This window comes from Antechinus flavipes, chromosome 3 (assembly GCF_016432865.1).
Source record: "Antechinus flavipes isolate AdamAnt ecotype Samford, QLD, Australia chromosome 3, AdamAnt_v2, whole genome shotgun sequence".
NCBI lineage: Eukaryota > Metazoa > Chordata > Mammalia > Dasyuromorphia > Dasyuridae > Antechinus > Antechinus flavipes.
This window is the reverse complement of record NC_067400.1, coordinates 129,828,282-129,972,460: the sequence shown is the minus strand read 5'-3', so window position 1 is coordinate 129,972,460 and position 144,179 is coordinate 129,828,282.

The window sequence follows — 144,179 nt, the reverse complement described above, 5'->3', positions numbered from 1 at the left end:
GTTTCCTACATATATTTAAGAAATGAGGCCTTTATTACAGAAATTTAGCATAAAAACTTTTTGACATTACTTTATCTATGGTACCTTTTGGCAAAATATTATTTTCCTGATTATCTCTTTAATAATATTTATGTTTGCTTTTGTTTTGTCTGAGATTATGATTGGTCCCTTCATCTATTTTTATTCATCTGAAGCATAATAGATTCTTCTCCAATTTCCATTCCCCTTTTAAAAACTCTGTGTGTCTTTATGTTTTAAGAGTGTCTCCTATAAACAATATGTTTTTTTATGATTTGGCTTCCAATCCATTCTGCTATTCAATTCAATTTTATTAAAGTGAATTCATCTCATTCTCATTCAAAGATGTGTTTACTAAGTATATTTTTCCTTCCATGGCTATTTTTTAAAATACCAATATAATATTGATAAAATTGCATGAGTGCAAGTGATTAACAACTTCAGTCTATCAAGAATTTTTAAAAATTTAGTATCACTCAGAAGAAAATGAAAGAGTACAATAAAAGTAAATAACACATCAAAAGAAAAAAAAGTGAAGGAAAAAAAAAACAAAGTAAATTATAGTAGCTAAAAGGTCTGATTTAAAAAAAAAATAATATGGGTTGATCATATTTAGAGTGAAAGATAACCAGGAGGTAATTCATATATTCCACTAGCAATCTTACAATGTCATGAAAATTTAAAGAAAGCCCCTAGCATATTGGGTGGATCCACTGTGGCAAGACATGAAATCACACAGGGTGAATATGCAAATATGGGTACAAAATCTGCATTACTGAGAGACACATCCATATCATTGACATTATAGATCTCTCTGAGTACTTCTTTGATTCTCCAAGTTTTAAATGCTTTATGAAAACCTTTTAAAATGTTTAATGAATTTTGAATTTAGCAAACCCCATCTAAAATGAATACTGCAACATTCACAATAGAATATAAAGAAATGCTTATACATTAAACTATGAATCTTTATTATATAAATATTGCTTACTTTCAAAGTTCTCCTGCTTAACTGTGATTCTATACTTCCTCTATTCTTTTTTATGTGTTTCAAGGAAATTTTTTAAATGATCTTTGAACTTTTTAACCGTAACACTATCCTTAGATTCCTTCTCCTTCCTCACTCTCCACCAAAAAGAAAACTCCTTTATAACAAATATGTATAATTCTCATATCATCAGTGTCCAAAAAATTATGGCTTATTCTACAATTTGAGTGCATCAACTCTTTGTCAAGGAGTGGGTATTACCCCTTCATCATCACTCTTCTGGATTCATGATTGGTTATTACATTAATCAGCACTCCTAAGTCTTTAAAAGGTGATTATTTTTATAATGCTATTAAATAAATTATTTACCCAAGTATAATGAAAGATCTGTTCCTCTGTTTGAATACCTCCAAGGCTAGGGATCCCATAATTTTTAATTTTTATGACTTTTTTCCCCTTGGAAGATTTCTTATTAATTTCCATACATTGCTCCTGGTTCTCTTCCTCTTTATAAAAGTTTTTCAAATATTTGAAAATATTTATCCCTTTTGATCCTTCTGCAGGCGAAACAGCACAATCTTTATGTGACGTGGATTCAAGGTCTTTCATCACCCTAGTTGCCAGTATAGAAAAAGAATATTGGGATTGGAGTCAAGAAATAACTGGGCTCAAATCTTCCCTCTTATAGTGAGCACAAGTTTAGTCACAGACAAGTCATTTGGTCTCTCTTGAGTGCCATTTTCTGTTAGCTAGTTGGCATAGTAGATAGAAAACTGTTTTGTAATTCAGGGATACTTGAATTCAAATCCTGCTTCAGATACTTATTAGCTACATATGACCCTTGGCACATCACTTTTACATTTTTGCACCAGTTTGCTCAGCTGAAAAATGAAGGGATTGCATCTATGATGATGTGATTCTGTGATCCTTCTATGGATGTCTTCTCATCAAGGTCCCTGAATTTTAATGCCCAGAAATGAACATAATTCTCCAGCTGATAGCTGATGAACGGAGAATAAAATGGGAAGTAGTGAGTCCTTAACACTAGAAGCTATGTTCTTCTAAAGTCAACCAAAAATTGCAGATAGAATTGTTTTTGGATGTTACATCATACTGTTTACTCATACTGAGCTTGCAGTCTATTAAAAATCAGTGGATATTTTTTTCCTTCTTATAAATGCTCCCCTCCCTAATAATGTCTCCTATTAATAAAGCCAAGATAGCAATTCCTAATTCAAAATAAACATGTGACAAATTCCTAATGGCCATCTTTTATTTATTTTTTTTTTTTTTGTCCAAAGGTAGTTTTATTTAGGAAAAGAGGATACAGACAAAATAAAAAAGGCACCAGAAGGGTTAAATATGAAATAGATTTGGGAGAGCAATAAGGTAACTAAGGAAAGGAATTTTGAAGAATCCATTGAAGGACTAAACCATGAGGTATGAGTATATCATTAATTAGCAGGTTAACTAGAGTTAGCTAAAGTAAGGAGAAAGACGCCATTAAAAGGAAGATACTATAAGGAAGGAGAGAATACCGCATAGCAGGATTAGTTGTGTAAAGGATTTTGCAAAGATTTTCACCATGAGCACATCTTTTGTGGTGGAAATACAAACCTTTGGGGTTTTGCAGGGAAGGAGGGGCAGTATCAGGGAAGAATTTGTAGCGCAGAGAGAGGGTTCAAGGAGGAGTCAGGCAGAATGCACCTTGCAGAGGGGATCCCAGATCTGTCTAAAGATATGCTAATCAAGATCTCTAAGACTGTTTAAAGATACCCATAGATTGGAGGGATAAACAATGGAAGCTGATAAAGAGTTCCATACCTATAATCAGTCTATACAAATAGGATAGTCTGGGATTTGATTATGCCTGATAATAACTGGCTTCTTCTTGCTATGAGAAAAGAATAAACTCAAAGGCCACATCACAATCATATTTGTGAATTAGATTTTTTTTTTTTGGTGCCTAAGTGCAAAGTTTTGCATTTATCTATATTGAATATTATTTTTTAGACTCAACTCAGTGTTTTAGCCTGTCAAGACCATTTGTATCTTGACTTTCTTATTATTATTAACTCGTTCTCTGTGCGTTGTTCCCTCAGAAAATATTGCTTTTAAGCTTTTATTTAAGAAGTTATTAAGAAAAGCGTCAAATATACTTTAACATGTTTAACATGTATGGAACTACCTGCCATCTAGGGGAGAGGGTGGAGAGAAGGAGGGGAAAAGTTGAAACAGAAGTTTTTGCAAGGATCAATGTTGAAAAATTACCTATGCATATATTTTGTCAATAAAAAGCTATAATAAAAAAAAAGAAAGAAAACAAAAAGCATTAAATAGAAAAGGGACAAGAACAGTTCCTTGAAGTATTTCACTAGATACTTCCTGCCAGATAGGCAATTAACCACTAACTACTACTCTGAATATGCTCATCTACACAGTTATGAATTTATCTGTTATTACTTTATCAAAAGCTTACATAAAATATATGTAATCTATATCGACAATATTTTAAATGAAATATCTTGCTTTAAAAGATTTCAAGATCCCCATCAGTAGAGTCCATTCAGAGAATGCTGTATAATCAATTATTATTGCTCTTGTGGAGAGGATTCATGCTTCAGACTAACCTAACAACTCTAGGATTTTATCAGTTTGATGATATTGTTTATAAACTTAGTATTAGAAAGGTAATAATTGTATTGTTAGCTTTATTCAGCATTATATACTGGTAAATATATGTTGATATATCTTATAATTACTGAGAAGTGTTAAAGAAATGTGAAGAAAATGCCTATGATTTATATAAAAATTAAATCTGTGTAAATGATTGTAATCAATTTATTTACTTCAATTTTACTAACCAATAATTTTCTTGGTTTAAGTGAATCATGCTGCCTAGCTCACTTTTACAATAGGTACTCCTCTCAAAATAAATAAATAAATAAATAAAGACTCCCTCCGAAAATCACTTACTTGTGGGAAGAAAACCATATTATTTTAGTATGATGAAACAAAATTGACACAATTCTTATAGAGAACAGGTCAGACCTTTTGGAATTTTCTTGTCCTAGTGTGCAATCTTTCAGCAAATAGTCTCTTCAGGGTATCCTACTTTCAAGTTTTGAAATGTCTTGTTGGATAACAGATTATTTTCTAAAACATCTGTTAAATACAGAGCATCTTTGGCTTTGTCCACAAACTCAGGAATAGAATGATTCTAAGAACACCATCATCTCTAATTTGGGGTCAAATTATTCAATTCAAGAACAACACAATTTTAATTGGCAAGGACATAGAGAAATTATAATCATATATCTGAACAGATGGGCAATGCTGATAGACTTGGCCAAAATATATTTATATTTACTATGGTTCTCAGAACCTCTGATGCCAAATACAAAACCAGTTTTAGGAATCTATAAGTTTCTCATTTAACAATATTTCATCTTAACAACTTTTTTGGAAAACTGTTAAATTTGGGCTTTAAAAAAATCCTTGAATAACTGGATCTGTAATTGAGTTGCTGAACAATACATACAGTAAGGATTTCCTTTATCAATAAAGATAAATATTTTTTCTTTAAGTTTGTTACTATATTTCCTCCTTCAGTTTCAAAGTGGACCAATAAGATCATGATTGGGATGAGAGTTCAATGTTCACCTGTAGCTGATAAATTTGATATGAGTTAGAAAGCCTCTACTTTAGTTGGGACAATTAGTACATTAGAACATTTAAGATAGAGATGTCTCTGGATTTACATTATTTCACCTTTCCTTTGTGTTATTGTGACTCTGCTTTGCTCATGAAGTACAGCACCTTTTTTGATGCAGGCACACCATGTGGGGTGATTCTGTTCCAAAGTCTTTCCTGTTTTACAATTAATAATAAAGATTTTCAGAGAGACAGTGAGAATGCCTTAGTACTGCTTCTTATTACTTCCATGTGATCTCTTGTCTTATAGTCTTTTATGTAAACTTGTGTCTTTTATCTGAAAGAATAATAAATAACACTATTGCATAACTGAGTGACAAATTTTGTGGCATTGATTATATACACACGAACATTCATGGATGCAAATATAGATTTTTATAGTCAGGGAAATGGAGGAACTACTTCCTAAATGGAGGAAGAAGGATTTGATCTAGGTATTGAAATAAGAAATAGCAGATAGATATGAATTAGAGATAAAAGGAAGGATGAAGTGGTAAAATGAGTACAAATGCACTATTGATATAGATACAATCATTTTAATATACAAAGTCTATTTTTTAAAAATTTTACTTTTTAATCAATTCTTATGACACATCTGACTTTTTTTTTTTTTTTAATGCTGCTAACATTAGGCAAGGTTAAACAACCTTGTTTAACACTCCCTATTATTGACTAAGGAGGGGAAACACATAATTTATTGGAAGTTAATATGATATTGGCAGGGAAATGCTAGAACCGCCTCATACAGGATAGAGTCAATTATTAAATTTTCAATATGAACAATTCTTCAGTGAAAGTTGAGAAATTCTACAAATTTAGTCCTTTTTTTCTAGGCTTAAGAAAATGATGGAGAAAATGTTAAAATTCAGATTAAACTTAAAAATGTACTTTTTTGCATTTGTTTCATAAAGCTAGTTTTTAAATAGGTACTATATCGGTTATTAGCCAATCATCATTGTCATCTTAAGGATAAACTCATAAGGAAATGCATACTGACAAAAAAAATGAATATTCCATAACAGAATTGTTGTAAAAAAAAAGGTCTTTAAACTATATAATGGTTTATACTTTCTGGTAGTACTTACAAAACAAATTAATCACAAATAATAGTCATTTCAGTTCATTTCAATTACCATTTATTAATTATCTACTGTAAGATCTTTTTTTTCTCCTCCATTTCCCTTTTCAATTAAGTGATAAACAATTACTGTATTACTACTATATTCTAGACATTGTATTCGGTGATAAAAGCAAAACACATATATTCTCTGTCTTCAATAGAATTACATTTTACTGGGGAGAAGCAACATTTTACAAATAAATAAATATCAAATCTGCACAAGATAAAAGCAGAGTATTTTTAATGGAGGGAAGAAAAGAAAAATATACTAAAAATTAGGGAAATCTGGAGTTCCTTAAACCCTGATAAAAAAGTTGAGAGAACAGATTGATTCCAGGGAACCAAAATGATGTGGTTAGTGGCAGTGCAGAGAGACTGCCTAGGTCCAATGTGAAAGAATTCACAAACCCATGGTAAAAGAAAGTTTTATTGTTCACTAAGATGCTCTCTCTCTTAGCAGGCAAATCTCTTAATGAAGAAATTTGCAACTAGTGTGTAAACAGAAACCGATTTTGTGAGCAAATCTTGGTCCAGGGGCTGGGGGAAGTTTGAACTGATTATCAGTCAAAGATCTCCAATTGAATGAACTCATTTTGAAAGCTTTTTCTCAGACTCTGGAATTTCTTGAAGAGGGTCCAAGCCACCCCAAAGATCAATGGGGGGTGATTTTACCAAGATTTCCAATTGATCTACACCGCTTAACTTAGAAACTGCTTGTTTAGGAAAGTATGCTTTTTTTTTCCCCCAGACTTTTTGGAGTCTGGGACCTTGAATCTAGTTTCAGGATCACTCCTGTCAAGATGAACAAAGCACTTTGATAAAGTGCAGGAAAAACCTCTGAAAATTCTAGAAGGTGAAAGATAAAACATCATTTAGGATCAGGCGAGGTTAATAGGGCAGAATCATATAATTTCTGAGTGAGAAAATATTGTGCAATCAATCTGGAAAGACAGGTTGGAAGCACATTTGAAAGGATTTTTATTGCCAAAGAAGTTTTAGGTTGTCATAATGGCAATAGGGAGCCATAGAAGCTTTGTTAGCAAAGAAATGGCAGATAGTTTGCTATTCTTTGAAATACAGCTATTGCTATATGAATGGCAATTTGGCAGCTCTGGGCAAGATATACTGAAGAAGGGGAGAAACTAGAATCAGGAAAACTGATCAAGAGGCTATTGTAATGTTTAGGTAGCAAGTGATAAGGGCTTGAGTGACTGATCTTAAAAGTACTAGTCTAAAGTTTCTATATTATAATTCTCTTGCAGCTGTAATTTAATGACTTCAGACTCTACTTATCTCTCCTCAGGTGGCTACAGAAAAATAAAGTATCCACCTAAGTAAACCTTAGTGTGAAAGAATGAGATTACTAAAAATAACTTCATTTATAATATCTGATTAAAAAAAAAAACAGCTTTGTGTTATTGAGTTCCTACTATGTGTAGAGTACTCTTGACCTTATGGAGGAGAAGACATAAAGTTAAATAAGACATGATCTCTCCCCTCACTGAGATTACAGTCAATGATCATGACACATATACATACAATATTCTAATGCTTGAAATACTTATTCCCTTTTCAGATTCACTATAAGCTTAGATTAAGACTCACTTATATGAGCTTTTTTCTTGCTTTCCCAGGTGTTAGTGCATTCTCTCCCTAACTATTATTTTATATTTAATCTGTTTCCATTTCATATTTACTTAACAGCATATATAATGTTCCATTGCTTCCCATTTCTCTCCACTTGGCTTGCAAGTTTCTTGTATGGAGAAACAATTGCATTTTTGATTTTGATTTTGGCAACACAATGCCTTACACAAATATGTAATTTAAAAATGTTTCTTAATATTAACTGAATTTATTATGGCAAAACATCATTTGGTAAATGCATAAGAGATTTGCAGAATACTATGGAAGGGTCCAAGAAAAAAAAGAACTTTAACTTCTGAGGGATTGGATAAAGCTCTATGGAGGATTATAGCAATTCTAGAGCAGGAATGGCCCTGAGAGTCTTATCTAATTCAACTCTCATTTTACAAATGAGCTAAGTGAACCCCAGGGGTTCTTCAAGTAACTTCACAAGGTCAGATAGATAATAAGTATCCAAGAAAAAAAAAATCTGAGCATACCTCCTCTGCCTCAGCTGCAAATGATTTTTCTACTATAGAATATTTAGGTACTATTTGAATTGAGCTTTAAAATCTATTGATAAGCCTAAGCAGAATCAAAGCAAGCTAAAAAAAGACACCAAAATAGAGGGGATTTAGGTGTACAGAGTCTTGTCCAATGTGTCTGAAATATTAAATCCAGAGGAAAAAAGGGGAAGGAATGGTGCATAAGTTCGTGACCTTGAAAACTGGGGAGCTTAAACTGCATGCAAGAGTAATAAGGAGCCATTGGAAGGGACTTGAGGAAATGGTGTTAGTGAATAAACTATTAGTCTGGTTTTAGTTCCTGAGGGAACCAGAAAGTGATAAAACTAAATTTATTTAAGGACTGTTCTTCCTTTCCATTTGTCTAATTTACTGTGATTTTACTTTATTGAAAGGGATTTTTTTTTTTTTTTTTTTTTTTTTGTCCTTTGTATTCAAAGGTGACAGCTTGGATAGTAAGATTCTTAAAAGCCTTTGACAAGATTTCACACCAAAAGCTATTATAGAAAATGAATCATAGGGAAAAAAAACCTGGCTTAGAGACAAAGGGGGAAAGGCTAGCAATAAATGAGCTCTTTCCTTGATGGAGATGTGTAAAGATCAGGGTTCCACAGGGATTGATGCAAGATCAGGTCCAATAAAACCAGCTTTAATGAAGCTCTTTATTAATGAGAAGGGAGGTTCCAATGAAATCTGTAGATTTGATGGCACTAAACTGAGACAGTGAAAAACCCAACTAATGAGGACAGACAAGATTATAGAAAAATCTTACAAGTCAAAGTGACTGAACACATAAGTGAAAAATTTGTCTTAATTTAGCATAGTTAAATTTTAGGGCTACTTCATAAATTCCTTAAAAATGCATTTCAAATTGTATGAGCAAAACTAGATATATGATTTAAAATAATCAATTGCATGCCTGAAGGACCCTGAGAATACTACTGACATGTTCCTGAGCATGCAATCACAATGGTGCTATTGCTATCTCTGTCACTTACTGATTGTGTGACCTTAGTCAAGTGACCTAATATCACTGGGTGAGCATTTCCACATCTCTAAAATGAGAATATTGGACTAGATGAACTTTAATATCTCTCCCAGCTCTAAGTTTATGATCTTTTGTTTCTTCTTTTGGACCATGTTGATTGCACTTCATCCTTAATATGTCCTTGTCCAAACAAGTATTGATTCAACATACACACCTCAAATAAAATATCATCAAACAGGAGTCAGTTTAGAAAAAGGGTAACAAAAATGATAAGGGTAAAAGCATCAGGGTTGTGATATGAAAACCTATTACAAAATCATGTGACATCAGGCTGGAATTTCAAAATTTCAGGAAACTGGTTTATATATATATAAATCATATCACAAAGATAAAGTCAACACTATTTTGCTTATCTAATTCTAAAATATTACAACAAAGATTCATAGTATGAAACTTATGTGAGTTAAGTTTAGAACAAATAAAAGGAAAGAATACTTCACATAGTGAGTAAAATAACTTTAAGTGACTTGTTAACCCTGATTTAGGAATGCCAAGAAATAATAGATCTTAAAAGATTTGGGATCAATGTATGAATTACAGAGCCAGAAATGAACTCTGAGAGAAGAATTTAACCTTCAAAGATTAAAAATCTCATGCTTCAATTTCCCTTACTTGACATAATCAACTTTAAAGATGAATCAGGAAAAATTGTCATGATTTCCCAAATAATGTCTCTTGAGTTTGCTGTTGGGAATATATTACCTTAGATGATGAATCTGATTTCAAATGGTATTTTCTATACTCCCATTCCTAATAGGTACTCTTTAGGATGGTTATTGTGCATTTTCTTAGCAATATATAATTATCATTTTCTTACTTCTTTTCTTATGAATGTGCTGCTTTCTCCTGTTTTGCCACAGCCCCCAAATATTCTTTCCCATCCTCTTTCCTATGAAAACTCTATTTATCATGCTAACCCATATCAAATTCTCTCAAAGCTGAGTAGACTGCTTCAGCTTGTTATTATTTCTTCATCGCTGGAAATCTTCAGATTAATAGTGGATGACATCTCATCTAGAATGTTGTAAGTGCTTGTCAGATATAGCTTGGATTAGATGACTTCCAAGAGCCTTGGCTTCCTTCAAGTCCCAACTAAAATCCAGTCTTTAATAGGAAGTGTTTATCAATCTCTCTTAATTCTTTCCAGCTAATTCTTATTTATCTTGTATATAGTTTGTTTTTGTATATTTTCTTGCTGTGAATACTTACCGATCAAACTCTTCTACAGTAACATTTTTAATATTCTGTTTTTTTTGTGAATTCCTCCATGAAACTATCATTTAAAACTGTAACTCATATTGAGCTCCTTCTCTTATACACATCATCATTTATTATCATATTTTGATATTTAATTATATACTATTCTGTTCTTTTATCATAACTCTATTGTATAAGCTAATATTCCTTAAAGCTATAATAATAATAGCTAATAACACTAATTATATAGGATGGTATATATACCATACATTATAAAGACTCAAAATCAGAAGTAATATAGCTAATACAGTGTTGGACATATGAAGGGTGGTCAGTACATATTTAATGAATTTAATTGAAAATTTAAGAGCTTACTGCATGGAATTATAAGGAATGGAATTATAATCTTAACATATCCTAAGAAGACAGTAAGGGACATCTTCAAAATTAATTGTCCTAGTCATTAGAGAGACAGAAAAAAAAAGATGCTTGACTAAAAGCATGGGAAATAAACATGCAATTTATACTCTACATATTGTATGTGGTGCAAAAAAATAAAAATTATCCTTTATGCTATTATTTATAGGATTAAAGATTAGAAATTGAAATGAACTTTAAAGATCATTTAGTCCAATATTATCACTATAGAAAAAATAAATGTTGTATATATTAACATATTATATACTATTATAATTAAATATATATTATATGCATAATAAATTATTTTGTATATTATATATAAAAGTTTTAGAAATTAGGAAACTGAAGGCTTGAGACTAAAACCAATTAATGTTGAAAGGTATTATTTATTTTTAATTGTAAAATATAAATTTCAATGTGATCTGAAAATATATGCTTTTTTAGATTTGGCAGCTATTATAATATTTTCTTCATAAAAGTATTAATCATTAAATTTTATGTGTCACAGTTAAATAATCATATATGCTATTTAATCAGAACTCTCATTTTTTAATCAACTCAAATGCACATCTTTGTTTTTTCACCATCCATAGGCCTCTCTGAAAGTACCATTTTGATGCATCATTACTATTGCTATAATATTTGAATGATAAACTATGAATAAATTCAAATATGCAGCATGTATTTGCATAATTACTATTCAGTTTTTAATGAAACTCATTTCAATTATGAGATTTTCTATTTGTAAATCCATACTTATATTTCCAAGTGTACAAGTTATTAGACAAATTTCACCTAATCTAAGATGAGCAGTGATGCATACTGCAGCCCAAAAAAATCAGATTAGAATATGATCATAAATATTTAACTTCAATTTATTCTGAAAGATACAATCATTATTTCCTGGAAACTCTTATGTGAATGGCACTGTTCAATCTTCACAAATGTATTCTTTGTTTTACAAGATGAAATATAAAGATCAAAATGCTTTGGGAAATGAAAATAATTTAAGCAATTTTTTTACTCTTATTTTCAAAAATAACTCTATTGATTCACATTGCAAGGAATTATGCTGCACCATCCTAGCTAAATGCTTATTTACATACAGCTTCTAATATTTCTTTCAAAAAGATTCCAGTAAAATTTTAATAATTGAATTTTGTAAATTGGAGTAAAGCAACCTCCAATTCTCTGAGTCTGTGAATTCTGACCTCATTAGACTAATCCCAAATTCATATGCTTACACCGGAGTCTCATTGAACTATGTCCTTTTGCTAGAGCATAGCTAGCTATATTCAAAGCCTTAATATGCCTTGAAGCATGCTTATCTGAACCTTCTGCAAGATTTAAAATAAAAAAAAAAAACAATAATAAAAAAAAGGCTGTGTCTCATCATTGAATGAGGAAGAAAGTTTGCATAACTTTTACATATGCTTCTGAAATTTTTACATAAATCCAGGAGCCTTTTCTTCTTCTATAAATTTCTAATGCCAAAGAGGCCATAGCTTTTTAAGTGGCTCACTTGATAGAATGCTGGGCCTGAAATAAGAAAGACATCTTCCTGAATTCAAATTTGGCCTAATAAAGTAATTAGCTTTATGACTCTGTGATTTAACCCTGTTTGCCTCAGTTACTTCATTTGTAAAATGTGCTGAAAAAGGAAATGGAAAATTAATATTTTTGCCAAGAAAATTCCAAATAGGATCATGACAAATCAAACAGTACTGAAAAACAACTAAAAATCAACATCAGAGAGCAGTATTACAGACCAAATGGATATTTTATTTTGAAATCTATAAATTTTGCAAAGAAAACTTTGGAGATTTGGAAGCTTAAAAAAAAGTAGTAGGAAAAGGAAAGCAATGAAAAGAGGAAAAGAAGAGGAATAGAAAGACTAAAGTAAGAAAAAGATAAAGAGGAAAGAAAAGGGAATGTAGGAAATAGGAAAGATAGCATAAAGAAAATTCAAGATAAAGAGTAAGGAGGATAAAGGGAGATGAGAAAAGAGACCTGATATATGTTTGCTGCATACCTTCCTTCTTTCCTTTCCTATAATCACAGTATTCTCCCTGGGCTCATTTCTAGCAGCTGCCTCATTATTCTGAATCAAAGCCTTCTTCAATATTCATTTCTTCTGGGAAGCTTATCTGGCTTCCATTATGTAGATAATAGGTGCAACAAAACATTTATCAAATTTAGAATAGACCAACCTATCACTTAGAACAATGAAAAGTAGGTTGCTTATCTTTTTCCATCTCATTAGCACAAAAACTTTTCCAGGAGAGAAATTGGATACTTTATAAGTTCCATATTAAAAGCAACCCACCTGTATTTGTGTCTGCACCTAAGATTCAGGACATAGAGAACCATTAATTTTGAGTCCAAACTTACCAGAGATCACTGTTTTTATACAAGAGATAGAACAGAATCAAGGAACAGCAGAATTGTAAGGACTTTTAAAAATAATCTTGTAATGCCAGAGAAACTGAGGTAAGAGAGAGATTAAAGAGTTTTAATATTTTATTATTGGGAGAGTAAGATTGACTGGACAAGACTCTCATTTGGAATTATCCAGTCAGACAGAGATAAAGATATCCTGGGACCAAGGAATTCATGTTGGTCCCAGGGCTGGAGGAGTCCAGCATACAACTACCAGCTGCCATACTCCAGCAATGAATGGAGAATCTCTAACCTTTATATACCTTTTTGGAGACAAAGAAGAGGAAGGGAGGGAAAGTTTCTATCAGGAAGGGGAAGCCATAAAACCCTAAAAAAAATCCTGAGACAGGATGTTTGAATACAAAGAAGTAAAGATATCATGGGTTATCTTGGAATATTTTAAAGGGATATCTTAAATTCTTGAGGACACAAAAGAGTCAGGTGTCCTCTTTTGTTTATCTTGCTAATTTATAACCTTCGAACAAATAGTCCTCAGTCTTACTGGGTTAGAGGGGGATTTACAACTAAAGAGATTGAGACAGAACAGTTATGGAAACTGAGACAAGGGAAACTCGTACAGGGAAACTGAGTCAGGACAGTTAAAGAGAACTGTGGTGTAACAATCTAATCCTTTTCCATTTGGAAAAATTAAACCCAAAGAAGTCAAGTGACTTATTCAATATGCCACTGCTTTTAATGATGGAGAAATATGGGCTAATCATTTGGATTTAGAACCCAAATTCCAACTACTCTGACATGTGATAAATATTAAGATTCTAGTCTTTTACCATGTGACATTGAATTGGAATTTACTATTTAATAAAATACCAATAGCCTGAATCAACACCATAACTGACAGAGCAAGTTTTGTTTTTTTTTGTTTGTTTGTTTGTTTTTTTTTAACAAGACTTTCCAAGGATAATTTTTAAAGACAATAACTAAAAGTGCAATATTCTTGAGGTTAAACGAAGAATTGTGGGGTATGTGGTAGAGAAAGAAAATTTGGGGATTAGAATAACCACAAGAACATCAGGAACAATGTGTTAATGAGTAGGCCTTTAAAAAAAAAAAAAGATGTTTACTCAAGATTTACCTTGTGGAAGATTTTTTCACTTTTCTTCTCTCTGTCATTGCTCAACTTTTTGAATTTGTAGGCATTTTATTGTAGGAAGACAGTGGCCTGTGATTCCGTATCATTTCATCACATTCCTCTTGATAGACAAAAATGTGCTCATTTGTAGGTCTATAGCACATCTCTTCTTTCTGTAATTTTTCAGAGGTCACTAACAGTAGTTCATTAATAACAGCCTTAAGTTATTTTGGTATCCTGGGATTTAGTCCATCTTGGTTTGGTGTCTTAAGAACTGCTTTGTTGCCATTGTGAAACTGTAATTTTTCTGTATAACCAGAGATTTCCGTTAAAGCCAGAGTTCTCCACTCCACTGATACTCTCTAAAAATCAGAAGAAGTGTTGGAAGGAGCTCATTAAGATTCTGGATTTCTTTTGGCAATTCAGGGAGTGGACAAGAATCTCACATACATGGATTTCACAAACATGGACATACATGGATAGGTTATGAACATCATTTAAGGAAACTTCCAATTCAATATATCAGAGATCCATCTATAGAGTAATTGAGAAAGTTACAGCAAGATAAGCAGGGTGTTTCTAAAAAATTTAACAAATTCCCATAGTTATTCATGGTTGACATGAGGATAGCATATCTAATTCTATTTCTCTATTCTCTCTCCTTGTACATTCTTAGCAAAATAAAAATAAACTAGCAAAAAAAAAATTCAATATTTTGAAAACACTTTATCTTTCTGCCTTAAAGAATTTTTATCTAAGAGCTAATGAATATTATACAGATATCCTGACTTTGTAATGAATTAAATATAGTGATTGCTTAATGGAAGGCCTAGAAGAAATAGAAATGACAAAATATAACCTCTTTTATCCCCTAAACATATACCTATAGTCTGAAATTCTTACATTATCTCTCCTCAATCTATTTTCTAGGTTATTCAATTTGAGGTATTATTTTAGAGTTTTTTGGAGGGAAATGTTGGGAGAGTTCAGCTAGTTTCTGCTTTTACTCTGTCAAATTGGTTCTGCCCAGTATTATCATGTCAAAGTCTATTAGTACTACCTCTAAGTTTGCCTAGGAAAACACTTTTTGGTGAAAATAAGGAAAAGAAGGAAACCCAAATATACCCTGTGAAAAACCCAAAAGAGGGATAGTCATGTCCACTTCAGGATTCTATAATTATACGGAAAGTTTGTCCTTTGAACAGAAGTAATATTTCCTAGTGGAGCAGCAAATATTTTTCTCCAACAGGTGATCCACATATGAATAGATTTAAATGGTCAGTATTTCACTTAGTACCAATTGGTAAGAGAGTGCCAGGAGAGGGAATAATGATTGGTTAGAGTCCAGTGGAGCCAGTTAAATTTTTTTTTTTTTTTCACTAACCATCATGAATAGACATGGAAAGGACTTTGTACTTGTCGTGCAATAAAGGTCAAGAGGAGAATGCAGAAGAGGCCAGTAGAGACTGTGCTAAATTCTGGGGAAGGAAATAAGAAAAAAGGAAGAAAATTTTCACCTTATGGAGTTTATGATCTAATGGGAATAGGCAATATGCAAAAGCTACTGAAGGGAGGAGGTTGAAAACACCAGTAGGTAGCCAGTTTAGAGATATAATGAATATGATAGTTGAATTGAAAGCAAGCAAAATATCTTATAGACATATGAAGAGATGACTGGTATTTTTAACCCTGTACAAAAGACGGCTATGCAAGGAGATTTTTTGCTTCCCTCTGCAATCAGAAGTAAATGAGGATACTGATGAGATATGAATAGTAAGGCTAAAATAATATCCATGATTATGAGCTTCTTTGTAATGAGTCATTCTTTCAAGTTTTTTAAATTGATTCTAAAAGTCTTACTTTTTATAAATCAAGCTTTATATTTATAAAAGATCACCAATGATAAGGAAGAAGATTGAAGAATTTCTCTTTTTATTTATTTATTTTTTGCTGAGTCAATTGAGATTGACTTGCCCAGGGTCACATAACTAGCAAGTGTTAAGTGTCTGAGGTCAAATTTGAACTCATATCTTCTGAGTTCAGAGTTGATACTCTATCTACTACACCAACTAGCTGCCCCTTCTCTCTTTATTTTTTTAAAAAAATTTCAAATTATGGGTTTAGTAAATACTCTACATTACTGATGAGACACAAGGGGAAATCTTGGAGCAAATTAATACTTATACATTATTTTATTTATCTTTCCTTTCCTGCCTTTCTTTCCCCCACTATATTATATGAAGCATGTCAACATATATGTGAGTAATGGGAGGAGTTGTTTGGTTATTGTCCTTCACTCTTGAAAATGACAAAAATGACATCATTATATTAGAGTAGAGTTATAGGGTGTCCAATTATGGATGATCAGACCAATATGAGCTCTAAGTATTTTGCCACAGGTTGGACACAAATAGTGCACATATGCATTTGGCGTGGGTTCTCTAATTTGGCACAATTTGTGTTTTGGGGGAGTTAATTCAATTCTGCTTTACTCATAGAGCCCAGCACCATCTCTGATGAGAGCACATGCTGGGCTGTGTGGTGCTAGTATCTCCCATGTCCTGCAATTGATTCTAAAGTTCTTAAGAGATACCTTGAGAATGTCCTTGTTTGACTTTTTCTGACTATCTTGTGAGCACTTGTCCTGTGTGAGTTCTCCATAACATAAATTTTTTCAGCAAGTGCACATTTAACATTTGAATAATGTGACCAGTGGAGAAATGGATAAAATGTGTGAGGTTTGACTTATAGCTGGCTCAGATCATCTTTGGAACAGATATAGGGAGTAAGAACTTGAGCCCAACCATGCAATGTAAATTTTCATGGTATAAAGGCAGCCTGCCAATATCTAATCACCTTTTCTTATCTCTAGGTCCTAATATTGGAAAATATCAATATTCTTAATATACACTAGAGGAGAATAGCACATAGGAAGGGTATAGTGTAACCTAATGTACATACATTGTATACCTTGATTGATACAACATCTTATGAGGTAAATTATAATGGAACTGCCAAGTCTAAGAAGTAACGGAGGCAGAAGGATTCAAGGACTAGTACAGTGTCTTGAGGATCTTAAATTGGCTTGTGGTACAAGACTCAACTGTTATTTACTTTCAGGGGACTCCATATTACTCATAAGTATTTTTAAATGTAAGGACTTAATCATTTATAAATATAAGAACAGTTGGGAAAATTATGAAAGTTACTCATCTACAGAATCCCATTCATTGTCAGAGAACCCTCCTGGCATTGAAATTATCATAATACATGACAAATAGATGACAACTGAGTTCTCTCAGCAAAAAAATCTTCTAAATTACCAAACATATGTTTTAAATAGAAAATCTACTTCGTGTTCTGATTAAAAATGCAAATATTTTCATTTATTTTGAATTGCCCGGACTTGTGTTCTCATTTCTTATGTTTATAAGGAAACAAGTGCTACTACCAGTAGTGATATCTTAATGAATTTAGCATAACATCAAATCTTAATAAACTGCTATAAAGAATGCACCACAGTAGAAGGAGTGGTGGCAATGTTTCAGCTAAGTGAAAATTAAGAGTTGTCTATTTGGGGTCCCCTCCATAAATAAAATATGGAGGAAGAGCTCTCTGATGTCTACCCTGCACCATCTATAATGAGAGGGAAAGAAAGAAAAAAAGGGAAAGGATGTTAAGAAAGTATAAGTTTCAGAGTAGCTTTGATCTTGCAGGAAGATGAGTTTCTGGAGATGATGAAGCTCAGTGAGTAGTAGCTTTTGAGATATGATCAATACATTTTGGTCATAATTAATTTGATACTTTAAAGTATCATCAAAGTGAGTGTGAGAATTTCCAGGTTCAGAGGATTACTGAACATCTATTAAAATAAAGAAACATTTCTGATTTTCATTCATTTTTAAGGTTAAAATTCAGGAAGATTTATTTTATTTTATTTTATTTGCCATTGCTCAACAGAAGAAGAATATTACTGAAGTTTTCTCATGTAGCATTCATAATAACCCTATTTAAATTGAGGATCCTAATTATTCTTTCTGTTGGAGAATCAGATGCTGAGGTCTTTAGTTTAAGGTCTGTATTAATATACATGTAATGTAGATTTTTTTTTTACTTCTGCCTTATTAATATTACAATTTTTCCAGATCATCTGTACACTTTCTTAATTTTATGCTTCTTTCTCTCATTTTTATTTAATTTATTTTTTGTTCCAATTGTATTATTGGTTTAAATGTCTTCATTCTGTTTCTGGCTCTCTGAAAAATTAGTATACTTTTCTGAGAATGAGACTAATACCTTTTTTATATCTTAATATATCCCCATTTTATTCAGACTGAATTAGCTTCTTTTTTAAGTCCATGTGGTTTATAGTCTTTGTCAAATTTTTCAAATTAAACAATTCATTTACTTCTACTGGTTCCTGCTGACAAATGAAACCATTCCTAATTAAGTAATAGTAATTTTCCAAAATAATTCTCTTAATAGATATAATCTTATCTATTCTCAAGATATTTCTTTCCACTATAGCCTAGAAAATAGACAATGAAAAGGTTCCTTGTTAAATTAGAGATGAAATATTAGAAAACAATATCTACCATGAAGGATTAATGTTAACAAACATAAAGTAAACTAGCAAGAAATCACACTCTAAATAAAATTTTGCTTTGATGTTTTAGAGAAATTAATCGAATCTTTTTACATACTGATTATGAGTACCCTAAATGAATTTTTATCTCTTTAAAGATAAAGTCAAGATAGAGCTCAGAGAGTCCCTTGTACCCAAAATCTTTATGGGAAAGAATTAAAAATGAGTGTTAGAAAAGATAAGACAGGTTGAATATGTTTAACAATTTTAATTTTGCATTTTACAATCTTTAGTAAAGACTATTCAAAAATTGCACTAAGAAATTCAATATAAACTTAATTTTAATCCCACTAAATTTTGCAAATTTTCATTCAGAATAACATTTCTCATATGATTTATAGATCATCTATGAAGTTATAGATATATAATCAACAATCTTAAAAATAAGAAACAATATTTTTCTCTTAATTTCTCTCTCTCTGTCTCTCTCTTTGTCTCTCTGCCATAAGCAAAGTAAAAAGTTAGAAGTCTCTATTCAAATTGGATTTCAATTTCCAAGCAATTCTTTGGTGAAATTCTACTACTATAACATCTTATTTCTTTTAAACTTGTTCAAATTTCATCAGGGACATTTTTTCCTCTTTATTAACAAATTTTATCACATGCAAAGAAGCATTCATGAAAGAAAACACACAGAGAGATATATCCCTTTTACTGTAATTTTTTTTTCATTTCTACAACCAATACGCAATGAAATTGTTATTTAATCTCTATCTGTCCCCTTATTGTCTTATTCCAAGGTTTTTTCCAAATTGTCTTTGTCAAGCTCTTAATGTAATATTTAATCAAAGATTGACTCTTCCCTTTTCTTCTCTGACAAATAAAGTATTTCAAACAGATTTTGTTTTCTTTCCAAAACATCAATAAAAATTCTGAGCTAAATATTTACTTTCTCTTTCAATTCCTTAGAAAGTTTCCTTGGAATTCTATTTTTAAATATACTCTTGTATCTAAATCAAAGAATTTTTCCATTGCTACAAGCCAATCATCCTTGTTATGCAAAAAAATTGAAATGTCATAATGCATATCAATTCACAATGTATATAAAATAAGGCACTTTCCCTTTAAAGGAGCAAAATTGAAGGTTAGAGCCATGTTCCTATGACCATAGTAAAAATGGATTTTCACTTAAGGAAGGTAAGAAGGAAACCAGGTGCTCTGCAAGGCAACTTTACAAATTATATGTGTCCTTTTTTTTTTTTCCTGAGGTTCCAGGTAGGAGATTTAGACAGAGACGAGTGCCAATATCTCCTAGAAAATCCATGTCAAAAAGTTAGAGAGGAGACCTTGCTGAGTTTAGAAGTAATGTCTGGAAGTGGTGTGAAGGATGAGAAGCATCCTAATCCAGTATACCAGTTATACTCCAGAACTAGATAGTATGTTTAGAGATTCAGTATTCCCTAGGTGGAACTACATTTCTATGAATGCAAGAAAATGTAAAAAGGACAAGAAGAAAAGTTTATTATGAAGTTGTTTGTTCTGGTTTGGAAAATGGAAAAGGAAGATTAGACAAGAACTAAAGAGCATTAGGACTAAGGAAAATTGGGATGAGGGAGTGAGAAATATAAGGAAATAATATTATTCAACAAATAGCATGGAGATTTAGGGAAAAAGACATTGGAATTTGTAATCTAAATGATCAAGCAATTATATATTGACTATATCTCATGATTGGTTCCTGATTATTGCTTTTTTTTTGGTATGATATCCTACAACAATCCTTGAATTTGAGTTGGGTGATTGTCAGGGAATAAAGTTCTTTTAGGGTGGGGGACATTATAATTTTATATGGAATAGTGCGTTCTACCAATGTGAAAGGTTCAAGAATGAAAAAAATCTCCAAGTTCAAACCAGATAAGAAGGACTGAAGCTTATCTTCTTTTGTTCTTTAAGGGAGATAGGGTTTATTGGCTAGATTTCTTTCTGAAATACTATGCCTAAAACCAAAACCAATCTCTCCCATTTGCCACCAAAAAGTCCTAGGCCCATCTTCACTTATTTGTTGTTTGAGTCTTGGTTGACCCAGACTGAATGTAAATAGCAATCATTCCTTTGTTGGCTAGAAATCATAATAGTCTTTATTTATTTATTTGTTTATTTATTTATTTATTTAGATTTTTGGGGTGTGGGGTGGAGAGTAGGACTAAGTGAAAGAGGAAATTCTTTGCCTCAATTGTCACCTAGCCTTAATCAATAAATAAGTCTGAATTTAGCAGAGACCTCTTGATGACCTTAGCTCAAAAAGACCAAGGTGTCCCATTACATCTAGGACCATCTCCAGGGTTCTTGATTTGTTTCTTGTCACTGGACTCAGATATCTCCAGAGGGGAAAATGATACAGGTTAAGCTTGCACAGCCCGCTCTCAATCAAATCTAATTCACTTTGCATTTCATAGCATCACCTCCTTGATGTCATGGTCCTCTTCCAGAAAGAAGGACAAACAACAAGAGGAGAGATGGGAAAAGGTGCTTGGATGCAGGAGTCTTAGTGGCTAAAGTGTCTTTTTCCTACCAGAACTCTCAGTGGTAATAAAAGGGAAATTGACAATTGAGGAAAGCCAAGCTCACCTGAGTGCTCAGTTCTAAGTGGTTGGTGACATAGAGTTTAATAGATTTAACCTCCACCAGGCAACAAGCTTCAAATGATAAAGGCTCCAAAGACCCACTATACCACAAGGTTTCTAGCTCTGCTCCCTATCACTCAGTAGGGCAAGTACCTATACTATATGCCTCAAAGATCCCACAACAATAGTAACTAGCAAAATAGTGATGAAGTTGAAGTTTGAAAAAAAGGTATTATAAATTCACAATGGCCATTGTCTTTGACAAAAGGAAGATTTATTTAGGAAAAGAGTTAACAGACAAAATAAGAAATAAAATAGGCACTAGGAATGGCAAAAATGAAAGAGTTGGGAGAGCATATAGTTAGCAAGGAATAAACAAATTCTCCAGGGGAATTCATAATTAACCAGGAGAAAAGAAATAGTGATATGGGAGTAAGCCATTCACTAGAAACAATTTGGCAGACTAGCAAGGAAAAGCCACTATGAAGAGAGAAAAAGAGTAACCTCATGGTGGGCTTAGTCCTGAAAAAAAATTAGCAAAGAACTTTGTAATAAATATATCTTTTTATAGAGGAAATATAGTCTTAGGGGTTTCCCAGATGCAAAGGCTCCCAAACTCAAGAGGGAAGGGGGATCAAAGAGGAGAGGAAGTGCCAAGGAGCTCAAAGGTGGGGGAATCAAGGAATCAGGTGAAATGCACCTGACAGACCTGTCTACGATATATTAATAAATATCTCAAAGATGGTTTAAAGATGCGCAGAGGTTTGAGCCTAGACCAAAGTGATACAACAGAATAGTCTAGGAATTGGGTATATCTGATCATTGGAGATGGGCTTCTTCCTGACAGGGGAAGTAAATCAGTTCATTATTCCAGTTACTATGTTATGTACTACTTAATATAAGGAAAAAAACTGTGAAACTAGTGATTAGGTAATTTAGGACTGATACACACAAACTAGCTTTAACTTTGGATAAAATGACAAGTACAATGGCTTTGCAAAACAAGCATCTTAAATCATTTTTACAAACTTATGACTGCTTTCTTTTTTGGTTTATACAATTACTTTGGGGGAGTTTTTGCATGCAAACACTATTCAAAGATATTAACTTTGTTTTAATGAATCAAGTAAATTTAAAAATTTTGTTACTAAAAGAAATATGTCTGGTAATTTTTTTTTCTCTTTTAGGACTATTCTGTTTTCAATTCACTGATAAATAAACAAAAGACTTAACATATAAAGTTTTTCTAGAAAGAAAGTGACATGACTTAGAAATTGCATTTGAATTTTGATTTCTCTTGCGGTATTATTTTTTTTTTCATCTCACAATTTGAAAAACTTGACAGATCTCTTGAGTATAAAACAGACTTTCTAACATGATGCCTAATATCTGCAATAAAATGTAGCTTTCTAGTATTTCTTTAAAAAGTCATAGGGAAACCAGTTTTAGTTACTAAGCTATTAGTCCTTCCTTCTATTTTCACATATTAGAAATGATTTTAAGAATAGAGGGCACTATTCTAAGATTGCATTTTGGAAAAATACTGTAGAAAAAAAGAAATTACAATTCATTAAGGCATTATCTAGAATTATAATAATGCATCTCTATGTAATATGTATACACATATTCATAAACACAATGCAATTTAAACATATTAAAATAAGCAAGAGCTGCAATTTTTCCTTAAAGTGATAAAACTGCCATAAAAAAAACCCCTACTTGTTTTATTAAGCATAGAAGATTTATTTGCTCAAAGTGAGTACAATCTCTACCATTAAAGATAAAAGTCATTACTTCCTATGCTAAATTGGGTTTCTTTCTTTTTATTCACCAAATTAGTTTCTCATGAAGTTTGGAAGTGAATACAGGCAAGGCTTCTGTTTGTAAGGTCTTTCTGAAAAAATGAATTTGCATTTTCATCACAAATATGCAGCTAAAACCAAGAAAGTCACAGAAAATTTTCTCCTATCTGAAAGTTATGAAGTTTTGTAATTTGTCTCCTTCAGAAACACAATATCTCATAAAAGTGCATTGAAAAATTTTCTGTGGATCCTTTTTTGATTTTTCTTAGAAATTTTAAAACCCAGAAGCTTAAAACCTCACAGGAGAAGGGATTATTAAAATTTTCTCTAAAGGCTGAAATAGACATGCTAGAAAAGTCTCATTTACTCCTTTCTCCCAGGCCAATATTTCATTTTATGTAAAGAAATATGATTTTTAGAATCATAAAAATGTCCAACAAAAAATATCCAATGCCACTCTACTGTATGTAAGGTACTGTGATATGTGTGAAGAATAAAAAGATAATAGAATCCAGAAGCTTAGTCTTTCTGAGAGGCCTGATCTATATTATTCCTCACTTCACTAAAGATCTATACAACGCCCAACTCAAATATAAGGCAAGTTATACCAAATAAGAGACACAGTGAATTATATAATAACTCAAAGGAAAAGATGACATCACCTCAATAATAATAATAATAAATAGTATTTATATAATATTTTAGGGTTTGCAAAGCACTTAACAAATATTGTCTCACTTTATATTTACAACATTCCTGGTAGTTTCTATGAATTTACTCATTTTTTGCAAATAAAGAAATAAAGACAGACATAAATTAAGTGACTTACCATGATCTTATAGCTAATGAATTTAAGGCATCCTGACTCAAGGACAACACTTTACCTACTTTATATCATAATTTGTAATATCTTACAGTTTATAATGTTGGGTTACTTGCCATTTTAATTTTTCTCAGATCATTTAGTCCAATAGTCTTTTTAGAGATGAAGAAAATGAGATTCAGAGACTTGAACTGATTTTTTCAATGTCATTCAGATTGTAAAGCCAGGGATAGCCAGGATCAAACCCTGAACCCCCTGATTCATCTTATATTGCTTAGCAAAATTCATTATAGATTTTTTTTTTTTTGCACAAATCCTCCTTCCCCCAAAAGGTCACTAAAATGTTTGTTTCTCTTGGGTTTAATTTCTAAAAGGTTTACAGTTGAACTATAAGTCTTTTTTGTTGTTGTTTTCTCACCAAAATTAATGACTATTTTTTCATTCATTAGGGAATGTATATTTTGCTAACCATTGCAATAAAATTAATTGGTCAAATAAATAAAGCACTACAGTAAATGGATAGATATTTTGAGTGTATTACTATAAACTGTGGCCAATTATAACTCCTTTTGTGTTATTTACCAAGTACCAGAAATGAGTTTGACAATTCTGAAATTATATAATAATAATTTTTTTCTCTAGTGGATCCAATATATGAATAAATAAAAGTTGGTTCATTTCTTTTAAAAATAATTTCATATGCTTTTAACTGTAAACAATCACAAATCATATAAAATATTTGTAACTATTTATACTTTAAAGATTATATTTATTTACAATATTATAATGCATTTACAAATATATGTAGAAATTTGTTAGATTTCCTTTTTGCGTCCCATTGTATCTTCCATTTGTTAATTATTTTATGTACTTAATTATACCATTCTTATGAAATAGTTAATAATGTGAATAACTTAGTTGTAACCAGTGTATATATTTTTCTTTTTATATAGATAGTATGATTTTAGTCTAATACATATAAATTTAATAGGATACTAGAATGTCATCAATTGATTCATTTGAAAAATGTAAAGAAATTTGGAAAGATTTATATTAAGTAATTTAGAGCAAAGGAAACAGAACCAGGAAAGTAGCTTCACTGGCACAAACTCATGTTTTTGTTTTTGTTGTTTTTTTTTTTTTTTTTCTTAAGACAGATTATTATAAAAAAATATATATATATTTAATTCTATACTCATACTAATAGGTATACATATACTTTCATAATCCTCCTTCTTGCTCCCCCTCCATATACTTGACAAATATCCATGTAAAGCACTGGAAACTATCCAAGATTTTAATGCAAAATGGAGTATGGTTCATTTAGAAAGGAAAAAAGCAGCAGTGACATTCTTACCAGAAAAAAAAAAATCCATAAAATCAGAATTGATACTTCAAAAATAGCTTTTCTTTGACCCTGTTATCCTTCTAAGTTATTACACCATTTCTTTCCTTCTCAATACTGCTAAATTCTCTCTCTCAAAAAAGTAGAGTGTGTGCATGTGTGTGTGTGTGTGAGTGTGTGTGTGCACTTTTTAGATTACTACCTCATTTCTCTTTCATTTCTTTCTGTTTTCCACCCCCTACAAATTGACTGAAAAGACTCTATTGAAAATCAACCTATCAATATCTAATTGGTTTTTCTTAGCCATCCTCTTTTCCTCTGTGAAGAATATTTTCCTTGAAATCTTTTCCTTTGGCATTCTTGGTGTCATATTATTCCATTTCTCCTCTTAAGTTTTTTGACTGCTCTTTGTTTCCTTCAATTTTGTTTTCTACCCCTAAAATTTAATCTTGTGTCCCCTTCTCTCTTTATACTTTATGCACTAAAGATTTGATCTAATTTCATATATTCAATTTTAAATGGAAAAAAAAAATCTGTATCTCTGATTTCTCCACCAAAGTAGAATCCTACATTTTCCACTACCCTCTAGTTATCTCCAAGGTTAAAGTAGTAAGAAGGAGCAAACAATTCATAATCACTTTTTTCTTAAACTTGGTTGGCCCATTTTAGAAATTACTACAACATGGAAGTATGGGAAGGCACAAGAAGCAAATTACTAAAGGAAAGGTAAGTGAAATACATTGCTCCATTTCTTTGGCATATTGAGTGATCTTTTTTCATTAGCTAGTGCCATATTTTGTATTCCAGGAGTATTCAGATACAATTTGTTTTGTCATGAGAGCTATTTGTTATATTTTCATTGTGAGCCTTCAAACCTCTAAAATGGTCAAATACTATAAACCAGGGCTGGGTTTGTTGTTTTTTGATTGTCTAGAGTTAAAAAACTGATGAGGAAAATATTCATTCTTAATATTAAAAGTGAATCTTGCATAGACTTTTTCTGGAAAACTGTGTTTTGTTTTGTTTTGATATTTTTGAAAGAATTATTTGCTAAATATTTACTAGCACTCTGTGTGTGAGACTGACATTATGATTTGAAGTATTGTTTATGTTTCTATTTCTACCTATAAAAATTATGCTAACTGAAGAATCAAGCCAGCACCACCATACCAGCAGCAATCATCATCATCATCATCATTTTTTCTTCTTATATGGATTTTTTGGATAGATTTCAGACAGAAACAGATCTAGAACTTACTTACACTTGTTTCTATTTAACTTTAAGTAAACCGGTATGAAAAGTGGATAAAATTATTTTTTATAATTAAACAAGCTCTTGTGATGTTACCTCATCTTCTGTAGATTCAATCAAAATGTCTTCCATATTTAGAGGGCTCCATGAGTACAAGAAAATGGGAGGAGCTAGAAAAAATTATTTTTAGCTTAAATCCAGCATGTTGCCTATGGAATAGGCACTACAGATAATGTTGTAGAAAAAAAAAAAAAAGCAGCTTTAAAGTGAAAGATTGGGATGAGGGATGTTGAGCTAGATGAGAATAAGGGAGTAGTCAATAAGTAAAGGAAAACAGTTTAAATAGTGTTGGTGAATCAGAATCATTGGGAAAGAGCAGTTCTCTGAGACTAGATGTATATAAATCATTGAGGAGTGATTTCAGTTAGCTTGACTCTGTCCATAAAGATTCATGCTCAGGAGAAGTTATCCCAGGCAGTTGTGCATTATTGGAAAGCTCCAAGGATAGAGTTAAAAAAAGAAATAGGATGGGAGTAAAGCGAGCTCTGTGAGAGCTAGAGGTGATGAGAGAGAGCCTAGCTAGAGCTCAAGGAAGAGATACAAGCAATGCAGGTTGTATGCAGCTTAATTTAATTTTTTATCTTCTTCCATTTTATAGATGACCTCATTCTAATTCATATTAACAATTATGATAATTGCATATTTCCAGCTATTTTATTCTTTTTTTTCTTGAGTGCATTCAAGACCAGTGCTCTAGGTTTGATGTAACATGCTTCTTCTCCCCTACTTTTCTTCTTTTTTATTTCCCATAATCCAATCACAGATTCATACCCATTCCTTTTCAGAATCCTATTTCTAAGTTTATTGTCTCTTTTTATTAGGATAAATCCTTCTCTACATTCATCTTCCCTTTTACTCCCACCTTTATTTTTTTCTTTCCTGATCATTGAGTGTAAATGTATTCCTACATCAAAAACTGAGTGTTCTACCCTCCTTTGGTCATTTCAAGTGAAGGTGAAATTTCAAGAATGCACACTTCTCCAACTTATTTTTCATTTGTATAGAAGTCTATTTAGGCCCCATATTATTTTAAGTAATCACTTCTACTTCTCTCTCTTCCTTTCCCTCTCTCCCATTATTCTCTAATACATTCTTTTTCTCTTCCCTTTGCTTTCAAACTTTAAGATAATAAAAACATAACAAAATCACTCCTAGGCCCTCTGTTTTATTTTACTGACTCTCTGATTTCTGATGACATTAGGGTTCTGTGGGAACAATATCATATTCACATTAGAAAATAAAAACTTATAAAAAATTTATAATTCCAGTTGCTTATTGTTATCCTTTTATGTTTCTTTTGATTCTTGTGTTTATATTTCAAAGATCCTTTTTAGCTTTATTTCTTTCACCAGGAATAACTGAAAGCCCTCTATTTCATTAAAAATCTATTTTTCCCTTTAGGATTATTCTCAGTTTTGTTGCATAAGTTATTCATGGCTATAAGTTGAAGTAATTTGCCTTCTGACATATTATATTCCTTGCTCTCTGCTTTTTTTTTTTTTTTTTTAATAGTGATAACTGCAAGTTTTTTATGTGATCTTGACTGTGGGTTCTTCAGTGCTTGAAACCTCTCCACCATCTAGGGGGGAGGGATAGTTCTTTTTTGTTCTCTTTATTCTTTTTTTTTCTGGCTATTTGCTATATTTTTCTTTGACATAGAAGTTTTGAATTTTGGTTATGAAATAACTGGGAGTTTTCATTTTAAAGGTTGTTTTTTTTTTTTTCCCCCCCCCCAGGGGGTGCCCATTAGATTTTTTTCTATTTTCTTTTTGTTTTTTTGTTGGATTCCAAGGAGGACCCCAAAGTGTTGGGATTCCAAAATGGTATCACAATTTGCAGGCTCAGAGCCATCTCCAAGTCAAGAGGAAAAGTATTAAAATTGTAACACAAATTAAAGCAGGCTAAATTCCAAAAGAAGTTAACAAAGAAATAGGAGCAAGAAAGTAAATTTATAGGGAAAAGTTAGAAAAGCTAGGTACTTCCTATCACTGATATGCTAATTTTATGGCTTAGAGGTAGAGTTGAAGAGTGCTTTGGTTCTGACTTTGTGCATAGATACACATAGGACCATAGTTCCCTGGGCAGAGCTTCAGAGTACCTTGTGGAGGTGACCTAGTGAAATGTCACTAGGTCAATTGGCCCGAATATCCAATTTTGTTCTGTGCCTGTATTAACTTTAAACACCTTATTATTGCTACTCATTAGTCTCAGAAACCCCATTATCATAGACCAGCAGACTGTTATCTGACAGCCAGCAATATTTGTGGGCTCAGCATCCTGGTCAGATAGAATAAATTGGGGCAGGATAGCTTAAGAGAAGAAGTACATCATTTCTAACGATATAACTCCCAAGGCCTAAGGTGTTATTATTACATCCCTCCTAAGGCCTGCACCACTTCACTCTGATTTCTTGAAATATCATATTCAGGTTCTTTTTTGGGGAGGGAAATGGGGGTAGGGCATTGCTTCTAGACAGTCTGATGATTTTAAATCATAGCTTCCTGATCTATGACTTACATTTTCTTCTATTTTTCCATATTTCCTCTAACTTTTGATTTGATATTTCTTCTGGAGTAGCTGGGGGTTCAGTGGATAGAGAATCCTGGAATCAGTAAGACTATTTAAATCTAGCCTCTGACATCTACTGTCTTTGTGACTCAGGACAAGTCACTTGACCTGAATCTGCCTCAGTTTCATCAACTCTAAAATAGGAATATTAACAACAGCTACCTTGCAGGGTTGGTGAGAGGATCAAATGACCCATAATATTTGTAAAAGATGTTTAGCATAATCCTTCTTCTTTTCTTGCCTCATAGAATAATTAATCTTTATTTGGTCTATTATAATTTTCAAGGACACTGTTACATGTATCATTTATGCTAAGCAGTTAATTTTCTTTTTCAAGTAGGCTCTAGACCGTGATAGATAGTTAAAAGCCTCAAAAAAATTCATAGTAATTGTACTTTTGCCCCAACCCTATTCTGAGTATAGGACTAAGCTCCTAAACAATTCATAGGTTGTTGCTGTACTTTATTCTTAGAAACTTTCAAGTCCCCTTTCTTCCCCTGTTTAGTTTTGACCTAGAGCAAAGTCTACAACCTCCTCTGAGATACCCATGTTGTTGACTTAACTATTCTCGTAGAAGAATCATGATTCAAGCATCAATGTTGCAGACCTTGTGCTACTGAATATTTGGAGATCCAGAGACTGAATTTCTGATCTAAGCCCTTTCCAGAGACCCTATATTGTAGTCCTAAGCCTTAAATTGAATCCATTATCCAGTTCATCAGATTCCATAGTTCTTGCCCTGATCACTTGTCTTTGGGTTGAATTTGTGATCTTATACTAAAATGGTGTACTATGATTTTTTCTTAAATTTATTTATCAATTACTTAAAGACATGGAAGTTTTCTTATATCTCTGCTGGAGGAGAAGGGAAAGAGGTGACTGCTTACATTATTTCCTCCTATTTTGCCATTTTAATTAATGCCCACTTGAAGTCTTTAAGCAAAGGCTTGATACATGCAGCTTGGACAAGTGCCTCTTAGATCTTTTCCAGCACTTAAATTCTATTCATGTAATAAATGTTTTAAAATGTTGAATGAAGGGGCAGCTAAGTGGCACAGTGTATAGAGCACTAGCCCTTAAGTCAGGAGGACCTGAGTTCAAATCTGGTCTCAAACACTTCGTACATGTGTGATCCTGGGCAAGTCACTTAATCCTAATTGCTTCAGCAAAACAAAAACAAAAACAAAACAAACAAATAAAAACAAAAACAAAAATGTTGAATGAATACCTATAAAGGAAAAGATTTTTTAGGAAGTTAAAAACTATTACTAGTTGGCACAATAAATAAAGAGCTGTACCAGGACCTCTCAAAGACCTAACTAAGTTCACTCACTTCATGACTAAAAACTGGCCTAGAAGGTAGAGTTCAGTTTGCCATGAGAAAACTGAGTTAACCTTTTGGGAATGAACTTACAAGAATTAGACAAGAGTCAGATGGGATAAGTACACATGCATAGTTTGCAAACTGCATCTTTGACAGCAATTTCCAAATAAATAAAATCACAGGTCTGTTTTAATATGTCAATGAAATCAGAGGGAAGTAACTGAAAATGAATAGATCTGCTTGTTATGTAGTGATCTACTCTGATCAGAACTAGTATAGTAAAACCACCACATATTCAGATTCCTTCTCTCTATGGCAATGACATTTAATTTGAAGGAATGAGAGAAAACAACTGAGAATGACCAAGTAAATCTACAAGAATTGAGCAAAATATATAATAAATTTTAAATAAACTGATGGGTATATGTTCACTGGCTTTGAAATCAGAAATTGTTGTTTAGTGTTTTTTAGTTGTCTCTAATTATTTGTGACCCCTTTTGAAGATTTTGTGGCAAAGATAGTGGAGTAAATTTCCTTTTTCGGTTTTACACATGAGGAAACTGTCACACACACACACACACACATACACACACACACACACACACACACATAAACAAGTCAAATGACTTGTCTAAAATCACAAAGCTATAAGTATCTATGACCAGATTTGGAGATAAAAGATCTAGGTACAAATCTCATTTCTGATGCTTATTGCCTGTGCCACTTTGGATAACTTATTTAACTTTTTTGAGATACTTGTACTTTTGTTTTTTTTACACATTTGTTTTGTAAAATGAGTGAACTAGAATAAATGATAATTGAGTTCCTTTTTAGTCATTCATCTAGTATCCTATGAAAATTCTTTAAAATGACCATTTATTTTCTGGGACTCTGAGACAACATATTAGTATTGGAAGGGACCTCAGACATCATTTAGTTCCTTTAATTACAACAAAGTTTCCATAGATAGAATACTCAGCCACTCTTTTAATATCTAAGGTGACTGGGAATTCTTTCTAGTTAGTATGATATATTCTAGTTAGTAAGATCTATTTTTGGACATCTCTGATTGTTACCAATTAGGGTTTATATTGAGGCAAAAAAAAAAAATCTATTTCGTTGTAGCTTCTATCCAAAGATTTTAGTTATGCCCACTGGTGTCAAAAATATGTATATAATTCTTAAACCATATTTTAATTTTTTTCAATTTAAGTATGTAATCTAATTTATTCACTGTGTGATATAATCATATTCTTTTGGAAAAGCAAGAAATCTTTTGATTATTTTATTTTATCTAAATGATTATTCACTTAGTAAAGAAGTACAGAAGAGGCAGTTTAAGATGAAGATCAATGTTAGAGATCTAAAAGCTTGGTTTCATGTTTCGTTTCTGACATATAATAGTTAAGTGACCATGGGAAAGTTACTTGAAAATGAATTGCCCCAGATTGCTAATCTGCTTTAGTGGTGGCAATCTTCATAACTAGAATACTCTTCAGCAATAAAATCATTGTGCTATGAAAAAAAGAAAGGAAGGAAGGAAGGAAGGAAAGGGACCATAGATATCATCTAGTTCCTCTAACCTCTACAAGATCATCATAGAAAGTATAATCAGTTTCTCTTTTAATATCTAAGATCTTGGGGATTTGCTATAATTACTATGATATCTAAAAGGGGAGATAGGAAGAAAAAAGAAAAAAAGGAAGGAAGGAAGAAAGAAAGAAAGCTAGAGAAAGAGAGCAAGAAGGAGAGAAAGAGGGAGAGAAAGAAAGAGAAAGAGACAGAGAAAAAGAGATAAAAAGAGGAAGAAAGAAAAGGGAGGAAGGAAGAGAAAGAAAGAAAGAGAAGAGAAAGAAAGAGAGAGAGAGAAAGGGAGAAAGAAAGAAAAGTGAAGGGAGAAAGAAAGAAAGGAAAAAAAAGAAAGAATGGGAGGGAGGAATGAAGAAACAAAGGAAGGAAAGGAAAGGAAGGAAGGAAAGGAAAGAAGAAATGAAACTTCTTAAATTCTTGTAAGTTGTTTTTTAGTATTGATTCTTTCTCTCTCTTCCTTATTCTCTTTTTTCTTCTTTCCCTCCCTCTCCTTCCTATTCTCTTTCTCCATCTTTTTATTACTCAATTTCATTTTACATAGGATAAAAAGAAATATACTTTCTATGAGATTTTTGTAGTGATGAGAGAAAGTAGATGATTTCTAAGGTCTTCCTTCCTTCCTTCCTTCCTTCCTTCCTTCCTTCCTTCCTTCCTTCCTTCCTTCCTTCCTTCCTTCCTTCCTTCCTTTCCATAAAAATGATTTCTTTTGCAGCCTAGGAAGACCTTTGGCAAATATTCAGGGGGAAAATATGAAACCTGAGCATCAGAGGTCAAAGAGCGACAAATAATCTTATGCCCTGTGGACTTTTTCCTTGTTAATGCTGAAATATTATAAACTCTCCAGGGTAGAATCATTAATATTTTGTTTTACTAAAACAAGTATGAATGTTATGGAAGGAGCTGGCCAGAATCCTACTCTCTTTTGTCTAACCACACAGCTTCTCTGTGCATATCAATGGCCTCATTTCTCATTGTGCCTTGTGTCCTGCAGAGCTGATCCAAGCATACAGCTCTCTTTGAATTAAATGGGAACCCTACACTGAGATCAGTTGTTGAACCTGAAGTACAAGAAGAAAAAAGCTCAGTAGGCTGAGAAACTATGTAAAGGATGGGAATTGATAAAAGTTTGATCAAAGAGATTTATACCAGGCTGTTTCCTTCAAATAATATTGTGCATGTTATTCTCAATGGAAATGTTTTTCCAGTTTAAAACCTGCTTTTTTTTTTTTTTTAACTTCATCTCCATTGACTTTATAAAGTGTGATTTTGAATTAATTGAAAGTGTCCAGATGAAGTCAATGTGGTTATAATGTCAATATTTATCTACAGCAGAGTTTTCTTCTGTGTTCAGCTAGTAGCAGGGAAAGGAACAAACCATCAGCACTTCCTGAAATTAAAATCAATGATGAGAATAGTGGCCAGTGAGGCTGGCAACTTTCTTTATTTAGAGAAGAAATCCGTTAATTATTGACAGAAATGGACCAGCTCTAACAGTTACTGAGGTGCAACAAAAATTATCATTGCATTTTTAAAATGAGTAATTCACTAGGCAGATATTTACAAGTAGCTCTTCCTTTTGGGGCTCTAGTATGCACAGAACCCTCACACATATGTAGCCTGCTTCCTTAAAATATTAAAGAGATATATAGAATAATTACCTTTCTTGTCATTGGCAGTTGTCATACTTTTCTACTTCCTTTCCTGATTAACTCATTTCATCAGCAAAACATTTAATAAAATGATTAGGAAGGAAGGATTTACAAATTGGAATGTACTCAGAGGCAGAATCAATGATTTGACATTATTTGAAACTATTTCATATACACATATGTTTAAAAACTTAAGGTTGTTTATTTTTGTGTGGGACAGCGAGCCCAAATTAAAACCAGAGACTTTCAGAGTAAGAAAAGCAAAAAGGGGTTTATTATGATCTCATGAGAAAGGGCAACTCCCAACAGACAAGGTGTCAGTAGAGGAGTGCAAAGGACAAACTGCAAAACCTCCCTGGTCTTTTCTCCCATTGTCTGAAAAAGTCGAAGTTTACTCTCTAAACATGGAAGTCTATCCCAGATACAAAAGAATATTGGTAAATAATAAACTCTTAATTCAAATTTCCTTGGAGAACTGCTATACAAGCAGATGAGAGAATTCTGTTACCTGAATTTCCAAAGCCGTCATTGCCTTTAAAAAAAGTGCTTAAGTGCTAATTAAGAGGTGGTGGGAAATAAGAGGGCAATGTTCATCCAAGACAATCCAACACCTGCAGCTTTTTAGCTATAGTTCAACTAGCTATTGCAAAATCTCAAGTCACAATTAGGGCATAGATGGAGGCCACATTCTTATGAGAAGTCTTCACTCAGTTTATCCCATACAATCCCTCCCCTTTATTTATGAACTTTTGAAGACTCTCATAACATTTTTATTACATTTCCTCAACCTTCTTGTTCCCAGCCTTCAATCCCTCTGGACCTGGTTTGTCCTTTTTCTCTACTGGGGACCATCCTTGTCCATTTAATACTTCAAGTCTAATTGGACCTTCCCCTCGAGGTTTTTCCATCCTAACTAGTGATGTCTGTATCACCCTCGTGATAAGCTGTATTACACAGGAGAGGCAGACAGGGAGTAGTGTGAATCCATTTAAAGCTATCAACAAGAATCTCTTCCACCAACTGCGTCCAGACCAAGACCACCAAGAGGTATTGAAGATTGAGATCCAGGTCTTAAATGGGACATGGATCAATTTTCTAATGTCCTTGGCAATTTCCTTCTTGAACTGTTTATCATCATCAATTTTCAAACAGCAAGTAGATAAATTCAATTTCCACAAACTCTATCTTCTTCAGCCAACAAGTAATCTAATGCTAATCAATGCTGGAGTACTACTTCTCTAGTTTGAGTGGCCTGGTCTGCTAACAAATCTAGTGCCTTTATCATCTGGTTCGTAATTATTTACACCTAAAGTTTAATAGGCATACAAATTAGGGTTCTTTACCCACAACTTCCATCTGGGGACCATCTATCATCCCAACCATTCATGCTGTCAGTAATTAGATATACTTTCATGAATAAAAATGCCTATCATGAAAGTCAGCAACAACAAAAATGTTAGACAAATATATGCATCTAGCAACAGATAGAAGACTAGGCCAAATACTCACTTATTTTGTATATAATGATCACATAGTTTCAGAAAGGAAACTGCAAGATCTTACATTCTACTGAACACTTGCCCTGATTATAGAAATTTGCTATAAGGAGAAAAAGCAGGGACATAATTATAATCAAAAACTGGTCCTTCAGGCCTTAGCCTGAGATTACATACATGACAGCATCTTAAAAACTTATCCTTTGTTTCAAAAAAGGGTCTTTCTTTCAAAAGAGGATCTTTCCCTTTTTCTTTCCAAATGAAACAAACCAATGTCATATGGGGAAAGTCCCAGATCACTTCTGAGAAGAGTTCTTCTAGAAGGCCAGAACTTGGGAGAAGTATACTTGAAGGAAGTAAACTTGAAACAAGGTATTAATTCAGTGGAATTGATGAGATAATGGTTCTCTAGTTCTATATTTCTAGATATCTCTAGATTTCTCTATATAGAGATATATCTCTAGATATACATGTAAATCTAGTATGATATAATGATATAATCATTCTAGTTTGATATAATGATAAAATCTCTCTACATTGCCTTATACTCAGTATACTATAATGATGTAATTGTAATATGGTATTTAAGGGCTGAGAGAACTGGGGACAAAGTCAGACTCGACTGAGAATGATTGAGACTGGCAGACTCTCAGACTGCTGGAGGAGACTGAGTCAGACTGAGATGGGTCAGACTATGACAGACACAGACCGTGAAGGAGACAATAAAGTCTTTAGACTCTACTCTTGTCCATCCTCGTGGTGACTATCTTGCTGAGATCAAGACCCTTCCAGAAGACCTCCAGAAAGCTAGCCCAAACATTACAAGTTCTAATTCTTTAACAAAGCAATATACAAATATTTGTCCAAAGCAATTTAGTCTCTAACATCAATTTAGTAATCTGTTTCTGATTCTGATTCTTCTTTCCACTTGGAAAGTGGATGAATGGTGCACTAATGAGGGCATATGCTCCGATGTATGGAATGACCACTCAATTTGCAATTTATCCCTATTATTTCTTATAAAACCATAGAAGTAAAGTATTTTGCATTATAAAAATCATTGTTCTCTACCAATCTATACTTTTTTCAATCTATACAATTTATTCCAGTGTTATTCCACTAACCCTGCTTACAGCAGCATTGCTAAGGAGAAAGCTTCCACTCATCCCCTTGATGTCATTTCATTAAAACCTAATTTGAACATTTTGGAGCCAAGCTCCCCTACTCTGGAGGGACACCTCTTCAATATCTTCTTATGTATCTTCAAACTTACTACACAACTTTCAGATTAAATTTGTTCTGCAATTACACATATCACTATACCAAATTTTCTTGCTTTTACTTCTTTGTTAAATGAAGAAAGCAAGACAAACCTTAAGACTCAGAATATAGATAATAGCTAAATAACTGGAGCAAATTTCACAAAGTTTATATCACATATCCATCTGGACTGACAAAATAATAAAGACAGCTATACAGTTTTTAAAAATTACCCAAAATATAATTTAGCAATCAATTCAGTAAGTAGCTTAAATATATTTCATCCAATTAGGAGTTATAAACATGACTTCTTTAGGTTAGTGACTAGAGAATTAAAATTTTTAACTTCAAATCAAATACAGATTTAAATTTCTAATAACAATACTTCAATATCAATGCCCACACATTTCTAAAATCTTAGACCAGAATAAACAAGTTCACAATCTTAGCATGTACTAGTTAATAGTAATTATCTCATACAATTTCAGAATCAGAATTCCAATTTGAACATAGCCACAAAATTTAAGGTGTCAGACAACTACCCTTTCAGGTTTGTTTACATAACTTTAAGAAATTGGCAGACTTTAGGCTCCTGGGGGAGAGGATCATAGAAATTTAGATTCATGTGTCCAGTTGCAAGTTTGTGGCCCAATGATTAGTCCACCCTTCATGCCAGAAATGTCATGGGCCATGGTAAAGATGTTGGAATAACAGTGCAAACCCCAGGAGAATCCAGACCAACCAGGGATACTAGCTTAATTTTGGACGCAGGACAGATTCCATAAACCTCTCCAAGGAAAATTCTGGAGAGAGGGGCTTATTTATTTATTTGTTTATTTTACAATTTCAGATTTTTTCTGTAAGCCTCAAGTTCTGACCCTCACAAGTCATGCAAATTAGGCCTACTTAAAAATACAGTAGACTAACTCAATGTAGTTAATGAATAATCAATAGTGACAAGCAATTTAAAGCTTAGTCTCAAAAACTCCAGAATCTGCCAAAATATTTTAGCAGTTTTGTAACTTTAACTATTTCTGCAGACCTAAATTGGCCAGTTCTAGATCCACAAAAAGGTCAGTTGTTTTTTTCTTGTTTTGTTTTTTGTTTGTTTTCTTTTTCCTCTTTGATGAGACAGTTAAAAACGTTCCCCCTCTCAGAACGTGTTCTTCCTCTCTCTAGCTAAAAACTAGTTGCATAAGTCTAATTATGTATAAAACAAGCACTTTTAAATCTCAAATAGCTAGATCTTTTTCCTTTGTAATTCAGCTGATTGAGAGAAACACTGAAAACAAAACAGAGGCTCATACACACACAAACACAAACTACTTCTCTAAACAAGCTCCTGTTCTGGGTCAGATCTTGGGGTGAAGTCAAAAGGGAGTTCTGAAGCCACAACCATAAGAGAAGGCTGGCTGGGTATTGAAGCTCCTTTGACAGTTTCTCTGAGGGAGCACGGCACCTGCCCAAACAAAACAGCAGTATTTAATCCCAATATATTTTGGTAATGAGTCCTAATTCTTTATTCCCAGGACAGTAGATAGGACAGCCAGCTAGACTGTTCTTTTTCCAATGTTCACAGTTTCTTGTCCTCTTTAATGGGGGACTGACCCAATTTTACCAAGAGAAAATAGGAGAATCCTTACAAACTTGAACCACTTAGGATTTTCCCAATATTAAAGGGAAATAGGGGTCTGTTATAGACTTTTTCTTCCTAAATTCTCCCAATCTCAATCCCAATTCCAATCCTCCAGGCAGCTCACACTTCTTAGCAAAGGGAAGATCTAACCACTTAGAGTCTTTCCCCTTGGCTCACCAGTTGCTTGCCCTCTCTAGGTTGCATACAACTTACTGACTGATTTCAAACTCCTCTCAGCTAGTTTAATCTCCTGATCCAAATTAGTCCTCTGTCTTTGCTAACCTAATTCTGGTTTTGCTTTCTCCAAGTGTTTTTCTTCTGAAGCTAGTCGGATCAGAGCAGGAGTTCCTGAGAAAATTTCAAGGACCACTGGAGAGCTCTCCAGAGGGTGTCTGCCCAAGGATTCAGTATGAGAGAGACCCCTCACAAACAAAAAATATCCTGAAATGAGCCCTCAAACTGTGGGACAATGAACCCAAATTAAAATCAGAGACTTTCAGAGTAAGAAAATCAAAAAGGGGATTATTAAGATCTTGCTAGAAAGGGCAACTTCCAATAAATAAGATGTCAGTAGAGAAGTGCAAAGGACAAACTGCAAAACACAAGATTAATTAGACCCTAAACATAGAAGCTCCCAACCCACCCTGGTCTTTTCTCTCATTGTCTGGGGGAGTCCAGGCTTACTCTCTAAACATGGAAGTCTGTCCCAGGAACAAAAGAATATTACTAAATAACAAACTTTTAATTCAAATTTCCCTAGAGAACTGCTATATAAGCAAATGAGAGAATTCTGTTCCTAAACTCCCAAAGCCAACATTGCCTTTAAGAGAAGTACTTACATGCTAATTAAGAGTTGTTGGGAAAAAGGAAGGGAAATGTTCATCCAAGACAAATGAACACCTGCAGTTTTTTAGCTATGACTCAGATTGTTATTGCAAAGACTCAAGTCACAATTAGGACATAGGTCCAAGTCACATCCTTCTGAGAAGTCTTCACTCAGTTTATTCTATACAATTCTGAAGATTAGCTTTCAAATATTTAACGGATTTTCAAAAGAGGGATCATGTTTGTTTTACTTAGACCTAGGAGATAAAAATATAACACAATTGTTCAATATCAGAAACATTTTGCTGACAATAGAGAGTTCCCCATTTGTCTTCAAGTGAAAGTTAGGTACCTCTTTCATTTGATGACCATTATAGGATATATTTCTGCTGTGGCCAGTGGGACTTGATGACATATTAAGACAGAGTCAACTCTGTAATATACAATTCTATGATTTTGGTGGTCAAACAATTTTGAGCCTTCTGTGGTTACTTTGCCATTAAATAAGCATTTATTAAGTGCTTATTGCTAGACCCTTTGCTGGGTACTAGGGGGACACAAATAAGAAAGTGAGACAATTCTTGGAAATGTAAAAGAGTCAACATTTTTCTTGGAAAAGGGAAAATATAATAGCTTTACAAATAAGTAAATTCAATACATATACAAAATAAAAACATATTGTTGAAGATTTGGGGTATTAACAACTGGTATGATTAACAAGTGGTATGATATATGATAACAACAGGGAGACCTAAGAAAGGCCTTTTGAAGGAAATGGCATTTGATCTGAACCTTGAAGGAAGTTGGAGATTTCAAAGGGAAAAGTAAATTGAGGGAATATTCTGGATTTAGGCCTGGAGGCAGAAGACAAAATGTCACATATGAAGAAGAGAAAAATAGGATATCTAGGCTAAAATGTATGGTATATGAGTGAAATAATCCATATTCTACCCCCCCCTTTTTTTTTTCCAAAGTAAGAATTTTCATTCGTTCTTTTGACAACAAATGGGTACCAATGAGTCATGAAGACTGTCATTCAATTACTCCTCACTTTTGCTACATGATGAGCTTACCACCTTTGATGGAGCAGTTCTTTAGTAATATCATTTAATATTTCTTTTCTACAATTCATTATCAATCTGCTACAGCTTACTGATTCTCACTATCCATCTCTCTGTGCATATCAGTTTCTAGTGATGTTATAAATTTGTGAAGGATAGAATGCCAATCTCCAAAGTATTCAAGTTTCAGATCTCTCAAAAGGGCAATGAAAAAAAATTATCTAAAGAAATTAAAATGGCTGCTTGATAAATTTTGTCCAAAACAATTTTGGTTATTGATAATAACATTAAAATTTAAATCATTTATTCTTTTGGTCAACACTGAGTGGGGAATTTTAATAAAATTTTGCTACATATCATTCAAGCTAAATAACCTAAGAAAAATAAAAGGAGAAAGATGAACCTGATACATGATAAAGAGCTAACCACATTACATAATTGCTATAGAAACTAAACAAATTGTTTTATCTTCATGGTTTTTATTCATAGATTTATCTGTCTACATATACAGTGCCATTTCTGGCAGTGTCAATAGTCAAGGAGAGATACATAAATTCTTAGCCTCTGACAAATCACTTGACATGTACTAGTTGAGTGACCCTTACTTTGGCACTTAATGCTCTTTTACCCTAGTTGGTTCTCTGAGAAAACAATTGATTCGGATGTTGATGTGCACTATTTGAAAATGTTTCTGATAACAATAAGATCATAGGTGCAATGCAAAAAAAAAAAAAAAAAAAAAAAAAAAAAAGAAGAGGGGGAAGGAGAAAAAAGGGAAGAAAATAGGCAGCTGAAATAGTGAGATCCTGAAGTAGAGAAAATTTAATAGGTTAGACACTAGACTTCTGTGGGAAAAGTTTGAGAGATGAAAGAGAATTGCTTGAAAAAAAATGAAGATTATTTAAAATTTGGGAAAAAAACAACATAAAACTCAAGAACTTGACCCAGTGATAAGTAAAAAGTGGAGCAAATTTATATTTCTCATCTTTTTGCTCCTATTTCCAGTACTATTAGTTGATGAGTTGGCAGCTCTGAAGCCCTTTATTCTTCTTCTGCTATATCTTTTTCTCCAAAATTACCAATTAATTGATTTGCCGTGTACATAATAAGTGATAGTGGCATGATTTGTTATCCCACCTAGAGTGTGTGTGTGTGTGTGTATGTGTATTTAAAGAACCTCGCTACAGGTCAGATAAAATATTCCCTATAACCATGTTGGGTGACTTCTTTAACTTTGTACATTTCGAATTTTGTTCTGAGCTCATATTGATATGATCAGCCATTCAGATACACTGCAATTAGATTCTAACATGGTGATTTCACTTTTATCTTCTTCAAGAGTGCAGGACAACCAACCAACCACCAGCTAACCATTTAATGTGAGGTATTTAAGGTAATAAAGGAAAGTGGAATTCTAGGCTTTGACAGATCCTCAGAAGTATTATTTTCACAGAATTTTTGAATTTGAAGGAACTTCAGAGGATATCTTATTCATCTTTTACTTGAATAAGGATCTCCTTTATGACATACCCAACAAGTATTCATCAGCTTTTATCTGAAAATCTCTAATAAAGTGAAGGCTACCCTGTCATGAGAAAAAATAATCCATTTTTGGATATTTTTGATCATTAGCAGGTTTTTCTTTACAACCGAACATGTGCTTCTGTAACTTTTGCCTATTTCTCTCAGTTCTATCTTCAAGGGACAAACAAAAAATTTAAATCTTCTAGATGATAAACTTGCAAATTCTTGAAGATGACTGGCAAAACTCCATCCCCAAAGTTTCCTTTTTCAATTTATACATCACTAAATCCTTCAGTCTTATGTGGCATGATCTCAACTGTTTGATCATCAAGATTATTCTCTTCGGAATTTCTTCTAGATTGTCAGTGTCCTCCTAAAATGTGGAATCCAGAATTGAAAAATTTTAGTGCTATGATATTCACTTTTCCTTAATCCTGGGCACAGTCAACTTGAAAGTATGTAACCTACTCATCCATTCCACCATAGCTACCTTCATAAACCATTGTACCCTTGATCCTGCCATCATTTTCAAGTGTTCCTCTTCCATGTTCATAAACTCAGAATTTCTTTTATATGATATGATCTCTAAAGAGTTAATCTCTATTTGTATCTTTATTGTGATTTTCAATCTTATTCCTTAGTTATTTCCCAAGTTATTAATTTTAAATTGGCTTTATGGTCCTCTCCTTCTTATAGAAAGTCCTTGTTTAATCATTTCAACTCTGCACTACACTCTTCTTTGGGATTCTTTTTGTCCTTGTTCTATAGTCAGTCATCCTTTGCCAACTTTTACTCCTTTTAAGGTGCTTATTGAAAGGAGCTGGAGAAAAATCACAAAACCATACAACTGAGTCCTTTACAAATTTGTTTTATATAACCTTAACTAAGTCCTCACTGCAGCAAGAGGATTCTTTTATACATCCTTAATCGATTCACAATATCTATTCCAAGCATTCTCTTTTCTCCAAAAATTCTCCATTTTCTCAACTGAGGATGTTATCTCATACTTCTGAAAAAAAGAAAGAAAGAGAGAGAGAGAGAGAGAGAGAGAGAGAGAGAGAGAGAGAGAGAGAGAGAGAGGGAGACAGATACAAAAACAGAGACAGAGACTGAGACTGAGACTGACTATTACTTGACAGTTTTTTCTTTTCCCCCAAATCCCACATCTCATATCTTGTAAGATATCTTACCTCACAACTTCACTTTTCAACCATCTTACATGAAATTACACAAAGAAAATGTATTCAGCATGCAATCTTGATACTATCCTCTCCTATATTCTCCAACATATTTTCCACTTTATTTTTTAAATAATAGATTTTTATTTTCAAAATATATGCAAAGACAGTTTTAAGTATTTACCCTTAAAAAACCTTGTGTTCCACATTTTTCTCCCTCCCTTCTCTCCATTCCCTCCCTTAGACAGCAAGTAATCCAATATACGTTAAACACATGCAATTCTTCTGTACATATTTCCACATTTATCATGCTGCGCAAGAAAAATCTGAGCAAAAAGGAAAAAAATGAGGGAAAAAAAAGAAATAACAAAAAAGGTGAAAATCTGATGTTGTTGTCAGTCTCCACAGTCCTCTTTCTGGATATAGATGGCTTTCTCCATCAAAAGTCTATTGGAATTGGCCTGAATCACTTTGTTGTTGAATAGAACCATGTCCATCAGAGTTGATAATCAAAGAATCTTATTGTTGCTATGTACAGTATTCTTTGGATTCTATTTACTTCACTTAACCTCAGTTCATATAAGTATCTCCAGACCTTTCTGAAATCTTCCTGCTAATTGTTTCTTATAGAACAATAATATTCTATCATATTCATTTTATTCATTTACCATGGCTTATTCCTGACTAATGGGCATTCACTTATTTTTCAGTTCCCTACTGCCACAAAAAGGGTTACTAAAAACATTTTTGCACATTTATGATCTATTTGGGATACAGACCTAGCAGAGACATAGTTGGATCAAAAGGTTTGATAGCCCTTTAAGCAAAATTCCGAACTGAATGGTTAGATCAGTTCACTACTTTAACAATGTTTTGCCATTCCCTCCAACATTTATCTTATCATTTCTTGTTATCTTAGCCAATCTGGGAGGTGTGTAAGGGTATCTCAGAGTTGTCTTAATTTGCATTTCTCTGATCAATAGTGATTTAGAACATTTTTCATATGAAAAAATGTTTTTTTAAAAATTTCTTTATCTGAAAATTGCCTGTTCATATCCTTTGACCATTTAACAACTAGGAAATGGTTTGTATTCATATAAATTTGAGTCAATTCTCTATATATTTTAGAAATGAGGCCATTATCAGAACCCTTAAATATAGAATTCCCCTCCACACCCAGTTTTTTACTCCCTTTCTAATCTTGACAGCATTGGTTTTGTTTGTAGAAAACCTTTTTAATTTAATATAATCAAAATTATCCATTTTGCATTTAATAATATTCTCTAGTTCTTCTTTGGCCCTAAATTCTTTCTATCTCCAAGATCTGAGAGGTAAACTATCCCTTGTTCTCTTAATTTGCTTATAGTATCACCCTTTATATCTAAATCATAAGCCCATTTCAACCATATAGGGTGTTAGGTATTGTTTAATACCTAGTTTTCTGCAAAAAAAAAATTCCATTTTTTCCCAGCAATTCTTGTCAAATAGTAAGTTCTTATCCCAGAAGCTGGAGTCTTTGGGTTTATCATACACTAGATCACTATAGTCATTGACTGTTGCATCTTGTGACCCTAACTTGTTCTATTAAACAACTACTCTATTTCTTTGCCAGTACCAAATGGTTTTGATGACCGCATTATTTCCCATTTTATTATCACTATTCTTTCTCTAATCTTCAATTGTTTCCTCTCTGCTCCCTCATTCCCAGTTGCCTTCAAACATGTCCTTGTCTCTCCTAGCATTAAAAATTGTTATGGGTAAATTATCATGTCTTTGCAGAGATTATTATATAGTTATATCCGATGTCTTTTTTTTTTTTTGTTATTGTTGTTGTTGTTGTTGTTATCATGACTTTCAGGTAATCTAAGAATTTTTAAATTATTTCTTTTTGATCTATTATCACATCAGCTATTTTTCCAATTAAACATTTAATATTTTTCTTATTTTTTTTCATTATTTTGACCTTTTTAAAATTGTTCCTTAATATCTTTCAGAGTTATTATCTTCCATTTGGTTAATTCTAATTTTTAAGGAATTATTTTCTTTAGTGAGCTTTTGTAGATCTTTTTCTGTTTGGTTAATTTTACTTTGTAAAGAATTCTCTACCCTTTTTCTGTACCCTTTTTCCATTTGGCCAATTTTTCTTTCTCAAGAATTGTTTTTTTTTTTTTTTTTTTTTGAGGAGATTTTTGTGTCTTTTTAACTATTTGACCAATTTTTAAAAAGAATTTTAAAAAATTCTTTTCCCTTCCTTCCTTCCTTTCTACTTTCCTTCTTTCCTCCAGGGCCAGTGTTGTATACACTGTACCACCTATCTGCCTCAAGCTGTATTTTTTTTTCTTGTACCTCTTTTAACCAAGATTTTAATTTCTTTTCATAATTTTCATGCATCAGTCTCATTTTTCTTTCCATTTTTTCTTGTATTTCTTTTATTCAATTTTAAAGTCTTTTATGAGTTCTTCTAGGAACTGTTATTCCTGGGGGTGGGGGGTGGAGGTGGAAATCACATTTAAAAAAAAAATTATTTGAGGCTTTACTTTTAGCTCTTTTGACTTCATTATCTTTTTTCTGAATTTGTACTTTGTTCTTCCTTGTCCCCATAATGAATTTTTATTGTTAGGTTTTGTTGTTGTTTTTGTGCTCATTTTTCCCACCCCATTTCTTTACTTTTAATTAACTTTATGCTAAAAGTTGGCTCTTTTCCTAGAATGGGGAGAGCACTATCCCAAGCTTCAGGCTGGTTTTTTTTTTTTTTTTTTTTTGCTACTATTTTAAAATTAGTTCTAGGTTGGGGAAAGGAGTTAAGGTGATTGATGGGGGAGGGTTCTGTAAATTTTCAATACTTGAAAGATGATCATGTCTTTTGTTTTGCTTTTCTATTGCTTGATCTTTATAAGCACAGGGATTAACATACAATAAATCCTTAATAAATATTTCCAGATTTTAAATTTTACATAAAAGTTTATTTAACAAATAGTAACTGACTCTGTGATTTCATTGAAACAGAGGAATTTTCAGGCAAAAAAAAAAACAAAAAACAAAAAACAAAAAACAAAAACAAAAACAAAAACAAAAACTTCTACCAGCCTGGTCTATGAAAGTATTAAACTTTTTCCTACTCGTGACCCCTTTCCACCCAAGAAATTTCCCCAGGTATATAGGTATATATGACATAGGTAGAGAAATCAAACATTACTGATAATAAATCATAGTTTTATAATGCCCACATTAATCCCCATATGGGATCATGACTCACAGTTTCAGAAGGTTTTTAGAGCATTATTATCAAACTCAAATAAATACATGTGCTACTAATCTATATATAAAGACCCCAGCTGGCCACATATTGTCCCACTTTTAAATTATTATATATTTAAAATAATTTGTTTTATTGTATTTTGATTTTATTAAATACTTCCAACTTTGACATTTCTAGCCTAAAGCACTGCAGTTAAACTAATTTTCCCAATGTTACATAAGATGTCAGAATCTATACATAAATACAGATTATCCTCCCTTCAAGAAACTTAATATCTACTCCATCATACGAACCCTCATTTTACAAGATATGGAAATGGAGGTCCAGAGTCACACTAGTAATAGTCATTAAAAGTATATTTTGGAACTAGGATCATTGATTTTACCAACAGTGCAATGTAGATTCAATCAGAAAGTAAGTACCCCAACCCTCTAGTCTGTCCTTTATTATAAGATAGTAGAGTAAAACAGAGTAAAGGATTAAATACAAATTACCATAAGCAATTTATTGACTCTTAGAAAGGAGCTTATGTACTTACCTAATTATTTTAATAATTAACTCTTACATTGTGTCCTCTCTCAGTGAATATGAAATATTTCCTCTTTAAATTCAATTATTAATTAATTCTTGAATTATTGTTAGGAATAGGCAAATAATCCTATCTTTGATACAGAGTTGAGAAAATGGATGATAAGAGGTTAATTTCCATTAGAGAGTTTTACAACTTTAGTAAGCAAATATTTTAATTAAAAGGCCTGAGTCAGCTTCAAAAAATGAAGTTCCTAAATTATAGGCAACATGAAGTACTTTCAGATGAAATTAGAAGGACATAGCATAAGTATACTTAATATGAAGCCAAAGCAATTGATCATCCTGAAATTTTAAAATGGGGGAGGTGATGAGGAGAAGAGGAGCACTGGAATGGCGTGAAGAACTCTTCCACGAATATGCTGAAGCAGCATTGAAAATAATGCAATTGTTATTGGCAGATGTGAAACAGGTGGAGAAAAAGACAGCATGGCACAATGAAAAGATTAATGAACTCAGACAGCAACCACCTGGTTCACATCATAGCCCTCTCATTTGCTAGCTGTGTGCTTAGAGAACCAATACTTAACATCACTAAGTTTCTATAAAATGGGGATAAATACTTCTTGGATATCCCTTTTACAAAGTTATGAGGAGGACAACAATGAAAATGCATTTTTAATATAAAGTTAACATGGGAATTAGGAGAACTGACCTGGAAATTGTTGATGTCACACCTGGCTGTGTGAGACTGGACAAGCCATTTTGAACAAAGCTATTTTACAGCATTGTTGTAAACTCTTTATATTGTGAAACTTCACAAACATCAAAATGCAATATTAATATGTCAGTATCTGACATATTGTAAGAATTTAAAAGTATACTTTATAATATTACTTTAAGGTCCACAGAGTATTATATATTATGTGATCTCTTTTGATCACAATACTGTGAAAGAAATGTTTTTATTATCATCATTTTCCAGATGAGGGACCTAAGCTGAAGTTATATGAGTTGCCCAGGTTTACACAGCTGGTAAGCTTTTGAAGCTGGATCTGAAACCACCTTTTGCTTACACCTCCAATACTTTGTCTACTATATCATCTACTTATTTGTCTATGTGTAAAATGTTACTTCCAATATAAACCAATGGCACAAAATTGATGAAGGGCAATAAAATAATTTCTGACTATACAAAAGCCAAGAGAAAGCAGTGTATAGAGAAAGAGTTAGAAGAAGAAAGTTTAAATCTCTATTCGCCTATTTTCTATCTATGTAACCATGTGGAATTTTTTAACTTCCTTAGGCCTCAGGTTTTTCATCTGTGAAATGAAAGCTGGATTAAATGAGCTGAATGACCGTCTTGTATGTTACAATGGAGTTATCTTCTTAGTATTGATAGTAGGTGGACATTGAACCCTTTTCAATTTTCAGATTCTATGTTTCTGTGACAATGGGGGCCCATTCTGGTTTATAGTACATGATTAAATAGGGCTATAAACCAGGACCCTATGAAATACTTAATTTATTATTAGGTTGTAACTTAGACACAGTCAAGAAGAATGGTTGAGTTGGTTATTTCTTTTTTCTAGTGAGTTATCAAATGTCAAAACACTTTCTAGTTGTCTAGAACTACTCCATTTGAATTTTGTCTATACAGGGAAAAAATAGAATGAAGATTTGGCATTGATCTAGTTAATAATATACATATTCATTTGAGATAATTTAGGCTTCAAGGACTCACCAAACTGGATATGTTATTTAAAATTCATCCCGATCTTTCATTGACTTGGTTCTGTGTAGATGTCGCATTATAATTATATTATTTTTGTTTATTTATTTATTTTGCTGAAGCAATTGGAGTTGTCACTTGTCCAAGATCACACAGCTAGGAAGTATTAAGTGTCTGAGGTCAAATTTGAACTCAGGTCTTCCTGATTTCAGGGCTGATGCTGCATCCACTGCTAGATGTAGCATTAATGCCTTTTTCATAGACAAATGACATTAGTCTTTTCCACATCATTCACTACAGAATTCAATTTTGCATATTTTTTATTTCATTTATTTTCCATTTTTATTTTTCTAGCATGCCTAAGATTTGCAAAGAGTTGTGAATTTAGTTACATAATTTCTCCCATTGATGGTTCTACTCTGTCTCATAGATTATTAATAATGTTATTAAGTGGAATAGGAACTTATATTAGGACCTTGATAGATATCATCTGTAACTGCATAAATTGCTACTGGTCATTTTATAGTCAATCATTCTACTGCATAATTATCATAATGTTATAAGTTTAGGGACAATAATAATCTCTAAAATCCAAAGAGGATAATGAACAAGAGAAACATGAAAGCAGCTGAAATTAATCAAAAGAAAATTCGAAATGGGGTAGGGGGTGGCGTGCAGAATAAAAAAATAAATAAATATGAAAAATAGGAACCAAAGTTTTTGAACCCGAGTAATATTTGGCAATAAGAAGTTGACCAGACCAAAACAAATTTTAAGCAAGACTATTCAAAGCAAAGTAAACGAATTGAATATCTGTAAATAATAATTTCTTGTAATTGTAATGTAATAATATCTGTAAAGCTAATCAATTAGTTTCCAACTGCAAAAGAAACAGTTCTGCCTGAAAATGGTCAGGAGGCAAATGAATGATGGAATCAGCATTTTGATGACTCAGAAAAGATGCTCTCTACAGTAAAGTAGATAATAACTCATCCAGGCCTTTTCTTCCTTTGTAGTACTTGTGCATGTCCACTTAAAAATCCCTAACAGGATCCTAGCAAACACCTGGTCATTTACTGTTTTGTAAATACTATTGCATCCAACCAATAGGTTGTCACTTTTGCTCGCCCTGATCCACAGAACTACTTCAACCCAGTTCTACATGACTTTGAGGATAATGTTGATATCAATTGTATATGAATAATAACCAGAGCTCTTAGCTATGACTTTTTGCATCTTGGGCAAGCATGACTATTGAAACCCAAGGAGGTCAGTGGTCATGAAAACCTTCAGTTGATGGTATTAATGGGTGACACTACTCAGTAAAGGGAAACCATTGCTTAGGAGATTGCCCATCTCTTAGGATAGACTCTGAAAATCATTATGGAGCTTCCTTATTAAAATGATAATACCATACAATTATTAAGAATAAGCAGTTGCTTCTTAACACATAGAATCCAAGAAGCCTTATTACTGGAGATGTGAAGTGGGTGAGAATAATAACTTTTGAAGCAAACATATGCTTGTGAAAAAGGAAGATTAAAACTGAATTTGGTTTTGGGGAATTCACCAAAAGGTATGTTTGATTTGAAACAAATGCAGTTTAGATTACATCTACTTTGCCTATTTGTTTTTACAGAGGAGAAACCTGAGGCTTCAAAATATAGGTGATCTTTATCCGAGATCATAGAAGAAATCATTCTACTATTCCCAAAATTGAAGAAGAGCTAAGATGAACTAATCTTATCTAACCCTTAGTGTTACTGTCAGAATAGAAATTTGAGATTATTATCCCTGATGAAAATCCAGGTTATTGAAATTTAGCCTCCCTTGGGGAATAGAAATTGTTCTCTTCTAGAACAGGAACTCAGGAGAATTTACTAAGTAGAGAGAAAATTTACCATTTTCATGAAAGTTTAAGTGACAAGGAAAGAAAAGTTTCATAGAAAGGGAAAGGCATCAGCACTCTCAAAAAGTATAACACCCTACCTTGTATAACAAAAGTATAACACATCACCTTGGTGATGTGATGCTGAGATAATACAGAAAACTCAAGAACAATTTCTATGAACTCTGATATTATTAATTACCTTTACTGACAGATCTTAATGTATAAAATGAAGAAGTCCACATCCAGAAAAAACAATGATTTCACAGAAACACAAAAGAGTGTCAACCTAGTCTATCTCATCCTAGATTGTAATATATCTCACAATTAACATAACACATAAAAGGTGCTCTAACCTTTGCTTGAAGATCATCTTTTTTTCTGAATGATTTGAAATTTTTTTCCCCCAAGTCTAGAGTATTTTTCAGATTATGACTAAATTTGTTCTCCCTTCTTGTCACAAACTTTAGAATAAAAAAGTTATTTCCCTCCAAGTTTCCCATTATATTCACTTCAACAACCAGTTCCACTGAATGAAAAGAATCAGATACAGAATCCTATTTATTCTTATTGGTTTCTCTACAATTTGAAGTATGGAAGTATCAGAAAAGCAAGTCAAAAAGTTTTAGCTATACTGTTTTTGCCCAAAGTCATACAGGTTGTCAATATTTGAGCCAAAACTCAAATTCATATCTTTTGAACTGAAATATATCATTTTATCCATAGCACTATGCTGCCTCCCAAACTACTATATCATATGAGTTGATTTACCTAGAAGCTTTCTGTTTTTTTCCTCTTGAACACAGAGGCAGTTATCTTGGGCTGATTGTATTTTTCTTTTCTTCTCACTTTTTATAAGTTTAATCTGGCCCTTGCTGCCCTGCCCTTTTCTGGCCTCTGGATTTTGTGAAAATATGAAATTATGATTAGGCTAAAGCCTTCCCAGCACAAAAAGATATTTTTAGAATGAAAGAGGCAGAAAGTCCAGGAAGGTATGGCCACAGTATTGCCTACATTTTCCTATTTTAAGGGATCCTTTTTTTCAGGTCCAATTAAATATAACATGCCTTGTCTTGAAGGCAAAGAAAACTAGTAAGCAACAGTCCCAGAAGTATTGTTGTAAGGCTCAAGGTCAATATTATTTCACTCATCTTTGACAAGCCTTGGTTTGGATCCTTCCAGCAAACATTGTCTTTTTTCAGTCAACCCCACCTTATATGATAATCATGCTATTTCAAATCTTGCCTTTCTTCTCACCATACATTAACCCCAGCTTGGTCATTATGATATTCCTCCCCTCCCCTCCTTTCCCCCATTTTCCAAATGTGTCAAGTGACTAAATTCTACTCTTAGCATTAGGGCTTCTTTTTGTATTTGTTTGTTTTTTAAGTGATACTATTCCTTGAAAAGTAAATGTAAAATTTTCTTTACCTATTGCAATAAAATTCCTTCCTAGTTATCCTTCCTAGTTATACTGAGGTTGTTGTTGGCAAAGTGCTACAGTCCACTTAAAATCGGGGTGTGAGTTTACATTGCTTTGTATGTAACTAATGACTGATTTTCGTAATTTTGTAGTATGCCAAGGTTTGCAGTCACCAAGTATCACATTTCCTATTCCAAAATTTCTATGAATTCAGAGACAAAATAATGTCTTCTCTTCCCCAAAGTACATTGGCATATTATGAATAGTGATTTCTGTTTAAGGATAAAGTATAAAACTCAGAAATATGGGGGAGGAAATGTAAAAGTGTAGAACAAAGTCACCAAGTTAAGTCTTTGTATTTCTTTGGACTTAACGATCTCAATCTCTTAGTATTTTTCTCTCCATATACTGGATCCATAAACTTTAGTATTCAAAATTTAGAACTAAAAGGAGCCTTTGGAATCAACTAGTTCAACTCTCCTCATTTGAAAGAAGAATCTGACTCACATAAAGGTGAAATTAATTGCTAAAAGAACTCAAGTACCTTTTGTTGACCCATACTAAAATAAAACAAAACAAATAAAGGAATGAGTATTTGGGTTTAGCAGATAAAGAAATGAGCCAAATTGAATAATTATTCATTACTGAACTCCATGTACATTACAATCTCATTGACACTTCTAATATACATTTAAAAAATATTACTTTCTAAACAATGCATTGTGAACTTTGTATTATTGTTGGTAGTAACATTTTTTTCATTTTACATAATCAATCAATTAAACACTTATTAAATGTCTAGTATGTACCAAATATGACTTGAACATAGTTGAAAGATAAAATATAAAGAAAAAATAAAATGTGGTATCTTTATTTGGCCTGAACCTCTTTTTTTTTTTTTTTTTTTTTTTTTTTTTTTAGTACCCCTCAAGGCAGGAGTGAGCAATGAGCTCAGTTCATTTTCTATAGGCAGAGGAAGAGATTTACCTATTGTGTATCCATGTAACATGTTGTGTAGCTCCTTCATATTCTTCATTTATATTTCTTATTTAGTTCATTGTCAAATATAGAAAATAATAGCAATGCCTCTAAATGTAAATCTCTTCATACATTCTCTATTTCTACCAAGGAAATCACATTCTTTTCTGTCATCCCAAGTTTAAGGTAAAGCGTATGTGTGTGTTATAGCTTGTGTAGGTATCATAAGAGAATTTTTTTCCTTAATAAATACAAAGTAGTATATAAACATTAATTAATGTTGTCTAACATTAAAGGAGGTGATTTGTTACTGAAAGATTTGAATCATATTAATATTGACATTAAAAGGTTGAAGTTTGATGAAGGACAGATGGCATGTTCTTTGTGGTTAAATAAATACAAGAATATATCTCATTATTTGCGCTAATATACAAATAAACATATTTTTCATAGAACAGTTGAAGCACTCTTGATAACCAAAACCATCACTATGAAGATAATTGTGGTTTAGGCACCAACATCTGTTGCAGAGGATGAAAGAATAGAACAAGGGTCTCACAAATTGAGTGAGAATATACCTTGAAAAAGTGTGATTATTCAAAATATGTATGATTGCATAATACAAATACTTTTTTCTAGGAGAGAGTTGGGGTGTGCTAAAATATATTCTGAATACCAAATATCATGAAGAATGAAATTTACAATTATACCAATAGGAAATTTATAGTTATTGGTATTGGAATCATTTTTGAATCAATGGTAAGTATGGATTCAATGACAATATATGATCTATTTAGACATCTTGAACCTTTCTCTACCTTTAATCTCACATTTCTAGTTGGCATCAGAAATTTCTAGTGGCTGTTGAGATCCGATAGAGCCTTTGTGAATAGAATCTACTTCTGGTGGGGAGTCTTATTTTAAATGATATTTTTTCCCAATTATATCTAAAAACAAATTTTGACATTTGTTTTTGTTTCTAATTTCAAGTTCCAAATCCTCTACTTTGCTTCTTTCTAGTACCTCTCCTTGGCACAGCAAGCAATTTGATATAGATTATATATGTGCAAGCTTGCAAACCCTATTTACATATTAGTCACACTATGAAAGAAAACCACCCAAAAAAATTTACCCAAAAAGAAAGTGCAAAATAGTATAATGATTCACATTCCATCAGTTCTTTCTCAGGAAGTGAAAAGAGTTTTTCATTAGGAGTCCTTTGGAATCACCTTTGTGTAAGACCAATTGCTAATAATAGCTAAATCATTCATGGTTGATCATTGTACAATATTGCTGTTACTGTATATGAGGTTCTAGTCCTTCTCCCTTCACTTTGCAATCTTCATGTTCTGAAAGTATATTATTTTTCATTTCTTATAGCACAAGAAATACTCCATTATGATCATGCACCATGACTTGTTCAACTATTCCTCAGTTCATAAGGATCCCTTTAATCTCTAATTCTTTTCCATTACTAAAAAAAACTGCTATTAATATCTTTATATAAATAGATCTTTTTTCCTTTTTTTAAAAAATTTCTTTGCAGTAGAGATATAGTACTACTATTGTTGCGTCAAAAGGTATGCACAGATTTATAGTCCTTTGGGCACAGTTCCAAATTCTTCCTTAAAATGGTTGGATCAGTTCACAAATCCACCTGAAGTGCATTTGTGTCCTAATTTTCAGTGGTACTGAGTTTTGAGGACTCCAAGAAAAAAGTTTTTTTTCATAAACTTTTGCCATATATGTATTTTCTTATGGTACTTTCCTTTGGATTCCCTGTATGCTTGTAGAACAGTGTGTCACAGGCCTTTGGGGCTATTGAGGTAGGGAGAAGGACAGAGGGAACAGGATTTGTTTTGTACCAACCTTTCTTATCACATTAGTAAAAGCTAATTAAGTTTGGGCAGCCAATCTATATAAACTTATCATCTTATCCATAGGCAAAATCATATACTGTTAGGACTTAAAAGGTAATACAGTAGAAAATATACAAATCACAAATTTCTCTGTTTATGTAAAGTATTGAGTTGAAACAAACATCTGGATAATTCAAATGTGAATCAATTTTGCCTCCATTCTATTTTTGTTTATTTGATTTCATTTTGTTTGCACAGATTTGTAGAAAGCATATCATATATGAAGTAAAGTATATTATATACTAAAAAATTGGGAAGATTACATCTTTGAAATTAAAATATTTAATAAAAAATGTTTGAGGTGGCAATGGAGCCAAAATGGCAGATTTGACACACGTTTCTCTCTGACCTTCTCCTACAACTCTCAGACTAATTAAGAAAATCCAGCCTCTGAATTTGTTCTGGACTGGCAGAACCCACAAATATTGGGAGTGCAACAAATAATCAGCAGAAGATAATTTTGAAGATGTCCAGAAAAGATCTGTTTCAATTGGAAACAGGAAGGAGGCAGCCAGTGCAAGGAGCTGAGTACACAAATGCCATCCCCAATAAGATCAGGGGTGAAACAGGTTGCCTAATATCACCATTACTATTCAATATTGTATTATAAATGCTAGCTTCGGCAATAAGAGATGGAAAAGAGATGAAAGAAATTAGAGTAGGTAATGAGAAAGTTAAATTATCACTCTTTGCAGATGGCAACCAAATTATCACTCTTTGCAGATCATATGATGGTATGCTTAGAGAACCCCAGAGAATCAAATAAAAAGCTATTTGAAATAATCCACAACTTTAAAAAAGTTGAAGAATTTCAAATAAATCCACATAAAGCATCATCATTCTTATTCATCACTAACAAAATCCAACAGCAAGAGATACAAAGAGAAATTCAATTTAAAATAACTGTTAATATGAAATATTTGGGAATTTATCTGCCAAGGTAAAGTTAGGAACTATATAAGCAAAACTACAAAACACTTTCCAGACAAAGTCAGATGTAAGAAATGGGAAAAATATCAAATGCTTTTGGATAGATAAATTAAATATAATAAAGATAACAATATTCCCTAAACTAATCTATTTGTTTAGTGCTATAATAAGCAAACTCCCAAGAAATTATTTTACTGACCTAGCAAAAATAACAAAATTCATCTGGAAGAACAAAAGGTCAAAAGTTTCAAAGGAATTAATGAAAAACCAAATGAAGATGGCCTAGCTTTACCAGATCTAAAACTATATTATTAAAGCATCGATCATCAACACCATTTGATACTGGCCAAGAAATAGAGAAGTTGATCAGTGGAACAGGTTTGGTTCACAGAACAAAATAGTCAATGATAATAGCAATGTAATATTTGACAAACCTAAAGGTCCCAGCTTTTGGGATAAGAATTCACTATTAGACAAAACCTGCTAGGAAAACTGGAAACTAATATGGAAGAAAGTAGGCATAGACCCACACCTAATACCATATGGCAAGATAAAATAGAAATGGGTTCAAGATCTAGACATATAGAATGATATTATAAACAAATTAGAAGAACATAGAATACCTTACCTCTTAGATTTGTGGAGGAGGAAGGAATTTGTGACCAAAGAAGAACTAGAGAGCATTATTGATCATAAAATAGATAATGTTGATTATATTAAGTTAAAAAGTTTTTGTACAAACAAAACTAATGCAGACAAGATTAGAAGGGAAGCAATAAACTGGGAAAACATCTATATCTAAAAGTTCTGATAAAGGCCTCATTTCTAAAATACATAGAGAATTGACTCAAATTTATAATAGTTCAAGCCATTCTCCAATTGATAAATGGTCAAAGGATATGAATAGATAATTTTCAGATGAAGAAATTGAAACTATTTGTAGCCACATGAAAAGGTGCTTCAAATCACTATTGATCAGAGAAATGCAAATTAAGATAACTCCAAGATACCACTACACACCTATCAGATTGGCTAAGATGACAGGAAAAAGATAATGATGAATGTTGGATGGGATGTGGGAAAACTGGGACATTGATACATTGTTAGTGGAACTATGAATGGATCCAACCATTCTGGAGAGCAATGCTCAAAAAATTATCAAACTTTGCATGCTCTTTGATCCAGCAGTGTTTCTATTGGATTATGTCCCAAAAAGATCTCAAAGGAGGAAAAGAGACCCATATGTGTAAAAATACTTGTGGCAAGAAACTGGAAACTGAGTGGATGCCCATCAATTGGAGAATGGCTGAAAAATTTATGGTATATAAATGCTATGGAATACTATTGTTCTATAAGCAATGACCAGCACAGACACGCCTGGAGAGACCTACATGAACTGATGCTAAGTAACATGAGCAGAACCAGGAGGTCATTATACCCGGCAACAACAAGACTATATACAATGATCAGTTTTATTGGATGTGGCTCTCTTCAACACTGAGATGATTTAAAACAGTTCCACTTGTGCAGTGATGAAGAGAGCCACCTACACTCAGAGAGAGAACTATGGAAACAGAGTGTGGAACACAATATGGCATTCTCACTCTCTGTTGTTTTTGCTTGCATTTTGTTTTCTTTCTTGGATTTTCTTTTACTTCCTTCTTGATCTGATTTTTCTGGTGCAACAAGATAAGTTTATAAATTTGTATACATATATTGGATCTAACATGTATTTCAACAGAAAAAATGTTTGAGGCTTAAGAAAAACTAATAGAGTTAATTTTTTGTTACAAGCAGCATTTCTGGAGATGCTACTGATGAAAATGTAAACATTATAAAATAAGATGGTAGAAAGATCTCTGGAATCAGGAATTTAGTCTATGTTAACAGCCATTGATTAACTATTGAAACTTGAACACTTCACTTTTCTTAATCACAATGAGGATTATTTAATAAGTGAGTAAAAATTCACTTTTCTTAGTCACTTATTTTTCTATAGAAAGAGGATTATAAGGCTGTAATGGGCTGAGGCTTGAGTTGATGCACTGAGGTCCCAAGCATGTGAAGCTAAATAGTAATTGGACTATACTCTATTAATATATAAGCTTGGAGAAAGAATGGCCCCTGCCCGCTCTTTGTTCAAGTACTGATGTGTTGTATAGGAAATGACGATTTTGGTGGGTGGAGGCAGGGGAGTGGAAAGGGAAGCAGAAAGAGAGACTGCTGGCTGGCATCTTGTCACAGCTGCTCGCATTGCTATCGCAACCCGCCCTTCACCTGCGATCCCCTTTTCATCTGCAATCCCCCTCCACCTCTGCTAGCTGGCTTCCTCTTTCGCAGCTGCCCATATTGCTATTGCAATCCTTCTGCATCTCCACTGAGAATAAAGATTGAAGATGTTTCCCTTAACCTGAATTCCTGACTCCGCCTGATTTTAAATACGCGGTCATTACATAAGCTCACTGATTTGAAAACTACTTTCTGGTAAAATTCTGTGGTTATGAGCTTCCACATTTGCTAGTTACAACTTCTACTTATTTGCAAATAAAGAGTAAACATCAATAAATTTGTTGGTAATTTTAAAAACATTGTTTTTGCAACTATATTCATCTGAAATTCTATAGCTAACTCACAATCAAGCCAAAGAAAGTTTCTTTTGTTTAAAGGCAATTGGGCTTAATCATTTTTTGTTAAACTTTTACTAGAATATCATTTTCAAAGTTCAGTGAAAAGATAGCTGCAATTCATCAAATGAAATGAATTTATATTACCAGTGCTAGAAATTCCTTGCATTTAAAACCTAAGCATTTACATAAAACAAATTAAGGTGAGGTATAGTAATCTCATTGTGATTTATAAAAATAAGCAATTCCACACACATCCCATTTGAAAACACATGGACTAAAGGTTCATAAGAAAGGGTCAGGATGCAGTCCTTAGAGGCAGCTCCAAACTATTAAATGTGAGGCAGAAGCTAATATTTAATGAACAAACCTCATCATCTTTCATCCTGCCTTTTATTACCATGACTAGGAAAAGATCAGAACTGTTGGGAAAACAGTACTTTCTTTTATTAAGAGTTAGGACTTTATAAGTTTCACAAAAGGCTCTTCATAAAAATATGAAACATGGTAAAAACTGTGCAGGGATAAATATATCATCTCTACAGATACTGTGTTCATGAGAAAGACAGAGACAAAGATATAAATATATAAAAATACACAGATATAGAAAAAGATCTATATCTAAATTACAAGATAGAGAAAGGATCATGGGATGCTAGATTTAGACTTGGATCTAAAAAAAAGGCCAACAGAATTTTGGCATTCTCAGTCACATAGGCACTGCAAAAGTTTTCAAATAAAGATATATTGAAGTTAATGACAAAGAAGGCAAATTTTTGGTCAGCATACCATGTTGAAATGTCAGAAAACTCAAGCTCCAGAACACAAGCATCACATACAAAGAAGAAACAAAAGCAGAAATGATTAAAACTGGCTAGATCACAATCCAAGAATTCAATTTGAGCTAAAGGTGAATCAAGGAACTACAAAGATAAGTTCTTTCTCCCTGCACACCCTTCTTCCCCTATGCTTTTCCCCAATAAATAAAGGGAGAAAGAAAAAGCAAGAAAAGAAAAAAGAAGAAAAAAAAGACATGACCATGGGAGAATTAGTTTGCTAAACTTTGAAAAGGAAGAGGAACTTTTGGGGAAATTACTCAATGATTTTAAAAAGTAATTTTGAACCCCTTGAATTACATAATAAAACATTGTAAGAAAAACAGATATGAAGTGGCAGTCAAGATTAAAGCTTGGAAGAAAGTTGGCAATGCATAATGAGGAAATTATTTGGAATTTCAGCTACCATGAAGAGTCAACATGTCAATCAAATAATATTACCTTGGTTGATCTAATAGCTATAAAACTGAGCAAAATGGCAAAATATGGCATACAATGTATTCTAAATTTGTGCTTATATTATGAATGAAAAGAGACATGCAAAATAATGTGATCACATCTCCTTTGGCACTGAAATAACAGACCGAGAGATTGGATTAAAAGGATTCCAGTGAACAGTAATTATAGAGACAATGCTGTGTTTTTTTTTTTTTTTTTTAATTTGAGCAATAGACATTCTTACTGATAAGAAAGCAATTAATTATCTTTTTATGATATTACTATATATCAACCACTTTGCAAAATTAAAGTGCTATACAAATATTATCTATTGTTTTCTTAAATCTAATTGTCATTTTTGAACATTTTAGTAACTCCTATTAACTTAGTAATTTTTATTTTAAATTTAGAACCAATATTACTGTGAGATAATAGCATGGAATAAAAGATGAAAACCAGAGAAGTAATCTGTTAAGCAGTACATATAATGAAGTAAATATGCATTACATAATTTTCCAGGAAATTATTGTTCCTTTTGGCAATGCTACCAGTATAAAATATGTTATTGGAAGTCTAATAGCATTGATATCTTCTAATTTGCAAATATGCTGGAATTAAGTACCAATGTATGGAGCATATAATATTGTGCCTATTATAAAAATTGAGTTATTCAAATAAATGAGCTTCAGTAGAATATAATAGCTTGTTGTCCTTTATCAGGTCATTAATTATGTCTTTAAAATTTACACATATTTCATAAGGGTCTATTTTTTTCCTTTTTTTTTTTTTGTTCTTATATAATATGGCTTCACAATTTCCATAAATATTTTTTTTCATATATGAAATGCAATTAGTAATAATAAATGTATTGCCTCATTAGTAATGAATTTAGATAGTCTTTTCTTTGAGGGATTCGAAATTATGCTTATATGTCCTTTGGTCCTCACAATTATTTTATCACTAAATGACATATAATATCTCACTTTAAAAGTGTTTTTTTTTTTCAACTATTGTTCATATAATAATTTAGTTCCATTTTTAAAAAAATAAACCAATTAATTCACTCTCAAGAATTTGGAAATCATGTAAAAGAAAAACAAAGAAAACATTAATGTTTATCACAGCCAAATGAAAAGGTAAATAAATGAAAATTATTCAATGAATAATTTCATTAATTTCAGAATATATCTAACAGAATAAGTATTGACTACCTCTCTAATAGTCAGTAATCTTTTGTGTACCAAAACTGCTCTTTTACTATTCAGATGGTAACTGAGAAAGTATTAAGTAAGGCCTCAAAAAAACAAAAACAAAAACAAGACAGAACTACCTTTTCCCAATACTCATGGTCCATGACAAGTCTGCTTTCCTACTGATCACATCTTTCTGGCCAATTCTCTTGACGTATTATGCTTGTTTTTATAAAAATGTTACTTATTCTATTTGAAGATGAGTGCTCTAATGATGCCTTATTTAAATAGTTAAAAACACATCTGAAGGAATATAGAAGCATTCTGGACTTGGAGAGAGATGAGAGAATTGGGAGACAGGAGGAGAGAAGGATATTAAGGGATGTGTAGATTAAGATTTACATATGGAGGGGAGATAAGGGAGGAAATTTTAGAAGGTGAATAGATAAGATTTAGGAGTTTGGGGTAGGGAGGGTGTCTTACTAAGAACAAGATGTAACTACTTTTTCCACCCCTGTAAAAGGCTCTTGCTCCCACCCCTTCTTATTTCCTTCCCTTCCTCTGTCCAGATAGGGTAAGATATCTTACTTATAGACTGTTCTTAAAAGCTCTTTTTTCTCCTTCCTTTGCACTTTTGAACCCTTCCAAAATATCTTGAGGTTCACTGGCTAGATTTCTTTCTTAAGGAGCAGGCCTTAAACCAAAAAGGATCTAATTTTAATTGGTCACCAATAGATCCTTGGCCAAGCCTCATTTGATCATTGTTTGTGTCCCCATTGACTCAGATTGAATGTAAATAGCAGTCCTTTCTGCTTTGGCTGGAAATGCCGAGAATCTTCCCCGCCCAGATTCATCCATCCATTTATTTATTTATTTGTTTAGATTTTTTTGGAGTAGGTAAAAGAGGAGATTCTTTGCCTCAATTGCTCTCTAGCCTTAATCACTGAATGGATGCCATCTCATTCAAACTGATATGTGTTGAAAACATTAGCTTAAAAAGTCCAAGGTCTCCCTTTTCCTCCAGGGCCATCTCCAGTTATCTTGATCTATATCTGGCCACTAGACCTAAATGGCTCTGGAGGGAAAAGTGACTTTAGATGACTTTGCACAGCCCTTTCTCTCTTAATTCAATTTAATGGCATCATCTTCCTGATGTAATGGTCCAGTTGAGGAAGAAGGACAAACAATATCCCTCTAAAATTATCTCTCTCACCCTTTCCCACAGTTCTCTCACCTCTCTACTAATCCAGAATACTTCTAAATTCCTACAGTTGTGTTTGTTGCTTCCTCTTCAGTCTAGAAAAATTATCCAAAAATTAGGTTAAGACAAAAAAAAAATAATGATATGCAATGCTGGAGAAACTGAGGCAAGATAGAGATTTAGAGATATTTTATTGGTGATCTTAGATTAATTAGCTGGATTGGACTCATATCTCAAAGAATCCAGCATTGAATGTGAGATTCCAGGGATTCTTATAGGACTTTAGTGATAAGGGAAAAACAAAGGCAGAAGGCAGACAGCACTGGTAAGCTAGAACTTTTCAGGAACAGACCATAAATTACATTGTGTCTGGGTGGTGGTGAGGACCATAAATTCTGGTAACTTAGGAGGATCTAGGAGCCAGGATGTCTGAAATAAAAGATATGCTTACCTATCTCTAAATAACCTACCTGCAATTTATGGCTCTATGGAATGCTAATGGTCAGGGGTAGTTATCTCTGTCCTAATTTATATCAGTCTAATGGTCAGGAAGGGGATTGCCATTGAGGCAGAACAACTCAGGGAAACTGAGGTAGAACAATTCACGGGAACTGTGGTATAACAGATAATGGATAAAGGACAAGAAATCGTGGTACATGAGGATCAATATCTATCCTGAAAATTAGAATAATTAAATGGAGGAGGTGAATTAAAGTGTATTTAAGTTTTTGAAGTCTTCTCCACATAAGGCAAAAGTGGAATAGTCTGTCCAGGGAGATTGAGCATTCTTTGCAACTAGAGATTTGCAAGTGAAAGCTGAATAACTCTTCCTTTATTTTTCCATGATGTATGGCAGTGGTTCTTAAAATGTGGTCCAGAGAATCCTGCGAGGTTTCTAAAACTCTTTCAAAGTGTCTACAAATTCAAAATTAGTTTTTATGCCTAATAGGATAAATGTCTATAATAACCAACATAAACAAAAACTCTTTAGACAAATCCTCAATAATTTTTAATAGTATAATGGTATTGAGAACTACCAATGTAGGAGAAGATTCCTGACTCAGCTATGGGTTGGAATAGATAAAATTTGGTATCTCTTTCAACTTGAACATTTTGTCATATCAGTTCATATGAAATAAAGCATTTAGGGATAATAATGACTGACATCTATAAAATACTTTTATGTTTGCAAAATGCTTTATAAACATTATTTTATCCTCACTACAATCCTGGGAATTATCAGTGTACTTTTTTTACAGATGAGGGAAATGAGAGAGTTAAGTGATTTGTTCAGTCATCCAGCTGAGTGTGTGAGGATTTTCCTAATTCCATGTTCTGATATCTCTCCACTATTACCTTTTGCTATCCTGGTTTCTTCTGCCTGTAAATCTCAAAGAACTATCTTATTCTATGCATTACTAAGATTGATCATTGATATTCATTGAAACCAGTGACCTTGATTGTAATCAGGCTTTTATTAAGAATGAAATCCTAGGCTATTCTTTGAGGATAATTTTTTCCATCTATAAAAGGGCAATAGTACTTGTTATTATCTATCTCTCCTGAGTTATATGTATAAAGCTTGCAAAAGCAATAGTTAACATAAATTAAAGCATTATGTTTTTTCATTGATGACTTTTGTTTAACAATTACAGAGTGAATCTGGCCTAGAACTCTCTGGTACTCCTAAGTACATATTTATTTATTTCTCTACAATATATTTTTAGAACTAGTCTTGCTTAGCAACAATAGATTTTCAATGGCATATCCTGACTACCAACTGCAGCATCAATATGCTTTGAAATAAAAAAATCATCAAAATGCAAATTTATTAAAGTTACTTCTGATGAATTTACTTTAGCAAAATATACCTAGAAGGAATTAAAAAAAAAAAAAAAAAACTTCACAATAGCATAAAGCAGAACTTTTCAGAAGCCTAAATGATGTGGCAGTTATTTTAAAAATAAAATTTGATTATAAATGTAAGAAGCTAGAAGTGTTTTTGAAAAGCAATAGAATTATGGGAAAAGACTTGTTAAAATAATGAGTACTAAAGCTCCAAATCTCAGGCTGTCTCTGGAGCTCTTTCTTAACAGAATAAGCCTAGCCTGAACCTCAGCTGAATCATATTTTAATTCTTTCTTTAGTTTTCCCTCAGATCAAAACTTCAAAAGTAAAAAATCAGAAAGCTTAAGAAGTTCTATGGAAATAACAGGTAATTCTTAATTAACTTAACCTGCAACCCCAGGGAACAAAGATTTTGTAATCCTTGCTGTGGACCTAGAGGGATTTCAAACTGTAGATTTCTCACTTCTGCTTTTGAGGTCATTGGTGAACATATATAACATTGTTCAAAGTCATTTCTGGTACTGTTTTCTTTTGGGGAGACTTCAGAAAGTCATGTACTGAATTTGGACTTTATGAACTTCTATATAAAGGATTGCCCAACTTTCATTTTGACATCTTGGCTTTATCTTCATGCCAGTATTTGGGGATTCCACATTTTATGATTCTGGTTTAACTTGGGCTACTCTTAGCCTTTTCTTAGGGGAGATAAAGTAAAGGGAGTAGAGAGAATAGGAGTGAAAGGAAATAAACTGACTTGTAGACACTTTTTTTACAAATAACAAATCATTTGATTCTTACAACAATCCTGCAAGAAGGATGCTATTATAATTCTCATTTTTCCAATTACAGAAACTGAGGCAAACAGATAAAGTGAATTGTGACTAATTAGCTGCTGGAGGTTGAATTTGAGCTCAAATCTTTCTGACTCCAGACCAACCCTCTATCTTTTAAGCTTCCAACTGCTTCTAAATTTTTTTAGAGCTACTACTTCTTTGATTAATAATAGGCATATAATGCATATACTATGGTGATGTGTTAAAAAAAATTAAGTTTATAGGAGTTTATGCTCTTCAGATTAATTAAAAAAGCAGTTATTTATTGATTATGTATAAGTCCCAATAATAGTCCTGGAGATATAAAGATGAAAGACTGCATGTGCCCTCAGAGAGTTTACATTCCTCGGGAAAACAGAATAGATAAACAATCAATTAACTGTGCAATGATGATTTTTTTTAAGGGAGAAAAATAAAAAAAACTGGTAGGATTAGGAAAGGATTTCTGTTATTTAAGCATTTTTTTTAAAGAACCAAAATTTTTAGAGATAGAAGTATGAAGGATAAGATATATGGTGATGATGGAATGTAGCATTTGATCATCATGAAGAAAGCATTGCCATAGAGTGTAGAGACAGGAAACAATGTAGAAAAGTGGAGTGGAGTATAGTTGTAAAGGGGTTTAAAAATATAACAGATTTTTAAAAATAATGGGAACTACTAGAGTTTATTAAATGGGGGAATGATACACATAGATATGCTCTTTAAATAAATCATTTTGACAACCCTGTTGAAAACTAATTGGAGATGAGAAAGACCTGAGGCTAGGAGATCAATTAAGAGGTTACTGCAATATTCCAGTCAACAGTGATGAGGACTTGAATTAGGGTGAAAAGAAAAAGGATTAGAGATGTGTGAAAGTCTATAGAGAGAGAAATTATAAGATTTGATAGCTAATTGGATATGTAGGGTTAGGGATAGTAAGAAGTCAGCAGTAAGATTTGTTGTAGTCCAGCTCCTATAGTGAATGAAGGATGTGAAGTCAGGAGGCCAGGCAAAAGAATTTAGCTAGAACTCTTCAAAGTTTAATGATCCAGAGAGACAATTATATATACCTCAAATGCTCATAGACTTGATACAAAGTATACTCTTTGAAGTTCCTACAGTTTTTCTAATAAACAAGATGTACTGAGATGTAAATGATTGAGCCTCCAATCTTGGTTACTTAGACAGAGATGCAAATAATTGAGATAAACATCCGGTGGAATTTGTCATACCATTGTCTCAAGTATCTTTCTCCCAAATGCCTTTAGTCTCTATTATGGACTGTTTTTCCTGTCCTAAGTTCAAAGATTTGCCTTTAATCCAAAAAGTAGTGTTTGCATTTTGCTTCAGTCCCTAGATAATTAATTTATTATATTGAAAAAACTAGCAGTCTCTGCTATTTCAAAAAGAAAAGGGAGTTTTGGTAAGTCAAGTTGCTGTAAGATTCAAGACCTGAAATGGATTCTTACCTCCTGGCCCTCTACAAAGATCAAAGGCACAAACCTGAGAGACTGGAAGGACTGTGGGTCCCTTTACAAATAAATGGAATTTGGAAAGAAAGGGGGAAAACAATAAGTTCAGTTTTATATACAAAGAGTTTAACATGTATACAACATCTAGTTTTAAAATATCTGATATGTAATTGGAATTGTACAACTAGAAATCAGAAAGACTAGGTTTGGGAGTAGTATGCATATGAATTATAATTAAGTCCATAAGAGGTGATAAGATCACTTAATGATAAAATTTAGAGTGACAAAAAGGCTACCTTTACGGGGCACAATTAGGGGGTACAATATGGATGATGAAATAGTGGAAACTGGGAAAGAGTGGTCAGTTAGCCAGAAGGAAAACCAAGAAAGAGAAGTGTTAAAACAAAACAAAACAAAACAAAATAAAAATCTCAAAGAAGAGAGTGTACAGGGGAGGATAATAGCATCAACTGCTATAGAGATGCTGAGAAAGATCAAGATGGAAGAAAAAAATCTAACTTGATAAATTAGAGATCATTTGTAAAAATTTGAAAGGAATATCAAAGAATAAGATACAGTTTTCTGTAGGAGGCAGCATCTGAGCTTATCCTTAATGGAAGTTAAGGCATTTTAGAAGAACTCAAGTAATACATTTCACAACTGTGGCACAGTCTAAATAAACACATGGAAGTAGGTGAGATTGAATGTTGAATTCAGAGAATAATAAGTATACATGGAGTATATAAAGGGAAGTAACATAAAATAACACTGGAGAAATAGGCTACAGAAAAACTGAGAATGTTTCCATTCTTCTATAGGTTTCTCTAAGCATCTACTAAAATGTCTTGCATAAAGAAAGTACTTACTTTTTTGCTTGAGCTCAAGCATAATAGATTCTGTTTCAGTCTCTTAGCTTTACTCTGTGTGTATATATGCTTCAAATGTGTTTCTTATAAACAACATATTGTAGGATTCTATTTTTAATTCATTTTTGCTACCTACTTCTATTTTATTGATTAGTTCCTTCCATTCACATTTACAGTTTTAATAACAATATATTTCCTTCTATGTTATTTTCCCCTTTTTTATGTCTATCTCTTTCTTTCTCACTTCAACTTTGTCCCTTCTCATAAGTTTTTTTTTTTTTTTTTTTTTTTTACTTCTGACCATTGCTTCCCTCATTTGTTAAAAGTTGTTTTTTAACATTTAATTGGGGAAATATTATGTATTTATACACACATGTGTATTTATGTACATATTAATAAATATCTAGTTTATTTAGGAATGCATAAAGGTAGAATAATCTATAAGAGTGGCATAGAAATGGTAGATTAAGGGAGAAAACCAAGTAAAGGAATAAAACTTGTGAAGAATAACACATTAAGCCACCATTTTCCTAAACTTAAATTGATTTTTGAGATTAGCCAGCAGATTTCAAGAACTTGAAAAGATGAACAAGGTAGATTTTTTTAAAAAGTGGTGAGATTTAGCATAAAAATGTTTAATGTACAAGCTTGTTTGTGGAACCATTTTGAGAGATTCTTGGAAATCAAAAGGCAATAAAAACCCTGGATCCTTGTTGGGTAGATGTCAAAGACATAAGGAGATACTAAGAAGAACAAACTTCATTTACTTGCTAATTTAATCTAATCCTATTCCTTTTTTTTTTTTTTTTTTTTTGCTGAGGCAATTGGGGTTAAATGACTTGCCCAGGGTCACACAGCTAGAACGTGTTAAGTGTCTGAGGCCAGATTTGAACTCAGATCCTCCTGACTTCAAGGGTGCGCTATACACTGAACCACCTAGCTGTCCCCGTCCTGTTCCTATTTCCCCGATGAAACCTTAGGTTGACAGTCATGGGTATTCATGTAATATGTACCAATTATAACTCTGGCCATTAAAAAATATAACTGTCAACTAAATATTAAGTACATTTTCATGTTTTCAGCATGGTTTATTTACAATTAACAATAATTAATTATTTATTTTCAAGAATAAGAGCTGTCTAATTTGTATTTTTAAAGTACATTTAAAGTTTGGGTAAATGTTAGGTAGCCTGACTACATTTTTTCCAATTAAACTGATCTGTCTTCCTCCCTCAGTCCAACTCTGCCATCCCTCTTTTCTAGATTGCTATATCTTTCTATGTAAGATCACTTGGGGTCTTAGAGTTATTCAGGGGAAGATGCTTCTTATATTGCCACACAATTAAATGGAGAAGTTGGGGATAGTTCTGTAATCAGAATGAATATAATCTTAAAAATGAGTGCTACTGAAAGATTTTAGGAAAATGACATTGTTTCTGCCATTTCACTAGAGTAATTTCAGGAAAACATAGCAAGAAAATTTGAAAATGACTCATCATATGATATTAACTTATTAACTCTTAACTATGCAGTTTAAGTGTATTATAAAACACTTTCTCTAAAACCAGAGATATGATTATAATATAGGTCAAATCATGTCTCCCATGAGCATCTATTTCACTATATCATGACCAATGTATTATAAGCGTGTTAGGTTTTGCTCCATTACCTTGCTATGGAAGAGTGGCTGGTGTAATTTAAAAGTTCATATATAAATTAGGAGATAATGACCAAAGGTCATTATTTCCTGCAGATAACTCTATAGTGGTAGAGTCATCAGCTATCAATGATTATGTTCTTTATGCTGTCAGGGAAATCGTGCATCTCTTTTAAAAACAAAACAAAAATCTATTTTAAAATAAATCAGGCACTTTATGTATGTAAGTTATTCTGCTGAATGCTTAGAAGAATATACATGAATAAGATATAGTCCCTAAGTGCAAAGAGCTTATGGGTAGACTTTTTAAAAGCACATATACAAATATTTCTAGAAATGTGAACTAAGTTTATGAGAAAATTAAAGGAGAGTTATGAAGTGCTTGTCAAAAGAGATTTTTTCTAACTGGGATGATGAGGGAAGGCTTCCTAGAGTACATAAAACTTAAATTAAAGTTTAAAAGTTTAAAATAGGCAGCAGTAGAAAAAAGGCATCTTTGGAATTGGTGTTGAACAAAGGCACAGGCAGAAATGGTGAAGTATAGGACATGTTTGTGCATAAAGACCAGTTGTATTTAATTGAACAAAGCAGGGAGAAATGTGGGGGAGAGATGTCAGTAATTCATATGTGGAATATCAGAAAGGAAAAATCAAAGATGACTATGGATAAATTTTTTTGACTGGAAAGATGCTAGTAAAATTAAACAAAATAGAGAAATGAGAAAGAAAATCAGTCAATCAATCAGCAGTCTGTCATGAAAGCATCTATTAAGTTAAGCACTTAGTATATATCAAACACTGTATAAAGAAAGGCAAAAATAATACCAGCCCTCAAGAAGGTACTTTCCAAAGAAGGATCCAACACATCAATTTATACACACACATACACACACACACACACACACACACACACACGTATATACTAAGCACATATGTGTGTGAAAAAATATATATGTATATACTAGATGTGCGTACACACATACACACATATATCTAGAGAGAGAGAGAGAGACATCAGATTTTGGAGAGAGAATGTGAAATAACGAATTTGATAAAATGAAATTTATTTTTTCTGAACAAAATGCATCGTGCTTGCATAGGAAACAATTTATAACAATTTATGGATGAAATTTATTTTTAAAAATCAAGGGAAAACAAATTCATATTAGGAAGAAATGGATATTTTGAGTCAAAATAACAAAATTATTATTCTTCAAAAGTGGAAGGCAATAAAACAGTTTAAAGTTGCCATCTGCTATAATAATAAGCTCAATGAGATAGCAGATGCCATGGCTACTTCTTTCTAGTCAATACCAAATGTAACAAGTGGTTCAATATTTCACCAGAGGACAATTTGTGTGTTTTTGCTCTAAAAACCACTAACCTTTCATTTGGATTGCACATACTTCCCAAGGCAGAGAAGCAGACTCCCTCAATGATATTTTTATCATTGCAAAAAAAAATGTAGCGTATTATTGAGGACAGATTGTGGTTAAGCCAATTTATCTTCTCTCATAATCCCTTTAAACTATCAATAATCAGTCACAAGGGAAGAGGAATTAAGGAGATTTGATTATTACAAAAACAGACAAGCAAAATCACCCCTGATTTTGATATTTTTCTCCTGAGCATCAATGGTATTCCTTGTCACCACTGATATTTCCCATTAAAAAATATATATCATATTGGCAAGTATACAAATATTCTATTCTAGACAAAAGCACCAACATAATGTATTTGTGTATAAATGTGCCTATATGCAGTTTTATGATGAATATCTGTATATTCATATATAAACATAGACATTACAGGGTATCCCAAAAGTCTCAGTGCAGCTATAAACTATTAAAGTTAAAATTGCAGGGGACAGCTAGATGGTGCAATGGATTGAGCACTGGCACTGGAATCAAGAGAATAAGAGTTCAAAACCAAATTTTGGACACTAGCTATGTGACCCTAATTTTGTTTCCTCATTATGAGGAAATCTCCTCTGGCAACTCTTCTACATTTTACTGTTTTATAGAACTGCCTATATACACAAAAAAGGATCATTATGCAAATTCCCCCATCATCCTGGAAGGTAAGATCCACAAAGAAATATTATATCTTCTCTTCAAGGTTCTACAGGAAAGGCTGAAGAGTTTCTTTTAGTATTATAGACCACAACACCCCATCCTCTATATATCCACCTCCATAATTCTCCAAATATTTAGCCTGAGAGTACTGTTCCAATATCCATTGGCCATCTAATATCAGTTAACTTCTATAAAGAGATGTTTACTGAGAAAACATAGCAAGTAGAGAGTAAAGACATTCTACCAAAAAGAAAACTCTCTCCTCTGTATAATGTTTTGTTCTCTTGGGAAAATTGTTGAATACATACATTACTAATTAGATGGGAAATGCATTAAGGAAAATAAATAGAAAGGAAAAACTAAGAAGGAAAATAATTTCTGGAAAGAAAACACCTGTAAGCAAAACACACTTCCTAATACCAAAGTGAATAGGAAAAAAAAGTTTTTAATACATATATTTACTCTGATATATTAAAATTAGTTTGCATTCTTGCTATATGCTTCAGCTGATGGAGAAAAAGAGACTGAATGAAGTGAGCCATCATTCATTTTTGGAAAAGTGTTGGGATTCAACACCTGCTATTTGTGGTGTATGAGGGGAATGAATGGTCTATGTGACTGTTATTCTTTGTGCTTGAAAAGGACCAAAATGATATCATTATTTCAGGATCAAAATATATAAAGTCCAACTATGATTGATCAAGCGAATACATTGTCAGGCAATCATATTGACTATTTCTTGGCCCCATTTGCTTTTAGGTCCATGATCATCTTCCATGTGAAGGATCAGATTATTAAGGAGGACTGGCAAAAATCTTCCCAGCAATGACAAAGAGAGAGACTCCCCTATGATTGTCACAGGACAACCTAATTCCTTTTCTTCATAATGATGGTTAATAGAGGCATCCTTGAACATCTAGGAAATAGCTTCTTTTTGCTATAGTACTAGAAAATTTCAGTCCATTTTTGTATGAGCAGTGAACCACTTGCCTTGTAAACCTCAGCTCGAATAGAATCAGCATCAGGCATTTTCCCAGAGGAGAGCAGCCTTACTGTATTCCAGACCTTTTCTTCAGATGGAAATTAAGCTAGAGAGGGATTGACACCAACCTGGGATATATATTAACATTTATATACATGTGTTAAAGTCTTCAGCATTGATTGAAGATGATTTGTATTGATCATCTATAGAAATGTTCAGCTCATCTCTCCATGATCATATTTTTATCACTGATTAATGTGGCTCCATCAGTGCTGAGTAGTTGAGATGTACTATAGTCCAAAGAGAAGGCCCACAAATAGTCTTCATAGCATCATAAAAGCATTTTTGATTGTTGCTATGAATATGAAACAGAATTTCACCTACCTCCTTATTCAGCCAAGAGCCCTGCATCTCTCTAAGTTTTTCTTCCACTTTACTTTTGATAGACTTAAATGTTATCTTCATAGAGAAAAATGAATTATCCCTTGTGGTAAATCCAGTGGAATTCTAGCTTTTCATTCAGCAGTCTCTGAATTTCCCAATTTTCCCAGTCTTTTCTATCATACAATATGGCACAGATGAATCAATATGGTTCTGTATACCAAATCTCTCAGAGTTGCCCATTCATTTTTTTGTTCTAATCTTGCCAACCATATGTTGGCTTAGCTTTCTCTCAAATTAGTAACAAACTGTTCATGTACAGAGAATGCTCTAATCTGTTGACATTAAATTTTCTGGTAATCATCTTGACTCAGCATCATTATTTTTGTCAAATGTGAATATTTTGCTTGAATGGATATGTCTATGATTGGTCCAGCATTCAGCCACATATTACCTTCAACAGTTTCACATTCTGTCTCCTTAAAATGATATAGTCTATTAAATCAATGTTTGCTGCAAGAGTATATCCATAAAGTTTTATTGTATTTACGTAAATAGATAGTGTTGATGATAAGAATGTCATGAGGTATACAAGTTTTCAGTAGTAAATGATTATTATTGTTGCAATTTTACTCCATATCTCTTAAAGATTCCCTAACATGTCTGATAATCTGTGCCTACTCTGGCATTAAATTCAGCCAGAATTGTAAACTTGTCCCCTTTGGTACATTAATGATACTGGTCTCTATATCTTAGTGAAAATTTTTGACCTCATCGGGGTTCACTATTGTAAAAGCATACACATTGATGAAGGCAGTACTGTGCTTTCATGCAAAAAGTAGTTGTCATAGGAAAATATAATGATGAATGTTGGAGAGGATGTGGGGAAACTGGGACACTAATACATGGTTGGTGGAACTGGGAATGGATCCAATCATTCTGGAGAGCAATTTGGAATATGTCCAAAGTTATCAAACTGTGTATATCCTTTGACCTAGCAGTGTTTCTACTGGGCTTATATCCCAAAGAGATCTTAAAGAAAAGAAAGAGACCCACATGTGCAAAAATGTTTGTGGCAGCCCTTTTTGTAGTATCAAGAAACTGAAAACTGAGTGGATGCCATCAGTTGGAGAATGGCTGAATAAGTTATGGTATATGAATGTTATGGAATATTATTATTCTATAAGAAACAATCAGCAGGATGATTTTAGAGAGGCCTGAAGAAACTTACATGAACTGAAGTTAAGTGAAATGAGCATAACTAAGAGATCATTATACACGGAAACAAGAAGATTAAAGGATGATCAGTTCTGATGGATGTGGCTCTTTCCAACAATGAGATGATTCAGATCTATTCCAATAATCTTTTGATAAATGTTCAGGGCCGAATCGTGGTATTCATGGCAAAAGCAGGTCTCCTTCCTCTGCAATCTAAGCCTGCCCACTGTGGACTCAGCTTCGGGCGTCCCCGGATCCCTTAAAAGGGAAATGACTAGACAAGGAGCCGGAGTTACTTCAAGAGTTTATTTAAGCAAATGGAGGGGAAAGAAAAGTCCGTCTGCAAGTCCGTGCTTCTTCCTTTTATCTCTCTAGGCTTCTCTTCCTGTATTTTCTGTGGCTCCTCCTAGATCCTCCCCGAAGGTGGAGCTATGTTCCTCTGTGCCTTCTCCCTGGCCTCGGCTCTTGTCCACATAAGCCTTAGCCAACGTGGCAATTCCGGGTAGGCAGTTTCAGACATGGAACCGCTCACTTCCCATTCAGGAGGTCTATTCTGGAGCCCCTCACAGATAAAGAGAATCATCTGCATTCAGAGAGATGACTGTGGGAACTGAGTGTAGACCACAACATAGTATTTTCACTCTTTCTGTTGTTGTTTCATTAAATTTTGTTTTCTTTCTCAGGTTTTCTTTCCTTTTTGATCCAATTTTTCTTGTGCAGCAAGATAACGATATAATATGTATACATATATGTTGGAATTAACAAATATTTTAACATATTTAACATGTTTTACTTGACATTTAGTGGGGATGGGGAAAGGAGAAGAAAATTTGGAACACAAGATTCTGCAAGGGTCAGTGTTGAAAAATTACCCATGCATATGTTTTGTAAATAAAAATCTTTACTAAAAAATTAAATAAATAAAAAGAAGTTGTTTTCATAAGCTAGTTTTTTTGCTCCTTTGGGGCAGCATACAGGCTTGTTGACTATAATAGTTTTAATGGCTAAACCTATACTAGCTTTTTGGCACTTGTCACTCTGGCTGCTTTAAAAAAAACAAAAATAAACAAAACAACAACAACAATAAAAAAAATAGATCTAGTCTTTGACTTCATTAAACTGGTTTTCATTTGCAAAAAAACAAACAAACAAACAAAAAAAAACCTACTTTCCCTAGTATCAGGCCAATGTTAGTTTTTAGGTGAAGCAGACAATTTTGAGGGCCTTTTCTAGTACCTTCCTCATGCCAGTAAGTAAACACTATGGTTTTTAAAAGGGCTGCTTAGCAATTTGGAATTATGCCCAAAGGGCAATCAAATTGTGTATACCCTTTGACCAGTAGGTCTGTATTTCCAAGAAATGAAATGGAAAAAGAAAATAACTCCTTAAAAAAATATGTGACATGGAAAAAAAAAAATCCATAGAACAAAACAATTCATTTAAAAACTCAATCACATAAATACAAAAAGAAGTAAAAAAAAAAGTAAATGAATCATTAAAAATCAGAACTGAACAAATGGAAATGAATGACTTGATGAGACAACAAGAATTAGTCAAGCAAAACCAAAAAAAAAAAAATGAAAAAATGGAAAAAAAAATGTAAAATACCTTGGGGAAAAACCCGACCCAGAAAACAGATCTAGGAGAGATAATCTAAAGATTATTGTACTCCCTGAATCCATGATGAAAAAAAAAAGACTAGACAATGTTTTTCAAGAAATCATCAAAGAGAACTGCCCAGATGTCATAGAATAAGAAGATAATATGACCATCAAAAGAATTCACCAAACATTCCCTGAAAGAGACTCCAAAATTAAAACCCTAAGGAATATTGTGGCTAAATTTCAGAACTATTGGACCAAGGAAAGATATAGTACAAGCAGCCATTAAAAAAACAATTCAAATACTGAGAAGCCACAATAAGAATTACTCAGGAGCTAGCAGCTTCCACTTTAAAGCATCAAAGGGCCTGGTATCCAATATTCTGAAAGGTGAAGGAACTTGGAACAAAGCCGAGAATAAATTTCCCTACTAAACAGAGTATTTTCTTTCAGGGAAGAAGATGGACACTCAATAAAACCAGTGAATGCCATTTATTTTTGATGAAAAGACTAGAGCTAAAAAAAAAAAATTACCTCCAAATATAGAACTCAAGAAGAGTTCTTGAAAAGATAAAAAGAAAAAAAAAAAACTCTTGAGAACTATTTTTGTTATGGGTATACAATAAAGAATACATGTATAATGTGATTTAATTCTTATAATATAAAAAAGAAACTAGAGGTGGAAAGGGGATTGTAACAGAAAAAAAGGGGGGAAAGTGGAGGTAAAATGAGGGAAATTACATCTTAGGAAGAGGCTAATAAAACCTATCATAATCGAAAGAAAGAAGGGAAGGTGACAAATATTGGATGAATTTTACTCTCATCAGATTTGGCTCAAAAAAAAATTAGACATATTTGGTTGCACTGAGAAACTTCTCTGACTTTATAGAAAAGTGGGAGGGGAAAGGCAAAAAAGGGAAGGAGTAGGCTAAATAAGAGGAAAAACAGAAATAGTAGAGGAAAGTTATAAGAAAGGGGGAGGGTCTCTAAAGAGAGAAGACTGCTTGAGGCAAGTAGTGCTCATAAGTAAAATACTGTGGAGTAGGGAAAGGGGAAAAGGAAAGAGAAAAGTATAATTTGGGATTATAAGATGGCAGGAAATAAAGAATTAGTAGTTTTAATTGTAAATATGAATGTGGTGAACTCTCCCATAAAATGTAAGCAGATAGCAGACTGGATTAAAAGCCAGAATCCTACAATATGTTGTTTATAAGAAACACATTTTAAACAGAGTGATACATATACAGTAAAGGTAAAAGGCTGGAGCAGAATCTATTATGCTTCAGGTGAAGTAAAAAAAAGCAGGGGTAGCCATCCTAATCTCAAATCAAGCAAAAGCAAAAATTGATCTAATTAAAAGAAACAAGAAAGGAAACTATATCTTGCTAAAAACTATCATAGATAGTGAAGCAATATCAATATTACACATATATGCACCAAGTGGCATAGTATCTAAATTACTAAAGGACAAGTTGAGAGTTGCAAGAAGAAATTGATAGCAAAACTATAATAGTGGAAGATCTCAACCTTGCTCTCTCAGAACTAAATAAATCAAATCACAAAATAAATAAGAAAGAAATTAAAGAGATAAATAGAATTTTAGAAAAGTTGGGTATGATAGGTCTTTGGAGAAAATTGAATGGAGACAGAAATGAGTACACATTCTTCTCAGCAGTTCATCAAACCTATACAAAAATTGACCATATATTAGGACATAAAGACCTCAAAATCAAATGCAGAAAGGCAGAAAGAGTAAATCATTTTTTATTCAGATCACAATGCATTAAAAATAACATTCAATAAAAGGCCAGGAGAAAATAGACCAAAAAGTAATTGGAAACTAAATAATCTCATTCTAAAGAATGAATGAGTAAAACAGCAAATCCTAGACACAATAATTTCATCCAAGAGAATGACAATAATAAGAGTACATACCAAAATTTGTGGGATGCATCCAAAGTGGTAATAAGGGGAAATTTTATATCTCTAGATGCTTACTTGCATAAAATAGAGAAAGAGAAGATCAATGAATAGGGTTTACAAATAAAAAAGCTAGAAAATGAACAAATTAAACCCCCTCCCCCAATCAAATACTAACCTTGAAATTCTAAAAATAAAAAGAGAGATCAATAAAATTGAAACTAAAAAAATATTGAATTAATAAATAAAACTAAGAATTAGTTTTATGAAAAACCAATTAAATAGATAAACTGTTAGTTAATTTGATTAGAAAAAGAGGAAAATCAATTGTTAGTCTCAAAAATGAAAAGGGAGAACTATCCACCAATGAAGAGGAAAGTAGAGCAATCATCAGTAGTTACTTTGCCCAACTGTATGCCAATAAATTTGAAAATCTAAGTGAAATGGAGGAATACTTACAAAAACATAGGCTGCCCAGATTAACAGAAGAGGGAATAAATTACTTAAATAGTTCCATTTTAGAAAAAAAAATAGAACAAGCTATTAATCAACTCCCAAGAAAAAATCTCCAGGACCAGATGGATTTACATGTGAATTCTACCAAACATTTAAGGAACAATTAACTCCAATACTATATAAATTATATGAAAAAAAAAAACAGGATATGACAGATTCCCACCAAATTCCTTTTATGACACAAACATGGTACTGATATCTAAACCAGGTAGGTTGAAAACAGAGAAAGAAAATTATAGACCAATCTCCATAATGAATATTGATGCAAAAATCTTAAATAAAATATTAGCAAAGAGATTACAAATAATCATCCCCAAAGTAATACACCATGACCAAGTAGGATTTATATCAGGAATGCAGGGCTGGTTCAGTATTAAGAAAACTATTAGCCTAATTGACTCTATGAATAACCAAAATAACAAAAACTATATGATTATTTCAATAGATGCAGAAAAAACATTTGATGATATCAACACCCATTCCTATTAAAAACACTAGAGAGTACAGGAATAAACGGACTTTTTCTTAAAATAGTAGCATCTGTTTAAAACCATCAGTAAGCATCATATGTAATGGGGATAAACTGGAAACATTCCCAATAAGATCAGGAATGAAACAAGGTTGCCCGATATCACCATTACCATTCAATATTGTATTAGAAATGCTAGTTTTGGCAATAAGAGAAGAAAAAGATTAAAGCAATTAGAGTAAGTAATGAGGAAACCAAATTATTACTCTTTGCAGATGATATAATGGTATAAATAGAAAACTCCAGAGAATCAACTAAAAAACTATTAGAAATTATCCACACATTAGCAAATTTGCATGATACAAAATAAATCTACATAAATCTTCAGTATTTTTTATATCACTAACAAAATCCAACATCAAGAGATACAAAGCAAAATTCTATTTAAAATAACTTTCGATAGTATAAAATATTTGAGAATCCATATGCCAAGGGAAAGTCAGGAACTATATGAGCCAAACTACAAAACATTTTCCACACAAATAAAGTTAGATCTAAGCAACTGAAAAAATATTAACTGCTTGTCGATAGATTGAGAGAATATTATAAAGATGACAATACTCTCTTAACTAATCTAATTATTGATATTGATAACAATATATCAATCAAACTCTCAAGAAACTATTCTACTGACCTATATGTAGTCACATGACAAAGTGCTCCAAATCACTATTAATCACAGAAATGCAAATTAAGACAACTCTGAGATACCACTACACACCTGTCAAATTGGCTAAGATGACAGGAAAAGATAATGATGAATGTTGGAGGGGATGTGGGAAAACTGGGACACTGATACATTGTTGATAGAATTGTGAATGTATTCAACCATTCTGGAGAGTAGTTTGGAACTATGTTCAAAAAGTTATTGAACTGTGCATACCCTTTGATTTAACAGTGTTTGTACTGGGATTATATACCAAAGAGATCTCAAAGGGGAAAAAAATCATTTTACCCACATGTGTAAAAATGCTTGTGGCAGCCCTTTTTGTAGTGACAAGAAACTGGAAACTGAATGGATGCCCATCAATTGGTGAATGGTTTAATTATGATATATGGATGCTATGAAATATTATTTATTGTTCAGTAAGAAATGACCAACAGAATGATTTCAGAGAGCCTTGGAGAGACTTACATGAACTGATGCTAAGTGAAATGAGCAGAACCAGGATATCATTATACATGGTAACAACAAAACTATGTGTTGATCAATTTTGATGGATGTGGCTCTTTTCAACAATGAAAGAATTCAAACCAGTTCTACTTGCTCAGTGATGAAGAGAGCCATCTACACCCACAGAGAGAACAGTGGGATCTGAGTGTGGAACACAACATAGCATTTTCACTCTTTCTGTTGTTATTTGCTTGCTCCCAGTGTATCTGCCCATGCTATTTTGTCATTTGCTTGTTTCCTTAGGATTTTGACATAGATAAAAATAGTAAAATAATATGTTTAATGTATTTTGTCTCTTGCATAAATTAGATTTAAGTGAGGCAAAGTTGCTCAAAACTATCAGCCTCACTCTTTCTTCCAGTCACTGGAGTATAGTATCAGTACAAAATTCAAGATAATTGCTGATGCTCAGAATGCAATGGATGACCTGAGTGTCCTCAATACTTGAGTACCTGCTACCACAGCCTTCAATGCCATTTTTGGGAAAAAATGTTCACATCCACTTATTCCACTAGGGAATATTTCATATGCTTGTTAATTTGATTTAACCTATATGCCAAAATAATTTACCAAGTTGTAACTATTGCACATATTATAGTTTTTTAGAACACAACTGAAAGTTTGGTGGTAGATGGACATTAAAGGTGGAAAGACGTTCTCACGCTAGAAGCACTATTTTCCCTGAACACCCCAATGGTCTATCTACAAATGAATATTCAGAAGTAATCTTTAATATGTTCATCCTAATGAACACAAAAACAGTCTGAGATAGTTTTCCATTGGATAGTAATACAACTCTTTATATTAATCATTTCCCAAATCTCACAAAGAAAAATAAAGCAAATCCTAACTAATAATATTTTATTAGGGTCTCATGAAGATAACTTATATACTTAATAAGCATTTACTTTTCAAATGTTACCCATCTACTTTCTTACACTTATTGAAAATATTTTCATGGAACAATTCTGTTTGTTTGTTTTTTTTTTTTTTAAATCAACAGACAACAATGATAGAAATGCAGAATTCATCAAAAGAGTAAACTGTCTCCCAATGGATTTACTTTATGGTTTAGTGATAGGCTGTCATTTTTAACTTATCCAACATTTCTTTAGTTTTATGTTTTTCCTACTAAAGTAATTAATGCTGAAAGAGCACAGATAATTTTGAAGGAAAAAAAAGGCAAGAACTTAGCCTGATAAACATAACATTTCAGTCCTTTTTTAGTTCCTACTCATTTCTTTATTTTTTCTAAATTATCAGTCAGATAATTAGAGTGGTAAAGGCAGTTGGTTATAAGTTTATTCAGTTCTCTCATTTTACAGAAGTGAGTAGTTAAAAACAAGTAGTTTTCCATAAAATGTAATTTATGAATTCTGATTTGTCTCCATATTAATAACACCTTTAGGTTACATCTCCATTAATCTGTAGAAAAGTAAATCTTAAAGTTTATGATGGGGTGAGGAGTGGCACATTGATTCCTATAAATTACTTAGTTCAATAAATTTTATGTATTTGCTTTGAGTTAACATGTCCTTTGGTCTACTATAAGAAAAATAGGTAGGAACTCCTGAATTGCATGTATAAAAGTATTTTAGTAATTCCACATTTGAAAAAAAAAATTGGCGTTTGCTCCCTGCTTCCCTCCTTTCCTGTTGGTTTTTATTATCACCATTGTATTACTTAGGCAAAAGATATAGGATAAATTGTTTGTATTATAATATCTATATTTAGAGGGATATGGATTTTATATGATTGAATTATTACATTACTTTCAATAAAATCTTAAACCCTGCATGGTTTCAAGGGAAAATATCACTAATTTTTTTTCCTTTAACATATGATGATATATTTATATATTTCATTTATAAAGTTTTTGGTTTTAGTAATTTTTTTCTATTCCAAAAGATTCAAATATTAAGAATATGTTCTAAATATATAAAATAAAAATTTAGTTCATTGGAAGGAGACTTATTGCTTAATGTCACAAATTAGGTGAAGGAGCAAAATCTCCCCCACCAAAATGTAATCAATAAATCATTCCATTGAGATTTGGGATCAATGCATTTTTGTGATTTCTTTAAAACTGAGCATTTTATAATTTAAGATTAGTGCATTACCTTTTTTTAAAAGAGAGTATGAGTATTTAGCCATTTATAGAAATGAGGTTGCCAAGTGATGCAGTGATAAGAGCACCAGCCCAGGCAACAGGAGGACATGGTTTTAAATATAATCTTAGACTTTAACTATCTGTGTGACCTTAGGCAACTCACTTAACTTTGTTTTCTCAGTTTCTAATCTGTAAAATGGGGCTGGAGAAGGAAGTGACAAACTGCTTCATTATCTTTGCCAGGAAAACCACCAATGGGGCACAGAGCACACAATAAAATTGAAATGACTCAACAATAAGAAATGATGGAAAGTCTTTAGTGAGAAATAATCTAAACTATTCTGACTTTTAAATATTCAGTGATAACCTTTGCATAAAGAACTCTGTTTTTCAGAGTTTAAAAAGTTAAAACTAAAAATAAGAACATTGGCCTTTAAATATCATTTTAAAAAGATATAAAAATTAAATCATTTCTCTGAATTTATTCATGCAGAATTAAATTTCCTTGTAGAATCATTGAAATCATGTTTTTCTCAATAAATACTTACTTAACCTACCCAGGGGGGAAAAACAATAAAACCTAATGTACATAGATAGATAGATGAATAGATATAGAAAGGTTATTGATGTATATATAGGTTTTTAATGAGGACTGCTTACTATGTAAGAGCATAGGCTTTTAAATCTATTAAAGACAAAGTGAAGTGATTAGTTCAACATAATTCAGGTAGTTGTGGTAGTAGGAGGAAGAGAAGGAGAAATTACTTCTACTACTACTACTACTTCTATTACTTAGTATCAGTAGTACTAGTAGTAATTAATACTTTTATGACACTTCAAGTTTTGCAGAAATGTTTATATATATATGTATATACACATATACACATATATAAACATTTTGCATATATGTATATGTATGTGTATATGCATTTGTGAGTATGTGCATATGTTGTATATGAAACACTTTGTGGTAGATACTATTATTATATCCTCTGTGCATATGAAACTGGGTCTGAGAAATCAGTCACAACTATTAATATCTTCTTAATTTCAAATCCAACAGTTTAGGCATTATACTATGGATTATTGTTATTATTGTTGATTTGTTATGATTGTTATTCTTCATTTTTAATTGGCTAACATTTATGTAATGCTTTAAGCTTAGCAAAATGCTTCTCATATACTATGTCATTTGATCTTCAAGGCTGTTGTTGTCTTGTCATTCCTTCTCTAAGAGGACCATGACATCAGAGAGGGGATGCCATGATGTTCAAGTGAATTGGATTTAAGTGAGAGAGGGCTGGGCAAGGTCACCAGCCTCAACTTCCCTTCCAGAGCCATCTGCGTCCAGTGGCCAGATGTAGATGAGGGCAGAAGATGGCTCTGGATGCAATGGGCAACTTTGGCCTTTTTAAACTAAGGTCTTCAAAAGGTCTCAATATGACTGAGGTAAAGTTAGGTAGTGATTGAGGCAAAGAATCTCCTCTTTCATCTACTACTCTCCCCTTCAGAGAAATTTAAATCAATCATTCAATCAATCTGGAAGGAAAAACCCTCAGGGTTTCTGGTCAAAACATAAATGCCATTTATATTCAATCTGTGTCAATCAGGATCCAAACAATGATGAAATGGGGCTTAGTGTGGGACTTATTGGTGTCCAATTCATGAAAATCAGAGTGGTTTTAAGTCATGTTCCTTAAGAAAGAAATCTAGTCAATAAATCCCAAGATATTTTGGGAGGGTTCAGAGATCCAAAAGAAAAAGTTTCTAAGAGCATTTGTAGGTAAGGTTTTGATATCTTATTTTCACTTTAAGATGACCTGTCAGTAGTAGAACCAGAATTGAAACTTAGTACTTTTATTCTAGGTTTTGTTCTCTTTTTTACCAAATTGATTTTGGTCCTAGAGTTTCTTTACATTAAAAAAAAAAAATCATTGTTTTTTGTTTATATGAATTATAATTATCATATTTGTAATTAAAATACCTTCTTTAAAAAACTGTTTTGATCTCAAAGACATCGCTGAAAGGATCTTAGGAATCTATAGGTTTCCTCTCCTTATCAGACAACTAATGTTTTTCATGAAAAATCTTTCAAATCCAAATGGAAGGTTTCATACTGAGTGAATGTGTATTAGTGCCAATAGCACAGTGGTTTCATTTCTCTAATGTTACTTGTAGTATCATGGATAAATGAAGAAAATGAATAGACCATATGGAATCAGTTTTCAATATAAATGATTACAATTAATTACATGATATTGACTTCCATGGTGTTAATTGCTGACATCTTAAATGTAGAGTATAATATTGCAGAGTATGAAATGCTATATAGAATAGCAAAAAAAAACAAAAAAACAAAACAAAACAAAAAAATCCCTCTCATTCCCCACTTGAGGAAAGTACTGTTTTTTGTTTGTTTGCTTGTTTGTTTGTTTGTTTTTTTCATTATGAGAAAATGTTGATTATACTAGTGAATGGGACTGACTGGGTGAAATTTTCTCAAGAAGTCTGAGACTAAGCTTAAGTCACCCGATTCCTATTCCCAGAGGTCTGCAGAGCCAGGTCTTGGGCCCCAGGTTGCACGAAATTACATGATCTCAAGATCAAGAGGTCTCTAAAACACCCTAAGTCAGTGACAGGAAATTACAGGAATTGACATGACCCACAGGAAGCAGACAACATTGGTGACCACCGGTCAATGATGGTTACTTCCTTTTATTTTATCCAATGAAAAGGCTTGGGTCTTTTCCTATTTAACTGGATGTTCTCCTTCCAGCTGGTCAAGTTCATGAGCACATGACAGGCGCTGGGATAACTCCCAGGTGTATGTCTGGGCCTCTCCCTGCAGGGACTAAATAAATGCTTTCTCTTTGTATCTGAAGATATCTCTGATTAGTTAATTAGGGGAAGGAGGTCTAGTACCCATCCCACACACTAGTGTTAGTCCTTCTCCCTACTTTTGGCATATTGAGTTACAGAGAAGTCTTAGTTGAGCAGATTTAGAATTGTTTGGTCTAATACTTCTTCAAAAGGTTTACCATTTATAAAAGGTGGTAAAAAAAAAAAAAACAAACACCATTTCAAAATGGTTTTGACAATCATTTTGGTTTTCAATAACTTTATATATCTTAGACATGCATCCCCACCAAACAAATGGTGGCTGGGTTCCTTAGAGACGAGAGGGTGCGGGGCTGAAAATGGTAGTGGCTATTTAAAATCTAGTCCCCTGGCCTTTAGTGCTGTGATAGTTCTACTGAATTCTGTAATTTTTTTTTTTTTTTGTTTTGTTTTTGCCAAAATGGTCTCAAATACCAAGGGAAATTCTCACCTTGTTGAAATACAGTAATTGAGTTTTATATCTGGAGGCCACACATTTTCTTTATTTACAAATCTAATATAACAACAACAAAACAAAATATCTGTAATGCAATTAAAATACTAATGTGATCATTGTGTTAATAAATTAACATTATGGATATCTGAGTTGGGTATAGTTAATCTAATGCAATTCAACCCGTAGTGTACAATTTTTATAACAAGTTTGCAATAACTTCAGAAAATGTACCCTTATTAATGTTGATCTTATGAGCTTTCTAATTAGAAATATATGAAAGAAATTTATTATTCATGCATTATGAAATTTAATTGCCTTTATATTCATACATTTTTGGCCAGATTCTTATTATATATTTTTATTCTACATTATATGACAAACAATTGATTCTTTTGCTTTTCTAATCAAAGTTTATTTGGAATGTGGGTTAGATAATAAAGACAATGGAAAATGTTTTTAATGTCTCAAGATAAAAAATGTGTATTTTTATGGTATAATCATTTAGCATTCTCAAAATAATCATAACAGCTGTCAAAAACTGGATTATTAAGGAGGAGAAAATGATACAATTTATAGGGATTTTTTTCTAGGTATACAAGTATGGCAAAAAAGACTGATGTTTGATTAACCATACTTTTATATTATAAATGCAAAAATAACATGTAGTTTCAATTACTATTCATAAAACTTTATTATTTTTTTTAACATAGGTATATTTTTAATGGCTTCTTTCCCTCTCTTCCCCTATAATTTCCCAATTCATTTACATCATTTGAAGTTGTGTTACATGTCTGCTCTCTTCTCAATGAGACTTCCTGGTAAAGGACAGACCTTAAAACTAGTTAAAAGTTACATAAATTAGTGATAGAACTGGAATATAATTGAGGTTAAGACATGTTGACCCTCTAGTCACAGTGAATGATTTACATTTAAAACAGATGCTACTGATGGGAATCACTAATTAATTATCCAAGCTAATAATCTCAGATCATAGGATAACCTCTCTTAAAATCCTCTAATGAAGCCCATTTGTTTCTGCTTTATAACCTGACAAAACAAAATGAACCACAATCAGTCTTTTCTCTTGACAAATTTATAAGCTCTCTCTCTCTCTCTCTCTCTCTCTCTCTCTCTCTCTCTCTCTCTCCATATATATATATATACATATATATATATGTATTTCTTATACATTATAGGAAAAAATTGGTTTTAAAACTATAAAGTCAGTCAGTTAATAAGCATTTATCAGTTGCTATATACTAGGTAAAACAAATAGAGATCTATTTTTTTCCCTCCTTTCCTCCTTTCATTTTCTGTTCAAAAATGGGAGAAAAAAATTACTGTTCCCTTTCCCTTTCCTATTAACAATCTTAATATTTATTACTTTTCCTGCACTATTTTTACTCAGTTCTTTTTGGAAATTTTCATCCCTATTACTGAACTTTGAAATTTTTAAAGAAGATGAAATTTGTCTCTCACCTCACATTGTAACACTGATATTTTATGGTATTAAAACCTTAGAATAAAAATAAATAGGATTTTGTTTACATTATATAGTGGAAAATTAGAAATTTGTCTAATAGCACATAAATTTTCAATATCTTTTTCAGTATATTTTGGTTGTACTTTTTCTTTTGGAAAGAGAAAAGAGAAGAAAAGGGGAGAGGAGGGAAGAAGAGAGGGCAGAAAGAGAGAGGAGAAGGAGAGGGAGAAGGATAGGGGAGAAAGAGATGAGAGGAGAAAGAGAGAGAGAAAGGGAGGAAGAGAGAGATAGAGAGAGAGAGAGAGAGAGAGAGAGAGAAAGAGAGAGAGAGAGAGAGAGAGAGAATAAAATAGAGATAGAGAGAGAAATTGCTTTAGGGAAGAAAATAGCAGTAGCTAGATAACTGTCCCCATAACTTCTCCTGAAGAAGTGTAATAAAAAGTAAATTTCCACTGTAATGAGTATGGTATAATGGAAAATATTCTAGTAGACACAAAACTAGGAATCAAATTTTAGGTAAGATTTTTTACTAGATTTTTAACACTGGGAAAGTTTCCTAGGCCTGACATGCTTATCTGAAATAAATACCCACCCGAGGTACTCAAAAGTTTGTGAAAATTCAATTCAGATCAAGAAGGGGATAGATAGAGGAACTGGACATATGATTGCATTAACATATTAAATTCCCCAACTCCCTCTACCAATGCAGGTAATGTCATTTAGAAAAGATCCTCATTGATGCTATAGAATATGAACAAATAATTCTTTGCTTAATGTTAGGATTAAGAAAAGAAAGAAAATAACAACAGTGACAAATTGGGATACATTCATAACTCTCTGATATCCTCAACATATATACTTCTTCCCAGGGGGCAAATTACAAAACATCAATTTTTAAATTTTGTGTGACAGTTGTCCATGATGCCCTATAAATTTTCCACTGAGATTCTATGAAAAATGCTGAAAGTTTTTAAATTCTTGCGATAATCTATAGTGACCCCAGTAGTTTATGAGAACTATGTATCAGCTATCCTTCCCTCCTGTTACATGAGCAACCCGTTTTTTTCTTGATCATACATTTCGCGGTTCCTGCTATATGACCCTTTATTGGTAATATGTCATGTTTGACTTATACTGATCATAATCATCTTTATTGCCCTTTGAGTTTCCCACAATTTTACTTCTTCAGAAAACATGGCCTTATATGACTTTTACCCATTTAGCATAATGGAAGAAGATAAGTTTTAAAAATAAGATCCTATATCTTACCGGAGAATCTTGGGGTCATTAACATCATTGCTTAATTTCCCCAAAGGCAATCCAATATTTTCTTCCAAACCATTTAATTTGGATCCCAAATTATCCTCATCTGTAGTGTTTGTCCAAAATATATGATAATGTCCATGGATTGGCTATTCAATTTTCTATTTTAATCTAGGAGGGATCAATAAAAAATGTCTTTGAGTCAAATCCAGCCAATAGGCATTTTAATATTTTAAAATACAATAAAGCTTTAGTTTAAAGTATAAAAACCATTCTTAGTTATCAGGCTATACAAAATAAACTGGATTATAGTTTTCTGACCCTTGATTATGTCAATTGATATTCATTGGTTTTCCCACATAAAAATTATGACCTTGCTGTTTTAAAAGATTGTGAGTTTTATTTAGGAGATCCTATTATATTTTGAGGCCTTATGCAAAAAAAGAAAAAGAACATCTAGGGGAAAGACCAGAGAATATCTTTCATTTGGATTCTGAACTTAATATATTCCAGTATGGTGGCAAAACTACCTTAAGTAATCTTATTTTTTGCTTTTTTATACTTTACTTCATATTAAAAATTAAAAGTTGCTCAAAAAAGCTCTCTATTTTAATTCTGTTCAATGAATCTATAATGAATCTGGCATTTGCATGGGAGATATTTTCTTTTTGATAAGAGCTTTTACAATCAACAAATAATCAATCCGTAGAATTTTTTTCAAAGAGTTGGATGTTTACACTTTTCAAATAAAGGTAAGCAGGGAATTTTGGGAAAAAGACAAAAATATTCCCCTTTCCTAAAGAAAGGGAAATTGAGAAAGGTAAGTGAGGAATTCCAAGTATCAGATATATGGCTAGTTGATACACAATTCATCCTGACAATTTGAGACTTGATAAAAAACAATAAGATAAAGAGATGAAAAAAACAAAAACAAAAATGGATGTGTCCTTGAGCCCCATAACAATAATTAGGGGACTCTGGAGACAAGGATGTCTTTTGAAGGTCCATAAACCACCCAATGGCTCAGGATCTACTTTAAAATTGGTATGAGTTTAATTGGCTTCAGAGTTACTGATTTTTTGCATGTCTAGCTAGCTATACTTTCACTCACTACAAAGAATTATTGGTATGTCAAACCAATACAACCCATTTGGTTGCTTGCATGATTAGGGGTTGAGGGGAACAGTGCTCAAAAAAGGAAGGTATTTATTTTTCATAGCAGTAATTGATAAATCTTTCATTCCCCACTCCTAGAAAGCTGGTATAATTCATTTCCCCCCACATCTTGAGAATTAACTTAACCTCCACAAAATTCATATAATGAACTTTCTTTGTGTCCTTCATATAGTCCAACTATTCTTCTGTTCTTTATTTGAACATTTCCACTTCCTCATTCAATACATATATCAAAATATGCCAGTAGATATTTTATTAAGGATCAGCTATGTGCAAGGTACTGTGGTAAGCAACAGGGATCATGAAAGGTTTCTTACAGATATTTGATAGCTGATATTTGAAGAAAGTCAAGAGACCCAGGAGAAATAGATGAGAAAGGAGGAAGACCTTTCCAAGGCATGGAGTTGGTTGTTTTTGAAGAGGACCAAAATAATACCATAATCATGAAATAGAATGTTTTGGATAAGATACAGCACTGGTCAGTATCATAGTGTCTCTAGATCACAGGATACAAGGAAGCAGACAAGATATATACAGGTGGGAAAGGTAGAAAGTATGGCAAGGGATTTTAAAAGTCAAACAGAATATTTTATATTGAATTCTGGAGATACTAAGAAGCCACCAGAGTTTGTTGAGTAGAAGTAGATTTGAGCACAGCAGTGAAGTTAGATTACAAATGTGGGTTCACTATCTTTGCTTAAGAAAAATAGTGCTATTGAAATCGTAACAAAACTTTCAATTTTTTCATCTGTTTAATATTTCCTTCTAGTTTCATCTTCTTGTTTTCCTATTTGTATACCCAGTCCTTATTACAGTTTTTAATATATGAATACTTAAGAAATGCTTTTTCATTTATTCATCTATTCTTCAATAAAATATTCAGGCTAAAAAGGTATAAAGTTTTATTTATAGCTTACAAACCACCGTTTTCTTTAACTTCTTACTCAAATATGTTTTCCAAAATATTTTTCATTGTCCTAATTTTTGTACTGAATCCTAAACATTATAGTATATATTAGTTTATTTGAAGACTCTTTCCAATTCTTCAAAGATAATTTTTATTTATCTTTTTGAACAAATGATGATGCATGTCAATTATTTTCCCTTCCCAAATGCTTGCTATAATAGCCTGTATAAGAAAAATTTATTTTTGCCTTAGACACATAATAATAGTAATAACTTTACCTATTCCTTTATTTGTCCTTTACATAAATATCAGTGAACCATCATTCCATTTAGCTAACATTTTCTAGTTTCTTTTATAGTGAAAAATTCTAGATAAATACAATTCAGTTACTTTTAAGGTATGTGCATTTATAGTTCACAGGACAAATATCTTGCATTTAGAATAACAACTACCAAGTCAATATTTATAAATAGTCTTACTAGCTTTGAAGAACCAAATATTATGCAGAGAGTGACATACTGACAGCAAAAGATTTATAGTATTTCATATTTTATTAAACAATCATGATAGATGATAGATATATAAGATAAAATATATAGATATAACCATAATATTTATTGTTTACTGTACTATGTGCCAGACATTGTGCCATGCTTTGGAGAGGAAATTATAAGCAAACATGATGGTTCCTATCTCCAATGAAACTATATCTATTTTTGGAACACAAAGAATGGTATGGAAATCTCTGAGAAATGCTATAGAGGTAAGAGTTTTAGAGGGTGAGCTAAAAAACAACAACAACAATCAAGAAATAGTTGGAAAGATTATAATGATTTAATGTGAAGAGAAAAATTACTTTGCACAAAACGATAATGTAGGCAGGCCAGTGAAATTATTAATAATGTGCTAGAACGAAAGAAAGAAATCAAAAAGAGGCATAAAGCATAGGGAAAGGGGGTGCCAAGTAATAAAATATACAAAAGAAAAAATGTAGGAGGACATAATAATAGAGAAAAGAAGTCAGACAATACCCTATGACTCAGAAGAAGGGAAAAAAAGAGACAGGTAGTAGGATTGTGAAGCTGAATTTAGAGGCTGAAAGTTACTCCCACTGAAACAGATCTGCCTATTCTCAAACTGTTTTAACCTTTGCCTTGAAATCTCTGGTTGCATGATATAAGCTATAATTGGAGTATTATAGAAAGTTAGAAAATTAGAATTTTGATTTTGTGGTTTTTTGTTTCTTTAGTATTCCACATCAATTTGCTGTCTTCATTTCTTTCATATCTTCCTTTTGTTATTGTAATTTTTTTTTTTATAAATAGGAAATTTTGTCAAAAAAATACATTATGTTAAGAAACAGAGGTAATGGAAAGAGGGTTAACCATGAAGTTGGGATGACTTAGTGTTTATTTGACACTACCTGTGTAATACTAATCCCCCAGTTTCCTTTATTCTTAAAATGTGCTGCTTCCTCCTCTCTGTTTCAGAGAATACTTTTTTCCTTCGAGAAAAAGCTAAAGGGAGGCAGGAGCCAAGATGGTAGAGTAAAGGCAGAAACTTGCCCAACTTCTCCCCCAAACTGCTTCAAATTCTTTTAAATAATGACTAAAATCAATTTTAGAACATTAAAACATCTAAAAATTGGAGCAGAAAATTTTCCAGACTAATGTAATTTAGAAGCTTAGTAGAAAAGTTCTGTGACACCAGGGTGGAGTCCAGTGTGTAGCTTCAGACCAATCCCCAAACCCAGACTGAGCTCCAAACCCAGCCTAGACCCATCCTCTGAATCAGTGGCAGTATTAGTGGCTTTCAGGCTTCTCATCACAGAGTCATCAAAAAGGAACTGGAAGGTCAGCAGAAAAGGTCTGTGGAATCAAAGTCGGAGCCTAGCATGCAATCCCAGTTTAGTCCCAGCAAAGCTCGGCTGCAGCCTGCACCCCATCGTCACTGAGGCAGGACCTCTGAATCAGCAGCAGTACTGGAAGCTTCTGGACCTCTCAGCCTGGGACCACCAGGGAGGACTTGGAAGGTCAGTGGAGAAGGTCTATGGCAATGAGGTGGAAGTCTGGTGTGCATTCCCAGTGCAGAATGGGGTTAGGAAAGGCAGCCCACATTATCTCTTACAATTACAGTGGAGCAGGGACACATCTAACAGCTCCAGAGCAGAAAAGAGTGCTTGTGGTCAGATTCTTAGTAGGATTTCTAAAAACAGCTGCAGAAAACCACTTAAGCTTGGGACAATGCACTCTCCATTCAGGAAACAGAGCCTTACTTTAACAAAGAATTAAAAGCTGAGAAATAGAGTAGGAAAATGAGCAGAAAAAAGTGTTTCTGGTCATTGAAAATTATTATGGTGACAAGGAGGATCAAAACACATACTCAAAACTCCTATATCCAAAGCCTCCAAAAAAAAAAAAAAAGAAAAAAAAAGAATTGGGCTCAGGCCATTGAAGAACTTAAAAGAGACTTTGAAAATCAAGGAACAGAGATGGAGGAAAAATTAGGGAAACAATTGAGATAAATGCAAAACATAATACAAAAAGCTAACAAAGAGAAAAATGTCTTAAAAAGCAAAAATGGCCAATTGGGAAAGGAGATACTAAAGCTCACTGAAGAAAATGATTCCCCCCAAAATAAAATTGAGAATATGGAAGCCAATGACTTTATGAGAAATCAAACAAAACCAAAAAAATGAAAAAAAATTGAAAAAAATGTGAAATATCTATCATTGGAAAAACAACTGATCTAGAAAAATATTTCCAGGATAGATAATTTTTAAAGTATTGGTCTGCCTGAAAGTCGTGATCAGAAAAAGATCCTGGACTTCATTTTTCAAGATTTTAAGAAATCTGTCCTGATGTTCTTGAACCAGAAGGAAAATTGAATGAATCCACCAATCCCCTGCTGTAAGAGATCTCAAGATAAAAACCCTCAGGAATATTAGAGCTAAATTCTATAAATTCCACATCAAGGAGAAAAATTTCAAGCATCCAAAAAGAAACAATTCAAATATAGTAGAGTTACAGTCAGCATAACACAAGATTTAACAGCTTCTACATGAAAGGACCAAGGCTTGTAATATGATATTCCAGAGAGTAATGGAGCTGGGATTGCAACCAAGAATCACCCACCCAATAAAACTGAATATAATTCTTCAGAGAAAAAGGTGGTCTTTTGATAAAACAGAGAATTTTCAAGGATTCATGATAAAAAGACCAGAAGTGAATGGAAAATTTGATTTTTACATGTAGGACTCTGGAGAAGCATAAGGAGGTAATCAGGAAAGTGATATCATATGGGCCTTAATAAGGTTTATCTGTTTACATTTCTACAGGGGAGAATGATACCTGTAAGTCATTAGAAAGTTTTCATTATTATGGCAGTTAGAAGGAGTATATTTAGACAGAGGATACAGGTGTGAGTTGAATATGAAAGGATAATATCTTTTTTAAAAAATGATGAAATTAAGAAGTGAAAGAGGGATATACTGGAAGAAATAGAAAAGGAGAAGTAGAATAGTGCAAATTATCTGACATAGAAAAGAGCCAAGAAAAAGCTTTTACAGTGGAGGGGAAAAGGGGGAGTAAAGAGGGAGTGAATGAACCTTACTCTCATCAGAATTGGTTCAAATAGAAAATAACATGCATACTCAATAGGAGTATAGAACTCTATCTTACTCTGCAGGAAAATAGGAGGGGGATGGGATATGGGAAGGGAGGGAGGATGATAAAAAAACATATGGGGAGAGGGAGTGGACATTATCAGAACACTTTTGAGGAGGAATAAAGTGAAAGGAAAGAGAAAATAAATGGACACAATTAGCAATAGTAATTATAAAAATATTTTGAAGCAAGTTTCTCTGATGGAATATTATTGTTCTCTGGGAAATGAATAGGATGTTCTCAGGAAAACAAAACAAAACAACAACAACAACAACAATAACAACAACAACAACAAAAAAACCCAAATACCTGGAAAGTCCTCCATGAACAAAGTGAAAATGAAATATACTGCATACAAAATAATAGCAATGTTCTGGAATGACCAGCTGTAAATAACTTTATTCTCAGTAGTATAGTCATCCACATCTACTCTGAAGAACTTATAATGAAAAATCCTATCCATACTCAGAAAAGGAACTGATCAAGTCTGAATACAGATCAAAGCATTCTCTCTCTCTCTTTATTTTTAACTTAATTTTTCTTGAAGGTTTTTATTTTCATTAGGGATTGAGATCTATGTTTTCTTTCACAACTTGGCTTTTATAGAAATGTTTTGCATAATATCACATGTGGTTTCTTAATCGTGGGAATAAGGGAGAGAATGTAGAACTCAAAAATCTTAAAAAAGAAATGTTAAAAAGATCATTTTGAATGCAACTGGGAAAAGATATTAAATAAACAAATTAATTAATTAAAAAAAAAAAAAAAACAAGCTCAAGCACTACCTTTCTTCATATAGCCTTTCCTGACCCCTCAATTGCTGGATCCTTTCTCCCTAAATACTTTGTATTTATTTTATTTATATTTATATATGGATATGTTGTCTACACCTATAAATGGTAAGTTTACTGAGAGTTGGGTGTGTTTCCCCAGCTCCTAGAAAAGTGCTTAATTTATTCTCCAACTGATAAATAGTCAAAGGATATGAACAATTTCTAGATGATGAAATTAAAACTATTTATAGTCGTGAAAAAAATGCTCTTAATAGTTATTGATCAGAGAAATGCAGATTAAGACAACTATGAGGTACCACTACACACCTCTCAGATTGGCTAAGGTGACAGGAAAAGATAATGATGAATGTTAGAGAAGATGTAGGAAAACTGGGACACTGATACATTGTTGGTGGATCTGTGAACTGATCCAACCATTCTGGAGAGTAATTTGGAACTTTGCCCAAAGAATTATCAAACTGTGCATACCCTTAGATCCAGCCTCTACTGGGCTGTATCCCAAAGAGATCATAAAAAAGGGAAAAGGACCTATGTGTGCAAATTTGTTTGTAGCAATGAGTGGCTGCTTTTTTTTTTTTTTTTTTTTTTCTGTAGTGGCAAGGAACTAGAAGCTAAGTGAATGTCCATCCACTCATCATTTGGAGAATGGCTTATGGAGAATAAGTTATGGTATATGAATGTGGTGTAAAAAACAACCAGCAGGATGATTTTAGAATGCCTGAAGAGGCTCACATGAATGGATGCCAAGCGAAGTAAGTAGAAACAAGAGAACCTTGTGCACAGCAACAAGATTATACAATAATCAATCCTGATGGTTGTGGCTCTTGTCAGCTTCAAGGTAATTTAGACCAATTACAAAGGTCTTGTTATGAAAAGGGCTATATGTACCCAGAGAGAGGATTGTGGAAACTGAGTGTGGATCACAATATAGTATTCACATTTTTAATTGTTGTTTGCTTGCATTTTATTTTCTTTCTAAAATTTTTTCCTTTTTCATTTGATTTTTCTTGTGCAGCATAATTGTGGAAATATGTATAGAAAAATTGTATATGTTTAATATGTATTGGATTACTTGCTGTCTAGGGGAGGGAGTGGGGGAAGAGAGGGGAAAAATCTTTTAAACACAAGGTTTTATAAGGGTGAATATTGAAAATTAGCTATTCATGTTTTGAAAACAAAAAGCTTTAATAATAATAATAATAATATTAATAAAGTGCTTGGTTTGATAAATACTTGTTGATTAACTGACCTCATTTCACCAATCCTCCAGTTTCCTCCAATATTATTATTATTATTATTATCATTATTATTATAGGGATGAATAATGGAATGAAAAGCATTTTGTAATTTTTAAGCACTATGTACATTCAATTTCCTGTGTGACCTTGGTAAATCAAATAAACTTTCTGAAGTTTAGTTTAAAATCTGTAAGAATAGAATGAGTTATACTTGCCTTATCTAGCAAGTGAATTTTTATGTGCAGGAAAGAAAGAAGGTAGGAAAAGAGGAGGGGAAGCAGGAAGGAATGAATAGGAAAAAAAAAGATATGAAGAGGCATTAAATACATGAAGGGCAATAACAGGATGAAGTAGAGGAAGTAGAATAAGAGGGGGGAAAAAAGAAAGAAACATAATAAACATTTATTGAGTGCCTTTTATGGGCACAGTATCTGGATTATGTTAAATGTTTTACAAATATTTCATTTAATTCTCACAATCACCCTAGGAGGTAGATGTTACTATTATTTCTATTTTATAGTTGAAGACACTGAGACTTGCCCAAGGTCATATATCTAATAAGTATCTAAAACCAATTCTAAACTCAGGCCTTCATAACTCCAGGGTCCAACCTTTATTCATTGTACCATCTAGCTGCCTCTAGGAAAGTAGAAAATATAGGTATAGTTAAAGTGTTATTATCATTATCAGATTATTATTGCTGAGATTAATAATGGTGGTTTGTAATAGACTTTTAAAAAAATATATACTTCTATAGAAGTAAATACTATTTAGCAAAGTCTTTTTATGTGTATTGACCCATCACAAATTTCTTGATGTATTAATCTACATGTTAATTAAGGTTAATACTGGTACCTTCATATTTTCTACAGATACTGAAATCTTTTACCTCTTTTGACTAAAGTCTTCAAGACCTCATAATGAGGGAATATTATATTTCCCCTTTCAAAAGCAGTTTTGTCTGATTCTTTACTCATTAGCTGTACAATTTCATTAGTTCTCTAAAACTTCTGTTAACATTTTTTGTTCTGTTCTGTTTGTTTCTTTGACATAGGCTCTAAGATTTCTCTTAATTTACTGTTTGATGACACTTTTTGAATTCCAGAAATTTGTCCAATTCTCCACAAAATAACTATGCAAAGAAATACCTTTCTGTAAGGATCAGTAGCAAGAGAATAATTATTACAAAGCTAAATAAAGCATAAAGGAATATAATATTTAATGTACTATGTATAAATTCATGTTTTTTAAAATGAATGGAAAAGTGAGTCATCAGTATTAACAGCTAAGTAATCATTACTCACTTTCCCTTCTTGATTTTAATTTTATTTGTCTAGAAACATGAAGGAAAAGTTTCCTGTACACATGGCACAAGAAAGCTGGTCAGATCTCAATTGCTTTAGTGATGTGTTAAATACATTGAGTAATTAAGGCTGCCAGAAAAAAAAAAATTCTTCCCGAGAATATTATTTGTCTGGTCATAAAAAGAGAGTATAATTCTCACCTTACATTGCAAGAAGTGGTACATTTTCAAAGAAAGTGTTGTGTCTAGCAACAGTCCAACAACAGGGAGATATACTGAGTGTTCTACAACTACTAGGTTAAATGATGCTTACCAAAGAACAGATTATGCTTACTGATTTGGGTTAGAGAACTCTACAAGGAGTTGTAAAAGTGATCTGATAATGAGGAACAGGCTAGGATCTATTAGAGCAATTCACTCTTCTCTACTCCATTTACTTTTAATAGATCAGTGATTCAGGATGCTAAGCACATATATAACTTTCTGTACTCTTCAATCAAATAATTTCAGAACTCACATTTCCATAATATATAAATATGTACAAAATCCTTATAACACTCTTACTAGGTAATTGATGAAATTATAATTGTCCTAATTTTAATGAGAAAATTGAGGCCTATAGAGTTCGTTATTCATCAAAAGTCATAAAGCCGGTGTCAGGAGATCTAGGGATCTTCACTTCAGATCCAACATTCTTTCATATACAGTAGGGCTTCTTAAACTTTTTCCACTCACAACCTCTTTTCACCTCAGAAAATTCTTATGTGACCTCATGAACATAGGTATATAAAATAGGTATATAAAATCAAACATTTACTGATAATAAGTCATAAATTTGCTATGCCACATTCAGTTACACAATAAGAGACAAAAGCCACAGTTTAAGACTGTTTCATTTATAGTAGGCTTTGGGTAACAATTTTACAGGGAGAAAAATTTTAGAGCCCTCTTTGATGTGGTTCCAACCAATATTTCTAGGTGTATTTCACATTTTCATGTTATTAGTGTTTCCTTTCTAGTCCAATAAATCTCTGATTGTTAGACTCCTTAATTAGTAAGGCTGTTCTCCATATTTGGACTATCCTTCCTTTTTCTCACTTTAGCCTTAGAATTGTTATTTTGATTTGAAGCTCTGTTCCCTTTCCATATCCTCTCTCTCCTCAAATTGCTTTGCTTTTACCTGTTTAAGAAGGTTCTATTCCCCTCTTGAATTTATTTCCCAAAGCCTAACATTGTGTCTGGTACCTAAGAGGTGGTTATCTGGAGTAGTGGAAAGTGTGTTGATAGTAACTCCAAAGTTTTTTCTTCCCATCTTGTAAGAAACTAAGAGATTATTTAATGCTCAGCTTCTTAAATTAGGGCATTATAACTGAATGGGAGAATCATAAAACTATGATTTATTATTGGCAAATATTTTATTGTATACCTACTTTATGTAATTATATACCTGGGGTGACATAAAAATTTCTCAAGCAAAAAGTTGCCATGAGTACAACAAGTTCAAGAAGCCCTGATGTAAATAATGTGCACCAGGACATAGGTTAGAAAAAACAGCTGATTTTACAAATTCTGAATAGAGAGCTGCTCTAGATAAATGAGTAGTTTACAAGTTTTGCTTATTTGTTTGCTCTTTCCCTATTTTGGAGATAGAAAAACAGAACTACCTTTCAAGTAATTTGAATTAAGGGGCAAGTAGAAAGAATGGAGACTATATTGGTGACTAGATCTTGCCGTTTTGAAGCATTCTTATTCTTCTGGTCACCCCCTCCATACTTTTAAGGGCAAAAATGAATGAAATCAACTAAGATTTGCTGAACATTAATACCCCCATCCACTTTCCTCTGTTTCAGATGACAGAAATTTACTCTAAAGTTTCTGTGTTCATTTTGTTCATCATTTCTAATACAATCAGTAGTTTAGAAGTGATTTATTTTAGCTAAGAAGTTGAGTGCTTATAAGTTCTTGCACTATTTGTGAAAGTGGAAATTGAAAAAGGGAGACACAGTAGCTGCTACTAGATTATTCCAGACAAAGGTTAAAAACTAAGAGAATCTTGTTGATATTGATTTTTTTTTCATATATCATATAGATGTGCCAAAGCAGGGCAAAAGGATTTTTTTCCATTAGTCAAAAATCAAACTAATAGGCATTTCTGCCTAGTGAGTGGGAATGGGTAGAGTTAAGCTGTTTTTTTTTTTTTTTTTTTTTTAATTTTTTATTTTCCATTGTGTTCTCTCCATGCATACTCAGAAGATATTCTTTCTTAGTAGTAGAGTATAGATTGTGAATTTAGGAGATATGCAACTTAGGAGGAAGATAAAATTGGCTGAAAATCCAGAATACTCACGTTCCAAGTGGGATGGGAGGTAGGAGTGGCAATCAACAGAAAGTAGAAAGACTTCCTTTAGCTTTACTTTATTTAGATCACTTCTACTAGATAACATACCTGTTTATACTATGATATCAGATTGCTTCTAAATAAGATTGGAGAAATCACATTATCTTGCTTCAATTCAGCAATGTTTGTTGACTTAGCTAGCACTTAGCACAAAAGGAAAAGATTCCTTGCTTCTATTTGTAGCATTAACCTGACAAAAATGTGATGATTCTAGAATACCACATTTCATAAGTATCGCTTTGACTTTGGTAATAGATATAAGGATAATATACACAAACATCTCTTTAAGACATCAGAGATCGAAAATAAGTAACATTTCTGGTCCCATTTTGAAGTGACCAATTTTGATCAGCATAAACAAACTGAGAAGATGCTCATGTAGAAAAGGCCTATAAAGTGAATTACATTTCATAATTCATTTAGTGTTATTCATTATAAATCAACAGATTTTGGTTTTCTTCCCACCAAGTAACAACAGTTTTAAGCAAAAAACTCTAATATGAAGAACTAGGGATACAAAGAAAAAGTCATAAGATTTTCAGTGTACTCAGAGATTAGCAAGAAATTGGCCTTTTAATACCTTGCCTGAAGGATCTTGAGGGTGATCTTATTTTATTCTTAGAAAGAAACATAAAAGGTTGAATCAAAATAGCCTCTTCTGCTAGCATTTTAACTTATGCTTCCAGGAATTTGCTACATTATAAATCAAATGCTTCAATGAATATACACCAATCTTCTCTAAAATGGAATACACACACAGACACATAGACAACCTATATATATGTGAATACAGTTATGTAGTGAGGGGGATGTAGTGAGTGTATGTATGGCAGGGAGTATACAGCTTCTCTGTCATAAAGTATCTAAGAAAGGTATTTTAAAAGTTATATAATCTACCAGTTGATTGTTATTTCACAGATTATTTTGCCAAGTATCAGGGAGCTGTTAAGAGTTTTAAAAATATATATTATGTACTTTAGATATTTTGATAAAAGTGCTATATTTGGTAAAGACAAAAAAAAATCTACCATCATTAACCATAAAGAATAAGCTTTTCAAAATGAGATGTGAAAGAAACAAAGCTCTCTAACTCCTCCTTGCTTTGACAGAACAATTTCTATTATGCAATTTAAACTGGCCGGATAGATTTTATTGCCAAAGAAAGGTCAATCAAATTATAATAGAGTCAAAGTTGTTAAATATTTTTACCTGAAGCCAAAGTGAACTTCAAAAGATGCAAAGTTCCTTTTTCTTGTTTTTTTTTTAAACATTAAAAGAGAAAGGATCCAATTTTTCTCTTTAGAACCACAATACCCATTGATCTGATTTCTTTTAGATCAATGACCTGTTAACCTCTTTCTAGCTATTGATTCCTTGATGTGCTATATAATATGTCTCAAAGCACATACAAAGTCTTCAACTCAGATTGAAGGAAAATAATAAAATCAATCAATTAATTAATTATCCCAAATTTGTATCTCATGATTTTACCACAAATAATTCATTTGAATTCTTCCTTGCCTTTCATGGATGCCAAAGAGATATTACCTGAATTTACATGGATTTGCTGCCTAGAGCAACATCCTCTTTTTAGCATGAATATGGATTTTATTATTTAAAAGAAAGGAAAGTTTAGAGAAAGAATCAGAGTGGTGTAGGAGACCAAATCACTTTGTTCACTGAATTGTATTTCACCAATCACTCACTTGTTAATAATTATCACCACTTAGTCCTGGATCTTTAACTTCCTTCTTACATAAACAAAATCAAAAGACAACAGTGACATGATGTAATAGCTTCTTTACTTTATAAAAGGTATCTTTTTAAGGTGTGACAGAACATGCAAAAGATAAGAAACTATGTCATAATTTTTGATAGTTAATAAATACATTTCTTTGGATTAAAAGAAAATTATTCTATGCATGTCTCTAAGAGTAACAAAGAGTATTTTAGATATGATAGGGACAATTAGGGAACTCCTATCTGCCATATTTGTCTTCTGGTATACTAGCATTTTTTTTGGTTGTTGTTGTTGTTCTATGTTTAAAGTGGATACCCTAGAGGGAGGGAAGGACTAGAATTTTGCTTCTCCAGGAAAGGTCATTGGGAAAATAACTGTCATGATCATTATAACCAATAATTAGCATTGACTGACACTAGGAAAGTATTTGTTTGTTTAATGCTGGATTGAAAGAAGATTGATAGAGGAATTTTTCAATCTGAGCACTATCCAAAAGCCAGATGATGGCAAAGATAATATTGCATTCTCAGTCCTTTTCTCCTCTTAATCATTTCTTAAATACAGATACATACAAAGTAGGAAACTGGATCAAAAAAAGCATGAGTTGAAAGGCAAAAAGAGATTGCATGTTTTATTTCTGTATGAATTAGTCATCTAATATAAGTAGAGGAAAAGTACAATGGGAATTTGAGCTCCAAAATGGAAACAATGCATTTTATACTAACATGAAACTATAAAAAGTAAGGTGTTTACTAATAAAGTAATGACTAAAAAAAGGACATATATGAATATAAAAATATTACTTTTATAATAAGAAATATCAAATATGAGCTATCATTCTAGATCAGTTTCTTAATTTAGATTCTATGCAATTGATTAAACATTTTGATAAATATGTCATAACTAATTGCTTTCCCTTTGAAATCATTTGTTTTTATTTTATTCCTTTCAAAACCATTCTGAGAAGGTATTCAGAAGAAAAGTGGGAATGAGGGGAAATAATATGAATTTTGTTTTGGACATTGAGATGCCTACATCTAGTTCAAAACGTCCAATATCCAATAGACAATAGGTGATAAAGACTGAAGGTCAATAAGTGTGCAAAAATGTTTTATAGCAGCCTTTTTTGTAGTGGCAAGAAACTGGAAACTGAGTAAATGCCCATCAATTGGAGAATGGCTAAATGAGTTATGGTATGTCATGGAATATTATTTTCCATAAGAAATGATCAACAGGATGATTTCAGAGAGGCCTGGAGAGACTTACATGAACTAATACTAAGTAAACTGAGTGTAATAAGAGAACATTGTACACAGTAACAGAAAGATTATTCAGTGATCATTTCTGATGGACAGAGCTCTTTTCAAAAGTGTTATGATTCAGGCTAGTTCTAATGGTCTTGTGATGAAGAGAGCCATCTGTACTCAGACAGAACTGTAGCAACTGAGTGTGGATCACAACATAGTATTTTCACCTTTTTTATTGTTGTGTGCTTGCATTTTGTTTTCTTTCTCACTTTTTTCTTTTTGATCTGATTTTTCCTGTGTACCATGATAATTGTGTTAATATGTATAGAAGAATTGCATGTATTTGACATATTGAATTACTTGTTGTCTTGCATTCTAAGGGAGTGGTGGGAAGAGAAGGAAAAAAAAATTAGAACACAAAGTTTTGTAAAGGTGAATGTTAAAAATTATCTATGCATATAGTTTGAAAATAAACAGCTTTAATTAAAAAAAAAAGACTGAAGGTCAAAAAAGACAGTAAGGCTGAATATATAAGATCTGATAATCATATATATAGGGAAACTAGCTGAATTGATGGAAAATTATGAGATCAAGTGAAAGAATTATGACAATTGAGAGAGAGAGAGAGAGAGAGAAAGAGAGAGCGAACAAAAAGAAGAGAGCCCAAGACAGAGCCTTGAACGTCACCCTCAATTAGAGGGTTTTTACATGAATGAAGAAACAGCAAAGGACACTCAGCAGCAACTGAGATGCAATGAACCATAGAGAGGAGAGTGCCTCCAGGACAAGATAATCAGCAGAGTCAAAAGGAACAAAACTGTCCAAAAGTATGAAGATTGAAAAAAGGCCGCTGAATTTGGCACTTAAAAGATCATTGGATAATTTTAGAAGGGCAGTGTCAGTTAAATGATTAAGTCAGGAACCAAAGTGCACACGGTTTAACATTGCATGAGAGGAGAGGAGGTTTAAGCTTTGAATATAGATAATTTTTTCAAGGAATTGAACTTAGAAGAGCTAAAGGTAACAGGGATGATAAGATAAAAGGAACATTTTATAGGCAATAAAAAATAAATAAATAGGTAAGAGAAATAGTGAAGATTGAAGATTAGAGAGAGGGAGAGAGAATGATAGTGAAGGTAAGCTCTTGGAGAAAATGAGATGAATAGGATCAATTAAGAAGTCTAACATTATCTTTCTGAATTGAGGAGCCAGTTGAATTTTAGATAACATAAATTTATACTGGATCCAATCATCACATTTTCCTAATCTCTAGTTCTGTTCAATAGCATATGAATATAAAATCAAAGGAAATGCCACCTGTCTTTATTATTATTATATGATTTTATATATTATTATGTGATATTATATAACATTTTGTATATGTTTGATCAGTATATAATATTTATATATTATTATGTTATCAACAAGATCTGATCAGCAATGTGACATAAGGCTAAGGGATACAGAAGACAAGAATAGTGCAAAGTTAGACTGATTTATCAATGAATCAGTCACCTGTGCAGGAGTAATGGCTTAAGATAGTAACACAGGATAAAGGATTAGAGATGTTAATGAAGTATAATAACAATTTTAGGATTTGAAAGGTAATGGGAAAATATGAAATGATAAAAAGATTATAATTCATATAAATATAAGAAGCTCCACAGATAATCCCACCCATTAAAAATATTGTGTCTGAACTAGCACTCTGGAGGATCTAGGTACCAACCTAAGTCCTTGGTCTTAGAAGAGGAGTGAAGAAGCAGGACTCATATGTTTTGTCAAACATGGAGTCCATTTATTCCAAATTCTCTCAGTCTTATTGTACCCAATACTCTTATATAACCAAAGCAACACTTTACATGCACTAATTATAAAATGTGCATGTGGGACCACATAAACAACTTGCTATTGTATATAGATTATTCTTTGCCACTTGGTATCACTCTGCTTCAAATACAACACAGGTTGTCACCACTCCCTAACTTCTCAGGAAGTTTGAGAACCCTTAGGGGAGATGGGAAGCCAAGCTAGACATTATCAGCAGGTTCACTCTGGGTGGAAGAGTCTTAATCTGACCCAGAGTTCCGTCACTACGTGTGTCCCTCTACATCTCTCCCTTTCTTTTGTTTTAATTGAAGCAAGTATACATCAGTGGTTAAATCCATTACCACATAATCACATAAGCAAGTAATAATATAACAAAATATAAACTTTTTTTATACTATATACTATAGTATACTATAAAAGACTTTTATGAGTCCCAGAAGGAAGGTATAGAAAGTAACTATCACTTCACAAGCATACCATACACCTCCTTCAGTAGGCAAGAAATAGTCCAAAGCCAATCTATTGTCCATTACTTTATGTGTCAGGGAATCCAATGATTCCTGCAAGTTTTAAGTCATCAGTTTCATTAGCAATTATTTTTATGTTAATAGTAATATTCGTTAGTCAATTGCCATACATATAAGGCTAACAGCCATGCTCTTTCAGTGGCAGACATAGTCAGAAATGGAGGTATCCAATGTTTCTTGGGTCTTTTCCTTTGTTTCGAGGATCTTCTCTTCTTCCATCTCTCTCTAGTGAACAAGGCAGATACAGTATGTTGACACCCATCAGATTCCTTCCCCATCTGTAGAGATACAAGCAAACCCTCTCCCCCAAGCAGTCAACCTGTCTGGTCCCTTTCATTCACCACTCTCCAGATCTCTCCACATCACCTGGCAATTATCTAAAGATAATCTTAACTGTTGTAAGATGTCTGTCTCTTCCACACAGATTGATGGAGTTTTTTTTTTTTTTTTTTTTACTATAAAAAGAGTAAAAATTCTTGTTTTATCTTTAAATTTCCATCTGAAAGGGGTAGCAATAAGTTCAGCTACTATTGATCCTCCTGTGGCAGACATAAGGGTGTTTGCTGTAATCTTTGACCAGTGACTGGTCACCTCTAATGACTGTATGATCTGTACCCATGTCTACCTTCAATGGTATACCATTTACATAGATAGTGAGCATAGGTTGGTCAGCTGTTTACAGCTGCAGTCCAGAATATTCCTGGATTCTGTTGTTGGGAGTCAAAATTTGGATAAATATCTCCAAATTGATATCAGGAGTATGTATCAAGAGGCCTGAGGCTGGGTGATAGATCACACATTGTCTACCTGTAGTAGTGACTGGGAAATTAGTTACACATTCCCCACTTTCCCAAATTAGTGTAAGAATGGATACTGTTTTGTAAGCACTCTCAAGAGGTAAAATGGTCAATCTTACTGTGTGTGGAGGCAAGGGATCTATAGGCTGGATGAAACAGATTTCAACTCTCCAGGGATATCTCAGTAGTCCCAGTAGCACACAACTATATTCGTCCTAATTGCAATCCCCTTGCCCCATTGCCTTGCTTCTCAGCTGACTGATAATGTTGGAGTATTGAACTTTTAAAACTCTTTGAGTATAATAGCAGCTACCATCATGCCCCAAGTGTTTTTAGCCTGGGGTCCTGAAACCAAACCTCACTTCCGGTTCCCCTGAGCTGCTCTACATTTTGATTCCCAGTGGAAGCCCTTGTTGCATTTTGGACATGGGGTTTTGGATCTTGTTCTCCTATTCTGTTCTTTCCCTTTATCTTTTTTGCCAACATTGAGCTTTCATATGTCCTGTTTTACCATGTTGAAAGCACTGACGAGTCTCTTTGGAAGTTCCTTCTCAAGAGGGATCCCATCTTTCCATGTTCAGATTTTGAAAAGCTTGCATCATAGTCTGGGCATAAAAGGTATTTGTGCCCACTGTGGCACAGTATGCCATGAACTCATCTAAAGAAGCATCCTTTTTTGGTCCTTGTATAATTCTTCTACAATCCTCATTAGCATTTTTAAAGCAAATTTTCTTGTCGTAATTTCTTTTGCTTAACTTTCATCAATGGTTCATGTGACAGCTGTCTGCAAATGTCCCACGAAATCAGCAAAGGATTCATTGGCATCTTGTACTGTTTTCATGAAGGCTTTCTCTCTATTGAGGGAAGTTTTCCTGGGAGGGTGCCCCATGCTTTGATAATGGCAGAAGCAATATGCTCACAAACTGCCATATTATTGGGTAATCTGTGTTAAAGTGTCTACATAAGGATCCATGCCTGCTAGTTGGTCAAAGTGACTAGTATATAAACTCCAGGCTGCCTATTTCATTGGGCTTGTGTTCTACAGAGTTCAGCATACTCAGAAAGCCACAACAATGTTTGCCCAGATTCTATACATGTCTTTGCTTTAGATTTCCAATAATTAGGGGTTAAATTTTCATAAACCAAATTTTCTAACAGCATCTTAACATAAGACAATGTAGACCAATAAAGAGTGCAAGCCTTTTTCATATCTTTGATAATTTCCAGCTTAAAAGAAGTGTATCTTCTCTTGACCTGAAGAGTCAAACTCTTCAATCACAGATTATGCTTCTATTCTCAATCTAATTGTATCCCACCCTTCCTCTTTTGCTTTAATTAATACCTCTTGTAATGAGGATATAGAAAGTGGGAAAAAAGGCTGCATGGGTGGTGCTGATGGTGTCACTGCCCCTCCCACTCCTCCTTCTCTCTCCTAAGAAGATGGATTTGAGGGAGGAAGATCAAAAGTTGGAGAATACTCTAAAAGTGAATGCTTAAGTATAGGTTGAAGTAAAACAGAGCTGTGAAGCTTAGAAGCATCACAACCCTTAAACTTCCCAGCAAAGTATATAACTCCTTTCCTGCCAAAATCACCATTCCCTTTATCATTGTCAATATCATCCCTCTGCTTTTTCTCCTCACACTTCCTTTTCTGGACTCCCAAGTTAAAATCTTTCCATGTTTTAAAACTTGTGGGATTCCTTAAAGCCAATTGTATTATATTGCACCTAAGGAATGCTTCTTCAGGAATTGGATCAGTACCCATAACTTTGTAATATCCAATTACTTGCTCTCCCACTATTTTCTACATCTCTTGCTCTAATCTTTTTTCTTTAGAGAGCCAAGGAGATGTGCACTCAATAAGAACTCATTGATTTGTTTCTGAGTTTCCAACAAACCTTGTTTTTCTATCAACCCAACTAAGAAGGAGGGAGGTTCTTTTGTTAGCAGTTGCACCATTTTGGCTGAAAAAGAAAAGTGACTAGACTAGCCCTTACTGAATCTTCCCTCTTGTATGTCTTTATACCTACACTATTCCTAAGGTCATGGGGACTTCTCCACTGAACTCATTGATGGAGTCAGTTGAGTTTTGTGCCTTGCTTTGCAAGGGCCCCTCATTGAATGCCAATGTTGTGTCTGGACTAGCTCTTTGAAGGATCTCCGTACCAGCCTGAGTTCTTGGTTTTAGAAGAGGAGTAAAAAGCTAGCACTCACGTGGGTGGTCAAATATGGAATCCATTTATTCCAAATTCTCTTAGCCATATATACCCTATTACCCTTATATAACCAAAGCAATCCTGCACATGTGCTAATTACATACTGTGCCTGCAGGGTTACATAAACAACTTGCTATTGTGTGTAGGTGACTCTTTGCCACTTGGTATCACTCTGCTTTAATTACAACACAGGTTGTCACTGCCTCCTGATTTCTCGGGAAGGCCAAGACCATTTAGGGAAGATGAGGGCTGAACCAGACATTGTCAGCAGGTTCCCTCTGGGCTGAAGGGTCTTATACCCCACCCAGAGTTCCCTCACTATCTGTGGCCCTCTACAAAAAACAATGACCTATGCTGGATAAGAAGACTACTTAATTTAATCAATTAAGTAATATAAATTGTGAAAAGACTTCCATGACTTTTTGCATCAATTAAAGCTCCTGTATATTTGGTCACAAGATAATAAATATTTTTAAAATGTAAGAGCTATCTTGGTACCAAATAAACATTCTGAGGTCTAGAAAAAAAAATACAACCACTGAAAAGAAGAGAAAAGGACTTGGCCATAGAAGAGGGAGATATTGAGGGAAGGCTATTAGTCATTCTGGGTTTTCAGAGTGGAATGCCTATTTTGAAACTACCAATATGTCCATCTACTGAAGAACTGATGGAAATTGAAAGAAAATATCTGGTCTTTTCCCAATTCTCCCACTTGATACCTATTTATTCATAGGTAGTATATTATAATTTGCTTTATTGTCCAAATGCTTCCAATAAGATTATTGTTTTTTCTTAATCACAAGAAGGCTAAGAACTAACTGGAGAAAGAAAAATTTTAGGCAGAGACCCAGACCTCTGCCTAAATATTAGGAATTTTTCATAAGTAGGGCTTCAGAGCAAATGTGACTGTATTCATAATATTTTGCCTAAAATAAACTTCCCAAATCTACAACATGGATTTGATGTGTCATTCTATTTCTTTTAAATTTTAAATTTGTGAATTATTTTGATGGGGTATTTTGTAAGAAATTTCAGAGTTTAAAAACATAGAAGAAAATTTATGAGTGATAGGCTATAACTATCTCTATATTTAGCCAATAAGTTGAGTGGAGAAATAAGTCATTGAAATAGAACTGATTGAGCAATGAGGAGATAAGATTATTTGAGACAGTCACAATAATGAAGGACCTTTACAAAAGGCCAAGAATTGGAGTGGAAAGAAAGACTTGAAAACTGCAATTATTAAAATCAATTTATAACTGGTTAAAAAGAAGAAGAAAAAAGCAAATCAATAGAACAAACAACCAAGGAAGCAGCAGAAATAACTGAACTCAATAATTCAGTGTTTGATAAACCAGGAAACATCTATTGCCAAGAAAAAGCTCCCTGTGTGATAAGATTTGTCAAGAAAAACTGGAATATAGTCAAGCAAAAATTAGGTGTGGATTAACATCTTCCATAATATGTTCAAATTTTGGATACATATCAAACACATTTCAATAGAAGCACAGATGATATTTTTTAATCTTACCATTTGAAATTATGAGTTGAGAATAAAACAAGAAGTGAAGTGATGGACTGGGGGGAGGCAGAATCATTGTTTCAAATGTCTTTGAGAAGGGTTTGATATCTAAGAAAGATAACTAATAGAAATGCACAAGACCAAAAGTAAACAGTTCCCAAAAAGCAAATGATCAAAAGAGATGATCAAACAATTGTCAAAAGTATTTCAAAATAGTAACCAAATAAAATATCCTAAATCACCCCTTGCAAGAAAGATGGAAACTAAAACAATCCTCAATTTCAATAGTAAACTGGCAAAGATGGTAAAAGATAAAATTATTCAGTATTACCATAGGGTATCAATGGAAAGACAGGTATAGGAGGGTATTTTTGTTGGTGTAACTATTTATTGGTATAAACATTTTGGAAAGTAATTTTGAATTATGCAAAGTGACTAGAATGTTCATATTATTTGACCAAGGGATTCCATTAATTATAATAATAACAATAGCTAGCATTTATATAGTATTTACCATCTCTTAGCCACTGTACTAAGTGCTTTTCAAATATTATTTCATTTAATCTTCACAATGGAAAGTGAGTGCTATTATTACTCCTATTTTATAGAAGAAATGAAAGCAAAAAAGTTTAAAAAACTTGCCCAAGTTCACATAATTAGTGAATGCTTGAATCTAGATTTTAACATTTCTTCTTAATCATAGGTTCAGAGGTCTATCCGTTGTGCCATCCAGCTTGCACCCTAGGTGCCCATCTACCCTAAAAAAATTGACAAAAGAAGTTCATCTACACTAAAATATTTACAAAAAAATATTTTGTAGTTGTAAAGAACTAGAAACAATTGGAGAGACTGTTGGACATGTATAGACATTTTTAAGTGGCTCTAATTGGCTAACAGTGGTGAATAGGAGGCTCTTTGTCTGTGATGAATTCAATAGGCCTTAATCAGCTTCTACTATTTCTCTTGTGTCAGTTCTTTCAATTACTTTATTTATTATTATACTTTACTCATGGTGTCCTATAAGAGATTATGTTATAAAGGGAAAACTTAAGGAAAAGTTCTTTTCTCTGAGCCTTAAGAAACAGGGCTGTTTTAGGCCTTTGTGTTTGTTATTTCTAGTTTTAGTTAATCAATATAGAGTACACAAGCAATATACAAATGAATCTGTACGTCAAAGTCCAGGAAAAGGCTTTGAAGCCAACCCTAAACTTTGGTTCTATGAAACAAGGAATGATCTTCTGGATCCAGGTCAGAAGGAGCTGAGAAAACCATGCTATAAATGTTTTAAAAGCCTCTCTTTGTAGTTGTTTTGTAATGCTGGAGAAACAAGACATATTTTAATTGTGGGGAATTTAGATTAACTGAGACTAGCTGGGTGCACAGGACTTTTGTCTCAAAGCATTCAGCAGCAAGCAACTAATGCAGGAAACCTTTATAGGGTTTTGGCTATTGGGGAAACAAAGGCAGGGGGACAAGAACACTGGGTAAATGGACAAGTCATAATTCCAGGAAAGGATCATAACTTAGTCCTGACACAATAAAAGTAAGGTGGGGAAGGGGATAAGGACACTGGATGAGAGATCAGAAGGTTGAGGGCAGGAGACAGCACAGTGAAGAGCAATACTCAAACAGAGGGGGAATTATCCCAGCAAGGATTTGGGATAAGCCATCTGGAGTTTTATGATACAAGGGAATGTAAAGTGGCCAGAGCTTCCAGGTTTTAATTCTCTCAGTTTTAATGGCAAGGGGGGAGGGATGGCCATAATTTTATTCAGGGTATAGCATAATAATTTTAGTAATTCTGGGAGTGACAATTCAGGGCATAACAATTTTAGGGCAGCTGAATGACTCAAAGGATAGAGTCAGAAGAATTCAAATGTGGATTTAAATACTCTATTTGCCTATGTTTCTTCAATTATAAAATTAGCTGGACAGGGAAATGACAAATCACTATAGTATCTTTGCCAAAAAAACCTTGAATGAGGTGACAAAGAGTCAGCTACAACTGAACAACTGTGCTTTTTAAGCAAAAGTTTGACAAAAAATACATTTATTCAATTTAATATTAATCCAATATCTGAGCTATTTCTAGTTTAGAAAGGACATAGCCAAGGATATGGGGAGAGAGATCATCCAGACATCTCTTTTTCTTTAAGCTACTGAATACAAACTTATCAATATTTCTGTTCAGAAAGACACAGATCAGCCTCAAGGAGTAATAGAATAAAGTAGTAGTTAAAAACAATGCAATTCTAGGCAGTATGATTTTTTAAAAAAAGAACACTAGACTGTGACATAATAATCCCCAGTTGATAATCTCAAGTCAAAATCTCAACATCTCTGACCTCAATTTCTTTGCCTGTAAAATACGATTATGATGCTGAATTATTCAGTGATTAGGTGAAATAAGGCATATGAAAATATTTTGTATACTATAAAATATTTCATGAACATGAGCTATGGTTAAATGTGATCTAAATATAGGTCTAAAATCAACTAAATATTTGATCATAGCACATCTGTTTTAGCTTCCCCTTCTTTTCCTCCTGCTTCTGCCAACCCTGTACCCTTCCATATTATTCCCCATTTCTGAAGACCAGCTTACCTCTGTCAAAGGTCCCTCCCCCTCCTTCAGGGACATAAAGATTTCTATCATCCCACTTAAAGTTTATTGAAAGGAGACTTTGGACCCAACTATTAGTTACAGCTATACCCCCCTGGAGTAGATCAGAACTGGTCTCAGGAAATAAAATCCCAAAGGTTCTTGCAGATCCCCTGGGATTTTCCCCATCTAATTTAAAGTTATATTCCATGTATACAAACTTGATCTTTTTGACTTATTTCAACTATGCAAAGATTTGGTAAGGATTGGAGAAACTGAACATTGGTTTATAAAAACAGGATGGATAGATAATTAGATTCATTTCTGTTATGACTGGAGATGTCCCCATTGCAATATATGGTCTTCCCATTTCTACATTGATTCTGGTACCATATTCTTAGTTCTCAACCCCACCATTTTTCCATTGCCTGTCCCTTGTGGGGGGTTTTAATACACCATTTGTGGTTGGTGTTTTTGAACCTTTACCTTTTTTTCCTTGGTGATCTAATAATTTCTTCTCCCTCTTCCTTCCTTCTCTCTGATCTTTTCTGACTTCTGACTTCTCCCTGACCATCTTTTAAGTCTAGACTTCCTTTCCTGTTTTTGTGGAGCTGTTTTGTTCTCTGCAAAAAGCCATATCACCTTAATTCTTCATGATTCTTTTCCCCCATAAGTACTTTTCCCTTCAGCCGTTCAGCACCTCCCTGCTCCAAATTATCACTTGAAAGGATCCCACCTTACCTCTAGCAAATAGATTCAACAAATATTGAAAAGTGTCTCTGGTGATCCCCCCTGATTATTGTCCAAAGTGACTCTTCTTTATCCATGAATATCTCCTCAGCAGAGAAGCTTTTGCTAAAGTCCACCACCTACATATTGACAACTACCTTTTTCAAGGCCTTTTGGTTGTTTGCACAAGTCCCTGGAACACTCCTGTTCACAAACCTGATGATATGAGATAGTGATTAGTTCATAGTCTCTATGCCATCAATGCCATTGTTATAACCTCTTCCTATTCCCTGTTCATGATAAACTTGGTGGTTTGAGATAATGATTAGTTCACAGTCTCCATGCCATCAAGGCCATTGCTATACCCTCATATTCCTGTTGTTCCTAATAGCCAAACCATTCTAAACCTTGTACTTTCTACTTCTTGGTACTTTACTGTGCGATGTTTTCTACATCTATTTCTCCCAACAGCCAATACTTTTGCAGAGTTACCTGGGAAGGAACCCAACTCACCTGGACCATTGTCCCTAGGGGTCTGCCAAGTCCCCTTCTTGCTTTTACCAAGTTTTATGGCAAGACTTTGCTTCCCTCATGTTTTGAGGTTCCACTCTCCTATAATATACTGATGACCTCCTCTTCTACTTCCGTAACTATGATACCTGTGTCACAGAATTAACTGTATCTTTTCATTCAGCTTGTTATAAAATGTCACAAGATCTCCAAGAACAAACTAGTTTACTCACCCATCTATTTATTTTCTTGGACACTGGATCTTCCAGGTGTCTCACTTGATACAACTTGCGTTGAGGCTGTGCTGCAGTTTTCCTGTACCATCCATCAAGTGGAAGCGCTAAGCCTTCCTTGAACTGACTATTGTCCCCATTGGACCCTTGAGCTTTCATCCATCCCCACCACCAAACCTCTGTATGATGCCCTAAGTGATATCTCCCCTGATCCTTTTTTACTAAAAACTGAATCTCTTGCTGCTTTTGAGACCCTCAAATCAGCATCCTTTACATTCCTACCACTGGACTCCCTAATTACTTCCTCTCCTTTGCCTTATTTGCCTTTAAAAAAGAAGAAGAGGGAAGTGGGAAAAGTACTAGGGGTTCTCACCCAAAAACATGACTATAATCACTGACTCATTGGTTATTATAGCAGGATACCGCAGGCAGTGATCAAATACTACCAAGCTATCTAAAAGCGATTGTGGCCACAGTAGAATTCATTAAGTTAAGAGAAGTCTGTCTGAAATTCCTTTTAACTGTCCACATTCCCCAAAGTCACTGAAGAAATTCTCAATTCACATTCCACATCACATTTATTCACCAGCCTCCCATTGGGGAGGTTTTAACTATCATCAATGTACTTTTTCAAACCTCACATCTGCCTAAGAAATTTTAACTCAATAAACTGGCAAGACACTCCAAGTCCTACAGACCTTAATACTTTCACAAATGTGGTTGTGGATTAGCTGAAAAAAGATGTATGAGTGTGTGTGTGTGTGTGTGTGTGTGTGTGTGTGTGTGTGTGTGAGTAACTATACCTCCTGTTGCTCCAAGGTGAATAATTCTGTAAAGGAACTTTAGCCCAATTTGGAGATGCCTGCAGCTGCCAAAAACCACAGAACCAGCCTTAATCAGCTCAAAAACAATTTTGAGCAGCAGCTACAGACTTCAGACTTGTCAAATATCCTGCTTCCTGACATATTATGTCTACAGGCATCTTTTCCCTTAACCTTCACTCTATTGAAAGCCTCCAGAAACTATAAATACCTTACCCATTTCCAACTCTCCTTTGAGCAACTGAGAACTCTTGTCTCTCTGCTCCACTTACAAGCTCTTTTCAGACAGCAAACACTTTTTGTAATCTATGATCAGACTCTGGTTCATTTTGGGTTCCTTTTGGGCTTAGGTTTTTTTCTGTTTAACAACTGGATCTCCATTTACTGACAATGATGTACCATTTTTTCAGGCTAGAGTAATTTTTATTGTTGGAGAGAAAAATCATTTGGTATAGTCTACACTGTCACAATAGTACATTTCCTTCAGTAGTATGTCTCCTCACCCTATCAACAACAATTGGTTTGCAAATGCAAGGTCACAATATCATTGACATTAACTTGAAAAAATATATAAAATTTTCCACTTGTGTGAAAAGCCCCAAACACAAGTACTTTAATGAAGCAAGAACATTCACTTGTCACATTGATGTAATTATAATTGTTCCTAGATATCATAATAAGATATCATAATATTTTCTACCACTTTTGTTCAAGTAAATAAACACTTGCCAAATGCTTATGTTCAGGAAAACAAACTAAGTATAAGAATGAAAAAAACAAAACAAAACTATCACTGCCTTCAAGAATCTTACAATCCAGAAGTGCATTTACAAAGAGAACTATATGAATCTCTTTATAACAAGTATATCATGATAAGTGCAAAAATGTATAGAATGATATTAAAAAATAAGTAGAGAAAAGACAAATTATAGCTAATGGTATCAAGGAAGAATTCAGGAAAAAGGCAATACCTGAACTGTTATTTGAAAAAAGTGAATGATGGATTTTAACATTTGAAGATCTGAGAAATCAGGTCAAACAAGTTCAATCTACAAAGACACAGAAGAAGTAAATAGCAAGATCCTTTGACTAAGTTTACATAGCACAGATGAAAGTGATATGAAATAGCAAAAAAAAAATTACATGATGATCAACTGTGATGGAATTGGCTCTATTCAACAGTGAGTTAATTCAGGACAATTCTAATATACTTGTGATGGAGAGAGTCATCTGCATCCAGAAAGATGACTATGGTAATTGAATTTTGGATCACAACATTGTATTTTCACCTTTTTTTAATTGTTGTAGTTTGCCTGCTTTTTTTTTCTTTTTCATTTTTTTTTCTTTTTTGATCTGATTTTTCTTGTGCAGAATGATAAATGTGGATATATGTTTAGAAGAATTGCACATATATAACTTATATTGGATTACTTGCTGTCTAGAGGAGGGGGTGGAGGAGAGGGAGAGAGAAAAATTTGGAACATGAGATTTTGCAAGAGTGAATGTAGAAAATTATTTTTGCATGTATTTTGAAAATAATTAGCTATTATTATTATTATTTTTATTTTTGCTGAGGCAATTGGGGTTAAGTGACTTGCCCAAGGTCACACAGCTAAGAATTATTAAGTGTCTGAGACCACATTTGAACTCAGGTCCTCCTGATTTCAGGGCTGGTGCTCTATCCACTGCACTACTTACCTGCCCCAAGATGCTATTATTTAAAGAAAGAAAAGAAATTGATGTAGAGGAAAGACCATAGATAAAGGGCTTAAGCAACTTTGGGGGCTAATAAGCAAATCTGGGGTCTAATCCCAGTTCTGTCACTAATCAGTTATATGATCTTGGACAAGTCATTGTTTTTCTCTCTTGGCTGGTTTCCTGTTCTATAAAAATAGAACACATAATCATTTCAGCTCTTACATTCCTTTTGTTAAAATTCTATGATAAAATTACAGAATAATTTATTCACTTGAAAGCACTGTAATAAATGGGAAATATTTGGTGTCTGAGTTGTCTCACTATCTAGATGGTTTTCCAAGTAATTTGGTAGATTCACCTTGTGATTAATATTAATTAATTTCATATTTTACTTGCTGATTGAAGAGTGCTTCTCTGGAAATTATCCAGAGAAGCAGAATATCACATCTTTTTTGTGAATTTGATTGGAACATATAGATGAGTAGAAGGGAGAGGATCATTCCTAACTTGTCAAGAAGATAGTAGGCAGCTAATAGCGATATATTTAATAGAAAATATTGCTAGAATTTATCTGTTACTTTGTTATTGCTATATGTATACTTTACGGACTCAGAGAATTAAAGAGTTTTGAAATGCTGAGTTAATTTTGTAGTTTGAACTGTCTAAAATACAGTTTAGAGTATTATATTCAAATTAATGAGATAAATTCTCAGCCTTCAGCAGGACCATTACAAAACAAGGATGTTCAAATTCTTCTAGTATATAGCCTACTAAAGGTACATGCTGAACAATCTTGGAAAAGTGTACAGTCACTCTGTTCAAGTGTACACATTTCAAAGGAGTTTTAGAGAACCTGGACCAGAGCCTTAGAATGATCTGACCCAGGAATCATTATTAATCTCATATCAAAAGAATCCATACTTTAACTTAATATTTATCAAATTTAAGTACCTTACCAAAACTCTCACCAGCTCTAGGAGATTCAGATAAACCACTAACTCTGCTGAACAGCACACACTAAGTCCATTCCACTGTATTTCCCTAACTCTGAAGGCAAGGTTTCAGAATCTACTTATGCAGTAACACTAATATTCACAGTCTTAAGTATCCCCAAAACACTTTAGATTTTATAATCTTAAATACTTAAATTTTAAAATTCTAAATAGTGATTGTTCCTAAATCCTAACACATTTTTACAGATTAACTGTGATAACTCTGTGTGGACTTGCCTTTAGATTTCATGGTTTAAAACTGAAATCATGCATTTGGCTAAGGAGAGAGTGCTTAATTCCTCAGGGGCTTCACTTTTGTTTTTTAATTCATTTATTTTTAATACACATTACTTTATGAATCATATTAGGAGAGAAAAATCAGAGCAAAAAGGAAAAATCATGGGAGAGATTTAAAAAAATTTTAAAAAGTTAACATAGAGTGTGTTGATTTACATCAATCTCCTAAGTCTTTTTGTGGATTCAAGTGGCATTTTTATTCTCCAAAGTTTATTGGGATTGCCTTGGATCACTGAAAAGGACCAAGTCTTTCATAATTGATCAGCTCACATTCTTGCTGTTATTATGTACAATGGTTCTGCTTGTTTTGCTCAACTTCACTTCATGTAAATCTTTTCAGGTCTTTCTAAAATCAGCTTGTTGATTTTTTTTTTTTTTTTTTTTTGCTGAAGCAATTGGGGTTAAGTGACTTGCCCACGGTCACACCGCTAAGATGTGTTATGTGTCTAAGGCCAAATTTGAACTCAGATCCTCCTGATTTTTGGATTAGTGCTGCCACCTAGCTGCCCCCCATCATTTTTTATAGAACAATACTATTCTATTATCTCCATGTACCACAACTTATTCAGCCGTTCCCCAATTGATGAGCATCTATCTACTCATTTTCCAATTTTTTACTGCCATAAAAAGAGCTTTGCTACATTTTTGCACATATGAGCCTTTTCCCCTCCTTTCTGATTTTCATGGGATACAGATCCGGTAATGGCACTGCTAGGTCAAAGGTTATGCAGTTTTATATATAGCCTTTTAGGCATGGTTCCAAATTGCTTTCCAGAATGATTGGATCATTTCACAACTCCATTAGTGTTCCTGTTTTCTCACATCCCTTCCAAAATGTATCATTATTTTTCCCTGTCATTTTAGTCAATCTGAGAGGTGTGAGATGGTACCTCAGAGGTGTTTTAATTTGCAGGGCTTCACTCTTTTTAAATAAAGAAAATTAAATAAAATACCAAAAGCTTTAGGGTTGGAGATAGAATGGAACTTGAGGCTCTTTCTTGAGGCAATCTCTTTCCTCATTTTCTTAATCCCTAAGGCTTTAGAAAATTATCTTTTTTTTTTTTTTATTCCTTCCCTTATCCATGGTTAAAAGGATTCTTTAAATATTTTCTATTAAAGAAGGTAATTTAAATTTTGAAGGACTCTCCCAATCCTTCCAGTAATTTAAACTCATTAGTTGTAACATTTTATAAATTAGCTGAGACCAAAGTAGATAACCATTTAACAAAATACATTAATTAGCATTTCCCCCACCCATTTTGCTTTTTGGAACACAAGGCCTTTCACATGCTAATGAATTACCTTGTCACACTAATTAAGGCAGTTGGGAGAAAGAAATCTTAAAACTAAAGTACCAGGTAGCTATGGTTAAACAGTGAATTGAGATTCAATAAAATTCAATAAAAAGACTTGACAACAAGGACGGGAAAAGATGCTTTCCAAAAACATTCAGCTGGTTTAGAAATTTATAACAAATCTCGTCTTGTCATGATATTTTCTGTTTTTATAAAAGGAAAATATTGGAAATCAAATATAGAAAAAGTAAGAGGTTTCTTTTCAGAAGTATATCATTTCATTCACTAGTAGAACTCAGAAAATGATTTTGTCTTAACCTCAACCTGGTTTTTGTAGTAGAAAACTTTTTTTTGCCCCATTTAAGTTTTTTTCTTGATAGAAGTTTATGTCCCATGTTAATACTTAAAATTCTAAAACTACATTTTATTTCTTTTTGAAGAGTTATTTATTTATTTATTTATTTTAGAGGGAGGAAAAGGTGTGATTTGAAGAAAGGGAAGGGAGCCCTACAGTGATTGTTGGGTGAACTTCCATCCAAAGAGATTACAAATCACAGACTCAGATTGTTCCTTTATTCTTTGCTTTTCTATAATACTTACCTATTTTATTTCTATTATATTTATTTATATTATTATACCATTTTGCCCTCATTGCTATCTTACTTTGTAATTGTTCTTAATTTATACATACTCTGAGCCTTCAATAGCTGGTAAACTTTGAAAGATTGGAATTAGAGCTTTATTTCTCTTTTACTCTTCCAAGCAAGTAATCAAGTAAATTATTACAACTCTGGAGTAAGAGAGATTTTCTCTAATTGGCTGGGGTTCTAAAGCATGTGCCTCATATTTATTGCTAACTCTTGATTATGTAAATTAAGAAGATTAGAAGAAAAGATCAATGAAATTTACATATAATCCAGAGTTTTCTAGCTGGGCCCTATAGAAGAAGAATATAGTGTAGAATGATCATTCTTAGTAGCCTTAGTGATACATCCTTGACTAGGCCCCAAAGTTTATGCTGTTCTTTTCAAGTCAGTTTTCAATTCCTTGGTCAATCAGGCATCATGAGAACAAATGTAGTGTATTTAACTACAGAAATTCAGCTGTGTAGTGTTAACACTTCAACTATTTTTAGATTTATTATTAGGACAATGCCTTCTCTGAAATGTTCTCTTTTTTTAAAGTTGAGACTGATTGTGTTTAGTATTTTCCTCATACATTCAGTTTCTATATCTTCAAAGCTATTATTGCCTGAAACACCTTGCTACAACCATAATTTAATTCGGAACACTCATAAAATGACAAGAATTGGACATAAAATATTTTTCTTGTCCCTATCAATGTTATTTGATTTTCTTATTGACTTAGGTCCATTCTTCTAGCTGATCAACTCCTTTTAAATACTGACTGCCATTTCCCATGTTAAAGATTCTTCTTAGAGTTGTTACATCAAAGTTCCTAATTGAGGAACTGTTCTCTTCTCTTGAATCCCTAGCTCCCTTATGATACTGCTTATGGAGCCCAGTCAAACCTCATTCCTGGATCACTTTTACTCCACACCTTAGGATCAACATCTGTGTTGGTGAACAAAGGAGGAGAAAATCTCATTCACGACCATTCTAATTGGGTATACTACAAATTTATATTGCATAGTCTCAACAGGTCTCCACTGCTGCTAGGTAATTTTACTACACTTCCCTTATCAGCATCCTACTCTTCATGGATGGCTTTCCCAAATCTTTTAATCCCTTGTCAAAATTTCTGTAGTTTTCCTCTTCCCACTTAGCTGAGAAACTGCTTCATTTTACAGGAAAAAATATTGAGGTCATTTTTCATGAACTCTCTCTTAATCTTCTCTTTCTCATTTCCTATCATCCAGGTGCCTTCTGCCATTTTTTTTTTTTTTTTGTCCACACTTGGTTAAATGTTGAATGACCTCTACTTTTTTTTTTTTTTAACCAAGGTTAACCCCTCTACTTCTTCAAGTTACCTCACTGCCCCCTCTCTTTTCATTTATTTTCCCCACTTTTTTTCATTTATTTTCAGTCTCTCTTCTCTCTCTCTCTCTCTCTCTCTCTCTCTCTCTCTCTCTCTCTCTCTCTCTTTCACTCTCTCTTGGGTTATTTCCTACTATCTATAAACATATTTTTATTTCTCTATACTAAAAATACTCTCATTTGACCTTTCCATCAAGGCTATCATCCTATTTTTCTTTTCCCTTTTTGAAAAAGGCTATCTACAATAAATACCTTCACTTTCTCTCTTCTTACACTCTTCTTTACCCCTTTATAATCTGGCTTTTGACCTTATCATTCAATCAAAAGTGCTCTCTCCAGATTATTGTCATTGATCTAATTGTCAAGTCCAATGCTCTTCAAAGTCCTCACTTTTCTTGACCTCTCCATAGCCTTTGATTTTGTTGATCACTTTTTCCTGTTTGACACTTTCTTCCCCCTAGGTTTCCAGGATACCATTTCTGGAGTTCCTCCTATCTTATTGTTCGTTCTCTGTCTCCTTTGCTAAATCCTCTTTCATATCATATCTTATAACCACATGTGCCCTCAGGTTGTATCATGGATCCTTTTCTTTTCTCTCCTATGCTACTTTGATTGGTGATTAAATCTATCAGCTTTGATGGATATCATCCATCTCATGATGGATTTTATGCTGCTGATTCTCAGATTTACAAATTTCTGCTCCAATTCCTTTCCTGATCCTTAATCTCAAATCTCCAACTGCCTTTTAGATATCTTGAACCAGATGTCCAGTAGACATAACAGTCTAAAACAGAGCTTATTGTCTTTTCCTATAAACTCTCCTCCATCCTTTCATACTCTTCATCTTTTATTGCAGAGGGCAACATCACCTTCCACAATTTAGAAATCGCCTCCCTCCCCACATATTATTGATAATATTTATTAGCATTATGAATTTATGAAAGTATTTCTGTTTCTTTATTATGAAGAAAGTTTTGTTGTATGATTTTTATTATTGACAAAATCATACAACAAAAGTTTTTTTTTTTAAATCTAAAACTTATCAATATTAAGATTTATTTATTTATTTATTTTTAAAAAATTTTTATTTAATAATTATTTTATATTGACACTCGTTTCTGTTCCGATTTTTTTTTCCCCTCCCTCCCTCCACCCCCTCCCCTAGATGGCAAGGAGTCCTTTATATGTTGGATATGTTGCAGTATATCCTAGATACAATATATGTTTGCAGAGCCGAACAGTTCTCTTGTTGCATAGGGAGAATTGGATTCAGAAGGTATAAATAACCCGGGAAGAAAAACAAAAATGCAGATAGTTCACATTCGTTTCCCAGTGTTCTTTCTTTGGGTGTAGCTGCTTTTGTCTGTCATTTATCAATTGAAACTCAGGTCTCTTTGTCAAAGAAATCCACTTCCATCAAAATATGTCCTCATACAATTTCGTTGTCGAAGTGTATAATGATCTCCTGGTTCTGCTCATTTCACTTAGCATCAGTTCATGTAAGTCTCGCCAGTCCTCTCTGTATTCATCCTGCTGGTCATTTCTTACAGAACAATAATATTCCATAACATTCATATACCACAATTTACCCAGCCATTCTCCAATTGATGGGCATCCATTCATTTTCCAGTTTCTAGCCACTACAAACAGGGCTGCTACAAACATTTTGGCACATACAGGTCCCTTTCCCTTCTTTAGTATTTCTTTGGGATATAAGCCCAATAGAAACACTGCTGGATCAAAGGGTATGCACAATTTGATAATTTTTTGGGCATAATTCCAGATTGCTCTCCAGAATGGTTGGATTCGTTCACAACTCCACCAACAATGCATTAGTGTCCCAGTTTTCCCCGCATCCCCTCCAACATTCATCATTATTTTTTCCTGTCATCTTAACCAATCTGACAGGTGTGTAGTGGTATCTCAGAGTTGTCTTAATTTGCATTTCTCTGATCAATAATGATTTGGAACACTCTTTCATATGAGTGGCAATAGTTTCAATTTCATCCTCTGAAAATTGTCTGTTCATATCCTTTGACCATTTATCAATTGGAGAATGGCTTGATTTCTTATAAATTTGAGTCAGTTCTCTATATATTTTGTAAATGAGGCCTTTATCAGAACCTTTAACTGTGAAGATGTTTTCCCAGTTTGTTGCTTCCCTTCTAATCTTGTTTGCATTAGTTTTATTTGTACAAAGGCCTTTTAATTTGATGTAATCAAAATTTTCTATTTTGTGATCAGTAATGGTCTCTAGTTCATCTTCGGTCACAAATTTCTTTGTCCTCCACAAGTCTGAGAGATAAACTATTCTATGTTCCTCTAATTTATTTATAATCTCATTCTTTATGCCTAGGTCATGGACCCATTTTGATCTTATCTTGGTATATGGTGTTAAGTGTGGGTCCATGAATATTAAGATTTAGAGAATAAAACAAATATCATTAGCTATATGCATATATAAATAAAAATGTTAGCTATATACCATATGGAAAAATTGCTTTTCTTTGTTCTAGCTAAAAAGGTAGAATGTAGGGGAAAAGAGAATGGGAAAAGATCATCTTTTTTTTTCCATGTCTGCCAATATCTTGATACAGAGAGATATAGTACAATAAAAAAATTATATTTATTTGCAGGCAGTAAAATGTAGGTTCAAATCCTGGCTTTTTTATTTATTATATATTTTTATTTATTTATATTATTATATATTTATTATTTATTATAGTATTTAGAATTTATGTGATCTTGGAAAAGTTATATAAATTCTATACCTCAGTTTCCTTATTTGCAAATGATGGGATTAGAATTCATCATTTTCAATTCTAAATCACAATGATCAATAAAATTCTCTCCTTTTTCTTTCTCTACCAAAGAATGAAACTCCTTTGAGGAGTTACTGAAGATAGTAAGTACTTGAGGCAGGTTTGAGATTTAAATTAAAAAAAAGTCATTATAGAGCTGCTATTGTCTAAGGTTAAGTTGTATTTAGAGCTTATAGAATATGCTATGTAAATATAATTGAAATATCATTGTAAGGAGTAACAAATATGAAGAATTTGGAAGAAAAATTAGAAAGATGTCTTTTAACCAATGAACAATTTATATATAGTGCTTATAATAAAATAAAATAACACTGAAAGCTATGAGAACTTTTATGGTAGTATAGAACAAAGAGGAAAAATTAAGTAATTTGTTCTGGAGTCAAAGTGTCTGAATTCAAAGATTCGAAATATATTAAAACTTAGTCAAAGAGAATCAAGTTCTAGTAAGAGCTAGATTTTACCAAAGTTGTAGGCTGGGTCTTGTGAATAAATTCTGTTTGGGTTGATTCTCCCTAAATTAAACTGCAAAATACAATGGAAAGAGAGAAGATTTTGGAATTAAAAAGGCTTAGTTTCAAATCCCAATTCTCCTATATGCTCCTTGTGTGACCTTATGTATATCACCCTCACGGCCTGTTTCTTCGAGAGTAAAATGAAGATGTTAGATTTTAGATGACCACTCAGGCCTAGCTTTTTAAACTGCAGATAGCACCCCAAATGGGACCTTATAAGCGAATATGAGGGTAGTAAAATTATGATTTATTAGCAATAAATGTTTAGTTTCTCAATTTATTTTATATACCTATATACCCAGGGCCACATAAAAATTTCTCAGAGGAAAAGCAGTTGTGAGTGGAAAAAATTTAAGAAGCATTGCTCTAAGATAATTTCCAACTTTAAAACTATAATCTTTAGTTATAAAGTACAGTGAAATAAACAGCCTTAACCTTGGATGAAGGATAAGTAGAAAAGCAGTATATTATATGTACATATGTAGTATACTATATGCACATATGTTTTCAGACATTATCTTCTCTTCTTCCTCCTCCTCTATCTTTTTCTAATGCCTTAAAAATACTTATTTTTTTTTAAGAGTTTATTCAATAGTTAGGTGAGAGCTAGGGGTAATTGAAAAATGCTGAAATAAATAAAAGCATCTTCAATAAACATTTATTTAAGGAAAAAAAAAACATAGGCCAAAAACCACAGGAGGGACAGAATGTTTCTTTTATTATAAAACTAAATGAAAATCCCTTGAAAATTCACCTAAACCAAAACTAAATAAAATATAATTAATTATAGTATCATTGTCCTCCAAAACACTGCCCTGTTGGCCTGGGATCAGCTATATACATCATTCCACTGTTTAAAAAGAAATAGTTTGTTGTCATGTAGAAAGCAGCTAAAAATTATTTTGTATTATGCTATAATGGAAAATTATGCTAATTAACTCCTTAGCTCTAATTGTTCTAATTCAAAAAAATCAATTACTGTTATTATGAAGACTAATTCAAAATGCTGCTGCTTTAATAAATCTCATGAATATTGAATGATAGATAGCTGCCCTTGATGTTACAGTCTGATGGGTAGGAAAAGTCAATTAAGAGGGCAAAGAAAGGCTATTAAGAATTGAAAGAATGATGAATTTCTGCTGTTATAGACACTCATGAGAAAAGGTCATCAAATTGACAAGTACAGCTTGCTTGATAATGAAGCATCTAAAGAGTTTAAAAAACAAACAAATAAGAAAAGTTAATGATTTGTTCCCATATCATCAAGGTTATACATTAAGCTTCCATCATAATATTCTGATGAACCCAAACTAAAAAGAGTTCTAAAATATTCTAAAATGCACAAGTCTTTGATACATGAATACTGTACTATCTAATCACCTTATGTCTTAGACATAATGAGACACTTCTCAGCACTAAATTGTTATTTCACTGGGGAGGCATTCCCCCTCAAATGTTAAACTATGCCTGTAATTTAGGTAAGTGCCACCAGATGGCAGTGGTACCTTAAGTAATAACAACACTGAAGGTCAGACAGAAGGCTTTAAGCTTTAGAAACAAATTAAATTCGTTATCTCATTTTAACTTCAAACCTAGCAAGATGGGTACAATTTTTATTGTCATTTTACTGATGAGGTAAGCCAGGTTCTGCATTTTAGTGACTTGCTCAGAATCACACATCTAGTTTATAATTTAAAGTGGAGTTTCCTGACTCTAAGTCCAGAGTTCTGTTCAGTTTTTTATGAAGCAGAATTATAGAATTATAAAAGAAGATGTAACAATTTCCCAATACAGTAGTGATCAGAGGATTTCAATAAACAGTTAAAAATGTTGATTGTTAATAGCTAACCAACAGACTTAGTTTCAATTAAAGGTACATCATCTCTCTCTAAGGAGTTGCCTCTCCTTTCTTTCCTAATTCTGCTGAGGTCAACATTATCATTCTAATCATCTACTGGATTTAGATTTAGAGTTCTCCTTGACTCTGTATGTTCCACCACTTTCAGTATCAAATCTGTTGTTCATTATCTTTCATTCAGTCTCCATATTCCTCACTTTCCTTCTCTTCATTTACATGGCCACTATTATAAGGTAGAAACAGTTAGGTGGCAGAGTGATTAGAATGTCAAACCTAGAGATATAAGGACTCATTTTCCTTACACTAACTGTGTGACTCTGGTCAAGTCACTTACCCCTGTTTGCCTTAGTTTTCTCATCTGTAAAATAAACTGGAGAAGAAAATGGCAAATCACTCCAGTATTTTGACCAAGAAATGCCAAATGGGATCACAAAAAGACTACAAGAGAAAAATGAGCAAAAAATAACAGTTGTAAACAGAATTATAGAATAGCCTCTTCTTTCCCCAAGTTATCATTCATATAAGCCTTTTTTTTTTTTTTTTTTTTTTTTTTGCTGAGGCAATTGAGTTAAGTGACTTGCCTAAGGTCACACAGCTAGGAAGTGTTAAGTGTCTAAGATTTGAACTCAGGTCCTCCTGACTTCAAGGTTGGTGCTCTATCCACTGCGTCACCTAGCTACCCCATATACGCTCTTAAAATAAACTCCCTAAAGCATAGGTTTCGCCATATCATTGACTACTCAAGATTATTTAATGATTCCCTAATGATTCTAAGAGAAAATACAAAATGCTAAACTTAATATTAAAATCCTTCATAATCTCTCCCATCCATCTTTTCAAATTTATTTCATATTACTCCCGGTCATGCACCCTATATTCTTGTCATCCCCATCTGCTTACTATTCCCTATACCCTACATTAGTCTCATCTCTGTGTTGGTATAGGCTAGATATCACATCTATAAAGTCCTCCCTCCTCAATTCTACTTCCAGGAACACATAGCTTTCTTCCTGGATCAATTCTGTTGGCATTTTTTACAGAAAGCCTTTCCTAACTCCATTCTCATCCCACCTCTTCAACCCTGCATACCATATCTTTCCAAAGGAAGAATATAAGTTCTTTGAGGATGGGGATTGTATTTGTTGTTGTTGTTGTTGCTGTTGCTTGTGTCTCCAAAACAGTGTCTATATGTACTAGATAACTGAATAAATGCACACTAAATTTGTTTACTCTTGAAAGATTTAAAGATTTAACTGGGATTTATAAAGTACCTATTGTGTTTAACAGAATTAATCTGCTGCAATCTGGGGACCAAAAGACAAAAAAGAAATTCCCCCTGCATCCTTAAATTATTCTTGAGGAAGCTATACAACACACACACACACACACACACACACACACACACACACACCCTTACATGATAAAAAATACAGAAATACAAAACAGTGTGTGTGTGTGTGTGTGTGTGTGATATAAGCTGACAGAGAGAGGAGATAAGAGAGACATATAGCAGAATAGAGAAGAGAAAGACAGACAGACAGAAACAGAAGACAGAGCATACAGAGCAATAGAAAAGAGATAGACACACGGAGACGTATACACACAGATAGAAATATAGAGATATAGAAACAGTGACAGAGAGATAGAAAGAAAGAGAGAAGAAGAGGAAGAACAGGAAGACAAAGAAGAGGAAAAAGAGGAAGAAGACAAAGAAGAGGAGGAAGATGAAGATGAAGAAGAGGAAGAAAAGAAGAGAAAGAGGAAGAAAAAGAAGAAGAGGAAGAAGTGGAGGAGGAGGAGGAAGAAGAAGGGGAGGATAATTTTTTGGAGAGTAATAAGCAGATTCAGTGAGCTATTAGCCACTTTATTATAATCAGACTCTTTCCCATTTATTACTCTCAAACTCCAGTAATATAATACTGCTTTTCCTAAAATTTTAGGTTATATATATATATATATATATATATATATATATATATATATATATATATATATATATATATATGTCATATGCATATATTTTACTTTCTAACCACTTTTTTTCAGTGTTAATGTTTTGTTCACATTGTCCCCACATCTTCTCATTCAAGGAGAACCCTTCAAGGAGATAAAACTATCATCTCCTTAATCAATTCACTCTGGGATGTGAGACTATGAGATGAAAAACTACAAGGGGAAGAACATTTAGAAGAAACTAAGTACTTATAAGCAAAGGTCAATATTTTCCATAAAAGTGAGCAAATTTGATTTATTTAACAATAATCCATACTTTGATTTGGGGCAGTTGCTAGGTAAATCCAAGTACAGAACAATACTATTCAGCTCTTCCCCAGGATATTACCCCTGTACTAGTTGTACTCTTTGTCTTTCTCTGCCTTGACTTCTTAGTGAACAAAGTCTCTCTTCTAGTTTTTAATCTTTTCTTTCTTTATCTTATCACTAGTAGTGCATGGCACCTACCATTTATCGCTTTCATTCTTATTTGTGTTATTAAATGGAGCTGGAGGAAGTCATGGAATTGTGCCAACTCTACCCCAAACCTTTTCTTATATAGTCAGTGGAGAACCAGGTCATTTATGGCTCTGAAAAAAAACCAAAGCCATATCTGTGAACTATTTTTCCTTCTCTTTTTATCTTATATCTTTTGAAAATCTTACCCCTTCACTCTGATATCACATGAAGAAATGGCCCTTCTCTTTACTAAAGACTACCATATCAAAAATGGAGATATAAAGGTATTCAGGGAGACCAGCAGAGGGGTTTGCCAAGCCCTTTTCAGGACTACTCATCTTTCTTTGATGTTCACCTGCCATTCAACCTTCACCTATGACTTCAGGAAGCTCCAGAATCCACAGCAATCTGACCCTTATAAAACTATCTCCAAGAAAATGTCAAACAATTTGAGGATCACCAATAGGCCTCAGAACTGTCAGTGATTTAGAAATGTCTAAACCTAAATATATGAAGATTTCCCTTGGTGGATGGGTGGATGGGAACAATTTGTTCCAATGTTCATGAAGCAGAAGCATTATTTACTTGGTCAGAACTTTATCAGACATCAAAGATACCAAGATTATTCTGTACATCCTGGGCCATTTCTAGTGACTATTGTCTAGTCACTAAATTTTGATGACTATGGAAGAGAGAGTGAGACAGATGGTTTTATGTAATTCTATTTTGCTTAAATCCAAATTACTCAAGAGTCAAAATGTCACTCCTTAATATCTCTGGTCCTCTTTGAAAACAAAGGGAAAAGAACAACAACCTAGGGACCTTCCTCTATTACATTCCTATTTCTACTTTATCTCCATTCTCACTATTAGCTCCTTTTCTGCAGTCATATTCCCCCTTCCAAAACCAAAACCAAACAAAAACAAAGAAATATTATTTTATTTGATCCTGTCATTCCTGCTAATTATTGGCATTTGTCCTTCCTTTCTTGACTGAATTCCTTTAAAAAGCCATCTCTACTTTGTGCCTTCACTTCTTTTCCTCTCTTTTCCCTAAACTTTCTGCAATCATGTTTCAAATTTAGCTATTAAATAAAAAATGCTCCCTCTAAAGTTGCGAACGATTTCTTAATTGATGAGTCTAATGGCTTTTTGTGACAGGTGATTCTTCTTGACTTCTCAGTAACATCTACTACAGATGATTACCATCTCCTGGATATTCTCCCTTTTTAGACTTAATTTTTCTCCTGACTTGACTTCCAGTATGAAAATTTTATACATAATTAGGTTGGCCATAATATCCAAAGATGCCCCACATATATTTATATCTATGTATTTGCATGCACATACATATTTATTAAACTCAACATATTTAAAATAGAATTTTATGAAATGTTTAACTTTTTTCCTTAAACTAATTCCATTTCATAACTTCCTTTTTAGTCAATGGTACCATTAGTTTTCTGTTCTGCTAGATATCTAGCCATAGTGTCCTTTTCATCTCCTCACTCTCATTCTCCTTATACATCCAAATAGCTGCTAAGCTAATAACATCATGTCATCTCATATTGACTATTGTTTTAGTAACTTCTATTCACCCAGCACAGTTTCTTCCCACTCCAATCCATTCTCTATACAGTTCCCAAAATTTCATAAAGCAGATATCTGACCACGTCACCCTTTACTCAAAACCTCTATGAGTATATTCCTTACTTGCTCCACCTTAGACATGATACTTTAGCTCCCATTTTTGTACCTTCAAATCTTTATTTCTATAGGAGTTTTTCCCAGTCCTTCAAGTTGCTTATCCTTTCCCTTTGGAACTATAGCACTTGTACTAGGTATATGTCTTGTATTTGCCTACTTAGTGGCATGTTGTCTCCCCATTAGAATGTGAGCACTTTGAAAGCAGGATATATTTCTGCCCTTTTTTGTAGCTTCAGGGCTTAGTATAGCATAGAACTTGGCATATTAAGAATTAAACATATGTTTGTTGACAAATATGTGGACTTTCTGAATGGAATAAAAAAAATGAAAGGAGCAAAAGGAAGGAAATGGATAGGCAAATGATAGATAAATATAGAGGTAGAGATGAGGTAGAGAAGAACATTTTTCACCTGGTATTATGTGCTAAAGAATAAGTATATACAAATTAAAACAAGTTAATTGTTTGTAATCTCAATGAATTTAAAGTTTAGTATGGAAGAAAAAAATCTACTATAAAATGTATGGGAAAGGAGAAAGTGAGAGATCAAAAACTAAAATAGCCTAGCAGGGGCAAGATAGTTATTGTGGAGTTAGAACAGACCTGAGAGCTACTGGATTGGGATTCCTCAATATATAATAACTCGGAGTAGTAGGTGAGGTCAGGGCAGAGTCATCCTTGGATAAACAAGTCAGTTGGTGTAGAACTGGTAGCTGACTAAAGAGTGAAATGGAGATAGCAGGATTTTGTCCAGTCTTAGAAGGGGAAACAGAACAAAAATATTTTCTTTGCTTGTTGGTTATTTGTTAATTTATTTGCTTTTTCTTCCTTAAAGGCAAGGGATTTGTGAAAAAAAATTCTTACTTATTTCATAAGTTTGTTTCAATTTTTCAAAGAATTTTGATTGTATAATACTTTAAAAAATTAAAAGTTGTCTCACTTGTATGTATTAATATCAATTGTCTGAAATTCCTATTGAGTTGAGAGGGTTCACAGTTATAGGAATTCATATAGGATTATCAATAGACATGCACAATTTTGATGAAAATGACATTTGGAAATATTTGGAGATACACAGGCAAACTATTTAGATGTTTAGCTTTTCCCCCCTTTTATAAACATTTGGATGTTTGACATAACAGTCACATTATTTGGATACTTAACATGTTTTCAACATCTCATTAAAATGTTATTATATCGTATGGCACCATCTTTTATATTTGAAAATGCATTAAGGGTCCATCACTGTTAGATTTAAATAAACTCTGTGAAAAGCAAAAACATTTATTCATTAATGTTATATGGTAACTGCATTTTTTTTCATCATCAATTACAGATTTTTTTAAAATAATGGCACTAAGTTGAAGTTAGGATTCAGCAAGCACAATGAAGAATCTTTAAACTGTATTTTTATTAGGAATAAAATATCTTCTTCCAAAATTTCTATATCTTTTGCTATCTTTGATTTTTATTTCCTGTAAAGTATATAACTTTTAGTAATTTCATCTTTGTTATTTTTGTAATGAAAGAACTTAATGAAATTTGATAGGAAAAAATCTTAAATTTCTCATATAATAAAGTATACCTTCATCTATGAATAACTATTTGAAATAATGAGATTTGCCATTATATTTTTCTGTGTAATGTATTGCCATAGCTTTAATTATGTAATAAATGATATCATGAGGTTACTAACCTAACAAAATGCTGATGTCTGTACTTTGGGTATAAATTTCATGAAGAATTAAAAATTAAAACTGAAATTTATAAAGAGTTCTTTGATTTGTACATGCTCTGACTTATAACACTAATAATAATTATTCTGGGTTCATATGAATCCCCCTGCTTAACTAACTCCATTGGTTTCCTTTTACTTCCAATACTTGTTGACTGATTAATTGCATTCTCAGAGGCTTTATTTGTGGAGTTCAAGCTTGAGTAGAATCTATCAAGCTGGAAAAACTTCAGGGAAAGACTCAGTTAACACAGTTGATACATATGCTGCCATAGCATCTCTCAAAGATTTTCTACTGAATTGGACAAAGTTTCAAATCAAATTCTTAACATATATATGTATATATATATATATATATACATACATATACATATATATACATATATGTATATATACAAACATATATATGTATATATATTTAATTATTATAGATATATGTATTATGCATATATATGTATGAATGTATGAAAGTGTTGATATGTAAAATATGTATATGGATCTGTCTGTGTATATATTTTTCTGCCTCTTATTTTGGTGAGAGAATCAGAATATAAGAGATAAAACAGATCTTAGAGATGATTTATTACAAATCTTTCATTTTATAGAAGAGGAAGAGGGAAGCTAAAAGAGGTGATATGACTTGCATGGTCACAGAATTAGTGAAAGATCCTGGACTTTAATGCAGATCTCCAAAATAAACTGGAAAATTGTTTATGTCTCAGAATCTGAAGGATCATAAGTTCCCAATGTTTTTCTTATAGCATAAAATATTTTCCTCAGTAAAGAAAAGGTTCTGATTTGGTATAATGAATGCTATTTAATTTTGGCTTACTTATGCAGTAGTGAAATGTTGTGTTCCCAAGGTCGTGCTTTTGATTCTAGTCTCGTACATTAATTAATTTAAGAGGGCAAATTTACTCTTCCTTTTTGCTTCTTTCTATAATGAATTATTAATACATATAATTTAAAGGTAATGATTTTAAAACCATCCTCTTAATTTAATGAAATTTGGTAGGAGAAATGATTATCTAAAAAGAGATATTTCTAAAATTTTAAAGCACATATGTACAAAATGGTATTAAGTGAGGATAGTTGGATTTTAGAAGCCAAAATGAAGCAGAAGAACATACAGTTATACTGTTGATTAAAGACTGTCTGGACAGCCAGTCTAAACAATCAAGGCAAGCATTTCACCTTTACATAACCTGCCCAAAGGGCTCTACCAGTTTCATCATATATTTGTGGACCCTTCATTTTTAAACTATTACATAACCTCTATCAAATCAAATTAGAATAATAATTTAGAGTTGGAAGGGTCCAATCTCCTTATTTATAGATGAGAAAACTAAAAGAAATGAAATGACTTATCTAAGGGTATACAAACAGTGGTAAAACAAGGAATTGACCTCAGATCTTCGACCTTCAAATCCAGTGTTATTTTCCACTGTACCATCCTGAATATATGACCTAAACATTTAGTTGATATCAGGGATCTGATAATCCAGGGGTGCAATTATTCATGAAACTGAAAATTGTCCTAAAATAGTCTTCTAAATTAACTTTGAATTTTTAAAAAAATTTTTAAGGGTATATCAGAGCTTAATTATAATGCTATCCCAATAGTCAATGCAGCTGGGTGGCAAAATGGATAGAGACCTGATATCAGCAATCAGATTTGGCCTAAGATACTTACTAATTGTGTGATGTTGTTTAAGTCATTTAAACATTTTCTGCTTTAGCTCCTTCGTTTGTTAATTGAGGATAATAATAGCATTCACCTTCTAGATTGTGAAGATTGAATGATATAGCAATTGTGAAACACCTTGTACAATTTAAATACTAGAAAAATACTAGTTATAATTCTGATGATGATGATCATTTAATGTATAACTAATTCATAATGAGGTCTCTTTTTGATAACTATATAACTTGATAACTCAAGTAGAAGATAAGTTAACCCTATCATCCCTAGCATGCCAAATTTCATTTCATATTGAAAGTAGTTTTAGCAGGTAGTGGTGAATAGGTAATTGTTGGAATATACAGGAATTGTTGGAATACGCGGGAGCCACCTGACAGTGGCTGCTGGAGATCCAACCCAGATTTGCAGAATGGATGTCCTCTTGTGAGAGAATGATACAAGAAGACTGAGAAACCATTGCTGTTCTCTGACTTCTCTGACTGAGACACCATTGCATTATCTGACCTCTCTTCTCTTCCCTCTGCCTCCAATTTATCTCATTTCCAGTCTACAACTTCTGTGTCAGCAAAGGCTGCCCTGCAACTCTTTCAGATGCTATGATCCACAACAAGCTCTTGAAGAATTGACCTGTTCCTTAACAAATAATGTTTGTCGCAATAAAGTAAAAGTTTGTTAACAACAAATCTTGGTTGATGACTTCTTGAGTCAGGCAAAAAGAGAGAGAAGAAAAAGCTAAAATTTTCAACTTCAATACCTTACCAGCAAGGAGCAAATTAATGGAGAAAGCTCAGCTTAGGTAATGCCAGGTATTACCTGGGCCAGATAGATGAAATATTATCAACAACAAAGCACAAGTAACTGGAATAGGTAAAGATTGAGATTGGCAAGGGAATGGGTAGGCAGATAGAATAGGAAAAATTGAGTAATTCTTCAATCAAAATAGTATTTTATATTGTTATATTGATGGAGTACTAAAGTTATGAAATCTAAGCAGCCTTAATTTCTTAAATGATGACAGCAAGATTTTTAACTTTTATCTTAAATTTGTGGTGTTAAAGAAGTGATAAAGAAAAGAAAAGGGTCATAGTGATAGGCAGGGTGTTTCTGTCATTCAAGAAATAAAGAGAGGTAAGATTTAGTATAGAAGGCAAGATTTAATATTTGCCAACTGTTTTTCGGGAATACCACTACAGGAGCTGGGATTTATAAACAACACCGATATACCTAAGAAACAACAACAATAATGACAATGGAAGAATCCCCCCACCAACCTCCCCCCCAAAAAAAAAAACCCAATGAGAAAACACTAGCTCTAGAATCAGGAGAGTTGTATTCAAATTCTATCTCTGATAACTTGCCATCCAAGTGAGCTAGTTCAAGCTTTGGATTTCTATTTCCACATTTATGCAATGAAATTAGACTTTATGGCCCTAGTTGCCCCTTGCATCTTCGATGCTGTACTACAACCTTAGAGAAATTGGGATATCCTACAAAGTATAAAACTAGAGGGTGTCCACTTGACCACACAAACAGGAGAATTTATGAAAATGATACACTATGGGTCATTTTCATTTTTTCCCCTAGATTTTAGATTTCCAAACTGAACAGTTATCTTACTGTGAATTATGCTTTATAGCTGAAATGATTAGACTAAAATGTGAATGGCAAGCAATTACACTAAAACCTTAGTGCTCTTTGTTAAATTTGATGTAATGGAATTTTAGTTATAATTCTGAAGGCTTTAAGAGAATTATGGCATCAAGAAGGAAGACTAAAGATGGCAAATAACAGACCAACTCAGTAGATGCAGTTTAGGCCTATTGATTTTTCCTTTGTAGAATGTTTCTATAATGTCTCTCACATCCATCCTTTTTTCCATTCCCACTGTCATCCCCTTAGTACAAGCATTGATTGCTTTATTCTTGGATTGTTACAAAAGACTCTTAACATCTTCCTACCAATAATTTTTTTTGTTATTGTTAATCAGACATTTTTCAATCATGTCCAATTCTTCATGAGCCCATTTAGAGTTTTCTTAGCAAAGACTTGCCATTTCCTTTTCTAGCTCATTTTTACAGATAAGGAAACTAAGACAAACTGGCTTTCCCAGATTTACACAACTAGAAAGGAACTGAGGCCCAGTTTAAATTTAGGAAGATAAGTCTTCTTAGTTCCATTCTGAGTATACTATCCAATATATCACACAATTACCTTCTAATTTGTGCTCCATCAACTCCATCTCATAGATAATCCTTTTTAAGCCCTAACTTCATCATGTATGAATGAATGAATAAAAATTAATGATCTATTGAGTACTTACTATGTGCCAAATGCTCTGCTAAGTATTAAAGATACACATAACTAGAAGGAAAACTCTCTTTGCCTTCAAGTAACTATATTCTAATGAGAAAAACATCACACATAAATGAGAATAGAATTCAAAAGGGGAAAGGGAGAAGTGTACATGTGCTGAAGTATGGTTTAAGAGTGTCCAAAAGAGGTATGGAAACTTGGTTTCAGGCAAAATAAGAGTAAAATATCACTAATCATATATCAGTGAGTCAGAATCTGAATTCTAGTGAGAAGAGAGCTAAAATATAAGCAACATGGTTTAGAAATGGCCAGGAATGGACAAAATGGGCCTGGTTCCAGGAAAAATCAAGATAGAACCTCACCTATCAAAGCAATTGCTCCTAGAGTCACTATCTCTTCATTTCATTCTCTTTTCAAAGGCTTTCAGTTACTTCCCACTGGTAATTATATAAACTAGTTAAATTTCTCAATTTAATATTCAAAGCCCCCATATTCTATGCCCAATCTCAAATTATAGTTTCATTTTTCATTTCTTATACATATATTTCACTCTCCTACAGACTTTTCTAATCATTATCTCCCAAATATAGCATTCATAGAATCATGAAATCTAGTCTTGAAAGGATTCATAGACAACATCTAATCCAAATTCTTCCTTTTACAAAGGAGGAAAATGAAGTTTAGGAATATTGAGTGATGTTCCTAATCTTAATTAGTAATTTTCTAAGACTATTAGGGCGGAACAAGTACTGATTTGCTCAATGGGAAGTTATCTGTACTATTGATCTAATCTGATAAAAAAATTAGCTAGTATTTATGTAGCATTTTAGGTTTTGCAAAGCAATAAACAAATATTGTTTCACGTTATCCTTACAATTTTGAAAAATAGTTGTTTTGATTGTTTTCATTTTACTAATGAAGAAGCTATAACTAAGTAAACATTGACTTGGCTAACTGTGTCTATGGTTAAGCCTTTGGAATTTCAGCTTCCTTACATGTAAGACTGAACTTATTGTTCTTTAGTGGTGTCCTTTGTGGCCCTCTTTTGGGTTTTCTTGGCAAAGATAATAAATTGGTTTGCCATTTCTTTCTCCAGTTAATTTTATAGATGAGAAAACTGAAGCAGACAGGGTTAAGTGTCATAAAGATAATAAATGTTTGAGGCATTCTAATTTCTATTCCTAATAAGTGTTTGAGGCCACCCTAACTTATATCCACTGCCATCTATCTGCCCCATAAAACTGCAGAAATAGAAAAACACATCACAGGATTGTTGGGAAGATCGAACGAGATTATGTACCATGTTGTACATCACAAAATTCTAGGTAAATGAGAGCTATTATTAACAATATAGCATGCATTACACAAAGAAAGAATTGTTTTAATTGTTTTGTAAGTATTTGTTTGATCACTTGAAAAGATGAGTTTTCTTTTTATGTAGCTAGAAAAAAAATCAAAAAAGAAAATACTTTAAGTTAATAATTCAGGAGTTGACAATTTTTGATATTTTTACTATTCTATGATGAATAAGTAATTCAGATTTTATGTAACACTGGTCACTGACAAGGAAGTTTTTTATCATAGCTCTTATAGGAAATTTTAATTAAAAATTAATAAATAAATCAGATATAAACACACATCATTACCTGTACTGGTAGTAGTAATAGTACTATTTAGTAATTAGTAGTACTAACCATTAGTAGTAGTATAGTAATTTATGCATAGATTTATTTAACCAAAGGCTATGACTAATCAAGTTCATATACTTTTGTAGGGGAGGTATGGTTTCTTAGCAGCTACTTGTTACAGTGTACAAGAACCTGGAAGTCAGAAATTTGCCTGGTATTTATTTACTGTAGGGTCCTAGACAAGACTTTATACTTCTTGGATTCATTATACTCCTGTGTAACAAGTATTATTTGGAGCAACTATGTCACATTGTATTGTTGTGAGGGTCAACCAAAGTAACATTTGTAAAGAGCTTTGTAAACTCTAAACTGCCATGTAAATATTAGTTGTTATTTAATATGTTATTTAATTTGATATTGAGTAATATATCCAAATGTATCCTTGTGAAATAAAGACAGAAGAAAATTTTATCGACCTTTATTATTCCTTCAACTGCTTTTCCTCCAGACAATCACTGCCTTGGGCAGTAGGCAGGGGCAGGGATGCAATGTATAAATCAAGTGCAGTACTTTGAAACTGACAATTCCCTGGGAGTCAATAACTGTGAATATTGATAGGTGTCCAGTAATTACTAGTTTGATATGGTTTTTTTCCTGAAGAAAGCAGTCAATAATATAGGTAGTCAAGTTAATCTATTGAGGAAAAAGAAATTGGTTTTGCTTAAAAAAAATAATAATCTGATGGTAAGCATCTGAGAATTTAAGGAGTTAGAGCCATAAGACTGTGGTGGGTAGGCAAGAGAAATGGAAGAAAAACAATATAACTGAATTACAAGAGGAATTTCATATAGATTTCATTATGACAACCCCTTCCCTTTAGCTTCACCCACCCCACCCCCTTTTTTTCCTAATTCATGGCTAGAAAATCTGGGGAGAAGGCAGAAGTTCTGGAGCTCAAAATGAAAAGACTTGACAATGAGAATGTAAATGTGAACAGATTCAATGGATTGGGATATGTTCGAGAAAGAAGTAAACTCTGGAGACTTCATGCTCCTGTGTGGGAGATTTGGTAAGAATTGAGGATAGATGTTAACAAAGTTTGAGATGCTAAAATATTCTTTCAACTATTTGCATAGGATAGAAAACTAGCTTTGATTCATGTTCAAGATTAGGCAGAAGTATCTACTTATTTTTATGTGCCTCATTTAGAACCACATTGCATTCATAAAAACACTTTTGTTATTCTAATCCTACACACACACACACACACACACACACACACACACACACACAATTTTTCCCCCAATATCATGCAGCAGCAACCTTAAAAAAAAAGCTATGTGACATTTTCAGGAAGCAGGGACAAAGGAGCAAGAAAAATGCCCTTCTTGTCATACAACATAAGTTTAGTAGTAGCAAATTTGGTATAAATAGGAGTGGTAGTAATTTGGATGACCAGTGACTTGACTTGCTGATAAGAAAAAAAAATTTTAAAAAGAGTTTATGTACCAAGTTAGCACCCTTTATCATAGTAAAACTACTTTTTGAGTAGATTGGAGACTCTGAAATGATGCCTGAGCATGGGTAAATTTTTCATTTTTTAAAAGTGGGACTTTTTAGAAGCACAAGAAATGATTTTCTTATCTGAACTACATAAACTTTTGCTCAGAATAACATCTTTTTCTTTAAAAAAATGATAAATTTTGAAGGGCAATTCCTCTCTTCTAATTTCTTTTAATCTTGTTCTTTCTATAATTCTATTATAATGCTTTGCCTAAATTCCTTTACTCATTTTCCCTCCATTTATCTTTTCAATCTTCTTACTACTTCATTCTAGGAATATGTGACATGTTAATATGGTTATTGACTTTCTATTATTTTTTCTTTATGTAATGACTAGACTAAGAATCATAAATAACACATTCTTTAAATGCTCCTACAGGAAAATGTATTAAATAGCCCCTGCTCTTCTGTGATGGAACTTGTGGTTGTCATCCATGTGCAAAATGATTACCTTTGCACAGGTACTCCTGCAGGGTGCTGATAGTATATGTATATTGCAACAATTCCAAAAGTCAGAAATGGTTCATAATACTGTAGATCTAGAGTTGGAAAGAACCTGAAATTCCAGTTCAACACTATTTCATAGATGGAAAAAAGTTGAAGCTAAAAGAAAGATGTGTTGGAATACTTACACTTCTAATTTTAATCTGCATTCTTAATATTATCTGTACAACTTTCTTTAGTCTAGACAATCAACAAAACGTTAAATTAAGGCCTGATTTTAAGTTTATCAATTTGTTTAGATGACAAAATACCCTAAAAATCCAATTCAATCTTGTGCCCAGGGAGGTTGTGAATTTGACCCAAACAGGCTGTATAATCACTATATAAGAAAAGAGCTTTGATTTAAGTCCTCAGATTCTGTAGAGTCAGTGATCTTTATCCTTTTTCTTGTTGCTAGGTTGCCAAATCTGGAACTATAGTCTTGGGATGCCAAATAAAAGAATTTATAGAAAGAAGGGTTTCTACTTTTTAGTTCATTAACTTAAATCAGCAATTTAAATCAGAAAAAAAATGTATTTTTGCATTATGTAGTTTTAAGGAGGTAGTCTATTTTTCTAAACATGGTTATTGTATTTATGGGGCAATGATCTGGATTTGAGGAAATATATATTCTTTGGTGATTCAGTGTCTGCCAAGGTGGTCATTAGCATCAAATTTCCCATGAAGGGCTAGGAATTGATCCAGTTTTTTATTTGGCAGCATGATAGGTGGTCAAGAAATTGACCCACTATTTCAGCTCCTACTTTGAATTGATGCCATAAAGGCATTAATGCTTTCAAGGTTCTGAGTACTCATAGGTTATGACAACTCAATTACCATTAAGTTAAACAATATATTGTATAAACTGAGGCAACTTCAAGTTCAGAGAGTAGAATCACTTCCATTCCAGTCTATGAAAGAATTGAGGCCACCCAATAGTACAGTCTCATGTGCAATAAAGAAACTAACAGTGAAACTTCTGATGAAAATCAGTCTGGATTTGGTAGAGCAAACTCTTTGGGAGAGTTTTCCCTACTCTAATTTCATTATAATTTCAGCAGTTTTGAATTAAATTGTTGAATCAAATCAAATTTGAATTAAAATCTTCAGGAATTTGAATTAAATTAAATTAAATTTTCTAGTTTTGAAGCTCTCAATTTATGTCCTTAAACAAAAATTGTAGAGGTATCTATTAGTAGACCCATTTTCCATAACAACAACTCTGATGGCAAAGCAAACAAAAACTTATTAATGTAACTATCTTCATTTGAGCTGAATCAATGTTTTATACAAAATTAAAACTAGAAAAATGCATCTTAAATTGAAAAGATATCTGTCTATCTGGCACTGAGATGAGACCTGCTATCATACACTGCTACCTCAATCCACCTTTAAAAATCATTTTAAGCATCTATTGAAATGTTCTTCTGCTTTTAGAATTATATATTTTTACATAGGGGTTGATCTTTTTGATATGAGTTACTATTCCAATGTTGTAAGTAGTTAATCTTTCCATTAAATTTTATTTAATAAATACTGCCATCACCAGCTAAATATTTTATTCTATTCTCCTGTTCTAGTCATGATTTTTCTTCTGTCAGAACAATGGTGATCAACAAAAGAGTATGTTTAACTCTCTGGTTTGAAATTTCAAATATATTATCTATAATTCATGCTTAAACAAAATATACTTACTGTGTAGTCAGAGGACCCAGGTTCAAATTTTGTTTCTGAAATTTATCACCCATATGTCCTCAGTCAAGTCACTTAAACTCAAAAGGACTTCATTTTAGTGATGAGCTTGTATGGTCTGAAGTTCTTTTCAGGTGGGTCTATAACTACCTTAAATTATAAGTATCTTCAAATCTTAAAAACTATGATGAGACTTGTGGCCCTTTTGAAGTTCAGTGAATTAGACTGTCAGGTCTTTCTTCTCTAATCAAACAGATTATATTTAGCATCTTAATTATTCAGAATCCCAGGTGGTTTCCAAATCAAACTCTTATTGATTACTGGGGTGAGAGGAAAGGGGAGGAAAAGGGAGGAGATGAGAAGGCAGAGAAGAATAAAAAAAATTAGTTAGTAATATGACAATTAGAGCATCAAGCTGAACCAAGAAAGAAAACATTTCTTTCTTTCTTTCTTTTTTTTTTTTTTTTTGATTGATTGATTTATTTTTATTATAGCTTTTTATTTACAAAACATATTCATGGGTAATTTTTCAATATTGACCATTGCAAAACCTTCTGTTCCACATTTTTCCCTAGATGGCATCCAATAGATGTTAAATATGGTAAAGTATATGTTAAATCCAATATCTGTATACATATTTATACAGTTATCTTGCTGAACAAGAAAAATCAGATATAGAAAAAAAGAAAAAAAAAAAAAACTTGAGAAGGAAAATAAAAAAGCAAGCGAACTATAACAGAAAGAGTGTTGTGGTCCACATAGTTTCCCATAGTTCTCTCTCTGGATGTAGATGACTCTTTTCATTACTGAACAATTGGAACTGGTTTGAATCATCTCAATGTAGAAGAGAGCCATGTCTATCAGAATTGATCTTCACATACTCTTCTTGTTGCCCTGTATAATGACCTCTTGATCCTGCTCATTTCACTTAGCATCAGTTCATGTAAGTCTCTCCAGGCCTCTCTGAAATCATCCTATTGGTTATTTCTTACAGAACAATAATATTCCACAACATTCATATACCACAATTTATCCAACCATTCTCCAATTGATGGGCATCCATTTGTTCTCCAGTTTCTAGCCACTACAAAAAGGACTGCCACAAACATTTTTGCACATGTGGGTCCCTTTCCCTTCTTTAAGATCTCTTTGGGATATAAGTTCAAAAGTAACACTGCTGGGTCAAAAGGTATGCACAGTTTGATAACTTTTTGAGCATAGTTCCAAATTGCTCTCCAGAATAGTTGGATCCATTCACAATGCTACCAACAATGTATCAGTGTCCCAGTTTTCCCAAATCCCCTCCAACATTTGTCACTGTCTTTTCCTGTCATATTAGCCAATCTAAGAGGTGTGTAGTGTTATCTCAGAGTTGTCTTAATTTGCATTTCTCTGATCAATAGTGATTTGGAACAGCTTTTCATATGACTAGAAACAGTTTCAATTTCTTCATCTTAAAAAACTTCACCCAACTACCAGCCAAGATGGCGGAGAGGAGGCACACAGCTGTGTAAGCTTCACGTTTTCTCTCACTATCCATTTCATTACAAGCCTCTGAATTAATGCTTGACTGAAAAAAACCCACAAATGGTTACCAAGAGAAAACATCCTTGAGATTCGCCAGGAAAGGTCTGTTTTTGCTCAAGGGTGGGGACAGTTTTAGATCGGGCGCAGGGTGAGGGCAGCAGCAGTGAGAGCACAAGAGCAGACTAGAGAGGGGTTGGGGTGTGATCGCAGCCATCTCTGCAGGGAGAGCTTTGCTACAGGATTGGATACTTTGCCCTGGCAGTAAGTCAGCAGCCCAGCAGAGAAGCTAAAAACAATGGGGGTGGGCGGGGTGGGGGATGAAGACCTGGCCACCCCTCCCCCACAGTGTCTCAGCACACTCTCGATGTCTCAGCATGCTCTCAGAGTCTCAGAACGCAGGTGCAGCACAGTCCTGCTAGTGCCTTGCTACTGCCCCCACAGTCTGTAGAGGAAGCTCGGTAACGCCACGCAGCCCCTCCCCCAAAGAAAGCAGTCTCCAGTTAGGGTTTTTTCCTTTTTTTTCTTTGCTAGTTTGTCTTTGATTCTTTGACAAAATGAGCAAAAAATTCAAGAGGACTTTAACACTTGACAGCTTCTATACAGATAGAGAGCAGACTCTAAACCCTGAGGAGACTAAAAACAGACTGTCTCCAGGTGAATCCCCAAAGGAGGAGATCATCTGTTCCTCAGCACAGATGAATCTCATGGAGGAAATTAAAAAGGCTCTCACAAGAGAGCTAGAAGAAAAATGGAAAAAGGAGAGGGAGGCTTGGCAAAAGAGCCTGGAGAAATCATCCCACTCATTTAAAGAGAGACTGGATAAAGAAATAAAATCCTTGAAAAATAGGATTAGTGAACTGGAAACAGAAAACAGCTCTCTAAAAAACAAAATTGGCGAAATGGAAAAAAATTCCACAGAACAAAAGAATTCAATTGGACAATTAGAAAAAAATTTTTTAAAAAGTAAGTGAAGAAAATACTTCATTGAAAATCAGAATTGAACAATTGGAATTGAATGACTCGAGGAGACAAGAAGAATCAGTCAAGCAAATCCAAAAAAATCAAACAATGGAAAAGAAAGTGAAATACCTTCTGGGGAAAACAACAGACCTGGAAAACAGATCCAGGAGAGACAATCTGAGAATCATTGGACTCCCAGAAAAGCATGATGAAAAAAAGAGCCTGGACACTATTTTCCAGGAAATTATCAAAGAGAACTGCCCAGAAGTCATAGAAACAGAGGGTAAAATAGACATTGAAATAATTCATCGATCACCTAATGAAAGGGATCCTAAAATCAAAACACCAAGGAATATAGTGGCCAAATGCCAAAACCCTCAGAAGAAGGTAAAAATACTGCAAGTGGCTAGAAAAACCCAATTCAAGTATCAAGGAGCCACAATAAGGATCACCCAGGATCTAGCAGCATCCACATTAAAGGATCGAAGGGCCTGGAATATGATATTCTGAAAGGCTAAGGAACTTGGTATGCAACCAAAAATAACTTACCCAACTAGACTGAGCATCTTTTTCCAGGGAAGAAGATGGACATTCAACAAAGTAAGCAAATTTCACCTATTTTTGATGAAGAAGCCAGAACTTAACAAAAAGTTTGATCTACAAATATAGAACTCAAGAGAAATCTAAAAAGGTAAAGATTAATCTTGGGAACTATATTTCGGGCTATAAAGATGTATAAAGAATACATGTATACCTTGTTCTAGAAACTGATGTGGAAAGGACATTGTGCCAGAAAAGGGGTAAAGTGGGGGTACTGCATCTCATGAAGAGGCAAAGGAAACCATTACATCTAAGAGAAAGAATGGAGGGGGATGAATATAGTGGGTATCTTACTGCCTTCAGAATTGGCTTTAAGAGAAAAAAATTAGACATATTCAATCTATGGTGAAACTTCTCCCACCTCATTGAAAAGTGAGAAGGGAAAAGTGAAAAGGGAAAGAATAAGCTAAGTGGCAGGGAATATGGAAATGGGGAGGGAAAGGGGTAAGATGGGGGAGGAACTCTAAGGCAGGGGGAGGGATACTAAAAAGAGAGGGCTGTGAGAAGCAAGTGGTGATCACAAGCTTAATACTGGGACGGGGGGGAAAGGGGAAAGAAGGGAGAAAAGCATTAACTGGGGTTAACAAGATGGCAAGGAATACAGAATTGGTCATTTTAACCATAAATGTGAACGGGGTAAACTCCCCCATAAAGAGGAAGAGGTTAGCAGAATGGATTAAAAACCAGAATCCTACAATATGTTGTTTATAGGAAACACACCTGAAGTGGGGAGATACATGCAGGTTAAAGGTAAAAGGTTGGAGCAAAAACCACTATGCTTCAGGTAAAGTCAAAAAAGCAGGGGGAACCATCCTGATCTCAGATCAAGCTAAAGCAAATATTGATCTAATTAAAAGAGATAAGGAAGGGCACTATATCTTGCTAAAGGGTAGCAAGGATAATGAAGCACTATCTATATTAAACATATATGCACCAAGTGATGTAACATCTAAAGTCTTAAAAGAGAAATTAAGAGAGCTGCAAGAAGAAATAGACAGTAAAACTATAATAGTGGGAGATCTCAACCTTGCACTCTCAGAATTAGATAAATCAAACCACAAAATAAATAAGAAAGAAGTCAAAGAGGTAAATAGAATCCTAGAAAAGTTAGATATG